This window comes from Chiroxiphia lanceolata, chromosome 1, assembly GCF_009829145.1.
Source record: "Chiroxiphia lanceolata isolate bChiLan1 chromosome 1, bChiLan1.pri, whole genome shotgun sequence".
Taxonomy (NCBI): Eukaryota; Metazoa; Chordata; class Aves; order Passeriformes; family Pipridae; genus Chiroxiphia; species Chiroxiphia lanceolata.
In genome coordinates this window covers 24,136,498-24,266,512 of record NC_045637.1, presented here as the reverse complement: position 1 = coordinate 24,266,512, position 130,015 = coordinate 24,136,498, and the positions used below count along the sequence as shown (strand labels likewise).

At 42.0% G+C, this 130,015-nt stretch overlaps 1 protein-coding gene, 1 long non-coding RNA gene and 1 other non-coding gene across 5 annotated transcripts; 1 reads left to right on the top strand and 2 right to left on the bottom strand.

The window, feature by feature from the left end:
* Window positions 1–21,698: 21,698 nt before the first annotated feature.
* C1H8orf37 (chromosome 1 C8orf37 homolog) lies at window positions 21,699–33,412 on the bottom strand. Of its 3 annotated transcripts, XR_004359241.1 has the most exons (7): window positions 33,273–33,412; window positions 31,346–31,445; window positions 28,864–28,934; window positions 28,289–28,354; window positions 27,396–27,491; window positions 23,771–25,454; window positions 21,699–22,897 (listed from the first exon to the last, which is right to left on the bottom strand). XR_004359241.1 is itself a non-coding variant. In XM_032699904.1 (6 exons), exons 1-6 carry the CDS (start codon window positions 33,371–33,373, stop codon window positions 25,295–25,297), a joined length of 594 nt encoding a protein of 197 aa, XP_032555795.1. In that variant the 5' UTR covers window positions 33,374–33,412; the 3' UTR covers window positions 21,699–25,294. The 3 variants fall into 3 exon arrangements, 2 of the variants coding, with proteins under 2 accessions (XP_032555795.1, XP_032555806.1); XM_032699904.1 differs by having other exon boundaries at window positions 21,699–25,454; XM_032699915.1 differs by lacking the exons at window positions 31,346–31,445; window positions 33,273–33,412 and adding an exon at window positions 29,767–30,016 and having other exon boundaries at window positions 21,699–25,454.
* LOC116792728 lies at window positions 30,658–98,112 on the top strand. Its single transcript, XR_004359252.1, has 3 exons — window positions 30,658–30,771; window positions 45,175–45,247; window positions 97,488–98,112. It is a non-coding gene; the product is annotated as an uncharacterized LOC116792728 (long non-coding RNA).
* Window positions 33,572–33,653, bottom strand: TRNAS-AGA. Its single transcript has one exon. It is a non-coding gene; the product is annotated as a tRNA-Ser (tRNA).
* Window positions 98,113–130,015: the final 31,903 nt, after the last annotated feature.

Sequence of the window (130,015 nt, the reverse complement as noted above, 5' to 3'; positions counted from 1 at the left end):
TTCTTTGGCAGCGCCTGTGTTAAGAGGCTGTTACGGTTGTGTCACAAGAGCGTCAGGGGTGCAGGTAGTTGTCCTGCTTGTGCAAGTGTCAATGCTGGTGTGCAGGTGACTAATGCCTGAGGCCAGTTTCTGCCCCTGCCAGGTTTGATGGTATTCATCACAGCACGCAGTGGCAACCTAGGTGGGATTAACAGGGAGCTTCTTGGTCCACAGGATGAATGTGGCAGGAGCAAGGGACCAACAGTGCCACACAAGGTCCCTTCTGCTCCTCTGTCCTGTATGCTGTCAGACCAGGGATTGACCTGACTCCTTGGGTGTAGAAAAATCTGTGACCTGTTCTCTTGGTTTTGTTGTACTTGTGTAAACCGTGAGGAAAAAGAAAACGGTGTCTGTCTGCTGCCTCCTGTGTGAAGTTATGGGATGGCTGAGGCTGGCAGGACCTCTGGAGGTCATCTGGTCCAATCCCCTGCTCAAGCAGGGCCACCTGGAGCTGGTTGCCCAGGAATATGTCCAGTTGGCTTTGTAATATCCCCAAGGATGGAGACTACATGGTCTTTCTGGGCAACCTATTCCAGTGCTTGGTTGCCTCCACAGTAAGTGTTTCCTGATATCAAGAGGGAACCTCCTGTGTCTCAGTGTGTGCCCATTGCCTCTGGTCCTGTCACTGGGCACCACTGGAAAGAGCCTGGCTCCCTTCTCTTTGCACCCTCCCTCAGGTATGTACACACATTGATGAGGTACCCCTTGAGCCTACACTTCTCCAGGCTGGACGTTTCCAGCTCTCTCAGCCTTTATTCGTAGGAGAGATGCTCCAGACCCTTAATGATCCTTGTGGCCCCTTCACTGGATTCTCTTCAGTATGTTCATGTCTCTTTTGTACTGGGGAGCCCAGAACTGGACTCAGTATTGGATCCAGTTGTGGCCTCACTTGTGCCAAGCAGAGGGCCTCACTCCTCTTGCTGGCAATTTTTTCCCTCATGCAGATGAAGGTAGTTTTCTACCTTTGCTGCAAGGGCATATTTCTCCTCATGTAAGTTGGATCATAAAGTGCCGGGCACATCTATACTTTTGGTAACTTGATTCTTTAGTTCAGCTTTGTTGGTCCACCCTGTGTCCCCCCCTTCCTCCTCTCCTTCCACCCCCCCCAGGTAAATTTTTATGGGTTTTGAAAGAGGAAGGAAGGGATTTTAAAAGTTGCTGGTATTTTCTTTATTTGTACCCAGATTTTTCATACAAGGATGTTTCCCTAGCGTTGTCATCCCTTTGCTCTGCTGTGCATTCCCACCCATACCATATTTCTTTCTAGGTGGGGGAACTATTATCCAACCTCTTAAGTACTTCTCTAGCAGGAGTGCTAACACTATTTTGATTTGGCCTTGCCAGCACAGTGCGATGATTTGATTTGCTCCAGCGAGTTCCCATGCCAGACATCTTGGCGTAGCCTGCTGCATTTGGGATGGTTGTGTCCCAGATGACGTGTGGCCCCTGGCGCATCTTGCCCCAGCTGTGGGTCCACCTATGACTAAAATAGCACATCTATGGGTGTTGGTCCCATGACAGCCTATGAAAGTGGGAAGAGGCTTCCCTCACCTCAGTGTGTTTGTCCTTACCACCCAAAGCAACCTAGTGCAGACAGAGTTGCCACAGCTGCCCCACTTTCAACTATCCAGAAGCTGGGGAGAGGATGTGGTGCTCAGAGCATGAAACCACCAAGCAAACTGGGATGGACATTTGCCTTGGCATTAAACACTCATCTCTGCCCTGGAGAAGAAGCGTCTCCCAGTGCAGGCATCACCCAGCTTGTGGGCAGGGAGGCTGGGAGCAGGGAGTGCTGCTTCTCCCGTGGGGCTGTAATGCCTCTGCAAGGCAACATCCCGGCTGCTACAGAAATGGCCCTGCAACCCTGCTGAGATAAGGGCTTCCTTGTTGCTGTACTTTGTAAGAATGCCTAGACCTGCTTTCTCTTAACAAGTTTGGAATAAAAAAGGGCAGATAAAGGAGAAAAGTGAGATGAGTCACAGAGAAAGAACTGGTTTAGGGCAATGCAAGAGAAGCCCAGGGCAGAGTTTGGAGAGGTTGGTGTGCTGTTTTCCTCCCGGCTCTCCTTCTCTGGCCTGTGCAGTTTCTTCTTTTCTTGGCAATCAAGCCTGACCTCGGATTTCTCACAGAAGCAGCACCCTCAGCTATCTCAGGGGGAGGGAGGAGGACAGTGCTGAGAATCTGGGTGGAAATCCACCCCACCTGTATCATGCTTAGGACTGGAAGCAACCTCAACACTGCTGTGGTTCCAGGAAGGTTGCACCAGGCTCCTCCTTGCCTCAGTCCTCCGCTGTACATGGTGTATGACACATACAGTGGTGCTATCTGGACGTTAAGAGCTGCATTTTGTGGTTTTTTGGATGTGGGGAGAGGGTAGTGTGTGTAGAATTTAAAGGGAATGCCTGTTAGTGGCCAAGCAACCAGGGCTGTCTTTATGCGTGGAGAAGTCAATGCAGAATTACAGGCATGTTTTGCATGTAATGGCATGGCAGGAGCTGAACCAAAGTTAAGTAATGAAGTAATGCTCCAGATGGGATTTTCCTCTTGTAATTTGCGTGACTGCTTGTGCTGGGAGTTGCAGAGGCCTGGAGGGGGAAAGAGAGGGTTTCCTGGGCTGTGCCTGCCCTTGCTGCACTGGATGCTAGCGGCTGCCAGGGCTTTTTCAGCAGGTGGATGTAAGGGTGCAGCTTATGCTCTGCAAAGCTCTAGATGTTCTAAATCCCCGCTGCGTCAGAGCCCGCCTGTCCCCAGACGGCATCTGCCCAGCTCAGCCGCCTGCCCGGCAGCGGCCGTGTCGTGGGGTCAAGCACAGGCCATTCCCAGCAGTGTGGCTGGGATTCAGTGGAGCCTAGTTCACAGTCCATCGTGCGATGCAGCCTGCAAGGGACCTATTCAGTGCCTTCAGAAAGCCTCTCCAAAATCTTTAAGTCCCTTGCTCTGCTTGGATTCACTCATCTATCAAAGATGCCATTGATCTCCCTTTCCCTTTGCACGTGCTGTGATCCTCTGAGCCTTGGCTTGGCACTGTCAGTAACTGGAGCTGTGCTTAATAGATTTCCAATGCAGCTTGTCTTAAGAGCATGGCGGGCTGCAGGAGCTGCTCTGGTAAGTGGGGAGCTCCCTGGTGGCTGAGCTAGGGCCGTTTTCTGCCCTCTCTTTGTGCCAAGGTGAGAGCTGTGCAATGCTGCTGCTTCGATGTGCTCCACTGATACCAAGGCATGAAACTCCTTGTAACTGTGAAGGAGGGCAGCTCTTCAGCCTGGGGAGCAACACAGGTAAGGGAACACTTGCATCTGGTGTGAAAATGGAGGCTCCTTCCCAAGGGGTTCATGGAGGAGCACCTGTGAAAGAACATTGGCTGCCCTTTCTCTTCTCCCTAGCATGCAGCCGTGGAAAGCAGGAAAGGTGTGGAGTGGGAAAGGAAAGGCAGCCAGTTTCTGCTGTTTGCCTGTAAACTGAAGGTAAAGAGGAAAACTTCAGGTTTTAGGTGCTGCCAGTTGATTTGCAACACAATTGTTACTGCAAGTAACAATGAAAGCCCTTTTAGGGAGCCCTTATCCATGTGGGTCCAACAGTAAGGTAGCAGTGCAACTAGTGTGAATACAGATGCACAATTCACTTCTTGAAAGCTTAGCAATCTTTTCCAACCTTAATGATTCTATGAAATTTTATGATATGAGCTCCCACCTGATAACCCATTTGGGGTAAGTGATGGTCACTTGATACTTGTCCCATGGGGAAGTTTTTCAGTGACCTGGTGTTACCAGAGGAGATGCCAAGCTACTGGTGAGACCCAGCTGTGGGCTGTGTTACTCCACCAGAGTACAGTCACCACACTCACTCACACTCGGTGGGCAGCCAAACCTGCGCTTAAGCAGAGTGTGGTTAATTTTTGGTTTTTTCTCTGTCTCTCAAGTTTCAACTCTTCACAGATGAGAAGCTTTAAGACTTCGTTCCTGTTTTGGATTTGCTACTTGTGACAAAGCACTGCTCCAAATAGAGCAGCACTGCTTAGCACCAAACATCTGATATTCGTGGATCTGGGTTGCTCACTCTTACAAATAGAAGTTTACTCATCTGGGGAAAAGTAAAGTAACCTTCCAGCAGTCCCAAAGCACTTTGCAGAGTGTGCCGGGTATCATTTTGCTCAGGGTGGGGACACCGATGAAGTTATGATTTCTTTGCTGTTCTGCATGCAGATGTTTTACACGAGGGACTGTGTCCTTCCTTAGGTGAAATGACTCCAGCAGTTGGGGAAGGAGAGTTTACCCCTTCTTACCAAAAGCCACTGCCTTGCCCAGCAGAAGGGGCTTCCAACAAACCCTGGTGGTTTGCAGAAACAGGTAGGCATTGGCTTCTGGCTGGTCTTCCCAGGGACACAGGAGATGGAACCCACCTCCTCTCCTTGTCAGAGACAGCTTGGGCAGCCCATGCTGGGACACCAGTGCACCAATGTGGAGAATAGAGCATGTGCAGAAGAGAAGCCAGACTTTAACAGGCATCTGGCTCTTTCCCATCACATTACCATGATATGCAGTGTAGCAGCTGCCTCACCTAGTCTTTTGACAGGTACAAACCTGGGAGCTGCTTATTTATCTGATGATCTGAGGGAAGTGCTAAGTGAGCAATCGTTTCCCCTGCAGGCTGCATGTGTGGATTTTTGCTTTTAAAAGGGAAAGAAGAAAGATTTAAAGATATTTGATCTGCAATCTAGCTCAGAGTTGGTTGAATATTTACTTTGTTGTATATGCAGTTAGTTATTAAAAGCCTTATCATGGAAGGAAATCAGAGAGAAGGCTCGTGATTCAAATACTCAGAGGGCACCTAGACATTGAGAACATCTTGGGGAGACCATGCTGCATGCAGAGAAACCTGCTTATTGCCATAAACTCACTTACATTGTCCTTTCTGTAGCACAAAGGCCCTGTTTATCAACCTGTTCTGGCAAGGTCTTTATTTGCTATTTCTGTCTTCACCAGACTTCTGTAGGCTTCAAGGCTTTTACTTTACTTTTTTTTTCCTTATCAAATTATGTTAAAATATGGTGAGCAGATTCAAAAGCTGTTTAGGCACATGCATGTGTGGTGTAAGAGAGAAGGGTTGCTTTACTCAGAAGACCCGACTAGAGCCGTACTTCTGAATGTTGCAACACAAACTGGCTGAGAATCCAAGAATGAGAAGAGCCCTTGGAGAAGGCAAGAGTTTGGCTGGAGACCATGCAGGGGGGAAGCCCCAGCAGTACCATGCATTTATTTCTGGGTACCAATACAGTGCTGTTTTCCTGATGCAGAGCAAGGCTGGGTGCCTGTCCGCAGGCTGGCAGGATGATGCTGTATCATTACCCGGTGTGAGGACAGTGTGCTACTTTAGTGACTCCTCCCAAAAAGCAGTTGGGAACAAGTGATGTTGCCTTCCCAACTAGATTCTGCCCCTCTCACATTTTGCTGTCATTTCTTTTGGGTTGGTAACACGACACAGCTTTCCCCTTCAGCGGAGAAGTCAGGAGGGTTAAGCTGATCCTGCAGCCCACAGCAGAGGAACCCATTTGCTGGCTGTTAGCATGGCAGCCAGCTGCAGAGGGCCATGAAAACAGTACTGCTGGCTCTTGATGTATTAGGTGTTTTTCTAAAGCTCCACCTCCCTGGGGTAAAATGAAGTACATCAAAATGTCAGGTTTCATTATGCAGTAAGTGGTTTGGGAGGAAAAGTGAAACAGAACCCTAAAGGCTCCCAACGTGAGGGAGAAATAAAAAGCCCAAGTGTATTATATGTAAATTCTTGCTTTTTAAGCATGGAACTCTGACCACTCAGATGTGACTCCTTGCACCCTACATCACCCCAGTGGTAACTCCCTTGCTAAGGTAAGACATGTATTTTAGCCCTTCGTCATGTATGATTTTGGAGTGCGTGCCAGTGTCTGGCCAGCCTTGGGCCGGGAGCTGCTGCTTGCAACCAGCCCTTTGCTGGTTGAGGTGATGGGGAGAGGAGGTAGCTGGGGATATGGCTGCTGTGGGCATGGAGTTACTGACTGGCACAGCCCAGCCCAAGGGGAAGGAAGGTGTTAGAGAAGGGAGCAAGCACTGCCTGCCCCTTGGAGAGGCACACGGTTGCCTTCCTACCCTTGCCTGTGGGATAAAGTGCTGATAAGTCATATGGCCAAGCAAGTTATCTGCTGTGATTACTTGGCTCACAGAAGAGGTTGCAGGGGTGAGGTGTCTCCAGAGTTAACAGCAGAAAATCAGGATAATGTGGTAGAAAATGCTTCAAGCTTTTGGTTTCTGTAGCCTTTCAGACTATAAAATGTCCCTTTCACCCCTCAGCATAGCGCCAGCCCTGGTCTTGTGTTGCCAACAGAGAAAACAGGGGTTTAGATGAGACCTGCACCTGGGAAACTGGGGAGATGCCCAAGTATAATGAATGTGAAATTAGCTGCATCTTGGCGAAAGAATCTGAGTCTGCATTAATATGTGATAAACCACCCCCACCCACTTTAAAACTACCAGTTGTGTTTGTGATTTGCTTTTGAGTTTTTTTAAAACATGAAGACATGGTTGCTGATGGTGTGGCAAAGCATATAGGGAATCAAAATGCGGTTTCTAACATCCAGGCCTGACTTAGCCTCCTTCTTAGGGGACTGATCACTGATGAAAGGCAAGCTGGTACATGGCTAAATGCCAAATAGCCTTGCATCACCCCTCAGTGTCTACAGCCTGCTGCTTGCCCAGGTTGAGTAGGGAGATACCAAGGAAAAAATAACTGCTTAAGGCCATGGAGCAACTGTCCTTTTACGAGGCAAAGCTAGTTGTGTGTTGTCATGCCCCAGCAATCCCTTACCTGGTTGCAATCTTCCTAAAGGAGTATTGAGTGAGTAAAATCAGCCCAGATCCAAAAGTCACCTTCTTTCATGATGCATCTTCTGAAATGCTGGAGAGCAAAGCACTGCTGCAAATATCACCTCCTCAGGGACAATCCCCACATGCTGCCCATGCGTGGTGGTGGCTCCTCATCAGACTGCACATGGGGAGAGTTGAGCTCACTGCTGTGGCCATGCAGCTGTGGGGCGTTTTTTAACTTGGAGTCAACACTCACAAGATTTGCCATCACTACACAAGTGGTACATCATCAGCAGTGAGCAAAAGCAGATGGACCAGGACTTGCTTCTCACTTAGACAACCAGAAGCCCTTTACACTGATGAGACAGACTGTCTGTGCGTGGAAGGAGAGCCAGACCTAACTCGAGGACCCTGTGATGCCTCCTGCTCCTGGCTGGACTGGTTTGCCCCAATCCTGGCAGCTCGATGTCACGGGATGAAGCACAGTTGGCTGCTGCAAGTGGAGGAGTAGGACAGGGATGCTCCAGCACCTAGCGGGGTAGGGGCAGTGCTGCCATGCAGTGACACTACTAGCAACTCCAGGATATTGCTGGCTTGAGGCCACCATGGATCAGGTCTTGATATGGCCTTGACCAGGACACCCAAACCCAATTCTCTTTCTTTCCCTTTTAGCTGTGAGCTATTACTATGTGATGGGTTTAACAGAAGCTTAGCATCTTTAGCCATAAGGAGGCACTTGGCAAACCCTCCTGCATCTTCTAGGGGGTATGTGCCCTCTGTCCTTACCCTGACTGGGGTAAACACTTTCAGCTTACGGGGGCTCATTGACAAATGAATTCCCTCCCTGTTCCTGTCACCAGTTCCCACGGGGTCACTAGATGAGTGCAGTCCCTTACAGCATTTGGATGTGCTGGCAAGAGTGGGATGGAAATCTCAGCCCTGGCTTCCATTCCCAGCCTTGCTATTTCTCTGGCTACCAAGATGAGCCCCCTCATCTGACATTCCAGTGTGAGTCAGCAGAGCTCACACAGCCTTCAAAAGCCAGATTTTAACTTAATTCCTGACTTGCTGAGGTGGGGAAAATGCAGAGCTCAACTGTCAGTGTTCCCTGACCCCAGGGATCCTGCTAACCTGTTGCAGCCCTTTTTCCTCAGCTTCCCATTTTGGAATCAGCTCCTGGGTGTGGGTTGGAGTCCACAGTGCTGCTGGGCCAGTCTCTGCTGCTGGGCCAGTCTCTGCTGCAGGTCCATCCTCACTGGGAACCCCAGGAGCATCAGGCACCTGCATAACTTGAAACAGCTGTAAGCATGATGCATAAGCAAGATCATGGTATAATTTTGTTTCCTTAGCCTCCACTGCATTTTAAGGCAAGGCCTATGAACTCATCCCTAGGCTCCAGGTGTGTGTAATGCACCTGAGCTGCGTGGCGTCCAGTAGATGTTTGCTCCATCCGGTTTCCCCTTGGTGAAACAAAAGGACTGTTTGTGGTTAGAGCTGAGTCATAATCAACCTGGCCTATTTGTAAAGTATCATGTCTCTAACCAGAAGCACGTGCCAAGAGAAGCAGATGTTCATGGCTGCTGTGCTGGGAAGGTGGCTGGAGCTCCAGGACACCTGGTAGGGCAGCAATAAACCACCATTTATTAGCTGCTAGGAAAACAGGTTCTCCCATCTGAATCCTGACCAAATTACAAGCAGCATGATGAATTAGTACCAGTTAATATACTCATCATAACTACTTCAAGAAAAATTATTAGGGATCACTAATGCACTATTCATTTAAATATTATTAATTTATTTCAACTTGCTGCAAGTGGGCAGACGGGGAGGGATGCAGGGAGTAAACAGTGATTAGTACTAATTGGCACGGTGTACAATTCATGGAGCTCACATTCAGATGGACCTATAAATGCAAGCGATGCTGCTGGATGTCAGGGAAGATCCTGTGGTGTCAGCATGAAGGAAGTGGTAATTTTAAATATCATGGCCATCAAGCCAGGCATGTGTGACACTGGGACTGGCTGAGAGCTTGAGCTGTCCAGGCAGTTTTGTGGTGCCACAGGGCCAGCCCACACCACTCTTCTCTATGCACTTTGGGGTGAGGAGCTGCATGACACCAGTGCCAGCTGCCTGTCCCCATCCCCTCCCCTCAGGGCAGAGGGATGGTGCTGAGCCCCAGGTGGGCACTGCTTGGGTGCACTGCTGTGAACCATGGGCACGAGAACCAGGCTAGGGTGCATTTTGACCCCCCGAGCTTGAAATACCCATGCAGCTGCACAGCAAGTGCATATCTCGCGTCTTTAGTCTTTCAAAGCACTTACAGAAAAAAAGATTATTAAACTCATGGCATGGGGAGCAGTGTCTGGCTGCAGCCTCCTGCCCCTCACTGGCATCTCCTGCCCCCTCCCAGATGAGTTTCTCTAGTGAGGGAAAGAAGGTCCCCCATCTTGATCTGTAGGGGTGCTTGGGCCTCTCTGGGCCAAACTCACTTCGGACGTATGCCAGAGGCTCATCCGATTTTACAGTTGTCTCCAAACACACAGAATTTCCTCCCCAGTTGTGCTGATTTCAGCTGAGTAATTTTCTTCCCAAGGGCTAGTATGGACCTGTCTTTTGGACACCTGTATTCCCCCCTCCAAGTCATATTAGCACAAGAAAAATCAATTCTGCAGATCTTTAAGGGCAGCCCACCCATGGCAGCTGTGTTCTACACATGCTTTGCAGAACTTCCTGGCAGGCCAGAGTGGCTCTTTTAATATTTATACTGGTGATGCCCCACACTAGTAAAGGCACAAGATTTAGCAAAGCTTTGAAGCAGTGCAGGGCATGGGTTGAGTGGCTCACTGATGGGGATGAAGGGAAGGTCCTGCAAGGTCAGAGGAATGTTCCTTGTTCACCATGTCTACTTACCCAAAAAATGGAATCTAAATACAGCAACTCATGTTCTGCTTGCACAGACCAGTGACCACCACCCTGTGGTGCCTGTGATGCATGCAAGCCACTGTGGAAGCTGGGACTGTAAGATACTTTAGAAGGGCTAGAGGCTGAAGCCACAGAAATTCTGCTTTTTAAAAGTCTTCCTGAGAAGGGAAGAAAACCAAAGAAATGCTATTTTTTTTCTTTTGCTACAACCACTTCCCTGATGAATAAAAGCAGTGCTTGTGTCTCTGTCCAGAGCAGTCAAAACATCAAAGACCAGTACAGTCAGGCTAAACCTGCTTCAAAACCACTCTAAAGCACGTAGATTTGGTTGAAGATTGGGTCCTTCTTCTGCAGTGTGCGCAGGGGGAAGCTGCCAAGCCAGAGGCATCCACAGAGGCACAGGAGTGACATCTGGAAACCTGGGACATGCAAATAGGCTGGGAATGTAGCGATGTTTGCTCAGGTGTTTTGTGCTAAACTTGCTGTTCTGAAAGAGGCACTGATGAGCATCTATGGCAGAATTGGAGCCTAATCCAGCTCAGCAGGTGATTTTCCCCAATTTCATGGCACCTTATCTGGGGTTGATTTTGGTCTGGCAGGCAGGTAGTGTCTACCAGAGAAGGGCACTTCAGGCTCCACAGTGCCATTTTACACCCACCTGCCTGGTCGTGAATACTCTGTGGGACTAGAGGGTGTGTTTCAGCAGGCTGATGTTTCAGAAAAGAGCTTAGGTTTTGAATAAATTAAAAAAAAAAAAATGGAAAGAAAACAGTGTTGTACAGGCAAGTATTTGGCAGTGCTGTGGCATTCCTGGCAGAAGAAAAATGAGACGAAGGATAGTAAAAGGCTCAAAGCCTGCTCCTACAAATGGACAGTCCTGCCCAGGATGAGAGGAGGGAACTGTTGGCCGAGGGCTGAGGGACCTCAGTATGGTGAGGAAGTACTGTGGAACAGCCAGCAAGAGCCCTCACAGAGTCCTTCAGTGTTTCACACACCTTTCCCAAGATGCCACTGTGGGCATGAAGCACCTCCTCCTCTGTCCCGTGCTGTTGGCATGGTGGTCCTCTCCAAGGGCATTAATGTCACCCTTTGCTGTGCTGCATCTGTCACTGTCCTTTGTGGTTTCCTTTGCACAAATATCTCTCCATCCCTCCCTCTGTTTCCTCTGAAAAGATGAATGGGTCCTGCACTTCCCAAACCCACTTCAGCTCCTCTGCTATGTGCTGCCTCCTCAAGCTTCTTCATCATTTATATTCAATCTCCTGTCACCTACACAGCTGCTAGTCATGCCCTGCCCTCCTCAGCGTCACCTTTCCTCATTGCAGCATCTCTTGTTTTCCCCCACCAAGTGCCTGAGGTTGAAATGAGAGTGGCAGTGACAGCACAGTCCTGATAGATTATTTCTGTGTCAAATAAGCAATTTCTCACCTGCCTTAATGCCCATCTGCTCTGATAGCAAGAGAAAAGTTTGTGAGCTTCAGGGTCCTTCACTGACCAGAGGAAATATCTGCAGGTTGATATCTGCTATTGTATAAAGATGATCCTCTTCCATTTTAAGTACATGGTGCTTTAAATGAATGTAAAAGAACTGCAGGAATAGGTGAGCTCCTTGCTCCAGATTCTATATCTTATGAAATATCTCAACACTGTTTTGAACATATACATACACAAGCATCCCAAAGTTTCTCTAACTTGATAGATTTTTCTCTCTGTATTTCCCATATTCCTTAGCTACATTTAAGCACATCAATTGGTTCAGCTACAACTGATGCATCTAGGAGTCATGGTTGTTAAACATGTTGTACTTGATTCTTTATGCTACTTTATTACTTCTGCAAAAACAGTTCCTAAAAAAAATGCCAAACTGAAAAAGTGGTGAGTGTACAGTGAGTGAATGGACATTTCGGTGGGCAGAAGTTATCTATAATTACAGAAGTTATCTACAAGTAATCTATTTGTTTTTAAAGGTTAAAGACTTCAAGGCAAACAGCTCTGTTGGGAATGGTTCTGCCAGTCTGGAAAATGATCAGATACTGTGATTACTATAATTTGAAAATAGGATTTAAAGAATGAAAAGGGGTGAAACCTCCATGAGCCTTTCTCTGTCCCACCTTGTGTCACTACCCCAGAATTTTTCTCAGAGGGGATCTAAGTGTACACTTTCATACAGTAATAATTCTATAAAATAATCAATGCATTTTAGCATGGCTGCAGACTTAAAACCCTTCAGCCTCAATGTTTTGTATTTTAGCTGTGGCTGAACTGGAAACAACACAGGCAAAACCTCTCCTGAAGAGCCAGCTCAGTTCAACTCACCACCTGCCAGCAAGGCTGAGGGCTCTCTGTAATGGCAAACCACTGCTGTGTGGGGACATCCCTGCACTCCTACATGTAAAACCACATCTGTTGACAGGGGACAGTGGGAAGGGCAGTGCCATGGAGTGCCTTGTGTGTTCAGGGGGTTGGTGACCCAGGTTTGCAGCCGGACAGCGATACTCTGGAAATCACAGCAGACCTGAGCACTGGGCTTGGCAGAGATGAGGTGATGAGAGGCTGTGATTTTTTTATTTTTGAAGTACCCAGCAGGGGGAAAATAAGTGACAGAGTGGGATTCCACTTTGCAGCTACACCACTGAGTACCCTGCTGAAGCTTTCATGCTCCATGCTGTAATATCTAAACAGACAGATTACTCCTGAGGCATCGTTATCTGAGGAAGCAGTGGATTTCACCCCCAGGCTTTGGCCATATACACATTTGGCTAACCAAAAAAGCCAATTTTTTTTTATCTTTTAAAATTTGTCGTTTGCCCAGATACTTTCCAGTGCTTACCCAAGAGGAATTCAAACCTGCTGCCAAACTGCTTTTCTCAGCTGCTTTTTGTGACCTGAATGAAGGTGGAGGAAGCACACGCTGAAAACCACTGGAGCAAGCAATGGTGGGGGCAGGTGTGAAGACACCTGGTTAGAATGCAAGTGGGCGTATGTGCACAGTGTTTTGCAAAGGCTTCAGTTACTTTGTTTCTGCTGAATTAATGCAATCCTACATTTAGATAAGCTCGCGAGGTATGACTCTTAAACTAGTTTACTCAAAGTCTGGCTGACTGTTCCTAGTTTTGGCTTTATAACTATAACAGACAGAGCTAAAAGGAATGATGCAAAATTATCCTAGCTGGTTTGATGTAACCACCAAGGTCAAAACCAAGCAAAGGCACTGTCACTTGTTCATCAGCACACATTAAACCGGTCTTAGCAGGGAGCTGTTTCAGAGTCAGCTTGCCTTGCCTAGTTATAGCATGTTTTAGTGCTCAGGTGCTAAAGCTCAGTTTAGGGGAACACAACAGCCAAACATCTTCATGTTGGCAAGGAAGTGGCAAGGAAGACTTTTGCTGGTGTCATCATCATCATCGTGGCTGGGCTTTGCAAACGAAGATTTGGGAAGGGCTCTACCCATGTTTGTTACAGGCGCACTGGTGGCTAAAAAGGCCAATACGAGATAGGCATGACCGGTTGCAAAAGGCACAGCAGAAAGACTCCTTAGGAGGTATATTCTGCAAGGCACGATTCTTTCTGCGTTGTCTTTTCTCCTCAAGAGTGATCCTGTGGGCATTCTCAAAGGAAGCAGCAGTGTTATAGATGGTGTGTCTCCAGGCCTCCCGACTGGAGGCCAGAGTAGACCAGTTATGTTGATCAATGTGGCCGAGGCTGAGATCTTGTTTCAGGGAGTCCTTGTTTCTTCTCTTCAGGGCTCCTCTCTTGCAGCAGCCGATGGCAAGTTCACCATAAAGCACGATCTTAGGGAGGCAGTGGTCCTTCATCCTAGAGATGTCCCCTGCCCAGCGCAGCTGTGTTCTCAAAGTCAGCTTGCCTTGCCTAGTTATAGCATGTTTTAGTGCTCAGGTGCTAAAGCTCAGTTTAGGGGAACACAACAGCCAAACATCTTCGTGTTGCCTTAATCAGTGGCAAGGAAGACTTTTGCTGGTGTGCAATTATCTGTTAACACCATTTGACTCAGATCATATTCTGTTGCAATGCTGGGAGCTGGTTTTGAGAGAAGAAGCCCCCAGAAGTGAGCAGTGGTGATGGTTGAGGGGATATGTGTGTGTTCATCCCATCAAGATGTTTTAAGCATGAAAGTCACTGCAACAAAACCATGGAGCTGCTTTAACATCAGCAGTAGAGGAGAGCTGGCAGTGCAGTAAGGAAAAAGAGTGAGCTAACACTTGGGAGCCTCAAAAGCCTCATCTAGTGGGCAAGACCTTTGACTGCCCTTCTTAACTCCAGATATAATGCACTTACATAGGGACCAGTCTTCCCTCTACTGAAGGCTAATACTAGCCCAGTGGGCTTCCCCTGCAGTAAACGTATCTAATGTTTTATCATGGAGATGAAAGGTTTAAGATTGTCCTGTGTGCCACATATAAGGTAGGTCTGCAAGGGCACAGTGTGTTACAGGCCCTATGCAGGCAACAGCATCTTAAAACCCATTCCAAAGTTGCAATGCACGTGGAGAGGTTTGTTCCTTCAAGGTATCTCGCAAACTGGAGCAAAGCTGGTGGATTTCACTCAAGCAAATGGCATTTATCTATGTGCTGTTGCCTAAACTCAGATTTTAGATTCCCAAGAATATTCTGGAATAATTCAATTGAAGGGCTCAGGATTTAAAGCAGAGCCTCCTGTTGGTGTGTGTGGCCTTGCCTCTGCTCTCACAGGAAGGAATGCCTTCAGTGGGGTGGACCAGCTGTGGCAGGCATTGCCCTGGTTTACACGGCCTGACCCCAGCTGAAGATCAGGCTCTATGTGACTTTGGAGCACATCACGTTTTTTCCATGGCACGGCAGCAACTGCTGTGTGCTGTATTCTGAAGAGCGAGTTGAGAGGATTACTGATGAGCAGCACTGTGATGCAGAGGGATTTAGGTTTGTAACTACCTACGCAGCTGCATAATAGACACAATAAACTGGTTTTGCATCAGTCCCTAATACTTCATCCATCTGCCTTCTGTGTTTTGTGTTCTGTGGAGAGTCATTGCAACCTGTGGGGTGAGCAGGGCCAGACTGGAGCTGTGCCCTCCAAGCACTGGGTGCAGATGTGATGGAGTGTGCATGCTGGACCCCTCCTCGAATCCCTTCCTCCCCAGCTGCAGTTGCCTGAGAGCCAGTCTTGTACTGCAGAGACCAGAAATCCCTTTTAAGAAAACTGTTGTACTCCTCAGTGGGAGTTTCCATATTTAAATGACCATCTTGTAGTTTTTCTAATCCTTCTATCAAGGCTTCAGCAGTGACCAGGAGTGTCGCTTGATCCCTGCCCAGTCGCCCAGTCCCTTCATCCTTTAATTCAGCTTAATGCTCCAAAGAAGTACTGTACTTATCCCTATTACACAACCACAGTTAGGAGGCATTTTGGGGCTGGCATACCTAATTTTAGCATCAACTCCTCTCAGAACTATTAAGTTCCTGATGCTGTTTGCATCATGTTGATTTATTTTATGAATCAAAGGAAGATAATTTCTCGAGGCTGTAAGATGTAAAAATCTCTAGGTCAGGACCACATTTTATTTACACTGATTTAAGGCTTTGGTTGTAGCTTATTCTAACTCTTACATCCTTTATCTTTTTTTTTTTTTCGCTTTTCTCATTAAGAGGTGTGATTTTTAATTTTCTTTTTTTAACAGTTAGCAGTTTATGGAGACATTTTAAAAGGCAAGCAATGTCTGTGAATACTCACTGTCTGAACTCCACAAACTTCCGAAAAAGGGAAGCCTGCCTCCTCTCTTTCATCTTGCCCTGCTCTCTGGCTGCTGACATCTGCCTTCCCGAGGCACAGCACACTTGTGCCTTGACAGACTCCTTTTTCTTACATAGTAGAGCCCCAAAACCCTGCTACCACTGTGGTAGAGGAGGAGGAGGTGTGGAAGGGCCTTCATCTCACAGGCAGCATCCTCCATCTCCTTCCCCCGTCAAACCCACTGCTACTCTTTTGGCAGCAACCACTGGAGCTCTTGCTGGGAGCCCCTTTCTTTGCATTTAAGGTGCTTGAAAGAAAAATGAAGTTCCATAGTTGGCAGGATGGGTTAGTGCCATATGTTAAAATTTCCTAGAGTATAATTAGCAGAGTGAGGGCAGCAACTCACGTGAGGATGTTTGTACACAAGTATGTTAGTAGTCTATAGTTTACATACTGGTGCTGAATCAGAATATATCAGAGTGAAAAGGTTTTCCTGAAAGCATCTTTGCATTTCAGGAAGAATTTGCCTCTGTATTTTGAAAAACACAGCTGCTGCTGCCCCACTTGTGGCCTTTATCTTGGACTTTTCTTTCAATCTGCAAACTTGCACTTTTTTTTCTCACAGCAGTACAGTCTCCAGCACAGAAAATTTAAGGCTGCTGACAACAGAATTGCTCTTAGTTACCCTTCTTAGGCCTCTTAGATGTGGCCTGTGACCTCCTGGGGCCCAAGGCTACATTAAGACCCACACCACTAGACTGCACACCCCAGAGAAGAGCTCTTTCTCCATCAAAAGTATAGAAGGTTGGTTGTCAGAAACAACAGTTGAATTGGCTAAACTCATTGAGAAACTAAATTTACTTCCCCAAAGTTTGCATTGCAAGCGTGCCCTGAGCTTTTCCCAGGCCACCCAGACAGAGATAAGATTTTTTCTGAAGGATGAATAAGCACAGTTTGAAGTCTGTAAAGAAAACAACAGCCAACAGGAAAGAAAAGAAGTGTGGGAAGCAATGTTTTATTTTTAAATGGTTGAAGTGTGAATGTGCTCAGTTGAAATACAACTGTCAAAAATACTACCAAGTGCCTAAATCCCACTGTTGTTAGCTTATTGCAATTCTCCTGTGTTCTCTCACGTAATTCTGTTCTTGGCTAAAATACAGCCATTAACCCATCAGGCTGCAGGGAGAGAGAGGGGTTCCTTCTGGGACACACTGGACAGCTGGCATGGAAACATGTGCTCTCTCTTTCTTTGATGTGTACTCTATTCAGCTCCCCTACCGACTGAAGGGAGATTTCTGGTGGCAACCTACACCTGGTTTTAGCCTAAGCTTCTCGTAGGGGTAGTCCTGTCTCAGGGCAGAAGGCACTACCTGCTACTCAGAGATGCCTTCCAGCCCTGTGTTAGTGTCACTCATTTGAGTTTGGCTGTAGAAAGACAGGAAAATATTTCATTTCAGACAAGTTAATGAACTCCCATTTTCAGCCCTTAGTCCTTTAAATAGCAGAACAGGAAATATGAGTAACTTGCAACATCTGACAGAAAAGGAAAGTAGCTGCTTCATTCTTTTATGGCCTGTTACCCTATTGAACAATGACGTGAGAATGTACTGGGACAAACCTGATGAGGTGCTCTCTGCCACGAGGTGCCTATTAGGCTGTTTGTTTTCCCCCTATTTAAAGGTGTCATTTTCCCTACTATGGATCCTGAAAATACCCAAGGTAACCACATGCCCAGCACTGGCTGAGAACCCAGAGTAGCGAATTGTTATTGCAAGGTCTGCCAAACAATTTCACATCTGGAAATTATCCACTTTACAAACATATTCTTTATAAAGAAGTAACGTCCTCCAGGTTTTAGGAGGGATTTCCAATATACAATGGGGGAAAAACTCTTTTGCAAAAACAGAGCGATTAAGAATTTTAGCTTACCCCAGCAACCCTGGAGTGAAGCACCTGGCTGGATACTCTGGGTGCCAAGAGAGCAGACAGCTGTGTCACTGTGTCCTCCTGTTCTCAGGAGATTGGTGATGTGTGGTACTCACATTCAGCTAGCACAACAGATGGGCCCCAATATCTTTTTGGCTTGAATTGTTTTAGCAATTCATACCCAGAATGTTCCTTGTGACCCAGGACAGGTATGTTTTATTGCTATTCAGGACATGGGTGGACCCTTTTATACCACTCTCCTTTTTCATAGTTCAGTTGTTTCCAGCCTGTCTCACTGGAATTGAACTAAATATAAAAGGGAAAGGGAAAGGAAAAGGGAAAAGGAAGGAGAAAGAGAAAGGGAAAGGAAAAGGGAAAAGGAAGGAGAAAGAGAAAGGGAAAAGAAAAGGGAAAAGGAAAGGGAAGGGAAGGTTTGGGAGGGGAAAGTTTGTGAAGGGCAGGTTTGAGAAGAGAAGGTTTGGGAAGGGAAGGGAAGGTAGGGAAAGGGAAAGGGAAAGGGAAAGGGAAAGGGAAAGGGAAAGGGAAAGGGAAAGGGAAAGGGAAAGGGAAAGGGAAAGGGAAAGGGAAAGGGAAAAGGAAAGGGAAAGGGAAAGGGAAGGATGTGTTTCAGACATATGTGGGAAGATGCAAGTAAAAGACTGCTTTAAAGTGCTTCCAGGTCTCAACTTTAGCTTGAATAAAGTTTTGATAAAACCTAAAATAATTTCTCAGTATTCTTTGGGCAAGCTGTGAGAAATAAGAGTCATCATTCATAGAAAAATCAATGTGGAGGATGCAACAATTGTGTGCCAACTCTTCACTTCAGCGACTGAGGAGCATGTATTGATGAAATGGTGCCTTGCTGTGCTGTAGGCTCAGGGCAGATGGATTTCCCAAGATATACACAAAAATCAAAAGAAAACTTGGCATCATATGTTAATGAGCAATCAGTTACACTGCAAATAATGTTTTGAAGCCACTTATCTGCCACTTGTAAACACGACAGCTCACTGATCCAAAGCACATAAAACAATGCTGCAGCAGCTTTTATCTCTGAAGAGCTGGAACCAGAGCCATGCCAGCAGTGATATAAAACCTGTAATCTAAAATTTAAACCAGATATTGCTGTGCATATTAGGATTCAGGAAAGGCTTATATTTCTTTATGGATAATAAGACTAATAATAACTCTTACTATGACAAAGCTTTTATTTTTGAAAGACACACCCTCTCCTACTTCAGCATGCAGATTAGTCTCTTCCTGCAAGTGACATTAATCCAGACTGAATGAGACCATAATACACAATGTTAAGTATTATTTTGGATAACTGGCCCTGGGATATAATCTCTTCCTAAAGCAATGTGCACGTGTAAGATTGTCCTCTGACTACACTGATGAGAATGGTCTTCCCAGGAAAGGCCAGGCAGCTATCACAGGCTGCTGTAGCAGTTTATACAGTTTTTCTTATCAGCATCCTGAGCAGCCCGTTCTGCCTAGATAAGGAGTTTGATGCTAAATTCAACCTTCCTGTCTCTGGTAGCTGCTTCCCCCTTCCTGTGAATGCTGTTTACATCGGGGCAGTCAGGACATGGGCTTCTGAGCACACTCAGATTGCTGACTATCCCAAAGCTCCTGGCTGAAGGATTTATGCTCACTATCACATCTACTGCAGTGTCTTAGAGTAAGGCCATATTGCTTGCCTTCAGATAGGGACTGAAAAATCCTATGGATACTTTACAAATATCCTATCACCATTCAAGAGTGAACATTTTTTCCCCTCTGTAGAGAACACATTTTTTAAATAGAGGAATTTAAGGCATTAAGGAGCTAGAATATTATGTGCTGGTTCGACTGGTATGAAAATGTCTCCCTTCTCTCTGCCTCCCAGTTCTTTATCAAAAAGATCTGAGGCTGCAAGGGTTTCAGTTTCACTAAACTCTCATAAAAAAACTTCAAGATCTTTTGCTTATATTTGAATTATAGTTATAAACCACTGTCTAAGAGGGCTTTAAAAGCCCTGAATATATTAGTTCTTATATCCAAATATAATATCTGTGTTAGCTCTTGTCTCTAATACCTATTTCCAGGAAACAGGTTTCAAAATACTGCAGGAAACCCTTAAGCATGGGATGGGAGGATTCACACCTGACTTCTGGGCCAGTCTAGGAATCTTAAAAGATTCCTAGAAAGGACACCTGCCACGTGAATTTTTGTCCTTGCTTTTGGCAAATGGTGGGCATTTGAACTTCTCCCTGCAGCATGCTATTTTTTTCACTAAGGTGTATCTTTACTTTGAAGCAAACAAAAAGCAATGGCTTATTTCTTGCCTGAAAACATGTTTTCACAAAACTTTCCTATATGAAACCTTTCACAGGTGTGCTACTCAGCCTTACTTGTTCCCATATGCTCGAGTAAGCTTTTAGTGCACTTGTTTCTCCTATTAAAAGAAAGTAAGTAGGTAAAGAATGAAGATCACTCACCTATGGTATAACTAGGCAAAATTTAGATGATATTCCCTATTTTACTAGTAAAATAAGCAAACTCTAGTTTCATGGTTTAGATATGTTTGTGCTTCTAGTTAAAAGCACCTCATCACTTCTGCAGAAACAGACACAACTTCACCGGTTAGTGGAAATAACATTTACTTCCATCCATTATAAATGTGCTTTGTACATAAAAACCTTCTGGATTCCCAAAGAACCAGAAAAGAGTTTAGAGAGTGAAACTTCACCCAAACCTCAGCTGTGGCTCATGGCCAATGAACTGCAGTATGCAGGTGTTAGGACAATTCTCATGCCATGTCTCAGATTGCTCTGCACCATCTCTGGTCTACATCGCTTTCCTATATAGACAGGAATTTTTTTTTTTTTTTAATTTCTAAATCTTAGACTTTCACTGCTTCCTTTTTAAGAGTTAATCATCTTGGGTGATGTGCTAATAAATTTTGTATTCAGCATTAGAAGATCCTAACATACACAGCCTCTACTTGCCAAAATTTTTAAACATTTTCAGGGAAAATTAATTTGGGCAGGGTGAGGCAATTTAGTTTTTCTACTGATATTATCAGAGGATAAACATAGATAGATATACCTACATACACACAACACAGAGGTTTTTATGCTTCTTTAGCTGACAGCTAAAGAAGTTAATCTACTTCAGTATTGGTCAGGGACCACTTGAGGACCATTTGGATGAAGTCGTACAAAAATCAAGTGGAGCTGCTACAGATCTGGCTACCCCACTTATAATCACACTAGTAGGAGGCAAACGCAAGAAGCCTCGGTTCGTTGAATGTAAACCTTCATCATTCTAGAAAAACACTCGGTGGTGTTGCTCTGCCCTCTGCAGACTGGACTGTATAATCACATATTACCCCCGACTAGGTACTTAAAAAGCACGTCTCACTCAACAGAAAAAAGTTGCCAGTGTGAAACATTCATAAGTACTACCTTCTACTTGTGCACTGTGACAATGCAAGCTGTAAATAAGTCAGGCATACTCCTGAAGCAGTGGGTGCTTTCTGTGCGTGCTCATGCAGTCCACACTGCCCATTAAGTCAGGGAAGTAATTATTGCCTGAATAGCACCAATGCCTTGAGTCCAAATTCAGGATGAGGTACAGTAAATATTTATGTCTGTCACTAATAACTGCCAGGCAAACACGTATACATGCATTTCTTGATGGTGGAGAAACAAGTTCCAACTCCCATACGCAGAGCAACTCCTCCCAGGTACTAAGAATGGTTTTCTACAGCAAGATCCAGGGCACAGCAAATGCTGTGATTCCTTGACTGATCTCCCTCTTTCCTGTGAGCAGTATGATGCTAGTGATAACCCACTCTGACACACCAAGGTACCAGCATCCCACTCTGCAAGATACGCCACCTTCGACAGCAGCTGGCTCCACCTTTTATCCTAGGTAAACATCTGAGAAATGTGGCAAATGCATCCATCTTTATGAGCTCTCTATAATTTAATGTACTCTCCTCATTATCTCCAGATAACGAGGATATTATGGCCAGTTATCTGGTAAAGAATGTTAAAGCTTATTCAATTCTCTGCTATTTGCTGCATCCCCACTGATGTGAGAAAACACACACAACAGGACTTCACTGTTTCTTATGAGCTGGACAATGTTTTTGTACTAAGGGCATATCATAACCCTTCTGACAGAAAATATGGTCCTACATAATTTTGATAAGGCTTCTCTTGGATAAGAACAACACAGTAACATTTACACAACACACAATTCAGATTTGTTCCAACTTTTCATTTTATTAAGTGCTGACATTTGAAAAGTAGTTCTCTCAAAGCACAGATGTCAAACCCCAGGCATTGGATGCAGCCCTCACAAATGAGCAGCACCTGATGTTCCTTTACTCCACCTCCCACCACAGTCTGTGGTTATCGGGTGTCACACAACAGACAAAACTGGTCAGGTCCTGTGCAAAAAGAGCGTGGCAGGAAGAAAAATTTGCCTACACAGCTCCCAACATAGTCCCTCTCCTATTGTGTGACTACCACATGTGCTGGTTACATTACCCAAAGACTCACATGTCAGGAAACAAGAGAAGTGGTAGTCTTTCCGCAAGTGGCAGCATTTGCAGAATACCTTCAGTACAAAACTGAAATAGGTGTTTGGAAAAAAAAAATCTTTATTCAACATAATACAGTGCAGAGCTTGCAATATGTAATGCTATTATGCTCCTGTAAGTTAAATATAATGGCAGGTCAAGACCCTCAATAATGACTCTTCTGAGCTATATTCAGCATCTGGCTTGGACACCCTCCATGTTTTGCAGGTAAGACAAAGTGAAATGTAGTCAGAACAGCACATTAAAATTTGATGAAGAAAAGCTATAAAATGTACTATGGATATCTGAACGACATTCCTATCCAGAAATACTGCAGAAATACAGATTTAGAAAAGTTGGTATGAGATTAAACCACTGACTACATTTCCATGTGAATGCTTTTGTATGGATTAGCATTTTGTCATCATTCATGGCTTCTGTTTTGTTGAGATGGAGGGATCTGCTGCAGACTAATGCTGCAGGCTAGAAAATTTTCAAGCGTATCACCTGAGCAAAATAAAAGCCTCAAATTTTCACCTTGTCCATTTCAGAAATGGAAATGTTATTTTTAATTCCAAAGCAAAAAACTGGAGGAAAACAATGGTCACATTTATACTTAGCAAAACTGTGCTCTGGTACTTCCGTTTGACAACAGCTGAATGGCATTCTTAAACAGAATTCTTTCCATATTCTGAAACAGAATTCTCTACATAATCCCTGTTATCTCAGATAACTGACATGGAAATATCACTTAAGGTCCAGGCTACATCTTGAAAACCTTGTGCAATCTGACAATATCTTCATCAAACAAACAAAAGCTCTAATTTTACCTTTTCCCCCTCACTTTCTTTTCATTTGAGGACTTTGAAGTGGTTTGTAACTGAGGAAAACAAAGGAAGGGAAATCAAATTTTAATACTGCTCCTCTTTCCAACACAATAATTATATTGAATGACATAGTAACTATTCTCAAATCTAAAAATATGGTAAATTCTGTAATGAAAACCAATACAATATGCACTATTTCTGCACCTGTTTACAACTTCCCTCGGTCAAAGAGATGTCATATCCCACCATTCTACCAAGGCCAGAAACAAGTAACTATACTTGAGTAAACCTGATTATTCTGGGGGAATGCTCAGGGTACAGGAGACATGTTCCTTTTTCAAGTCACGTAAGACTTGGTCTCATGACTGAGATGGGTATTAGGATTTTCCCTGTTTCTTACTCACAGGTTGCAAGTCTAACTTGATCCTTCACTGTGGCACAAGTTCCAGAGCAAATCCAACTGAAAGAGTACCCTGTGGGACTCCTTGGTCATGAGTTTCCAATAGCCTCAGAACATACAAGCCAAGGCAACTCACCACTTTTTGAAATGCATTCTTCAAGAGTAATGGAGAGTGGGTTTCTTCTTCCCCAGAGCTTGTTAACTACTGCTGGGTTCTTCCCTTATGCTTAGCACTGATGTTTTCTGGGCATGGAAATTGCTCAGGCCCACCTGAAGAAAACCCAGGAACACTCACTGCCTTCAGTCCACACCAGGGTGAACTCTTCACAAAGGACAGAAAGCCAAGCAGGCTTCTGACTGAGCACTAATCAATTGGTTTCTGGGTCCCTTGGTCTCCTGAACCTGCAGTTTTAGATTCTAGCAGTTGAAACTTCAGCCTGAAATACCAATTTCATTGAAAACAATACATGACCTTAAATATGTCTACACCAGTATGCCAAGTAGTACCTCTCAAAAGCCAACTCACCTCTGACTCTACTGGCAAGCCTGCATGTGGCACTGGAAGATGCAGTCTAGACACTGAAGAAGCACTGCCAGGGCTCCCAGGCACAGTGCTGGTCCTCTGTAGCTTCTAAAACAAGCACTCAAGGAAGGGGAAGGGAAGCAGGATACTGAGTACATCATGCCTCTGGTCACTGCCAAGATCTGCTCTTTCAGAGGGCAACAGATTCAAGGGATCACCTCCATAAGAAAGACCATGCGATTGTTTTGGAAAAGCTCAGAAACAGAACAAATGTACAGTTAGAACCATGAGCAGAACTTTGTAGAAAAGGAAATTGCTCTGTATAGCTAGAATTGCTCAAAGTAAATAATCTCAAATTTATTTGTATAGATACACATATTGCATAGCAAAAATATTGACAGACTTCCCATTCTGAGACACTTTTAAATGTAGTAAATGACAGAACTGGTAGTCCTTTCCTTCCTATCTCCTTGCATAGAACTCAAGTCTACCTCCTGTGTTATTTACACATAAAGAAAAGAAAGAGCTCATAAACTATAGTGACAGTGACTGTAAGCAAGACAATTTACCAAGTAACAATGTTACCGGTGGAAGGAAGTGTGTTGGAACAGGACAGTTACACTTTCTCAATACACAGTATTTTAAGGAGAAGTTGAAGGGAAAGCTCCGTGAAGCTGAAATAAAATCTAAATTCCAACCTCACTGGGGATATATATTTTCTCACTCTTTAACGCCTGAGCCTTTTTCCCTTGAAAATGTTGACAGAATACTCTTCAGAATATCTTGAAAATTGCACAAAATTTAATAATTACACAATATCTTGTTCACCTCAGTGAAGGCTGAGGAAAATTTCATTGTGGTAAAAGTGCTTAGTCAGAGGAAAGTGCTCTGAAGAAAGCAGTAGGAACTGGAAGAAAATTTTCAGCACCTGCAGTTTTTGGTTACTGGTGGGTGAAAGTAAGTAAAGTTCTGGGGGTTGCCAAAACCTTTGAGGTGAGAGCTGATCCCACAGTAATTTTTTAAGAGAGCAAACAATCACTTGCTCATGACCAGCAATGCGCAAAGCAGAAGAGTGGGATTAATTTCTGTGTTGAAATTCATATGCTTGTGTGTCATGGCTGTGTCCCAGCCCACCATTTTGAATCCAAGATTCTGCAGACATGGGAAATAAGGCTCTCTGCTAGATATGAGGAACAGTATCAAGGTGTTTTGCCCACACCCAGGTTTGTTATTTCCTCTTCTCCTTCAACACTACTCAGTATGAGCTTTAACCTCATTTAGCTTCCAGAAAGCCTCATGTCATGTCAAACCACCACACCTCAAAATTGTTTCTTGTAATAATTCAACTCTCCACATTGCTTGCAAGATAGTTAAATAGAAAAAAACAGGTTTTCAGGTTGAATTCTGGGTATTATAATCTATTTCTAGATATAAGTATTCAGGTTTCCACCTGTTCTCAGAAAACTGGGAAACAAATTGAGTTTATGACCTGTGTCCACACAAGGAGGTATCACACACAAGAAGACTTCATTCTCCATGTTTACCACAAACCCACCGAAGCTGCTGCTCTGTCTGGAGGTCAGTTAATTCATCAATGGATCTCCAGCTGCACTGACAAGCATATGCTCGTGCTCCTTTCTTCTTTATCATCTTTGCTCTTAGTTTACCGAGCTCAGGCATGTTGTTCCTGCCAAACAAGTGAATTCAGCTTAGGATCATGCTTTTTTTTTTTTTTTTTTCAGAAAAAAGATTCATGAGGCTATTTCAAATCAGAAGAGGGCACTTCTGAGTACCACAGTCATGAATAAATTTAGGGATATATTTAAATTCTGTTTTGAACACAATCCTTTCCCGAGATCATTCTCGGTCCATAGTTGCTGTGTTCTCAGATCAACTAGAGATTGATGTTTTTGTAAGCAATGTTCTCTGTTGGGTTTAGAGACCTTGTGTCAGCCTCCAGAGAAAGAGTTGAGAAGAAAACCAGGTAGAATTAACTCTCATGTTAGGAAATTATCCGAAAATTTATTTATCTTATCAAACTTACTGTAAAAATCACTGTGGAGAATGGAAACAACTATAAAGTTAAACTTTTCATCAGGAACTGTTACTCAGGATGATTGCTAAAGTGACTGAAATGAAATGGCCATAAGAGGGAAGAATGTACTTGAAACCACAAGTAATTCCAGTGCAAGCATCAACAACAACGAATGAAAAATCATCAGCATGGCTATGACAAAAACAAGTTGTTTCCAAAAAAACAAGTCAAAATGTAACCTTTTAGCTATCTCTACCCTCAAGACCTCCTCCTCAATTACTGGACACTGAATTGCTCAAAACCAACATGAAATAGCCCAGCTAAATAAAGAAAACCCAAAACAAGTTGGAAAAGGGAAGAATTTTTAGAAAAAGAGTCCAGACAACTACTGATGGAAGGTAGATATTTAATCTTAAAGTTTGCTTCCTAAAATTCATGTTTGTCAAAAAAATAGCTACAGATCTTGCTAAAGATTACAGACGATGTTACATGTATTTGACATTAACACCTCCTCTTTTTGTTGTTTTTGTTTGATTTAATAATTTCAAGATCAGAGAAGCAGAATAATTTAGACTTTGGGAAAATAAAAGAATTGTACTTTTGTTTATCCTTTCCTGCTACCAAACTCATCTTAGGAGATTAGTGCAGCACTATCTTTTTAATGCTGCTTTAAGTAATGGGAAAAATATGGTCATTCAAAGAGAAATATAAATTTTGAGACTGGGAGGAAAATACAGGAATAACCAAAGATGTAATACTGGGAAAATAATGGAAAAGGAGTTGATATCTCCATTATTGTTCTAGTCCATCTGTCATACCCCTTGCTGTCCAAGCACATACTCTGAACATACCCACCTGTTCCATCAGTTAACAGGTACATGCAGAGACTGTACTAAAATAAATAGGAATCCAAATTTGATGTCTGTATTAGGAGCATGTTGACTACACTACCCTTCACAAAGTATTGGCATTAGATGTAGTTTTAGACAAACTGAAAATAAGAACTCCTTAATTTTAAGTCTTCAAAAATATTTAAAGAATTAAAATCAAAGACATCACAATGTCAGAAGAAAAGAAAAATACCACCCCTCCATTTAATCAAACCTTGCTTCAAGAAAGAAATCTGTTGAGAAACAAAGCTATTTGATTTTCACCAAACATGACAGCATAATACTTGATACTGGAAAAAAGAAAATATGACTTGAAACAATCACAGTCTGTATGACTGAAGGTGTAGTGAGAAGCACATGCTGAACAGTCTACATTTATTTTGTAGGCACCCTGCAATGGCATAGCAGAGGGCAACCCATCACCATGGATTATCTGCTTATTTCAGCAATAAAGTTGCCTCTGATCCATGAAACTTAAATTCTTTTTAAAAGCAGAGAGGGAGTGATGGAAGAAGAAATGGAAATGGATAAAAACAGATTATTGCATCCCTCTCTCCCCAGACTTTTCCACCTGATCCCAAACAGGTCACACACATGTTCCTTTTTAGGTAACACAGCAGTGCTCAGGACTTTTCATCCTTCCTGTTCTTATTATGCCCCAAAGCACAGTAACACAATACTACCAAACCCACCTCAGACATACCTGAAAAAAAGATAATCACAGGACTGATCCCAGATGTAGTCATTGAAAAGTGACACACGGAAGTCGCAAGCAGTACAACGTAGTTGATCACATGTTCTGGTCAGAAAAGAACAAAAAGGTCCAAGAGGTTATTACAATCAGAGAAGTACCTAGATCATAACTGTTTTAAAGTACAGCGCTCAGTGAGAAATACTAGAAGCAACGTTACCTAATCTTAATGTTTTTACATCTCTGGCACGTTCATTGTGGTATGTGATTTAACTGTACGATCAGGTATTATTTTTACAGGTTCCTAACCTCACTGAACACAAAAAATAAACTCATATTCTCTTGATATATTCTTTGGTCTTCCTCACTGCTAGAGCACCTGACTAGCATCCAACTATGCATCAAGTACATAATTACTTACTACAAAAAATCCCACAGGGAAATGCAATAATGTTCTATAGGATGTTGTGGATAAATCTTCTCTTACTAAATTCAGCTGCAGTTGCAAAGCACTCTGGCTATTTTCAGTTCAGGCTCTGGGATGATTTAAACCAGCCCACTGATTTAAATCACATACTTGGCATCACCAGAAAGATGCAGAGAGGCAGGGAAAAATAACAATGCAGCAGCAACTTCCTTAGCTACTTGTTACTGATTTTGGGAGTTTTGTGTCTCATTTGCACACATTTTTCAACACTTCAAACAAACAAAAGATCTAGTGGTCGACAACAGAGGACTGGAAGGGACCAGCTGACTTCAACTGCAGTTACAGGCAGCCCCTTCTTTAGATGATTATAAGGCCATCCTTTCCAGTTCAAATGCAGAACTCTGTATGACCATAGAAACACAGCCATGAATAAAAACAATGATAAAGGAAGTAGCACTTTTTTTTTCAGGTTTCCTACCTTTTTGAAATATTTGTTCCTATGCCAGATGGTGAAGCGCTTCCACCCAGGTACACTGGACAGCATCTACATGGATTCATTTAAAAATACTAACTTATGGCAAAACAGGTTAGAGAAGATAGTACAATGCTTCTCCTAGCTTAAAAGCATGGTATTTATACAATAATATTTATTAAATACAGGCAAAGCATCCCAATACTTGCAAACTACAGAATTTTAAAATTTCCATTACCAAGGTGTTCAAAGAAAAACTCTGCCAAATCACTATACCAAATATATATGGGTCTATATACTGTAGCATTTGATAAATGTGTATGTCCATAAGGCAAAGGGAGATGTTGTTAAAAAACTTAAATAATTAATAAATTTATGATACATAATTTTGATCACATGAAAACACATGAGCAATGCTTCAAAATTATCTCTTTATCTTTGTTTTTCTTTAAAAAGAATGTTTCTGTACTCAGTGTCTTTCTTAGTTAATGTCAACACAGATTAAACAGCAGCAATATTATTAAACTGACAAGAAGTTATAATTAAGCTATGTCCAACAAGCTAAAACATTTTTCACTTACTTTTTCCCACGTGCCTGTATAACAGCACTATTTCTTTCAGGTGTGAGACTCGTGAAGTTAGACTTCAATTTCTGTTTAAAAAGAAATCAAAGAATAAAATGTGGCATTACAACAAGGTAACAATATTCTGTTTTATTTAATAAGCAGGAGCCAGAAAATCTCAGACATAGAAGGAGACTAAGGATTTGGGAATTTTCTTGGTTGGGGTTGTAAGGCCCTTTGAGACAAAAGATGCTGAAGTAATAGATAAGTGAGAACAAGGCTTCTCTTCCTATACTGAATTTTCAGCTCTGCCTGAAGGAATTCAACGCCACATGATCACTTTGACTTTACAATTGAGACATAGTATTTCATGTCCTCCTTTTAATAATTTTGCTTTTAAAAACAGTTTTAATTTAGGAGCCCTCTCCCTCAATGTTTTTGAGCTTTTGTTTCATTAAAACACATCAAGAACTTAAATTATTCGAAAAGATAAAGTGTCTTTGAAAAGTTTCTTATTTACTGCACACAAAACAGTTTATTTGAATTACAGAATATTAGAATTCTAGATCCAAAATGGGAAGTTCTAGAGATATAAAATGATAAAATTATACAAATGTACTGACATAATTCTCTCTCCCTCAGATATATGTATTGTGGTATACAAGTGATTTTTGTTGGCTCAGATTTAGCCACTCTATAAAAAATCAAGTAAAAAGAAAACCAAACCAATATCCTTAATGAAAATATGAGAATCTGCACAAGGGGTTATGAAGTATAAATAACACAATTTTCTACTGCTGATACTGAAATGAATATCTGTTTTCTATGTCTTCTATCATTCTGAGTATCTTAACAATGTAAATTTGTGGCTTCATCTCCATCTCCTGCTGTGAAACAAGACAAGTCATTTGCAAAGGATACAAAATGGGGAGCAGTCGTTGCTGTGTCAGATGACTGTGCTGCCATTAAGACGGACCTCAAATGACTGCAGAAATGGGCTGAGAGGAATCTCTTCAAGTTCATCTAAGGGGAAATGCAAACTCCTGCCCCTGGGGAGGAATAACCCTTATGCACCAGAATACAATGAGGGCCGAGCAGCCAGAAAGCAGCTTTGCAGAGAAGGCTGTGGGAAATTCAGTTGATAACAAGTCGACCATGAGCCAGCAGTGTGCCCTTGCAGCACAGAAGGCCAATAGCACCTGGGCTACATCAGAAGGGATGTTGCCAACACATCCAGAGATGATCCTTCCTCTCTACTCAGCACTGGTGAGACAAAATCACAGAATCATTTCAGTTGGAAGGGACCTTCCTCTGCTCCAAGGAGGGTCAGCTTCAGCAGCTTGCCAAGGACTGTGTCCAGCTGTGTTTTGAAGACCTCCACAGACCAAGACTCCATAACCTCTCTGTGAAGATTGTCCTCCATGTTTGACCGCACTAGCATTAAAAGTGTTTTCTTGTGCACAGGTGGAATTTCACGTGTTTCAGTGTGTGCCCATTGCCTGTTGTCCTGTCACTGGACACTACAGAGGAGAGTCTGTCCCCTTCTTTACTACACCTATCAGGTATTTACACACACTGATAAGATCGCTCTGGAGCCCTCTCTTCTCCAGACTGAATAGTCTCAGCTTTCTCAGCCTCTCCTCATGTGAGAGATACTCCACAGGCCTTTGCTGGAGGTTCTCCAGTAGCTCCATCTTTCTCTTGTGTTTGAGAGACCAGAACTGGACACAGTACCCCAGATACGACCTCATAAACATATATGGAGCACTATGTCCAGTACAAAGGAGACACAAACATAATGGAGTGGGCCCAGGAAAGGACCATGAAGGTGATTAAGGATCTAGACTATCTGACATATAGGTAGAGGATAAGAGAGCTGGAATTGTTTAGCCTGGAGAAGATAATGGTCAGGAGAACCTTATCGAGGTATAAAAATACGTGCCAAGGAAAAATAAGGAAGATGTAGCCAAACTCTTCTCAGTGGGGCTCACTGACAGGAGAGGCAATGGGCGCAAATTGAAGTACAAGAATTTACAGTTAAACACATGAAAAAACTTCTTGTGAGGGTGGTCAAACACTGGAAACAGGTTACTTAGAGAGGCTGCAGTCTCCATCCTTGGAGATATTTGAAAGCCATTTGGACACAGACCTGGGCAACTGGCTCTAAGCAGCTCTGCTTAAGCAGGTGGTGGAACAGATGTTCTCCACATGTCCCTCTTCCAACTGCAAACCTTCTGTGATTCTGTGATATTTGACATTATGCTCTATCTTGAACTAGCATTTCCTTTAATTGCCTGTTACTGCCTAGGTAAGAACATCTCTATATCCCTCCTGTTCCTTACTAAAGGATTGTTGCATTTTCCTTTCTGCTTTATTTTCCAAATTTATTCTACAGTTTGTTTTAGTTAATTTTTTGCTTAAAAATTTTAGCTTACGGTGCTTTCCTTTCCCTTCTGTTGTTGTACCTGATCCATTCTGCATGTCTCCAAACTATACTCACCAGAGGTGTTTTGGTAAAGCTGCTGTCCTTACAGATTTCATCAATAATGTCATCTAGATCTTCTTTGCTGCTGCCAGCACTCATTACCAATTTAGCTGATCTGAAAAACAAACAAATCAACCTTCATTTTTGTAGCAAAATGAACTACAGCAGTTCTAAGAATTATAAGCTAAAAAATAAAAACAGTTACAGCCTTTTTCCTGTAATATTTTTGTAGCATCTAAGGTAGGCCATCCAAGTCATGACTGAACAGATGTAAACTGCAGAGTGACACCTTGCAGTCCATGCTGAATTGTCCCATCATAGGTTTTATTTTTGCTGCTTCTTTTACTTCCAACCACTTTCAACCCTGAATAAAACTATGATAATATAACCCATGCTGCACTTACTGGGCAATATATTGGACAGCCCTGATTTTTCATGTTAACCTTCAGCAGCAGTAACATGAAAATGTCAGAGGGAGTTGTCTCCTCATGCTACACAACTGGAATTCCTGCCAAACTGGATGCATTTAGAAAGGTCACCTGCACTTTGCTTTCACTCAAGTGACACTCAAGTCTGCTGTTTTCTAGCTCTTTGTCAAAGAAAGAGAGGCCTGCATCAACAAATCAAGAAAAAAATTTAGTCCTGAGAAAGAAGAAAACTGTCCAATTTTTTAAAAGTTTGTAATTAGATTGACTAAAATTAAATGCTCATCTAACCATTATGGAAATAACAGGGAAGTCCAGCAATGTGGCCAAATGTAGTGGGCTTTCTGCACTTGCATTAGACATTGGGCTCTTCAAGATCCTGGCCTGGGTCTCTGAAATGTCTGTTGGGGAAGTGCTCAGCAGCCCACCTGTAGAGAAATCTGGGCAAGCCCCTCTGGTCCACAGACCTTCCAAAGGGAGTCTGAGATGTCTGTGAGGGTGGGGATGTAAACCTGAGTGTCAGGATGGAAACCCAAGGGTGGGTAAAGATGCCTGTGAGGGCCTGGATAGAAACCTGAGGGCAAGAAAAGACAGCTATGAGGGCCTGGATGGAAGCCCGAGGGCAGGCAGTGGCAGGAGTGTGGCAGACTGAATGCTTGGCCGTACTGTCAGCAATGACCTTGTCAGGACCAAACCTGATGGTATTTGTAACATCACGCTGAAAATTGTGGAATTTGAGGCAGATACCTGAAAGTGTAGAGTCTAAGTTAAGTGCTTATTGTAGCAAATACAATTAATAAATATGAACAGAAAACAGAGACACAAGGGAATGGTCTGAAGCTGTGTCAGGGGAGGTTTAGGTTGGATATTAGGAAAAGGTTCTTCACCCAGAGGGTGGTTGGGCACTGGAACTGGATCCCAAGGGAGGCAGTCACAGCATCAATTCTGCCAGAGCTCAAGAAGTGCTTGAACAACGCTCTAAGGCACATGGTGTAATTCCTGGGGTGTCCTGCACAGGGCCAGGAGTCGGGCTCTGGTGATCCTTGTGGGCCCCTTCCAACTCAGAATATTTTGAGATTCTGTGAAATGACTGAAGTATCAAGAGAATAAAATTGAGAACAAAGCTCTTCCTGCGCTAAATTGCGAGATTTATAGATATTTGATATATGAGGTGAGTTATAGAGCCAAGTAATCCCCAACCCTGACTCAGAAGCAAATTAGTGCAGCTTTTAACGCCATATTTAATCCGATGTTGTGGTGCTTCAAAGAGACAAAGACTGCCTGAAGTAACTCAGCTCGCTGGCGCACGACTTGAATGATTAAAAAACAACGGCTACAGGGGACACTCGCTGACCGCCGGCCAGCGTTTCGGCTCCCGACCCCGTGGGTTTTCGGTTCCTGAGGGGTCTGGCCGGACGGGGCGGGGCGGGGCGGGGACGGGCTGCGCACCACCCAGGCGGCCCCTCGCTCGGCCGGGAGGTGCGTGAGGGCGGTGGGACCGCGGCCGGGCGGCTGACCTGTCCTCCTTGGCCGCCGCCAGCTTCTCCTCGCCGCCGCCGTGCCGGCGGGACAGCCGCCTCTCCACCTCATCCAGCAGCCGGTCCAAGTCGTCCGCCATCTTGCCGCCCCCGCGGTTGCCAAGGCGCCCCCGCACCGCCTCGCGCCGGCAAGGGCGGGGCCTCCGCGCCCGGGCGGTGCGGGGTGCGGCTATGGGGCTCCTGTGGAGCTCGGCCGCGGTGGGGCTCCTGCCCGGTCACTCCCGCGATTCGGCAGTGAACAATGGGAGAACAAAAAAAAAAAGGCACGAGCTTCTGGCCGTAGTCGGCAGGATTCGAACCTGCGCGGGGAGACCCCAATGGATTTCTAGTCCATCGCCTTAACCACTCGGCCACGACTACGCATGCTGGAAGGTGCTTCCCCAGCCTTCTATGAATACTCGTCTGAAGAGGCCCGGGGGTTGGTATTTAGGGCACGTCTCTGCTCGGGGCGCGGTGAAAGGTATAGAATGGACTTTATGCTTAACGCATCTGTCATACAGTTCACTGCTCTGCGTGTTGGTCTGTTTACAGCACAACGAAACGGTTACGCTTTGCTAAGTCCCGCGGGAGAAGCCTGGGGTTTTTTTCTTCCCCCCCCCCCCCCCCCCCCCCGTAGATTAGAAATACTTGTGGAGAGAGCGGCCCTAGACCCCTTAAAACCAGGTACGTGTCCCCGCTGACACCCCCCATAATTCCCGGGGAAGTCGGGGCAGGCGTTTTTGAGGAAAGTCCCATATAGCTGGTTCTCACCTACCACTGTGTTAATAAATGCATAGGTGTCAGTCATCGGTCTTCAATGCGAGCTCTGGCCTCCTCCCTGGTCAGAGACACATCGGAGGTCAGATATCCCGAGGTGGGCACACGGCCCATGATGTCAGTGAATGTTGTATATTATTATATTTAATTTGAAACCCAAGGAAGTGGTTTAGAGAGAGAGGTCCTGTGAAGCTAAACAGAACATTGCCATCTCCTCAGGTCAGCTGAGACAGAGAGCTCAGTGCTTGCACCCCCCCATTGCCAAGATGGCTCAAAATTTGTCAGCCTGTGATGAAGTGGGATCTGCAGTCCTTGAGAGCTCCAAGCAAAGCCTCTCGGTTACAAGGTGTTTCACAATTCCTCTGGTATTTCAAATAACGAGTTGTGAGCCCTCCCTGAATTCCCTCGTACTTAAACTTTTATTTCATCGTTCCATTTTCCTCCCCGCATATCTCAGGTCTCTGTTAATACCCCAGCCTGTATCATGGCAGTGCTGCTGGGGGAGATGTGGTGGTTGAACAGTTGTGAGCCTTCCCTGAGTTGATGTGATGGAAGAAACTAAATAGCGTTGATGCTGCTCCAGCTCTTTTAAGTGGTCCCTTGATCAGGACTCTGTGTCGTGTAGGTAAATTCAATCCAGAAGAAGTGGGGTTTTGGGTGGAATTTTTACATTCATCTCTTGCAGCTGTGGAGAGTTTAAACTAATCACAATTCTCCCCGGTATGCTATCATATCTTTAATTTGAAAAAGGATCAGGAGCCCACAGGCTTGGAAAATCTTGAAGAAACTCATGTCCTGAAATACATCATCACATGTGGAAAAGACCAGTTGCTTCATCATCTTAAAGAAGCTTAAGAATGCCGAAATCCAGTATCATTCTGGCATTCTTTCAAATGGCCTTAGAAATCTGAGTACATTCTCTTTTGACTGCAAAGCAGCTTTTTTCCCTTTCCATCAATCCTGTGGCTGTCAGTGTGTCTGTTGCAAGGTGCCAAAAATGTATGGAGTGTCTATGGCATAACAATGCCAAAGTCAGGGGTGCCTCAAGGCCTTGTCCCATGAAATCGTTGCAGCATTTGCTCAGTTGGAAAGCACTTGAAACCGAAAAGAAGAAGAAGAAGAAGAAAAAAAAAGAGCACAGATCTTTAAAAATCCTTAAACTGAAAAGATTGGTTTTGTGCAGATTGCTGCCTGCTGTTTAGGTCCTTGTTGTTCAAAACTTCTGAAAGGTCTTATGCAATCAAAGAAACTCACTGGGTCAAATTGATTCCAGACTAGTCCCTGGAATCATACTGAGGTGAATCTGACATACTGGGCCTTCAGCTAAGCTGTGGCCAGGAGAAAGGAGTTGATGTTCTGCCCTGAATTTTGTCCTCTCTTAGGAAATGATTGAATTGGCTTGTGCAGATCCTGTCTCCCACTGACTGCTTGGGGCTTATATTGGTGCAAATGTAAAGGTCACTGATTGCTGAGGGCTGGAAAAGTGCAGAGAGACTATTTTTTTCTGATGATATCTTTTTTTTTTTTAATATGTACTATCTCAGTATGTCCTTAGGAAAAGAGGACAGAAAGCTGAAAGGCTGTCTTAGGTGGAAGCCATCATGTTTCTCTTATCCTCAAGCTACTGCAAGCTTTCTCAGCAGTGCTGATAAAACTGGATTTTGTCACAGCAGTGATGAGGACAAAAAAAACTTCCTAGGGCAGGATGTTAATTTGCTGCTTCTGTTTTCTCTGGGAACCAAAGAGAACCTTAATTGAGGTTGACCAGAGCTTTTCTCAGCCCTCTTCTCTGAATGATGAACTCTCCAAAGCTCAGGCAATGATAGAGGTCAGCAGAGCCAGGGAATACCAAAGCTCTCATTTCCAAATGCTACCCATTGCCAACCAGAAAGGAAATGATTGCAGGGAGTCACTCTTCCTTTTGACATGACAACAGCATGTTGCAGTCCTTTCTGCCTTCCCATCTCTTGCCCCAGAAGATGTCACACAGTGACTGCCTCTCACCAAGGTCTTCTGCTGTCTCCAGCAAATGTAGAACAGTTCAACTCCTTGCTCCCAGTCACATGATATTGCTCTAATCCCATTCCTGGTCACACTCCAGTATAATATAATTTTGAGTGACACCACACTTATTTCCTAGTAGTGGTACAATGCATCAACATGAGCAAATTGAGGCCAAATGGAGATTCTTGGCCATAATTTTAACCACTAGCAAGCATTTCTATGAATGAAATTATTCTGTGTAAAGATACCAGATTAGGAGACAACTTCTTGAAAGACTGCTTGGCAGCAAAACTAGCAGTGTGTGCAAGATTCCTCATATAACACTAGTTTGTGATCTTGAGAGACAGCCTCAGACAGATCAGAGGACGGTTTAAGCTGGAGGCTAATTTAGTCTTAGACTTCACTGCCGATCCTTCCATCAAGGGTGCCAGCTTAGAGGGTGGATTTTCAGTTTCATTTTTCTGGCCTCATCCATGAGGGGTATGAGGACCAGAGCAACATTCAGTTACTTCCAGCCTTCCCTCAAATTAATGCATGTGAGCACCTACCACCTGTTGTCTGAGCTACACAGTTCTATTGCAAAGGAATATATTCCTGAGAAGAGTAGGTAAGTGTCCAGAGGGACAATCTAAGCCTTTGCTGTGAGGAGTAAACATACTTTTGAATGTAGACATACTTGCTCATTTTCAAACGAGTGTGACATTGTGGTGCTTACCAAGGGAAGCAGAAGGTTTTCAGGACAGTATACAAAGCAAAAAAGTACTTGTCTGGAGGCCTTTTAATGAACCTGGCATAGTCCTCAAAGCTGCTTATAACTGTGACATTTTGATCTCTGTGAGGGCATAATAAACATTGGAAAGTTGTTTCTGGAAAAAAACCTGTCAGCTTGTAAGGCTGTGTACCAAGGAGATCACACTTCCAAATCAATGATAATTATGTGTAACTTAGAATAAAAATGGTGTTGCCAGGCGCTGCACAGCTTTACTGCACCTGTGTTCTCTGGCACTGAGGGTGTCAGTCCCTGTAAAGTTGGGCAGAAGGAGGCACACGGTGATAAAGCAGATCAGGGCAGAGGAAATATCACAAGGTAAAAATGTTTCCATTTAAAAGATAGAAAAAATAATTAGTAGTAAATATAAAATAATTAGTAGTAAATATAAAATAATTGGCCTGTCAGGAAGGATGTAGGCTGTGAGAACATGAGTAGGAAGGAGAAAGTGTCCAGCAGGGAGGACTGGGGGCTATTGTGGAAAAAATCCTTCCTACTTGCTGTCTGTTGCACAGCTGTGGTGAGAGACAAACACCATGTAAAACCATCCTAGCTGAGGGAGCTGAAACCAAAGCAGCAAGTGTTCCATCACCCTTGCCAAGGCTGGAAAATATTTTTCAGGGATGATTCTCCAGAAAACTTGTGTGCTGGGAATAACTAGCCCATAAGACACAGGGTCATGGCGCGAGTATGCATGTGGGGGTGAAAACTGCTGTTTGTGAACTCCACGCTAATATCCCTCTCCTCGGCAGGGCTGATTCAGATTTTTATTCCTCAGACCCCAAAATGCTGCATCTCAGAGGGAGATAGAAGTGGCTGCTAGTAGGGTTGGTGTTCTCACACATCAGGTTCTAGATAAACTCCTTTGTTTTGCTGCATAGCTTTGTTTGCCTGCCTTCCTCTTCTCAATATGAGAATCCCATTCAGTGAAAATATATGTTAGGTAGAATCACACCTGTGTAACATGAATGCTATTTGCATGTATGATTTTACAGTTTTAAGTCTTTTACAGTTAAAAAGATTTAAAAGAATAGCAAGATGAACAATATCTTTTGCAGCTGAAAGCTTTATAAAACCTGTCTGTAGAAGCTCAGATGCTAAAAAGAGATCTTCATGTCTATAAGTCAGTAATAAGGTTTTCATTTGGACTTGAAATAAACAGGGTTTTTTTCCACTGTAGTGAATAATAATGCAGTTTTCAAAAGGAGGAATGATTAAGCACAAAGTGAAAATTAAAAGCTAGAACCCCATTGATTTCAGTAGGGTCAGGATTTCTTACAGAAGATAAAAATCCAGTCCATCTCATTGCAGGTATCTGTTTTCTTGCTGGAGGACGGGAACTGGTAGCTCTCCTTCCTGCTCCAAGCTGCGTCTCCCAGCAGAGGGCATTGCAGGGTGACATTACTGTTTTCAGGGATCTGGCAGAAAGTAAACTGAATTTCAAGGCGTTGTTTGGCTTGTCTAAAATTTATTGTCATGACCTCCACTGAGAGAGTAGACTATCAGTCGTTTAAAACCAGAAGATGCTGCTAGAAAACTCTGTAGCTGGAAGATAAAAGGAATTTTTCCTTGCACTCTAAAAAACCCTGATGCCTGAAAGAGAAAACAAATGCCAGAAAGCATTTGTTCTTCAGTGTCTCTATCACATTTTATTTTTTGTTTTAAATGACACTGTAGGCTGAATCGCAAAGGCTTGTTTCAGGCTGATATCCTCTTGAACTTCCGTGAAAAATAATAAAATGTTTCCTATAAAAATGAAATGCAAAATTAAAAATTATGTGAGCAATAAGAAGAGAGAAACATCATCAATATTTGCAGTAGATGTGAATAAAAAGCAAAATTTCAAAAAGTGTATATAAGAGAGGGGATTTTTCAAAAGATTGGGGTGTGCTGTGTATCAAACCAAGAAGCCACGGGGTACCCAGGTACCTGTGGTCAGCGCATAGCCCTCAATGCAGGTTTCTGTCTTTGCTGCCATCTCTGCCCCGAGCCCTGCAGTCCCCCACATTACGCATCAGGAGCGCATTCAGGGGACAGACAGGGAGTGCCTATCATGCAGACAGATCTTCTGATGCTGTCCCCACATCATGGCTGGTCCTGTCCCATAACAGCAGTGCCAATCCACTTTCTGGAGGCAGAGGATTTAACGTATGTGATCAGGCTGATTCCATAACACAGGCATCCTGTTAGGTCTCTGTCTGCAGGCAGCATTTAGCTTACTGTGTCGCCACACAGCAAACTGAGTGGGCGCATGCCTTGGCAGAGGACAGTGAGGGATTGAGGGGAGGAGAGGTGTACAGGTGTGGGGAACAACAGTATGTTCTCTTGCTTCACATTGGTGCTTTGGCAGGTCAGAAGGGAATTCGGTGTGTTTGGAAGTCAGTACTATCATTATAGATTTACAGATGGGTAAACTTAAGCACCCAGGTGGTTGTAGCCTGCCTGGGCTCATCAAGTGAAATCAGGACAAAAGTACTAAGAGCACTCCCATCTTTCCTGTTGATAAAGTCTCAGCTTAGGACGTTGTACTCTCACTGAACTGCACCATATTTATGTGCTGCAGTGAGAAACTTGCAAAGTTAAAGAAGTGCAAGTGGGCAGGAGTTAAAAAGCAAATTCTCCCATCTTGATTCTTGATAGCGTTCTCACTCAGGTTAGTTTACAGTGTTAAAACCAAAGGGACTTGAACAGAGTAAAGGTTCTGAATTTGGATTTCAATGAATGATATTGAGGGAGTGGTTGGGGTATTTTATAAATACCCTAAAAATGCCTAATAAGCATTCGGTTCTGGAGGACTTGAAAGGACTGTAACCTTTCCTACATTTTAACAGCACGTTTCTCCATAAAACTAACTTAAGAGAAATTCCCTGAATTCCCACATTGAACACTTAGCAGTCTTTTCAAACTTATGGTATAGCAGTAAATATAGCTTATAACCATAAAATTAAGGTTATGTGGACTTGTAACTTTTTATTTTATGCTAGCTCTGTGGGCCACTAGCAATTTCTACAGAGGTTACTGTCCTGAAGTCTGTAGTGAATTACATGAGTAAAGTAAGAAGAAACAAAACTCAAACCAGAAATCAACCCTCACTCTTTAAACAGACACATTGTGTGTTTAAGGGGAGAAGGGCAAACAAAAGGAGGGGGAATCCACCATGTCAGAAATCGACAACTTCTCATGCTCTACAATTTCAATTTCTTCTACGATAGTTCTGTACAGGGAACATGCTAGCTTACATAGCTGTCGCTGCACTCCCAGGGTGTTAGATGGCTACAGAACAACTCAAGAAAATGTGATAGATCTCATATATAACAAGTAGCATTTGCTTAGAATGCTACCGATGAGATTTGGGCAACCTGTGTCAGGTGAAGCTCAAATGTTGTGCAAAATTTAAATGATTTTTACTGCGGTGTGCTAAAAAAAATTGTTTCCATTTAGCCGCATCCTTGTAATTTGTATTATGATAGAGCCCCTGGTTTCTACAGAAAATGGGCTCTACTTTTATTATGTAGTTTTACAGTGCCTAGAAACCCTTTGGTTTCCAGTAATCTAACTGTAAACTAAAATCTAATAGTTTGCTTTTTTTTTCTCCAGTAAGGACTGTAGATTGACTGTAAAGTCAAGGTATCTCAGATTTTGAGTTCCTGAACAGAAACTCTTTAAAGTCCTCTGCTTTTAAGAAAATATGTGATCAGAATTTTGTGGAAATCAGCTCTCTCTCAGGTAAATTTTTGACCTCCCATTACTTCTTTTGTCTTGAAAACTTTGAAGGCCAAGAGCCACCTAATGAACAGCCTTGTTTATCATGAAAGCTCAGTTTACTGTAAATCTGTGATTACAAGCATTTGTATAGCATGGAAATTGGATGCAATTTTACTGACTCAGGCCCTTAGCTAAAAGAAATACAGCCACAGCAGGAGGGTGCTAAGGAAAGGAGCAATTAATTTAGTTTTCCAATCGCATTGCAACAACATGGGCATCATAATTTAAAAGCCTTTGGAACAATCTCCTTAATTTCCTCCTATCCCACTCCCTCAATTTTTTGTCTTGGTCTGGCTTTTGTTCACTTTCTGGAGCCTGCCAGACCAACCCGAGCTTGCCTTAACCCAACCAGTTGGTCCCTGACGTAATCCTGAAAGGTGACCTGTAAGGCCAACCTCAAGAATTGCCAGGCGGAAAAGGAGCCACTTGGTTTTAAAGTGCTGGCTCTGTTTTGCAAAGAGCTGGTAAAGTATGTTTTTCTTTTTACTTTTATAGCTTGTTCCAGAGTCCATGGAGGATACACAGCTGGCTGGCAATACCTCAGCTAATTCCATGGCTGCAGAGTCTTAAAAGCCTTTGGTGGTGATGCTCAGAAGCAAAGCACAGGAGTAGTGCGCACTATGTAATATGTATGCTGCCTACAGGACTTCTTGCTCTCCATAAATGCACAACATTAGTGAGGTGTTTCATTAATCTGAGACGGAAGTAAAGCAGATGTTTCTCTAGATAGCAAGTTCTAAGTGCTCCTGATCTATGTCAATTCTGCTTTTATCTCACTGCTTCTTGCTCTCTGTGTCTAATGCCACTGAAAGTGAATGACACCTTCCAAACCTGTTTTACATTTTGAAAATTGCTTGTGTCTGGGAGAGAGCAAGATGTTATTTTGAAACTCTTTAAATGAATATTCAGGTTCCAAAGGAATTAATATTTTTGTCTTGTTTGGTTGTTTATCAATGACGGTTCTGTTTTCTGTAGAGTATCTATTTTTATGGGCTTCCATTTTTCTTCCTGACTTCTGTGGCTTTGCAAGTAGTCTGAAAAAGTCTACAGGGCAAAAAGAACACAGATTTAGTGAAATTTCATCTAAATCATAACTCAGAAAAGGAGCAGGAAGAAAAATAAACAGTAATATGGAACTAATCTCATCTCTCTCTTCTGATTAAGGGGAATTGCAAACATAATACATGTCTCTGTAGTAGCAATCCCAATGATAATTCTATGAAACATGGCAACTAGACAGGTGTCCCAAACACTTGCTGGTAGCTAGGATGAGGTAGTATGTATTTTCCTGTTGTTGGGTAAAGTTACCCACCCAGTCTTTACACAATGGCTGCCTGTGAGCACTGACATGAATTATCTTACTGGGAGCATTACATAGCTCATCACCTTCGTTTAACTAAATGTCAGCATTTCTTAATAACATAAACAAATCAGGATGTCTGCAGCTGAGGGTCACACTCCAGTTAGATTTATGTCTCCAAATGGGAAAGATCTTCTAGATGTTCTGAGAGCCCAGCTCTCAGGGCAGCATCACTAAATCCTGAAAGGAATGCAGCAGAGCCTTCTTTCTTTCACAGGCTGTGATTGTATCTTCTTTTATGACTCCTATTCCCAAAACTTAGAGATTAATACCCTTACTGAAGGTGTGAAAAATCCAGGTTCAGTTCCATGCCCTGCTCAAAAAAAAATAAAATAAAAAATGCAGAACTATTTTCCCCACCCATTTCAGGAAAAGGATTTAGTCTCTCTTGTTGAGAGACGTGTTCTAAGTTCCTTCTGTAGTGCAGAAAAGAAGCCAAGACTCAATGGGTACTATTTAATGCTTTTTAGTTGTTACAATAATGGAATTATCTTTGATGTGCTCATAGGGACTTCTCCAGTGTATCTCCAGAATATTTAGAGTGATTTTGTTCTTTCACACTGAAGAATTAATGGATAGGAAAACATCTCTGTAGGCCTTGGAGCACAGATGGGAACATGAGTCCCACTTTTTTCAGGCGAGTGTCCCAGCAGGACATGCAGCCATGTTTGCTTGATTTTCATCTGAGAGTCTGGAGAGGTGTCTTGTGGTTAGGGCAGGAATCTTGAACCTTTCAGGCAGAGGAAAGAACTACTGAAGTGCTCTATCCAGTAGGCTTCTGCATAAAACAGATGGTAGGATCACTGTACACCAGCTTTTCAACGTCATAATGATCTGTAGCTAGTTCCTGAAAGAAGGGCTTCAGGAGTGACTCTGGAGCTGTTGACCACCAGCAGAAGTGTGCTCTACAGAAAAGGAAAGGAGCTTCAGCTGTGGGGTGAAAGGAGGCTGCTGACACCCTACTGCTGCCTGTGTTTCATGTTAGCTAGCTCTAGATATATGCCCCATTAGCGCTGGGGGTGTTGGGCCCTATTCCTCAGATTTCTGACTCAAGCTGCACATGTAGGAAGCCTAGCTGGGGAGGGGCTGGTTTCTATTTCACCACCAACAGTTCAGGCACTGCGGCTTTTGGCATTCAGTCCTTACTTCTTGTATTGTCAGAACCACCACAGTTGCCCAAGAGTCCAGCTATGCAGCTGTTCATGTCTGTCTCAATGGCTTGGGATTAATGAATCTCTTTTTTTTCTAACATTTGTCTGGAGAATACACCTGAGGGAAGGTCCAGCTCCACAGTATTTTTGTTTGTAGACAATTCAAGTTTTAGCTATTGGTTACATGTAAGACATAACTAGCTACTTGTTTGATGGATCCTACTTAGGTCTACTCTGAAAACAGACATTCATCTTCTTCACTCAGGCTTCTCTGAGGCCTTTCTCATTGTCCCTGGCACAGTGTATGGTAGGAATCTTGACTGGAGTTAAGAGATAAATAAATGCAACATAGTCCATGACTGAGGGAAAGAATGGAATTGAATCATTAGCTGAATCAAGTACTTGTAGCTGCAGCTCCTCTGTGTAAATCCCATGAGGGTCAGTGATCTTTCTTTTGGTGTTTTGGCAAAAGGACGAGGGGCAGAGAAGAGGGAGAAGAAGCTGCTGTACTTGCATGCAAGGACACGGAAGGAACAAGGGTGGCTGAGGTGGGCAGATATCTTGTTAAGGGGAACACTTTCACTAAGAAGTGGGGAAGGAGTGAGGCTTGACTAGAGCTTGATGGCTCTACCACGGGCTATATTTATCCAAAAATGAAGGAGGGAGGTGAGAGGGGAGTTTCCTCCAGTAGACAACCTGAAATTATTTACTTTTTGTTGGAGACCAATGTGTGAGCAGCTGTCTATGCCTGCCACCCAAGCACCAAGCTGATTATGACTATGAAGACAGGTTATTAATATAGTTTCAAATTTGCTTCTATTATTTATTTTTATGAATGTCCATGCTATATCCATAGACTAGCTGATACTAGCCAATGAAAGCTGAACTGCAAAAGAAAAGTTTACCTATGAATGTAAAATGTTGTTTTATAAAATCAGACATTTTACAATAATTATGATGAAATGTGATTGTTTTCCAGACAAAAAAATTACAGTATCTGCAAAACTGTACCTGCAACAAGGCTGTATTTTCAGTATAGTTGTGATGAAAAATGTGAATAATGGATTATTAAAGGTTTTTTTGGTTTGGTTTAGTTTGTTTTCTGGTTTTTTGTGGGTGTTTTTATTTGTTTGTTTGTTTTGTTTTGTTTTGTTTTTTTAAATCATGAGCTTTCCCTTATTTGTTACAATTCCTTTAGGACAACACTGAAGTCTTGAGTGTTAAATGTGTTCATATGCTCTGGAGTACCTGCATGCAGTTTACATTCCGTTTCTGGAAAAGACGATAAGTGTTTGAGAAGACTGGACTCTACAGCCACTGGAAATGGGAGGGAGAGAAATTTTTATAGCTAGATGTCACAGTTAAATCTTAATCACAATCACACTGGTATAAATCCAGAGTAACTCTACAGGGAGCATAATAGGGTCCTGACCACATTGCTGTTGAATTAAACACAGCTTGTGCCTAGCATAATGCAAGCCACCCTTTGGTGGATGTATGCAGGTCCAGACAAATTCACAGACAGGATACCAGTTGTCTTTTATAGTACTATTTTCTGGTGCCCTGCTGGAATTCCTGGTAACCAGAAAGTTTTATACAAAGCTATAGTACAGCTCTAGAAAACATAGATCTAAGAGAAAAATGTCACTAATGAAAATATTACAGAAAGGTGATACTAAGATTAACAAATGTCATTAGTCAGGTTGCCAGCTCTGTCTAAATAGTGCTGTAATAATCCTTGGAAAAAAATTAATAGAGTATTTCTGAAGACATTGCAGGAACTAGTCAATATAACATTTCATAGGTTATGTTTTCTCCTTTGTGTGCATATAGTCAGGGAAGAATATACCACATAGGAAAATTAGTGTGCCTAACGCATTTCACATCATGGCTATCCCTGGCATGCATTCCATAGTTAGTTTAAAATTGTGTTCCACGGACTTACAGTACTTTCTTTGATTTGCTGCCAATATTTACTTAAGCAAATTGAAGAGCTCATACTATACTAGGGTAGAAAGAGTGATAAATTGCAAAAATGCGGTAAATGTTAAATAAAGCTTCCTTTTTTTTCAGCAGAAATCTGAAGAAATTACTCTCATGGCTGATAACTTTAACAGATTGAAAGGAAAGCACATGATCACATAACACAGTAAGTGAAAGCTTCTGATAGAGGAGACAGGTTCAAATATTTGCTGCATCTGAAGGGATTTTGAAGAAGTATTTTTACTGGGTTCATTGAATCACAGTTCATTAGCGTTCAAAACAAAAGCTCTGATTCATAGAAAACGTTTACGAAAAATTGTGTTCAAATGTGAGAACCGAGAAGCTAAAATCTCCCTACAAAAAAGTGCCTGCAGCTCCATTGCTGACTCCAGGAATCTGGCCCATTGTAGTTCTTTTGGCCTATTTTCTTGTTGACAAATTTGTGTTGCTTTTTTTTGTTTATTGCATAAACTGTATTTTCGGAACCATAAGGCCCATAATACAGACTAGAACTGAATCCTGAACTGGTACATTCTAATTTTGCTACACCTAAAAACTAGGTTTAGATAAAAATTTTGCAGTTTATTGGAATCTATTTAAATGAAAAATGAGATGCACAATCAGTTATTATAGGCTGGATGTATTATTTTATAAAGAATAAAAATCAAAATAATTTTAAATAGATTTATCGAGATGTATTCTGTCTGTGGATTTATACTTACAGAAACATACTGTGTATTTCTGCAGTTCAACTGGATAATCTGGACATATGTATGCTACTTAGATCACATTGAAGTCAGGTGAATATTGTACAAAAATATTTAGAAATGCTAATTTCAACAAAATAAGGAGCTTAGCGAGGTACAGAACTAATGAAGTCTGGTATTCCATTTCCTTATTACTTCTAGGTGGAATCTTGGGTATTTGACTGAAGCTGTCAGTTCAGTTAGATGGTATTCTGAGACCTTTTAATGATTTCCATTAATATGGAGATACCTGATTACTTTTACTGAAAGGCTGTTAATGGAAAATAGGCCTCCTCACAGATACTTATTATGTATTTGTATAAAATTTTGCAAGAAATATGTATTGTGAACAGACCACAGTAGGAAAAGAGGGCAATATGAAATCTCTTTGATTGTGCTCCTCTCCATAAACTTTCCAGTGATGTAAGGATCAGTTAATATTGTCACCATGTGGGGTAGGTAAGACCAAATACAGCCCTTGAATAGTAAATAGCACATAACAAATAGCAAAAGAAAGAACTGAAGTGAATAATTTGAGAACAATCTAAACAGCTGAAATATGTTCACTGACACAGTTATTTGAACAATTGTGAATAACAACCAGATGAATTAAAGTTGAAGTTTCTCCATAATAATTCAGAAAGAGAACAAAAGGCTTAATCCACTAAATAAAACATTTACCATGAAAAGCTTGCCCAGCTCTAGTTCATATATTGTAAAGGGATGTCAGCTTAAGAGATGCTTTATTACCAAACTCAGATAAGGATACAGGGAAATGCTGCCTGAGGACTTCATTAAAGGAGCTATGGACTAGGAGATCTAAGAGTGGTCAATAGGTGGAACGAAGGTATTTTCATAATTTTATGACTTTAGAGCAATAAGAAGAGGATGTAACCAGTGGAACTCGGGGGAGGAGGTATTCGGAGAAAAGTCAACATAAGACAGAGTGCAAAAAGATAAAACATCTTTTGGCAAGCTTATTTTGACTTTTTAAACTGGGAGGGTGAACTACTATGGACGTTCCCTCCCTTCTACCATTATGCAATGACTTCCACCCTATTTTCTCTTGGTAGCCCTCTGTGTCAGTGGACACAGATCAGCTCTGGGTATAAATTGGCTCTGACACATTGTGAGATCTCACCTGATTCAGGTCTGTGAGCTTTCTCAAAGCAAACCCCTTCTTTTGCAGAGTTCTGGGCTATTCCTCCTGCTGTAGACAAATATATATGGCTTTACTGTGATAACTTCTTCAAGGTTATGTTGACCTTAACTAGTGAGTCAAGTGGATAATATCCTTGTGGGGAAGGAGGACTATCTGAGACTGGATAATGTAAATCCTCTCTCCGGTTCCCTGGGAGACCACAAAGAAGAATGCTCTCACACACAAAAAAGTAAGAATGTGTGTTTGGAAGGAGTGTTCATCACCAGTTTGTTAATTTCTGATGGAAGACTTGCAGGGCGTTGAAGTCAATGTAGCTTGCATCCAAGTCCAAGTCAATGAATTACAGTGCATTCTCTACTAAGCAGGACTAAATGCTTTCCAGTTCTTTCACGTGCAGCAGTTTTATGGATTTCAAGATACAACTGGGAAGGGATCATTGGTTTGTCCTGAAAATGTCAGTCCTTTGAAAAGCAAGGTTTATTAATTTGTGGTCATATACATATCATACACCTTTGCAAATCTTAGACATATTCTGTGGAGCAGTCTGTGGACAGTGCTAAAAGTCCCATGTGCTTAGGTAGGTTACTAATCACACCTACAGGAAGGCAGTTGCTCAGTTGTAACAGTTGGCAGAAATCACTATCGAGAGAGGTACCTCTTTCGTGAATGGGAACCCTCATAAGAAGAAGAAGGGTCTCCACTAAACAAGAATCTTTGAGGATTTATTTTATAAATTTCTCCCCAGTTCTCTTTCACTTTCTTGGTATTTCAGGGGCTCCTGAGTTTCCTTCAGTGCTGGGTGGTGAGTTTAACACACAGGGTTTCATGCATAGCAGGATACCTGAAGGACCGTAGTTAGTGGAGAAAGTTTTTTTGTTAAAGAGAGATTTATATCTTCATTTTCACTTGATTTTTGTGACTAACTTGAGCATTGACTTCTCCAGTTCCTCTTTATACTGTCCAAATTATCCATGCTTACTTATTGTACTTCTGCAACTTCCACACTGCTTTCAGCCGTTGAAGGCTGAAAAGGACGTACATGAGCACAGGTTCATAGTATGATGTGTTCTCTCTGGTTTCAGATTCCAGATTACCATTTCTCCCTGACCCTACATCCAAGACACTCACAGAAACTGCCTTAATGGTTCTGAGGACCAGAAAAATTTGGGGAGGAGACAGGTTGGTCAAATGAAAAAAAAAACCAAAGCATGCTGAAACTCAAAACAGTCCTCCCAAAAATCCAAAGCAAAGCACAAATTCAATTACACTGTAACTGCTCTATGACCTTTCACAGGTGGGAGTTGAGGAATTAAGGAAACCTTAGAAAACTGAGGTCATGTCTGCTCAGCCTAGACATTAAAGATCCCATGGTGCTTTATGTACTAGGGGAGGATTTACCTTCATGTCCTGACCAAAATGTAGCCTTTTCACCAGAGCAAAGGAGCATCCATACTCTGATTAGAGTCTCTTCTCCAACCTGGAAGTGTCTGCATTTTGATGATGCAGCTTGTGCCTTTGTGTAAACACAAGAGTATACAGAAGGACTTGGGTATTGAAGGGGGCTTTGCACACAAAAGCAAGATTCCCAGGGTTGTCCAGAGTGTGAAATAGCTTATGGCATTGCCTTGGAAAGGCATGTTCCCTTGGGAATTGCAGTATTTTAGGATCCTTTTTTAGATAATTTTCATTATTTATTATTAATTTACAGGGATGGCCAGCAGTGCAAGCAACAACATGTAACAGCTGTTGGGCTTGATTGAGCAAACACTCATTTTACACATGGGGACAGTTCTTTTGACTTCATCAGAACTGTTAGCAGTATTGGTGATATTTACCAAAGTTAAATTCAAGTTGGGAAAATAATTTAGGTGAGAAAAATAAATTGCAAGTATACAGTTAAACTTGGAAGAATATTTGCAGAGCGTAGCTTTGATTTATCATTAGTGTTTGCCAAGTTCTGTGCTAATGGGTCAGAATTTTTCTCCTATTTCCTAATTTAAAAAAATCCCAACACAATTTTATTTCATATTTTAAAGCACTTTGACTCCAGGGATCAAAATAACTTGGACTTCTGCATTAGGTTATACCAGGGAATAATTTTTGTTGCACTGTAGCATAGACTTTGAATCGTTGCTGCTTTAATACAAAAATAAAAACCATTCACTTAATGTGTAATTAATAGTTTCGCATTTCCCTAAGGCTTTACCCAGGACCCTTTCTGTTTCTGTTTTGTATTACTGAACTCCCTTGCTAAATATTTCCAGATCATATAGATTTAGATAAGACATGTTCCAGAACTTATAACATTTTTTATTTTGACTTTTACAGTATTTATTAGTGTAATGAAAATAATACTTTGACAAGTCCCCAAATAAATGGTAGTATTCACCCCTGGATAGCTAAGTGAAATGTTCAGTGCCTGCAGTCCATGCCTTATTTAACTGTGCTTGCATTGGAGACCTAAAAAGTATGACAAAAATTTCAGTGCAGATCCATTAAAAGCTCGTGACCCTCTCCTTTGACCAAGATGCTGGTCCTATAGTTTGAGGAACACTGGAGGACATTGACAGACTGAGAAATGCTGCTGAAATCCATGGAGCTCTCCTGGGGGTACAAGGAGACTACAGGATTGGGACCTGACCTGGTAATGTGATCCTTATAAGTGCCTCTGTGGCATTCTCCAGGACTACTCTTACCTGCTTCTATGCATAATAAAAAGGTGTATGAAGAACAATTTGGTGAAATAGCTGAAATGGAATGGCTGGGAAAATATCAGAGATCACAGATATGAAAAATCAATTATGATAAATTGGTATGAATTTCTGCATTATTGGAGACAAAGAATTTTACCCACATTCACCAGTAGGTATGATGATATTGAAGCCACTTTTATACATAATACTATATAAGTGAGAACTACTTCTGACAAGCATAGAAAGGCCCATTTCTGTGTAGCAAATTGTGTGCTTAAGGCCTGTAAAACCTTAAAGATAACATTTGTCATCTTTGTTAAGCTTTTAACACACTTTTGAGACTATTTAAAAATGAAGGAGCCTTTGGAATCCAGGCTGGAGCTTGGGTTGTGTGTGCATACAAATAGAAGGGCTTTGTAGAGCTCTTTGGCCAAAATGAGCAAATTTTTTCCTTTAGGGGTCAGAACTCAGCTTATGGCTCCCTGGCTGTATCTTTTCCTAGTGGATGTGAGTCAAGTGGTCTTCACCTCCACACCATTTTGTCACCCACGGAGACTTACAAGTTAATTTTTAATAAGAGAAACACCAGTTCAAAACCAAGGCTTGATGAGTCTTTGTTAGAGAATATTCAAAAATGATGTTTCAACATTTCCCAAAACAAGTATTGCTTTTGCTAAATGAAAAGCTTCAACATAAAAAAGAATTCTTCATTTTTTAATCCCAGCCAAAAAAAACTTTCCCAACTTGATTAAAACTCCAAAGTTAATGCTCTTTCCAAAGTTCAGTTGTTCGGTACATTTACTGCTTGTCTAAAAATTGTCTGAGCTGCACCAGGTTTGCTACATGATGCCTTCACCTCAGCAAGGCTGAGAGGCACAAGGGTGTTTTCCTGACAAAACTACTTGAAATATTTTAAGTAACTTAAAAGTATTTTTCTCTTCTTGGTCCTTCCAGAATAGACCATGTTGAATGTATATTCAAATTTTCATATGCTTAGAGCATACCTACTTTTTTATTAACACATCCACAGATTTGGTTGTGATTTGTTTAATGTGAAGCTTCATAATTAGAAATCCCTTCCTGCCAATCTTTTCCCAATATATGCTTCAATGTGTCCAGAAAGAGTATGTATCTGACTGCACAAACACATGGAGAAATTTGAGATTAATTTGATATTCATTCTGTGCACACCTTATGGTTTTTTTTCCAATATATGGAAGAGCAATCAGTTCCTTGTTTGGTATCACTGGTGCCATCTGGGAATGATCATAGCATCTATGATTAGAAATCCCATGTTTTTACTCTTTCCTATACGAGTGTGAAACTTCATGTGCTGGTCCACACATTACCTCAACCCTTTGCAAATAAATTATTTTTTATAACATCTCCAGAGAGCTCTGCCTCTTTGCAAAAGCTGCGCACCTTGCAAACTAATTGGATCTGAATGTAATGAATCTGAAAAGAAATTAGCTAACTTTCAAGTACTGTTCACTAGTGTGTATGCAGAGCACATAAAATGTTTCATCTCTTTCTTTCCTCTGGTTATTTTTTTCACCACAGCTACCATTATGTGATGGATCAGTGGTGACACATGAAATACGTTTCTTGATGATTAAGAAGCTACGTAGTAGTAGGTCATACTTATATATTTATGTGTATGAAAAATAGCAATATTTTTAATTGCTGAATGTCTCCTTTGGAACTAAAAGATTTAGTGTGATTAAAATAATAAATGTAAAATTAAAGTATGATTAAAAACTTGATGCATAGCCCACCAGTAGAGTTAATGCATTACCAAGTCTCCTCCCAAACACAGTTTCAACATTCCTGTTGACATGTAAACTGCTATTAGCATCTCTGTGCAAGTTATGCTTCCCTTGTTTTGTTCTTGTATCTGAATTCCTCTGTGATTTATGGGGGGAATTTGGGAGTCTCCTGTGGGTAAGTGCCACAGTAAAATGACTGGCAAGGAGGTAGAAAGGTAAAAGAAGGACAAACTAAGAGCAGGAAGAGAGGACTGGAAGGGAAAAAATAGCAGGTATTGAATCCCTGTTGAGCAGGTAAGAGAAATTACTTTCCAAGCAATCAAGCTACCATTCTATGTTATTTTCCAAAACTCTTATTTTAACTACTATTACCTCTAGCCTGTCGAAATGGATGAGATAACTCCCATGACTTCAGTGAGAACATGATGAATTGGGCCCTAAGTACAGCTGGAAATCCCACTTGGTGCATGTTTTGAAGGTTACATATTCAGTTTACACTGGCCATGTGTACAAAGTTGAAGTACACTATTTTATATTTAAAAAGTAGAGAAAAATTATCAAAAAAAATCAATGCAATTGTGTGGTAGTTTAGTCTAGGCCTTCCTTGGTGACCAGTTTGTAACCAAGGAAGTGCCCAGATTTACCTGATATTCCCTATGATTTTTACATAAGCCAGGGTATAAGAAGAAAGGAGGAAAGGCCTTCGCCCCTCTTTCATTCCGGCGGCTTTGGAGGTGCAGGTTCCCTGCTGTTGAGTCTGTCGTGTTGGGGAGTGAGGCCTGGTAAGGCCTTGCTGACCTTGGGAGACGGCGGTTGCTGGTGGTCATTCCAGCGTGACTTTCTGTTGTCCCAAGGAGAGTAGTAGGATATTCTTTTGCTAATTCTTTTAGTTGCTAGATCTTGGGCTATTGATCGTGTATATTTTATTTTGGTTTTTTTCCTTTTTGCCCTTCCCCCTTCCCTTTCCCTTTTCCTTGTGAAATTGTATATATATTTTCAATTCTATATAACTGTAATATAAGTGTAAATATATTTATATATATTGCCTTAGCTGCCTCTCTCTCGTTTCGGTTCTCTTGGGTTTTTTTTCTCTTTTCCCTTGATTTTGGGGGTGGGGACTTCTTGTGGTGAGGTTTGGAGACTTGGCAGGGAGCCAGCTTCAAACCATATCAAATTGATAGTTTTAAATTTTCAAGACCCTTGTCTGAGTTTCTAGGTCATACATATACTTGTATCTGAACTAGGGCCTATGGTATGCTGCGGCTTCTGCTTCCCTGAAGTATTATGACTTCAGGATAAGCAGCAATTGAATGTGTGGGAAACTTGCCCCAGCTGGGCTGGTGGCAAGTGGGTTCTGCTTGTTTAGGTTTATCTATGTAGAAACCTCCAGATGCAGCATGCTGTTGATAGAAGAAGGACTTGGAAAGTTTTCATAACTTGCCAGAGTTACACTGAAATAAGGTCTTGATTGTTTTGGTGAAGAGGAGGAAGATCATAGACAACCAAAACAAATGGCTTCTTATCCATAGAGCAAGTAGCTCATTCAGCTGAGCTCTTTGAATAGAACAAAGGGAAAGGCAGGATGGAACAACAAGTCCACATTTACTTAGATGTGGTAACAACACAACTTGAGGTAACCATAGTCTAATGCTAATGGAAGAATACGATCCAGCGTTAATCCAATTGCAGATTGTGGGGTCTAGAGTCCTGTCTTCAACAGCCTTTTCACAAGTGTTGTCCTATGTCCATTAACTCTTTCCTTTGGAGAATGGCTGAGGGTAGGGGAGCATAAAGCTGTCTTAGGAAGCAAGAAATCAGAATCCTTTTTGTTTTGAATCATAGAATCATTTAGGTTGCAGAGACCTCTGAGGTCATCGAGTCAAACCATTAACCCAGCATTGATTGCTGTGTTCACGACTAAACCATGTGCCCAAGCATTTCTGCCTCTTGCATTTATTCATATTGCAGGTGTATTCAAGAGAATGGCAATACTTTATGGTACACACTACAGATGCATTGAAAAGGGTCTTTTTAAAGAGGGTGTCCATGCAGTGTTCAAACAACAGCCAATTAGACATGCTCTACAGGACTAATTCAGCAGAGAGGTTAAAACACGTCTGGAGGCATCCATAACTTAAGAACATGTGTAGTATAATACAGATGAGCAAGTAGTCAGCATATTTGCCTCCTTTCCAGGTCCTCCAGTCTTGCTTTAGGTATGCTGGCACTGCTAGGTTTCTTTGGCAAGCCATCACTTTTGCAAGTGGGCTTGAGAGAACATATTGCAATAAAATCTGAAAACACTTGAACAACCACATGCATGGTTAACTGCCATGATCTTTTTCCTGAAATCATAAAGCTTGACTGAAATCTCCAAGTGAAAAAAAAGGAAGTCTGAACATGGAAAAAGCCAGCAATGTGTCACAGAATCACATGAGAGGCTTTAGGGGAGAAAACAGAGCCTTTGCTGAATGGTTAACCACCGTTTCCCAAGCAAAAATACAATGGCTTCTATGCTGATCACAATTATGCTGTTATAAATCTACTGATTTCTTCTGTGTTAACATTGGATTTACAGCACTGTAACCAGCCTTACAGTCTTTTTAGATCTGCTGCTGCCAAGGAATTGTATTTTCTCACCAAGGAATTGTATTTTCTCACTTAGGAGACTTCTCTCTATGTTGTCACACAACAAGTGATCTATCTTTAGAAGATAAACCATGTTCAATTCCTGCTTCTTTTAATGAATATTCTGTACTTAGTCAGGGTTAGGAACAAAAATTTAGTTCTAACTGCATCTGATTGTGATCTGATTTGCAACCTTCTGTTTTGATTTTGAAGTTTTGATTTGACAGAGAAACCTTCTGGCTTCAGTGTGAGGCTGATTTGTATCAAAGCTCAGACATAAAGTGTCCCACCTTCCATACCACAGCAGGATTTCACAATAGCCACATATGTATAGTTTCTTGTTAAAGATCTGCACTGTCTTCCCCGATAGGTTGAAGCTCTGGTCCACTGCTCACTCTGACCTCACAGACTGATAACTCTTTCCCTCTTTCCCTTCATTGCTCTGAAATCTTCTTTACTGCAAATTAATTTTTCATTCCTTCTTCTGTGTTGTGGCCACAGAGAATAGTTCATCATCTCTGCCTCCAATAGGCTTTTTCATACTGGAAGACTGTTATCATGTGCCCCTTCAGTCTCCTCTTTTCTAGACTAAACAAACCCAATTCCTTCAGCTTTTTCTGCATAGGTCATGTTTTCTAAACCTCTCAACATTCTTAGTTGATTTTTTCCCCCTTTTTTTTTCTATGTAGAAGAGTAGACAGTTGTTCTGGGAAAGTTATTTCCCAATCATTTGGCCATAGTGGGTTCTTACTGGAGAGTGTCACCCACCTTTGAGTTAATGGCAGCCTGAAGGTCTCATGTTATCTATTGTCAATCTCTGTGATCACTGTGTGGTGTGGAAAATGAAAGTAGAATGGTGAGGAAGTATTAGTGAGTAGGGGTAATGTGTACTAATGTGTGCCAAGTTGTGCAGATTTAGCATACAGATGACTGATTGAGAAGTCACACATTTCATAGTTTCCAAGAAGCCATCTCTAGGAAAATTTCCTTTAAGAGGGAAGTTAGGGGGTACTCTTCTTGGAAGATTCTGCAGGGTGGATGGGATGGAGTCATGGAGCATTGGTGCTGATGATTTGAACTAAGGATTGATGTTTGCATTGCTAGAGGGAAAGCTTTCTCTATAGTGGAGCAGAAATGTACTTTCTCCTTCTGACTTTTCTCCCTCATACCTCATGACAGTGGTAATTTTGGAGGAAGAACTGGTCAGGCTTCACTCAAGAGTTCAGAGTTAACTTGATTATTTTCTAACCTAGGAGTTCTATGTTCTGATTTTTTTACCTGAAGCTTGAACTACTCTTTCCTCAGTTACTCATTTTAATAAAGTGCACTGTAAAATGCAAGGATGATAAAAAGCCACTTGAAGTTCAGGATTTATTTTGTTATAAACCATAAGATCCCAGCCCTAGATCCCTTAGCCCCATGACTAGTCAAAATAATGTGTGAGGTTATATTAGAAATTTCACATTTCCTTTCCATGGGGTGGAAGACCAAAAATTGTCTTCAAATATCTCCAAATCCATTATCATGTTTATTCAGCATCATCATCACTTATTACCCTTAATTTGATACATCAAATTTGCCATAATTTCTGAGTCTGGCACTGCTTAGTAACTGCAGGCTATTGATTCTGGCCTGCAGTATGTCTGTGACAATCACGCAGCAATTACTCTAATGAATAACATTTGTCACAGTCTTAAATGCTGGTGGGAAATACAAATCCTAATGGATTCACCCCACAAACTGAGAGTTGTCTCTTAATTAGTCCAACTAATTTCTACTGAGCTTAAGCCCTGCTTACACTGGCCTTGACAAAGAACTTCACCTCTGCTAGAGGACAAAAATAAGCCTACTTCCAGCTGAGATGGCTTATGAAATGTTTTCACAAACCTGTGTGGATAGTACCAAACTGTTTCAGAATCTCATTTACAAAGTGCACTCTCCTTCAGGAACTGGAGACCCTGTTCAAAAAAGGCTGAAAGAGCCACTTGTGTCATAGTTTACACTGTCAGAGCACAAAGCAAACACTGGCCAGTGGGATGCAGCTACAAACCAGTCAAAGCTTGTTGGATGCTGTGTTAGCTGGGAATAAGGAAAGCAGAAGCACTGCCTCTGCCCTTCCTGTGAGCCCCAGTGGAAGGACTTGCCAAGAGGAGAGGGCTGTGGGGCCAATCAGGAGGAGCTGTGAAGTAGCCAGTAGAGAGGCAAAATCATTTTTGCGAAAGGTAGTCTAGTAACGGATGTCCTTGACCTTGATGGTATGATGCATCTCATTGCCTTCCATATACTAATGCAGGAGGGAATTTACTCGAGGCTCTGGAGATGTTCCAGAAAGCCACCAAAGAAAAGACCTTATGAAACCTTCTTCAATCCAGTATGTCCTGGACACATCCACAGATTGACTGCCTGGGTCTCCGCCAATGTGGAATTGTTGTTGATCCATTTTGCAGCCTGGAAGAAAGTCACAGGATTTCTGGAACAGGTTGTACCTTCAGAGCAATTTTGTATCTTCTTTTTTCTGTGTTTGAATGACAAGTGCAGTCATACCCATGTACTATTATTGACAGGGCTTCCTGCAAAGATCCTTCTAACCTTCTGCCATTACGTGATTATTTTAATCAACTTCCTGGACATTCAGAGGGTGTTTACTTTCCCATTTTATATTTTTGCAGAGTGGAGATACTTGTCCTCGGACTGCAGTCTGACACATGTAATTAAATAACGCAGTTCACGTTTACATACAAGAGTGACAAATTCAGGAGCTGCTAGCTGAAATACCATGTCCTTAATTTCATTACATTAAAGTGCAACTTGCTAAAAAATACTCATTTTTCCATCACTGGTAGGATTAGAACTTTCCTGGTGCCTAGTTTGGCAACAGGAAGGATGGCTTTATGAGTGGATGTGTAAAATATAAAACAGTTGCTGACGATAGGAAGGCAGTTCAGCTTTCTGCCATGAAGAATGGCTTACAGAATCAAGAAAAATGTGAAGCCTATGTTCTGTGTTTTTTACCGACCACTGGTGCAGGATGCTATGGTCTATCAGTTGTTAGCACAGACCTTCAACAAATCACATAACTCTTTCAACCTTTCTACTTTAACTGTGCAAATGAAAAAGTAACTGTAAATCTTGTTGACAATTACTTCTGTATCTATTGGCAAGCAGTCAACTTTGGCCTGAACAACATGGGAACAATATGGGCTGCACAGCCAATGCCCATTAATTGTCTCTTTATTTTCTCCTGCAATGTGTAGAACACATTTCTCCCAGGTGATCTGCTTCTTTAAACATTAGCAGAAGCTTGTCTGGCACAGAATGCCAATAATTTATGAGTCAGATTCTGCTTTTCAGAAATATTTACAGCGTGGTCTGATGTAGAGCATGTTAGATACTCTTAAGTACAGATGAAAATGTAGGAAGTGATTGGTTTTTTTGTTACCTTCAAGAAGCAATTAAAAATTACTCTCATTTTTCTATGAACTGACATCAGCTGACACAGACCCAAAGCCTGCTTTTTTTTCTCAGTCCACATATGTATGCTCATTAGTGAATGGCACAAGGATACAGTAGAAGCAGCTTCCTGATACTTTCCTCTCTGTGGCACAGCACTGCTCTCTGGATTGCCTTGCCATCCTGACTCCTTGATGTACTGCTGTCCTGATTAATCACTGTTATTTTAGTTTCTGTAACTTCTCCAAGACCTCTCCCCCGTTTCTGGGAAGGGCACTGTGACAGTAGGCAATAATAACTACTTGGCTGCAATGGATACTTTTCTAGTGGGAACAGTTGACCTTCGACTTTCTACTTCTGAACTAGTCTGTCAGTGCTGAATGCTTTATAACAGTTATTTAATGAGCAATCTCTTCTCAGCTCTCCCAAAGACTTAATAGCAGAAGCTGTAGCGAGATCTCCTATCATCATCTTTTTTTATTCCAGAGGCACTGCTGAACATGCACCAGCGTTTTATGTGGTGTTACAGGTAAATCCAAGTAACACACAAAAGCAAACAAGGAGGAACAAATACAGCCTGAGTTCTACCGCTTTAACACTTTTCATTTAATTTTATTGTACAGTTTAGTCACTGGAAACCCAATGAGGCTTGGAAAATGTTAGGCTATTCTCGTTAAATATTAAATGAAGGTTCAAACTATCGTTTAGGCATGAAGTAGAGTTGAATCAAGTATCCTTTAAAATTTTTAGGATCACCTGCAATCTCAGGCTCTTGGGTCTGAAATCAGACTTGACTGTTGTCTTTCAGCAGAGTAGCAAGAAACAAATCTCATTGTACTATGGGGGGAAGAAACTCTATTTGAGATGCCTGCAGTGTATAATTTCTCTTGGCAAGGAACCCTCTCTTCATCAGTAATGCCCTTCCTAGCCCTGTAGCTGTGTTCTTTACTGATCACTAGCGCGGGTTGCTGTGGTCTGTCAGTTTCTGCTGCTTTGTTAGCAGGTCTGTCTTTTCCAGAAGACTCAGGAATGTTTTCACTCTTGGATGCTATGTAGCTGCTTGATGATTTTCAAAAGGAAGGCGTGGTAATCTTCCTACGGATTGTCACAGAGACTCAAGCAAGAGAAAAGGAGATTTCAAGGAAAACTGATGGCCAACCTTTACCTAGTTCTACTTTCATGCTAGTATGGCAGTAACTGTCACTCTTGTATTCCTTGGTGTTTGTGGTGGAAGGGAGTGTTGTCCACAAAGCAAATTAAAAACTCCCTGTCCTGGAGCATGCTGTCTATCTGCTTTGCATCCCATTAAGAAAAGGCAGGGAGAAACTTGTCCATGGTCACAATCAAAAATTTCAGTATGAAACTATTCTGCTCAAATTAGCAAATAAAAAAACATGGCTTTTCCAAAAGCGCTGAATTTTTACATCTCCACAAACTCTCTTGGAGAATTCTTTGTGCTGAGAATCTTAGGGTGTCAAAACTGAAAGATGGGAAGTCTGAGTGAATCTCTGAATGCCTGTTTACTCCTGATATTCACATGTCTATAACAGAGTTTATTTCTGGTGGTGGTGGTGGGTATTAACCCCATTCCCATCTCCAAAACAGATAAATACATTGTGAAATCAAATTTTCAATGCTGACATTGGCTTAGAGGAAGATCAGAGCCAGTAAAAACAGTTATTACAGCCTTCAGATGAAATATCTGATATGCAGTAGCTTTCCCAGATGTACAGGCACAAGGAGGATGGCTGGGTTCACATATTTTCTCACACATATCTGCTAATGGACAAGTCCCATGTCCCACTGTAAATGTAAATATCCAGTAATGTTATATAAAGTTATGGCTTTCCCTAGAGAATTTTTGCTTCATAAATTTTTGGCAGCTCAGGATGAATGCAATCTTGCTCCTCCTATGTGTTAAGTGGAAACAGGGCCTATTGCTGTCAGACTGCTACACTGAAGCCTTGAGCAATAAGGGATATCTTATTAATGGGCACAAAATGCACTTGCCATGTATTCTGAGACTTAGAATTTAAAATGTGTCTGAGTATCACCTTTGAATAAGGTACTTCCTCCTGCCTGATTGCATAACACAAGACAGGGTTATTGCTTCACCAGAAAACATGAGAGTAGTTGCTGCGGTGGTGGCCTGTGAGGTTTGCATATCGCAGACTTGTTTTGGCCTTAGGTGTCTCATTTAAGTGATGTGTGTGACACTTTTTCCCGTGATCTGAAATGTAATGAACGTCTCTTATTGTCTCTAATCTGGCTGGGGTTTGCCACAGATGACATTTATTTGCCACTGGACATAAAAGCATCAAAGGATCTTGTGTTGATGATATATTTAGTCTTTTTTATGTTGTTAGAAGTCTTCTCATTTAAACCTCTGGGCACTAATTTTGCTTATCTTTTGTTAAATTACTTTCCTAAACAAGTATTTCATATGAGCTTGATATGATTTTAGACAACATTTTATGTGGCTCTATCTTAAAGGCTGACTAATTAATCTTTGTTGCCTGTGTTGAGACATCTGTTGTCTGAAAGATGACATTCTCAAATTGTGTAAGGACCCCTGAATGTGTAAGTCTCATTGCCTAGGCTGGAGTTGGCACCTGTCTTTTGGACATCCAATGGGGATGTCCAAGTCTGGAATCTTTCCAAATGGGAAAACCCATCACGAGTTAGATTAGCGACTGAGATCCATGGAGCTAGCATGGAGGAACTGGATGTGGTTACTAGGATGATTCCAAGTATAGGATCTTCAGAAACCTGGATGAGCTATCTACATGCGAGTCTCTGTTGGCAGTAGGATTTTGTCCAGAAGTTTGAACTTCCCTCATACAGATTCAGCATGCTCTGAACTGACTCTGTGATTTTTGCTCAGCAGAACAGAGAGGGGTTGGAGTGTCAATGGGCAGAGTGATCCTTCTGTGCCTCTATCACGTGTATCTAACAGGGATTGTTGCCACCAGTAAAAATACCCTGTAGAGATGACAAACACCACACACGCACTTCACAGGTTAAAAGTATGTGTCTGTAATAGTGTCACTTTATGGTGCTTATAAACATTCTGGAGAACCTGGCTAAAATTTATGATACGTGAAACACAGTGTTAAGGCATCATTGAGCCACCACTGTTTTAAAAATCTGGCATCCCCTTTAGTTGTGAGACTAAATTGTTTTAAATGTATTTACATCCCATCATGTTCTTTAGGGACCTCTTTTCTCTAAACTAATAAGGCACTGGTGCAAGAGTTCTGCTGTTATTCCTGGCAAAGACTGTTTTGACTCAGAGGCATACTTCACTGTTTTTATTTTTTCTTCAGTAGCCCAGTGCAAATAATAAACAGGAGGAAATACATAATTTTTTTAAAATATAGGAGACAAGCTGCAGGACTGTGAAAGGTTAAACAAAGCAGTTACAAGTTGAAATCCATCTTATTGCACTTGTTCCCAAGATTTTTCATGTCTTACTCTTCTCACCTATTTCAAAATTGCACATATATTTTGTTGAAGCCCAGATTGATGCATCGACAACCACCAAGCACATGAGCCCGGAAAAGAGAAATAATTAGATTGATATTCCTCATTGTGTACAAAGGGCTCATATCTCATTCCTCCTCCCTTGGTTAACAATGTGACACACAATGGATCTTTCACTTAGCATTTGAGATACTAGAAGATACTCTCTGCTGCTGAGGCATACAGGACATTCTAAGTAAGTAATAAGCTTAAGGTCAACTTTTACAAGTAAAAAGCCAAAGGCTTCAATGGATTTTCTATATGATGAGTGAAGGTTCTGTAAAGGGATGGGGTACTGTATACATCCACATACAAAACTACATCCAATTTGCAAACTAATGGACATCAGTTTATCCAAAAAAAGTGTACTATAGAAATCAAAACCTTTTCTTACATAATGGTTTAAATATGCACTTTGATTATTCACATCTTTGCAGTAGGACCCAAAAATATGTAAACCTGTTTTATCTATGAGGGAAAAATGGTTACTATTGGAGTGATTCCAATTGATTGCTAGAATATTGAGTATTTTTCATTAGCTTATTTATCTGAAAAATGTAAAAATAAGTGTCTGTGATTAATCTCAAGGTAAAAACTTCTTCCCAATTACATGTGAAAACATGTTGCTCTGGCTGTGGGCATGGGAGGACAGGCACACTGCCCTCCTTGGGCTTCTAAAGGAAGCTGTCTATGTAAGGGTCTGCAGTTTCTCTGTGGTCACAGAGGACAGAGGTGAGGGCAATTAGGGGCTCTGAAGATGGGTTCCTGTTCCCTGTTTCTTTGTAAGATTTTTTTTGTTTCTTTTTGTGCTGGTTTAAAGGTAAACCGGCAGGAGAAATGAACCCAACTCAAAAGAGATTATAAATCAGAATAACAATTTAATAAAAATAATACAATAAATACAATTACACAGACAAACAATTGATTTTAACCCACAAAACCCAAATGTATAACCCAGCACCCTGGGGCACAAACAGAGTGGTGTTCGTTGGGCCCCCCTTCCCGTGCTGAGCCCCATGTGGTCCCCCTGAGTCCAAAAAGTAAAAGGAGAGGGAAAACCTGTTTGTGAGAGCGCTGGTTGCAGTCTGGTCCCAGTCTGGTTGGGAGTGCTGTTGCAGTCTGGTTGGGAGTGCTGTTGCAGTCTGGTTGAGAGTGGTAGTCGCAGTCCAGTCCAAGTTCTGATCCTTCTCTAGATCTAGTGGTACTGAAGTCCCAAGACCCCAAGATTATATATCCTCAGGTTCAGGCAGGAATGCCCAGTACCTCCCTCAGGGCAGGGAGTTTCACAGTGGGTGTGAGGACAGGAGCATCCTCCTATCTCACAGGCCTCTTAACACCCAGCTTATAGCCTGAGGGGTCAGGTATGCTCTGGGCAGTTGCTGTAAATGGTCTATTGTTAACAGCTTCTGGGAAATGGCATGGAAGGGTATAGAATACACAGGTTTGGGTTACACTCACACAGTGATGAGCTGGTCCCAGCTGTTCTAACTAGGACACTTTGTAACTGACTGGTTGCAGGGGCCCTGGGCTGATCACCTGGGGTGAGGAGATGAATACTCATGCTGACTGCCAAGGTTGTTGACCTGTTTGACATTTGTGAAAATCACGGTAGGTAGGAAGGATGTTGTGGCCATCAACCTAGCCCCAAACAAGCGCTAACTCACTTTCACCACTTCCCATGGGCAGGCAGTTGTCTTCATCCATCTCCAGGAGAGCAGGGTCCCATCACGAGTAATGGTTACCTGGAAAGACAAATGCCATTGCTCCAAATGTCCCCCCTTCCTCCTTAACCCCACTTCATATACTGATCATGAGCCCATATAGTCTGGAATATCTCTTTGGTCATTGAGGTCAGCTGTCTCAGCTGTGTCTCCTCCCAATTCCCCTTGCACCCCCAGTCTGGTGAGTCTCCTCACCAGTGTGGCAGTATGAAAACCAGAAAAGGCCTTGACACTGTGCAAGCATTGCTCAGCAATAACAAAATCATCCCAGATTTATCAGCACTGTTTTCAGCACAAATCCAAAATATAGCCCTGTATGAGCCACCATGAAGAAAATTTACTCTATCCCAGCCAAAACCACCACAGACATAATTTCCCCAAAGCCAAAACCCAAATGTGCTGAAGCTGAAACTAGAAGCTGAGTGTCTTGATTTGCTGGTCATGTACTTTAACTAAAAGGCCACCCTTCTTCCTTTAGAGAACAAGTCATTATTAAACACAGGAGAGATAATGCAGAGACATAGTGATGAAACTAAAGCTATAAACCAGGATTTGATTATTTTCTCTTTTCCCTCATTCATCCCAGTTTTAATCTAGTTTCTTTAGGCACTGAGGGGAATACAGTCCTTTATCTGTAATCCCTCATAAATGTAGAGCAACCAAATCAGACAGAGGTGGAGGTTTCAAGCATGGGACGTCCCTGTACGTTTCACAAGCAGAGGTGACCAAGAGGAAGAAATCCACGAGGCCAAACTGTCAATGGATGCACTTTCTACATGAATACTTTTTCTCTGACCTTTCTTTTGTTCACCGTGTCACTAAACTGGTTGCTGTTACATAAGGGTATGCTACTACTTCTATGTTAACAGCTTCTCATTTACAAAATTTAACTTAAGGAGTCCACCTTAGAGATGAGACAAGCATTAAGGCAAATGCTAAAAGTTCTAAATTAACTTCAAAAATAACTGATGATGCTAGAGGTTCAAAAGTATTAATAGGTATGTGTAGAAGTGGATTAGGTGATTACATTTTGAATCGTATGATTTATATATTGTTTCTCTAAAACGCAAATCTTGCAGTAAATTAGTGGAAATCTGTTCACGCTGAGAATAACCACTGCACCTTGAATATTGTGTGCAGTTTTGGTCACTGTAATATAGGAAAGATATTAAGCTATTGGAGAGCATCCAAAGGAGGGCAACAGAGATGGTGAAGGGTCTTGAGGGGAAACTGTATGAGGAGCAGGTGAGGTCACTTGGTCTGTTCAGCCTGGAGAAAAGAAAACTGAGAGGAGATCTCATCGCATTTACAGCTTCCTTGGCGGGGGGGGGAAAGAGGGTCAGGCACTGATCTCTTCTCTCTGTGGTGACCAGTGACAGGGCCCAAGGAAATGGCCTGACGTTGTGTCAGGAGGTTTAGATTGAATATTAGACAAAGGTTCTTCACCCAGAGAGAGGCTGGGCACTGGAGCAGGCCCTCCAGGGAAGTGGCCACAGCACCAAGGCTGACAGAGTTCAAGAAGCGCATGGATGATACTCTTGGGCACTTGGTGTGACTCTTGGGGATAGTCCTGTGCAGGGATAAGACTTGAACTTGATGATCCTTGTGGAACCCTTCCAACTCAGAGTATTCTGGGGTTCTGTGAATGCACTGTGATTCTGTGATTCTGAATTGCACTTGAAAGAGTACTACGATAACTTAGTTGAATTAAAGCACATTATATAAAGAGTGCTGTTAAAAAAAAGAGTTCAATTTTCTGATATGTGTCACTAGATCTTCTAATCCAGCCTGGTAGCCCAAGTTTAAATTTTCCATGTGAACCTTTTCTTTCTTAAATCTTAGAAGGTGATGAGGTCTTACACTTGTAGAGCAATTCAGACTTTCCATTTCTTTATTATGTGTGTATGATGTAAAGCGCTTTTATGTACAAAATGAATAATGGCTTTTAGATATGAGCAGTCAGATTTGTAAATTTAAGTATTACTATATATTTATAACTGCAGCCAGATGATTTGATAATGCCCATGTCTGTCCACTCTCACAGAACGCGTGAATGTTTTCGTTTCATTTTATGATGTTGTATTGCACAAAAGTGTGTAAGCACTTGAAAATATTCTCACAAATGTATAGGCATGGTGTAGGCCATGCTCAGCCCTGAGAGTAAGGGACAGACTCTTGACTTGAGCATACTTCTGGCAAAATTTACTGCTGATTAGGAACAGATATGAGTTTTTACACTAAACATGCTCAACATGTCAGGTAGTGCATTTGGCCAAGGGTGCCTCCAACCACAGGCATCTATCCTGGCAGCCAGGCACCAAGATGCCCAGCATGGTGCTTTAGAAAGGACCTGAGCTCCTGCAGCCTGTCAGAGGTCAGGCAGGGGCTGCAGGTGAGAATGTGTGTGGGTAGAAGAAGTGGCAAAAGTCACAGCAAGCCCCATTCCCACCACTGCTGCCTCATCTTTGGTGCACACTGCCTCTGGTAAGCACAGTATACAGGTTTCCCTCTTCTCTCTCGTTTGGGCTCAGTCTGCACAAGGAAAAAGGGAAGAGAGCTTCCTCTTGGGTCTTTGGCCTGAGTGGAGCCAGAGGAAATCCAAGATTTGGTCAGTTTTGGACACAGCTTCCATCTCAGTGTTCTAATAGCTTTGCTTGCGGTGGGAAAACACCGTGGTGAGCTGCATCTTCTGGAAAGCATGTACTTGTGCACATATGCACACACACACCTCCCGGGTGCCCTTCTTGCAGCCAAGTATTTCATTGCAGACACCAGGGTGAGATGAGGATGGGGCAGGAGGGGAGAACAGAACCACCATTTTAACCTGCAGCCTCCAGGACAGAAACAGTAAATGCCTGCTAAAGCAGGTAAATATACCAGCAGAGTGAATGAGATGATTTTGGAGTTACTCAGGAAAAAAACATGTATTTCCTAGACTTAGCCAGGCCTTACCCCAACTTGTCACTCACTATGATCCTACATACCCCTTGATGTGCTTGTTTTTGTTTTTTAACCATCATCCATTCTGACTGACAGAAGCATGACCAGAAAACAGGAGTCTGGTTTCTTGTACCCGTTCCTGCAACTTCAGCCTCATCCTGCTCAGTGTGGAATGCGGTAACCAGCACAGTGGGACTGCCACGAGTAGGGGATTAAGGGTGTCTGGCTGTACTGTGGGACTAAAAGCCACCTTGCAGGGACACTGAGGTGGGGCTGCACCAAGGGGCAGAGAGCACCTTTGGGAGATTTACTCCCCTTCGTACACCCTCATAATTTTTTTTTCCTTAGCATTGCAGAAAAGTGATTCAATAAATCACCAAAAAGTGCCTCATATGCTCACAAGGAAAAACCATTACCTGCAGGTTTTGTGCATGCATACAGCATCATATCTACATTACAAATGTCACAAACATATCTTAAAGTCAGTCTCTTTCATTTTTTCCAGATGGTAAAAAAACAGCTTTCTATTGCTGTTCCTTAAAACATATTTTTACTTAAATAATGGTGTTCTGCTGAACAATGGTATCATAAACAAGTAATAATGCTTGAGACTCACTTGGCCCTGTTTTAACTGACTACCCAAGACACAGAGAAGTGATGAATTTTGCTTACAGGCTCTGACTTTCTTTGCTTTTTGGTGTAATTGATGCTCACAAAAATTGTGTAGCACAGGTTATCAGATGTGGCAGCATTTTTTCCTCCCTGAGTAAAGGCTTTGAATTTAGTTTGGTTATATTTTTAAATAAAGTAGCACTGAGCTGGAGAACCAGAATTCTGAACATCAAAACTCCTGAGACATTTTGTTTTGATAATTTCAACACTTTATAAAATGCTCTTGAAAATGTTGAAAAACGGTCTCTGAATGCAAATTTTCCTATATAATGCTTCACTTCTGGTAAATTAGAATTTTCTGAGGAAAAAAATACTGTCATTAGATGTCTCAACTCCACTTTATATGAGAAGGGTCTTTTAAACCTTTGAAAATACTGTGTATTTCTTTGCAAAAATTCTGGAATTTAATCAGGGGATTTATGAGGAACAACAGTCAGATGAAAGTAAAGAGATGCAAGTAAAGAGAATCATAGGCCTGCCTTTAACAGTTTGGGGATGTCCATCTTTGTATTTTTGAAGGAAATAAGTCCCCATAGCTTTCACCTCTGGCCTCCATCTTCCGTCCTTCCATCTTCCAGGTCCCTGAAATCATGGCTATAGAAATCATGGCTATAGAAATCATTACTATGTGAGCGTCAAGATAATAAAACAACCCCTTGTGAAAAAGAAACAAAATAATGTTTTAAAAATTTCCTTCTAGGCCCGTCTTCCTGTACTGGGAAAATCACTTATTTTTTCTTCTTTGTGTTCCATTTACTTGTCTGTAAAATGGAGTGTGTGATCCTGGCACTTGTGTGAAATGGTTTAGTATCTCCTCATGTAACTTCAACATTTCTTGCACAAAAAATGTGCCAGATCCTCAGTGTGTGCAACACAGAGCAGGTCAGACAACAACGCTGGGTTTTGCATGGAAATACCCATTTGCTGAAATCCAGATTTCTGACCAGATGCTCAAACTATTTTCAACCAGAATGAAATTTCTGGTTAAAAGCAGCAAGAAAGAAGACACCCTCACTCACCTGCTGTGGAGATTTTTATTACAGAGACAAAAACACAGCAGAAAATTTGGAGGAAATGAAATGTGGCACACCATTTGCAGAAAATAAGGCACCTGTAGGAAGCCTCCTTCCCAGGAATCTCTGCTGAAAAGTAATTTTGTTTAAGAAGATAAACTCTACTATGTTATTTCAAACCATAGTATAATCTCCCATCAGAAAAGACTTAAAAATGCCTCATATACTCATTCTTTCCTCAGTAATAGCGTGTTGTGCCAAAGAAACATAAGCCAGTTGAAAGTGGCTCAGAGATGGGGATACAGTGTAGCATTGCCATGAAGAAAGTGAAGGGCACATTTGGCACTAATTTACCCTGTTTTCAACCCCAACCCCCCAGGATTTGCCACAACAACCCTACACCATATGTTCACGGAGCACTACAGCTATCTGCAGCATGCTAAGAAAACAAACACATACCAAGACATGTATGTCATGTGGACTTGTATTAATTTTACAATGTTTTGAAGGAAAAACGTGCAGGACACTGCTATTCCTTCCTCCCCTTTCCAGACTTTATTGGTCAGCTGGGAGGTTGTCCCTGTGCTGTATTTTTCTGGGACCTGTTCACCTCCTTCCTGCAGCTGGGTGGGGGATGTTGGAAGAGGGCAGTGCACCCAAGGGATGAGTTTTGAATCAGCCTGAGACATCTGTGCTCCTGCTGCTTGTTCTTGCAGCACTTCCTCCTCTACAGGTTTCCCCTGCAACACCTATACTCACAGTCATTTTTGTAGACAATGCAAAGTCTAATTTGGGTTTTTGATACAGTATGAATTTAGTCTATTCACTACACTCACAAGAAGATGCTCCAGGTTTTTACTGCAGCACTTTTGTTTGCAGTACACACTCAAACTTGACTTTCTGGAAAGGGTTCTCCAGTTGTTGACAACCTGCTCAAAAATACTGCCACACTCCCAAGATCAGTGACATTATATTTTTTTAAGTAATTATCTCTTTGTTTACCTAAATCTAGGTTACATGAGGTCTCATTTGCATGTTTTCAAGACAGTTGTGGTGGTCATCTGAAAAAAGACCTGGTGAGTTGGTATAATGTTCTCTGGAGTGAAGGAAAGCTGTGTTGTCCAAATCGATTAAGAAAATTCAACTTCAGCAATGCAATTTGTTAATTTCTTTTCAGATGATTGTTGGCAGAACTGTACTAATGCAGGTTTTTAGATATTTTAAAAATTCACTTCTACTACAGTTTTGTTGGGTGTAATTCTATCTTAGGTAAGGCCTTAAGACCAGAGGGAACTTCTGTGATCAGGCATACGCAGAAGACATAGGATACTTGTTTTTAAGCCCAGAGTCAGGTTTTCTTGTGCACTGCTGCATTTGCAGCCCCAAGCTATTCCCATTAGCTTCAGCAAAGCTAAAGGGTTGAGTGCCATAGTTAGGCCACATTAATCTCACCTTTTCCCATGTGGGCTTTAAAAAATCGAAATGAAAACAGTTGAGAGAAAATACTGGCCTTCTGGGAAAAGGACAGGTTCTGCCTGTTGGTCCCAGAGGGAATATATAACACCGGGATTAGAGTTACTAAGGAGTGGCTTAACGAAGCTGTCTAGCTCTAAACTGGTCATGGTTGTACATATGGGAATAGTATCTGCATGCCAATAGAACACAGCAGGCAGTGGTCTTTACTTTAAGAACGAATCAAATAAAATTAAAATGGTGTCTTCATACATTAAAAACATTTTTTTTTTACCTAAAGACAGTTTATTGGTCTTATATATAGATGCAGGGAATAATAAATAACTTAAGTCCATTAGAAGGTGAATCAGATAGATGTTGTTTGCTCATCTCCTGATCCAGCATCCTGCCTGTAACTGGCCTGTAAGAAAAGGATGTCTCTGCAAAGCATTTGACTGTAAGCTTCATTGGCTGAGAGGCTTCGGGTAGTCTTGCTCAGGCACACCACTGCATATATCCTGGCATTTAAACAGTGCCATTCCTGGGCCTGCAGCCTCAGATAACGCAGCAGCTCTTCTGGACTCAGTCACATCAGACAATCACTTTCTCAAACTGAATTAGCTTAATTTTAAAGCAGTTTGTACTCTCTAAAAGTGCATGCCAGAATCTCACTACCATCTGACACTTAAAGCCTTTTAATTACCTTTATCCCTATATTCATGTCTAATTTTATATAAATTCATTCTTGCATTAGTGTTATCTTTTAATCATCTTGACCGTGCCACAGCATTTACTGTCTCTAAATATAAAGCAATATTGATATATCTTTTATCTGCCTTCCCCTCGCTTCCCCCTCCTTTTTTTTTTCTCTCTATCAAACCCTTGGACCTCTGCCTTCCTTTGGTGTGCACTGGCCTTGTCTGTGCCTGATTGCTGGCTGTATCCAAGGAAATGATGCTCCCCTGCAAAAGTGCTCAGTAGTTTGACAGTGATCACCTACAGCATTGTGTGCGTCCATGCACACTTTTAACCCTTCACCCAGACAGCTCTTCGACTTGATCAGGAGTGCTGTTCCAGTTGGTCCACCAGGCTATGTATCAAAACCTAGGTGTGCTTAAATTACAAGTATAGCTACAGTCCCATAATACCTTCCTGCCCTACCTGTGCCAGTATTTCTCAGGTATACTCTGCAATTGGTAGAGGTGAGCTCTGCACCTCTGTGGTGGGAGTTACTGCCATGGCAGTGCTACAGATTTTGGGAATGGCAACATTTGCTGGATGGAAAGGGAAAGAGAAGGAGAGAAATGGGGAGTCTGAAAGAGGAATAAATTAGTACAGGTTGTTATAAATTATCAAGTGTACAGAGGAAAAAGAAAGGTTGCATTCAACAAATGTATCATTTTGTTAGAAACCCCCATCTATTTACATTCCATTTTTTTCGTAGCTAAATCCTAAATCCTGAAGTTTGCTGTTACCTGGGCTGGCATATGTGTTGCTATCCTCAAAAGCTAGCCAAAACTATAGTCTGCAGTTTATCTATCTGGCAAACCCTTCCAATGTCTGTTGATAGCAGAGAAAGTTTGTGTCTGGCCTCTCCTAGCTACATTGAACAGTTCTGCTCTCGCGATGAGCCAAATGGTGCAGTGAGGAAATGCCACAACACAGCAAAAAGCTATTTGGACAGAAAGGAGAACACAGGACTTTCTGCATCTGTTTTGGTAACATATTCTCAGTTAGGATTTATTATAGGATATGCCTACTAATTTTCTCAGACAAAATCAGAGTAGTTGTTCCTGTAATAACCATTTCATTTTCTTGTATAGTTAAAAACAAACAAGCAAACAAACAAAAAAAGATTTTATGATTCATGAAAAGTACAGATTGACAGTGCTGGAGATGGAAATCTGATGTTCAAGGGACAGAAAAATTACCTCCGTGCTAATATGGCTCAGATTTACTACAGAAAGCCATCTACAGAAGTAAAATGACAGTAGAATCCCTCAATTTCATTGTTCTAATTTTTTTTCTGAGGTTTTTCTCACCACTCGGATCTGTTAACTTGCAAAACAGTGGCATTAACATTTCTTGACTGTCTCATTAGCACTATACTCAGATATGTACCTCCTGGAAAACACCCAAGCAATCCCACTTTGTCTAGCTAGAAAATGACTGCATACTACCTCCTTACCTGTGGCCAAAGGATGTTTAGTTCTAATTCCTCAAAAGCTTTCCAAGCCCCTTAAAGCAGCATCAGTTCCTATATGCCAACACTTGAGTTTATTGAAAAACATATAACACCACCTGTGACCAAAGGGTCCTGCTGACAGAAACTAGAGCAGTAGGTGAAAGTCCCTGGATCTCCACAGAAGATACCTTCAAGTGGGGGTGAATTCCCACATAAGAAGAGAAGCAGAGGATTGTTTGGAGAAGATGTGTCTGGGTTTGGAGACTGTTCAATAATAATTGTTTAAATACAAAAATATTGCAGATTCTAAGACCATTTGTTAATTTTTGAAAAGACCCAAATTAAAAAAGAAAAAAAACCCCTTATACAACTACTAGAATCAATTTCTTGTAATCCAAACGGTGACAAATCTACCCCTTAGTGAATCAAACCAAAGTTTGAAATTACCTCAAATGTCTGCTTTTTATATGTACAGGTTGCTTGCTTGCAAAAAGCCAACAAGGCTTGGTTTTTTTCAAAATTATGCCTTTCACGGAATCATGGAATTGTTAGGGTAGGAAGGGACCTCTGGACATCATCCAGTCCAGCTCCCCTGCCAAGGCGTGGCCCCTTAGAGCAGGTTACACAGGAATGTGTCCAGGTGGGTTTTGAATGTCTGCAAAGAGGGAGACTCCACAACACCCCTGGGCAGCCTGTCCCAGTGCTCTTGCCACCCTCAACATAAAAAAGTTCTTCCTCATGCTGAGGTGGAACTTCTTGTGTTTTAGTTTATGGCCATTGCTCCTCATCCTGTTGCTGGGCACTACCAAAAAGAGTCTGGCACCATCCTCTTGGCACCTGCCTTTGAGATACTTATATGTACTGATGAGATCCCCTCTGTCTTCTCTTCTCTAGACTAAACAGGTCCAGCTCCTGCAGTCTCTCCTCACAAGAGAGATGCTCCAGAACCTTCATCATCTTTGTGGTCCTTTGCTGGACCCTTTCCAGTAGCTCTTTGTCTTTCTTGAACTGAGGAGCCCAGAACTAGACAAAGTACTCCAGATGTCGCCTCGCTAGGGCCAAGCAGAGGGGCAGGATCACCTCCCTCGACCTGCTGGCTGCACTCTTCCCATGCACCCCAGGATACCATGGACCCTCCTGGCTGCAGAGGCACTGCCAGCTCATGGTCAACTTGTCATCCACCAAGACTCCCAGGTCGTTCTCTGCAGAGCTGCTCTCTCATAGGTCAGCCTGTACTGGTACACTTCTCTATGTTCATGTGTTCGCATAGCCTAGTACACCTGAATAGAGGAGACTTAAAGCTTTGGACAATCCATCCACCCACAGTTACTGAGTAGCAGCTCAATAGTCTATGTTCTGTACTACAGAGTATTGACAAATTATAGTCACTCTGCTGTCTAAAGGTCCCCAAGACTTGCCTTCACTGTAATGACTCTGCTTACAGGTCAAGCATTTGTGTGCTTGGAAATACTCCACAACTCCCCTCTTTGGTCCTTGGTCTACCTCTCCCCCAAACCTATTCTCTTCTCCTGATGTCTTCCCTTACACAGAGAAAAGTGTTATGGAAGATCTAAAGGACTTTTAGTCACTGCTCCAAACTGTCATCATTGTCTGACAGTCCTTTGGTCACAGGTAGCATCATCTCTTCCCTCCCCCATTCATTCCTCTAGGCTGTTTGATCCTGTTATGGTTCAGAGGAGCCATCCCAGCAAACCAGGGATCTCTACTCAGCTGGCTTCTGCTCCAGCCATCCCAATTCTTTATACTCAGTGAAAGTTGACTACAGTTAAGCAGAGGGGGCATGTTTTTATCTCTTTAATAAATAAAAGTCAAGACCATTTACATGAATAAAAGTAAGTCCCTTGAGGTTTTTAAACCTTCCAAAAATAGCCCTCAAAATTCAGCCAAAGTGAATGCAGCCACAATTTCCATGGAAAGCACCATCAGATGGAGGAGGCTCTGCCAGCCAGCACATATACAATGGTTGTTCTGTCCCCTCCACTCTTCTCACCTTGGCAGATTTCGTAGGGAGATGGGGGGAAGGTAGTGGTTGACTCTGACATGATGTCATACCCTCTGCTCAGGAGAAGATGACCAAAGCTTTCAAAAAGTGCCTTACAAAATCTCTCACAGGAGGCTATTAAAGAAACTAAGCAGTCACAGAACAAGAAGAAAAGTGGTGTCAACAATTAGAAATGGACCAACAGAGAAAAGTATAAGAAAAAGGAAAAATGACTGGGCTTAGACAGGCTAAAAGAGAAACAGGTATAGCCCATGCTGTAGAATATCATTACTGAGGATCCTGCGGAAAGAGGTGAACAGTGAGGGGAGCTCTTGGATGTGAGCAGGGTTACACTGACCACCAGGTGCCATGCATGGCAACTCTTGGGAAGGGTACATGAACCACTCACAGGAGCTATGGTGCATTTAAAATGAACTTTGATAATTAATAAATGAGATCCCAGCAGAAATGTCTATGAAGTCCGTTAGTAAACTAGCAGTGTCTAAAACTAACCAAGCAAAAAATTCTACTGTTTCAAAAGCAAATACTTTGATACCATGGCAATGATTGGCAGAAATAAGGAAAGGAAAACATATCTTCATCTGGTATGAAATGATGCATCTCAGCTGGAATTGGTGAGCAATGCTCTCTTAGATAACCAATGAGGATCTGACCTTGCTTATTGACATAAATACTGAAAATGGAGAGCGGGAAGAAAAAGGACATAAGTGAATGGCTAAAAAGAAGGTGGAATCTCAGAAAGAGATCATTCCATAATTTGATTACCACTGGCATTTTCAGGGATTTCCTTTGAACCGTCTTGGCAAAATATTAGACTAAGCAGGTTGTGGCTTGATGGAGTGTAACAATTCTTAAACCAATGGAAGGTCTTCAGTAAAGTCTGACATGGTACAGACTATTGTTAAAGCTAGAACATACAGCATGAATAAATAAATGTTTTTAAAAAGAAAACAAATCCCCCCCTCCCCCCAAAGCTGTCAGGTATCCACTCCTTTCAGGTTAGGAAGATATAGCTGAAAGATCAGGTTAATAGAAAGGAAAGCTCTACAATTTTCCCAGATTTTTCTCCTGTATGTGCGTATGTTTCTATACGATCGTGCACACATGATCATACTCAATAACTCTTTGCAAAGACTAATGTGACAGACTCAGCATCTCTGCATTTCCCAAATTTACCACATCTGAAAAAAAAAAGAGGTTGGTTGAGTCCCTCTGTCCATCCCTGGCATCAGGCTTGTACAAAGCTGTGTTTCACACAGCTCAGACCATTCAGATGCATCACTTAAGCCAGTCATGAGTAGGATGAAGTGTGGCGGACACAGAGGGAGTGTTTTACAGAAATAAGGGCTTCAGGGAAAGGACTGGAAATGGAAAACCAGCCATGATGGACTGCATTTCTCTAGCTGGCAGATGCAGCTTGGAAGTCAACCAGGGTGTCTAGAAAAAGCAGTTTTTTCATATTCTGGTGACTAAGTTCTTATTTTTTTTTCCCTTCTGATGTTTTTAAAATCTTTTACACTTTACTTATACAAAAAAGATAGAGTTATGTGAAAAATGCTTTTTTATCAATACACAAAGTTTTGCATCCTACTAACCAGGGCAAATGTAGAATTGGTACGAGCACCAAGGGAGTTGCACACGCAGAGAAAATAAAAAGCTGATCAGAGCACCTCTGGAAATCCATTTGTTTTTCAAATTCTGGTTTCTAAGATTATGACTGTTATTATTTTCTGTTATTAAAGGCCCTAGGCAACAGTGGAATAGTGCTGGGCATGGGACTAGCAAAGGCAATTTCATGAACAGACTAAATAAGCGAGTCGGGTGAATAGGAAAAAGGTTGCAACATGCAAGACAGAGATGGGCAATGCTGAGAGTTGAACACACCTCTTGGATCGCACGGCGTTAACCACAACCTCAGTTTCTCTTACGTGCATCTTGTACATCTAAATGTATCACCAGACCCATCACAAACCCACACCCAAGTTGCAGCTACCCACGGACCTAAGGCACCAGCTATTTTCTGCTGCCAGCAACGAGACGTCTGGCACAGTGCCCTACTGGGCACCAGACCCTTGTCTAGGTGACTGCACTGTTTTTCCTCCTTGTCCCCCCTTCTTCTGTCTGGAAGTTGGTTTTCACTTTAGTACTGATAAACCCACTCATGAGTCCCCTGCTCTAGCGTCTCCTGGGTTGCTGTACCTGTTGGAGCACATTCTCAGAATGCCCCTGCACTCCCAGCCAGGAGTATAAAGATTGGAGCCATCTCAACATCTTTCTAGCTTCTTCTCATCAGCACTGAGAGTTCAGATCTCCAGAGACATCCTGGAGTTTGTTGTATATTGTCTTTCTCACCAAGCTGCTGTGAAAATACTCAGCACTTTGTGTACTTTGATAATTTTCTCTCATTTTATTTTTTTTCTTTAGAAAAACTTTTGGTTTTTCCCAGTGTGGCTTTCTAGGAATGGATGATCTGTAGGGTGCCAGCTTTCTGTGTGACCTTGTAGCTTATGGAATGAGGTGGTTAGGGTTCAAAGACCTAGCTCAGAAAAAAGTGCTTCTTCATCAGAAGCAATTTTGTCACTTTCAGGTTTTGTGTGCAACCTCTGTTCTGAGAGGGCTCTCTAGTGAGAAGTTAACTGACCATCGTAATGGGATCCAAAGATGGAGGCAGTCTAACAGTGTCCACATCAGCCTAAAGCTTGCCAAGGACACATGAGGAGAGGACAATCAACACAGCAAAGGGTTCCAGCACTTCTCTTTGGGAAGAGCTGGTTGGCTCTTGGTGCTGTTTGGCACCACAAGTCAGGCAACAGTGTTCTCTCCTTTTCATGGAAGAAAAGCTGATTCCTATTGCAAGGGATTCCTTTTATTGCAGTGTTCAGCAGTTTGATCATCACTTATGAGGTTGCTAAAAACTTTAGAACAAAAAGACAAACTGATTCTGTGAAAAATAATTGAAATCTCATCTCTTTCCAAAAGATTTTTAGCTTCCAATCTATGCAAATGATTGTTGGGATTTTGTAGGATGCTGAGCTGGTTTGAATTCATGCATGCATTTAGTACTGAAGAGGCTGAAGTAAAATAAGAAGGTACTACACTAGGCAGGAGGACCAAGAGTTTGTCTCTGGCAAGATACAAAATGAGAATCATGGGGAGCCAAATGAAAAGAACCAGGAAGATTTTTTTCTACTTCTAATTTGATTACTGCAAGTAAACTGTTTAAAAATTTTAACTTCTTAACACATTAGTGGGTATGTTTTAATTTTTACTCCTCCCATTTGACAATTACCTGAATGAGATCTTGGAATAATAGAATGGTTTGGGTTAGAAGGGACTATAAAGATCATGTAGTTCCACTCCCCCGCCACAAGCAAGGACACCTTCCATGAGACCAGGTTGCTCAAAATCCCATCCAACCTGGCCTTAAACACTTCCAGGTGTGGGTTTTAAGCATCTGCATAGGCAGTGTGTAGCTTACGTTGTACCTGCCCTACCATATAGAAATTAATGAAGTTGTTACACAGTATGCAGCTTGGTATGACTGTAGAATACCTGTAACAAGGGCTCTTCAAACCCTCTCTTCCTAGGGAACAGTCTGCAAACACCTTTTGAAAGTCTCTTTGTAATGTTTGCTTTGTCCATTGGACTGCAGGTAATGATCTTGGATGATCTTTGTACATGACACTTTTCTTCCTCAAAAGATGTCAGATGCTAATAAGAGGGAATTTAACCTGTTGGCTGATATGAATTCTTTCTGTTTTCTTTCCTGGGGAAAATATAAATAATCATATATTTATGTAGACATACATATGTATATATACACCGATACAAATACATGAAATATACGAATTTCTATTTATTGCATGAAATGACAGAGGTACTGCAGTGACAATTAAACAGTACTTGATCTTACAGGATTGTGGAGTTAATAGTGGGTTTTTTCCCACTGCTCAGGTAGGGGAACAGACGGAAAAGACAGATAAACAGCTACTGCCTCATCATGGGACTGGCAAGTAACACAAGCTTTCAAAGGAGCATGTAGTTGAGAATCCAGTCCTGGACATTAGCATAGACTGGATAAACACTTTTTTGTACCCATAACCGATAGAAATCATCATGATCCATGTGGGCATGCTTTCCAATAGACTCACCTGGATAAGAAGTTGATAAATAGCTTGTATAATAAGTTTGCCCTGTAGAGATGGTTTACTCTGGAATCTACAGAAGTGTGGCAGTGAATCTGGCTCAACGCTTGGAAGTGTTGAGCCATCTTGGTGTCAGAAAACCACATTGTTTTTATTGAGTCAGACAGGCTAAGCAAAGCTCTTTACATTGCTTTCCTGCAACTGCAGTCAGCCTGTACGCTTGTGCCATGAGTGCACTGTCGTCATCCATCAGCATAGGTGGCAAAGAATAGGAGCAGGCCAGACAAGCAGCCGGCTTCCACATCCCTTCTGGGTCTGTCTCATATATAAAAATATACAATATTATTGGCCATTGGACAATTCAGATCTGTGCTCAATGGACCTTTTCATTGTTCACAGTGTAGACAGAGGGCTGTGGTCTGTGTGCAGCAGGAGTCCACAAGAGACTGCTCACTCTTTTCTCCTTTGAAAATTCTTGAGCAGATACAGTGCCTTTCTCCATGCTGTCCTAATGAAGTTGAACATATCCCGTTCTGGTCCATCATCTAAGACATCAATAAGTTGTAGATAATCCAGGATCCAACAGCCCAAGTCCTGGGCTATCCATGATCTTCATAATTTCTAACACATTTGCAGCACTGATCTAGCAAAACTTTGGGATTCCTCAGAGTAATATTTTTAATAATTTTACAACAGTGATAGGGATAAGATTTGCACACCATCATTTATTTCTAAAGAACAAAAAGGTTTTGTAAAGACCATGTCAAATTTCATTCAAATGGAACAAATAACTTGCCCAATAAAAGCCAATTCTCTGCACATAAAGTGGTATTCATCAAAGTTTGTTTCAGTCCTGTTGTGTTGATGCAGTAGATAAGTCTTTTTTACATACTTAAGAAGTCTTTTAGAGTACAGTAACATCATCCAGATGATAATGGACAGCAGGCTAGTTACTGAAAGTCATGGACATAGTTTTCAGAAAATTTTATGTGGTGGCTGATACGAATGCTTTGGAGGTCTCTGCTGCCTGCCAGCAGTGTTACATTGTGAGACACACTCTGTACAGAAAAACTATAAAACATCTTTGTCCATCAGAATAAATACTTGTTCAATGGTGACAGAGTTACTGGGTATGTCTGTCACCATGTCTTCCTCTGGCCTCCTTAAGGTCATGCAGTATGAAAACAGCATGAAAATGCATGAAAAGATTTGTTCTTTCCTATGATTATTGATGAAATCCATTTCTAAACTGAATCCAGTTATTTTAGTACCACTGCTCAAGGCTCGTTTTCTTAAGCTGTTGCACTAACAAGAGTTTCTGATCACATGGCAACATAATTTCTGTCATCCTTCTGTCATACTGAGTCAAATAGTTATTCTCTGCACAAGGTCTTTTTTTTAGGAAAGTGTTACTGATGTGCTGGTTTCTTATAGGAGTGTTACAATACACTTTGGTGGCATTGAATTTGTGTCTCTTTCAATTATTTACATGTTTTAATACCTGAAGCTGGTCTTTGCATTGGATAGTGTATCAGCACATGGAGTTTAAATTTTGTCAGGTATAAAATCTAAATAAAAATTTCAAATTTATTCATAAGTAGACAAGCACAGGAACTTGGTTCTACAGGCAGCTCAGGAATGTGGTTCTATAAGTGGCTCCAGACATTGCAAATAAAATGACTGGGACAGAATAAGCACTGTAGATAGTGGTCCAGCTTCTTTTCTGTAGCCTATGACTGCCCTTCTGATGTAAGAGAAGCATCAACAGTGCTGTGATGCCACACATCATGTGTTAGCTGCTGCATCTATGCTTATTCACAACACATCCCCTTGGCTCAGTAACTTTTGGTACCTGTTGTGGAGGCAAAGACTTCTGCTGAAATTTAGCCATATGCCTCTCTCTTCTGTAATGGTTTGCACTGAGCTTTCTTCACTGGAGCAGCTAGGTCATTTACACTGTGCCATGTGGATTTGTGAGGGCTGCATCTTTTCCCTTGTTAGCTAGTAATTCACAGAGCTTATGGATGTGTGTTAGTGCTACAGTAATTATCCATTAATCCTTATTACACACAATAGAATTGCTGACTTACTGTACTCTGGGTTGTCATTTACATGCTTATTAAGCCCAACTTAGTCTCATCAGTGATGGTTAAAAGCTCCTGCCAGATTAGGATCAAGTGGGAATACACTCAAATCCTTCCCATTTGCATGCGCTGACTGACATGTAATGATCTTCTATTTTAAAGAAGTAGCACCATTTTTGTTGGCTCACCTGGCTATTTTCCATGCTGCTGAAATTTATACTGTTCATCTACCACATTTATTTTTGATCAAAAACAATCCTTTAAAACTAAGAATGTGCTGTTTTGTTTTTCTCTGGCAAGGAAGAATGCCTTAGGATGCAGACCTGCCTGCAAATCCAGTGTGGTGTTTATATACTGCCTCTGCCATCACCCATCTCACCCACACCACTCCCTCTCCAGCCACTCTTGCAGGTTTACTGGTTGACTTCATTTTGGATTATTCTTTTGCCTTTCCAGGACATAACCTAACACACAGTATCTGACTGCCAGCCTCAGTTCTGTTGCTGAGCACTGGTGCATGGGTTTTTCTACACTGACAGCAGCGTGGATGTAATCACTCTGGCCAGCAGCCACGTGACATTCCTTGGGAGCAGGAAGTCTAACACAGTAAACTTCGGTTTGCTGATCCCTGTATCAGCAAATATGTGTATTTTTTAGAGGAACACAAACAGAGCTTGTCCTGGCTATAGGGCAGCCAGGGAGATACAGCTGAACTTGCAAGACAGTTGGCCTTCTTGGTAGACACTTGGGCTAGCAGCCAGAGGATTTGGGTTTAATTTACAATTAAGTCATCTATGTTTATTTCTCAGAAAATACATATTTTAAAAATTCTGAAATTAAAACATGGCTAAAACTCTCTACAGTAAACAGAGGTCTTTAGAGGAAAGAATGGCTGGCAGCTTTGCTTTTTGTTCAAGCTGTAACAGATTTGAAGTTTATTTTATACCCAAGGCTTAAAAGATGCTTGAGAGAGTTCTTCAAAAGGAACTGCACATCTGTGGAAGCACTCACCGAATACTTCAGATAATGCTTAATCTGGGCTGGATGCCCCAGAGATCAAGTCAAAGAGAGAAGTGATTGTTTTGCTTTTGATATCTACACCCAACCGCCTTTAAATTGGGTGACATTTCAGCTGCAGGCACATTATCAGTAGCCCGAGATCAGAATAGCTGTCAAGTACTTTCAATTTGGAATAAAAAACAAACAAGCAATAGAGGTCATGAGTTAAAAATGTAGGACATGCTTTTAAGCTTCTCAAGCCTAGTTGTTCTCCCACAGAAAGGAAGCTGTAATATCTCTCCATGTAACTTACATATCAAGGTGGTGAAGGAAGCCCTAACAGAGACCAATCAGTATTCCAGAAAATGCTCCTGCTGTAGAATTATTTGAAAAATGAAACTCTATAGGACAGAGAGGTTAACAGGACAGATTAATTTTTCTCAGGGTTCTCATATCTATATCTTCAGCAGAGGCTGTGTGAAAGTGGTCTGTCCCCACCCTCACAAGATGGGAACAAAACGACTTCATGCTGACTCTGTTGAGTCTCCCACATCATGCAGTCTGGGACATCCTGGCACAGAGGGTAAAATTACATTTTGAAGTGCAGGGGTCTAGTTTTTCTTTCAAAACTCCAGAGTTATTCTGTGATAAAGTGACTAAAATTTTACTGATTTTTGTCTTATGATAATTTCCTCTCAAAGACATTTTTGTTAGGAATGACAGAGGGTTGGTTTAGTGTTAAAAGGAGAGGAAGCCCCTCCACCAGACTTTGGCTGAATGATGAGACCATGAAGTCTTCTGCTTGTGCTAATTCTCCTGTGTTGTTCTATAGATGAGTGCTGAGAATTTATAATTCTAAAGCATGCCTGGTGTCTCCAACAATACCTTCTGACCTAACAATTCTCAGTTATCACTCTCTAAGCTCCTTTCTTTTGAGGGCCCTGGAAAGCCCAAGATATTCATATCCCATCCTGCTGCCTTCTGAACACTCAGAATCACTTTATTTTTATTTTTATTTTTTTTTAACCCAGTTAGGAATTCACTGTTAGGAATCCAGGGAAATAGTAATCTATTCCAAACAGCTTTTGCAGGTGCCATCTTCAATGTCAGAAATCCCTTCCCTGCATATCAGTGAAAAACTTCACCCTGTCAAGAAGGATTCCAGGTCTTTCTTTTGTATAATTCCCTGTTCTGGCAGCAAAGGAAGACTTAGCAGATCTTCATGGAAATAATTTCCTTCTGTTCACAAGCTATGAATGAAGATACTTCTTAAGCCCCCCACAGATCTTCACAAGCTTTACACCTTTTTATCACAGTATTTGAAGGTGTATCAGACAAGTAATAGCAAGTACTACTCATCATGGCTAGGCTTCGCGAACGAAGATTTGGGAAGGCACTATCCACATTTGCTACAGGCACGCTGGTGCCTGTAGCAAATATGTGACAGACATATCCGATTGCAAAAGGCACAGCAGAAAGACTCCTTAGATGGTGTATTTTGCAAGACACGGTTCTTTCTGCGTTGCCTTTTTTCCTCGAGAGTGATCCTGCGTGTGTTCTCGAAGGAGACAACTGTGTTATAGATGGTGTGTCTCCAGGCCTCCCGATTTGAGGCCAGAGTGGACCAGTTATGGTGATCAATATGGCCAAGGCTGAGATGTTGTTTCAGGGAGTCCTTGTATCTTTAGCAAGTACTACTAGCAATGTGAAAAATTGCCATAGCCTGCCAAAAGTGTGCTGATTGTCCAAATGTCCTAAACACAGTCCACACAGGTGGACTTCATTGAGTTTCCTGATTCTGCAAGATCCTGAAGGGAGCTGAGGGCTAGTCAGCACACTCTACCCCGCTGTAAAGCCTAGAAGAGCTTTGGTGACCTAAAATTTAATGGAGGTCACTGAGCTCGGTTCCAGAGTTTACTGCATGCTCTTTCCATATTCTTTCCCTGGCTTGCAGGAAAAATGGAGGGATGGTTGGGCTTTTCTTAAGCCTTTCATTCCACCAGTCCTCTGTGCATATGCAATAGCTTACAGAAGCTGGTTTGAGGAGGCCTCCTAGCTAGGGTAAGTGAGCAGTAACAGTCTCTTGCCTGGGATGGAGGGTGTGTAGGGAGCTCCCTCTATTGATTTTCCAACTCTTAGGAGAAAGTTTGAGTTCTCCGTGTCCTTCACGGGGGATAAGCATGAAGCCTTGAGTGAAATCCATGCTAACAATAGCCACTCAGTGTGATGGCTTCTTAGGCATTGGGATGCACTCATACCACCTAATTATTGACATCTTGAAGTCAGGTGTCTAATTTAGTTGCTTGGCCTCAGTGGAGAGAAATGTCTGTCTCCAGGCTGGTTCATTCAAGCTATCGTGGGCATTTGTTTTAGGAAAAGTTGCCCTTGGAAGGTGACAATCACTCTCTATTTGTTGTAGGTTGGATGTTGAGTCTTTAGGCAGTCTGAGAAGTTGGATCCCACACCAGATAACTTTTTCTGACTGACCTCTTAAGAAAGAGTATTTCTTGACTTTTTTTTTTTTCCTCTAACATGAAAGAGAATCTGTTTGCAGTAATACACTGCAGTACTTTAAGGACTATGCAGTCAATATATTAAAATATTTGTTTAGAAACTGTGGTCTAAAAATTTTACACTGAGCAGCAGTTTAGTTGTTGGCCTTGCTCTTCAAACTACAGTAGGTTTAGTTTCTCTTAGTTTTCCTGTATTTTTGCTAGAAACTATTTAAGAGTCTTAGAATTTTGCTTATCATGTCTGTTTGCAGGGTCTATCATGCATTTGGAAATGTAGGAACTATACTGTTACCCCACAACTTCAGATGTCAGCTCTGAGCCATATGGGTTTTTTTCTGGGTACAGATTAGGGAGAAAGATATTAATTTGCAAGAATAAAAAAAGAAGGTTGAAAGAGTATGAGGTGCTCAGAGACTATGGGAACTGGGAACCAGATAAGGGCTTGCAGGGAGAAAGAAATGAAACAACTTTTGCAATGACAAGGGAGCAACTGCTGTTGTACTGTAATAGTAAAACAAGTAATTACTATTCCATTAAAGGATGAGCTATTATTGCTGAAAGACATACCACAAAAAAAAGAAGCAGCCTTGCTGCAGAAAATTAAGTTGTGCCTTATGCTGCAAGACACAACATCTCACAGGCAACAGAAAATACTCACTATAGTAGGAATATTAGGGATTAGAGATAAAGCATTACCTTACATGGAGCTGGAGGCCACATCTCAGTGGGGATGAGTGGGGAGAGATGGGAGATTCCTTGAGTGTGCTTTCCTCTCCTGCTCACTGCAGTCCTGGCGAAGGATGCCGTCACGCTTTCCTGACGTGTGCTCTCCAAAGCCTTCCCTGTTTGTTAGGGGTGCTGAGAAGGACACAGGCTTTGTCTGATTCACTAGTGGGCAACCCTATGTTTAAGGTGGGAGTCTTGGCTTAAACGGAGTGCAGGCAGCCACCTGTGGAAGTCACTGCAGTTTTGAGAGACATTCTTCCGCATTAACTAAACAAAGCATTAAAACAGCAGCTGTGGCTCAGAGGATGCATAGGCAGGTTACATCAGGGCTCTTGTGCTGGGGCTCCGAGGACACCCATCGCAGCAGCCCCCGGTCCCGCTAGGTGTCCCCCGCCGTGTGCGCAAGGTCAGCGGCTGCGGGAGCGGCGGCCGGAGGGGCCGTGGGTGTCGCAGCAGCTCGACACGTGTGTCGCAGCACCGCGGCCCGGGCTCAGTCATTCACCAGGAGATTTTTGCTCCCTTTCTTTCCAGCCCTAGGTCAAACTCGAGAGCAGCTTCTCTAATCCCGGGCTGTTAATACAAAATAAAGCTCAGATCCGAACTGCTCCAGTTTTACTTCGCTTAAACCTGTGGTGTGGCTGAAGCCTGCAGGGAACTAGGGAATTCAATGGCTTTTTGATAACCATAATTTTTTTAAGCTATCGAAGTGGTTTATACAGAGGTATGACAACTCAAGTAGTAAAAAGAGCAGTCAAATATTCAAAAGCAAAATTAGACGGTTTGGGACTTTAGTAGTGAAGATAATTTTCCGCTGAAAGAAGTTTCTTACAGGTGTTGATGGAACCTCCACCCTTGACATTCTTGATAATGTTTCTGTTAAGAGTGGGTATTCTTCTAAAAGCCAAGCTTCGGTTTCACTCAACATGAAAAAGGAATCAATTCCTGAAACCTTTATGCTAGGAAAGAAGTTAGATGGCAAACTCTTCTGCTCCTGAAGTCCATAAGTCTGACAATGCTTCTCCGTGTGATGTCTGGTATAAGCAAAAAAGATGATATAGCAAGAAAAATAATAAGGCTGGACTGGGGCAATAACTCAAACAGAAATGAGCGAGAAAGTATATGTCTTTGGCTGAGGTTGTCATTAAAAAACACAATAACTGTACTCCAAGCATCAGTAAGTACCAAGCTCTTCAACATTCAAAAAAAGGGCATTGTCACCTAGGATATAGCTTTGGCAGAGTGTAGACACCCATCATGGACACAATGATGCAAAAAGCCCCCCTTTCTAAATGGGTCACATTAACACCCTACAGAAGCAGGGTAGGGGAATAGATCCCAGCATGCATAGCAGCCTAAAGACTAAAGTCCTTATCCTGCATTTAATGCAGCAAAATAAATATAAGGATGGGAGAGAAAATGAAAGAGAGAGGTACAAGGGGCAAATATGATGCTATGCTGGCATAATCAGAGTTGTAAGAAAGTTCTTCCAGCTCTCAGAGGTGGCAGATGAAAGAGGAGGATGTTTGGATTCACTCTAGCTTTTATTTCTTAATCTTTGATAATAACCTTTTCCTTCTCATGAGGACTTTCCCATAAAACCTTGTGGCTGAATACAGGCACAGGTATACACATCCACAGGTATTTAACACAGAAACACAGCTCTTGAAGACCATTCGAGAGCACCATCTGAGAGAATTAGAATGTCTGTTGGGAATTACTGTGTTTCTACTTTCTGCTAAACTAATATCTGTGAAGCTTTCTGTGAAAAGATATCCCCATCCCTGTGTTTTATAGAGCGGGAGTTCACTGTTGTAACATGGGGTTGGGAAATCTGTGTATGACCAGAACCTGAGATATTTTTCTGTTTTTACAGCTTGTCAGAGCACAATACAGCAAAATTTATAAAAGTCCTCCTTGGACCACAAATGGGGGCTTATGTTTTAAACTATCTCTGTTCAGCAAAGTTGAGCATCCTGGGTAAAGCACTCAGCAGGTATTTTTCCTGGCTTGGTGGTTGCTCCTTGACTGCATTTGCAGAAATCATCTGGCAGAATATTCATCAGATTAATCCTGTGAGAACAAAGTGAGGCATTTCTATTGCTACATTGCATCACGTATTGTGTCACTACCATGTTATCTTATGCCATTCTGGTGCCTGGAGGCCCCACTGAGAAGGGAAATGTCACTGTGCCTGACATGTACTGTCCTTGAAAAGCAGAGGAGGAAAGGTGGTGGTGTGAGGGAAGCAGGAAAAGCAAATTCAGATGTCTGCATGGAACTTTTAAACCAGTAGGAATAAGTAACTGGAGTAAAGATTTTTCACAGGAAGAGACTGTCTTGTGGAGATGCTGAAAAGAAAGTGCTAGGACACAGCTGACCTCAGAGACATTTATAACTGCACCCCTCTCTGAGTATTCCAGAGATCAGGAGGTTCATTGCTGTCTTAAAAGTGAGAAGACCAAAAAGTGCAAGCAGAGAGGTTCAAAGCAGAAAGAGCAAACCTCCTGCTATGCTGAGCAGCTGGAGTTTGAGTGGCTCTATTGCTCTGCCTGCACAGAGAAGAGCAAGTGAACGAAGCTGCTAATGGAGTGCCTGGTTTTGGCTAGGCTACAAAACCCATTAAAATGGCAGAGCCAAGACAGTGACAATATTTTGGCATGACTTTTGGTCAAAGTGACCCTATATATCATTTTATGTATTTATTTTTCTGTATGTATACAGTCACCTCAATGACTTGGCATGCTTTCTAGTCATGCCAGCCAAAACAGACCTTTTCTATTTGGCTCTACCTTCAAACTTTCTGGCATGTCAACTTCTACAAGGAAAGATGGCTAGCAGAGGAGTTTTTGGTCTCAACTGGGATGTAGTGCCTTTTTTTTTTTTTTTTTGCTGCAGTCATCAGGGCACAGAAGGAAGAATCTGTGTTTATTTTTACATAAGAGATAAAGACAGCAAAGACAATAAGAAAAAGAACTAAGCAGGAAACAACAGAGTAGGTGTTACTTTTTAAACCAAGTAGTGTGTGAAGTTTTAAAACATAACAGCACAAAACCGCATATAGTTTAAAACCGTCTAATGTAACCAGTTAGTAGAACAGTCTCATCTGAAAATAACTGAAAGTATAAGAGTCAGGAAGTGTTAGAAGAGATCCCCTTTCAGCTTCACAAACAACTAATACTACATGATGGGTGTAATACTTAATGCTTATGGTTTGTCTGTGTACTTACTATCTGATGGCGCAGCAGTCACAAGATGTACAGCGTTTTAGTGAAGCATCATCTTCATCATCATCATGGCTGGGCTTCGCGAACGAAGATTTGGGAAGGCTTTATCCACACTTGTTACAGGCACGTTGGTGACTTATGAGGCCAATACGTGACAGACATATCCGGTTGCAAAAGGCACAACAGAAAGACTCCTTAGATGGTGTATTCCGCAAGACACGGTTCTTCCTGCGTTGCCTTTTCTCCTCGAGAGTGATCCTGCGTGTGTTCTCAAAGGCTTCCGCAGCGTTATAGATGCTGTGTCTCCAGGCCTCCCGATTTGAGGCCAGAGTGGACCAATTATGGTGATCAATATGGCCAAGGCTGAGATGTTGTTTCAGGGAGTCCTTGAATCTTTTCTTCGGGGCTCCTCTCTTGCGGCAGCCAGTGGCAAGTTCACCATAGAGCAAGATCTTAGGGAGGCGGTGGTCCTTCATCCTTGAGACGTGCCCTGCCCATCGCAGCTGTGTTCTCATCAGCATGGCCTCTACACTTGTGACTGCTGCTTGCTCAAGAACAGATGTATTGGTCACATAATCTGACCAGTGGATGTTTAAGATTGTACGGAGGCAGCGCTGATGGAAGCGTTCTAGGAGACGCAGGTGGTGGCGGTAGATGACCCATGATTCGGAACCATACAAGAGAGTAGACAACACTATGGCTTTGTAAACACTGATCTTTGTGCTTTTCTTCAAGTGTTTATTACGCCATACTCTTTTGTGGAGTTTTCCAAAAGCACTGTATGCCTTTGCGTCTGAAGGCCCACACCAAGACCCTAAACCATCTTGTCCGGGAGCTACTATATGCTGATGACGCCGCCCTTGTTGCCCACACAGAAGCAGCTCTGCAGTGTTTAACATCCTGCTTTGCAGATGCTGCTGAGCTCTTTGGGCTGGAAGTCAGCCTAAAGAAGACAGAAGTTCTCCACCAACCTGCACCTCAGGAAGTCTTCCATCATCCCCATATCACCATTGGCCAATCAGAGCTCAAATCAGTCCAGCAGTTTAATTACCTAGGTAGCCTCATCTCCTCGGATGGTAAGATTGACAGGGAGATAGACAACAGGTTGGCAAAGGCATACAGTGCTTTTGGAAAACTCCACAAAAGCATCATCTTAGACTCTGCATAAAAAACAGAAACAGACATGGTCCACAGATATCCACAGTGAGGCAATGCTTTTGGAGAACTGGAAAGCAGAAATGTCAGAGGAGCTTAGAAGTTCCTATCTCATTGACAAAGACACCTTTCATGACCAAGAGAACATGTTTGAAAGAACTACAGCAGGAGGAAGGGGAGTGGAAAATGTTATGTCAGGAACTCATGCTTCATCTTTAATGACATTTTACTCTGACATGGAAACTTGATTTCCTGAAGCAAGAAGCAATGAGATGCTGTGATGGTTAGCTGGATTAAAAAAAAAAAAAAAAGAATATGCATCTTCTTCTCAGTAGAAGGCTGGGATCCTGAACATGTTACTTAAATGGTACCCTTTTGAATCTGTTGCTTACAGACAAGCTCCTATGCACTGTTCTTATAGGAATAATTCTTCGAGTGAGCTGCCCATTATTACCATTGGTATAAATTGCCGTATTATTAGCACAATAGAATGAGCTGACTGCAGCCAGAACTACTGTCCTGTGGTGGAGGGCTGTTGTCACATAATTCATGGTCTGGAAAGACGACACTTTAAAACCATGTTTAATAGAGAGTGTATAACAACAACAATAGCAAAAAAGAGGTAATAAGAAATTCACAGGTCTAAGACCTTTTAAAATTAAGGCAAATAGAGGTATGGGCATCTTTATTCAATCAAAACATTTGATTTGGGAAGAACAGGATATATTGTACTACTCTACTAAATCTTCTGAATCGATAATGTTTTAATATCCATAATAACATATTTTATATGAGTAATTTAATATCTGTGATATCAAAGATAGCCTTCAGATAGCTCTGAAAGATTTTTATAATTGTCAGAAATGGCCGTGTGTTTGCACTGACTTTAAGAAAATGTTTTGTCCTTTTATAAGCAACACTAAACAGATGCATAAAGAAATTCATCAGGAGACACACAACCTGAAGCCAAACCAGGGTTATCTGTTGTTCATTTCTGAAGGTTCAATGCAGCACTTGAGTCACAGAATCACAGAAGTGTTTTCTGGAAGGGACCTCTGGCAGTCATCTAGGTCAACTTTGCCTTGGAGCTGGACTATTGTTTACATGAGGTCAGATTGGAGAGAACTGCCTTCCACTGTGGAGTGAAAGACCAAAATGCTGATATGACATTCTGGTGCTGTCAAGTTATTCAAAGGCAGATTATTAGTTTTACACTAATCTTGTGAGATGAAGGTATATAATTATTACATATGATGTAAATGAAAGTGTAGGTCTGATTGCAGTACAGGGAAGATACAGGCTTTGCTCCATCTCTAGGCTGTGAAAACATGTCCTAACATATTCTTTAACCCTTTTTAAGTGTCATGTTAGGCTTTTTAAAAAAATATGGATAGTTATTTTTTGTCATCTTGATAATTCCCTTATTGTACCTAAAAATATACAAATAGAGTACACTGATATAAAATCTCCCAAATACCTGCTTTGCCAACACAAATTGTACCCTGTTCAATGTGGCATAAGATTTGGACACCATCCTGGTAAGGAGCAGAGATAATGCCACTTGGCTGAGGTCTGCTGTCCCTGTACAAACTTACAGTCTGGGCAAACAGAAGGGAATAATGTCATCTTAAACTTCGGCAGGTATTTTAGCTCAGGAGATGCTAAAATTTCTTAACGCTTGAAAGATGTGGGGTGATAAAGCCAGCAATTACTACAAGATACTCTTCTAGTAAACCTTGGCATTGTGTTTAACACATATATAAGCTGAACAGTGAATAGCAGGCTGTGAGGACAATTTCTTCACTCCTTTAATCCAGGCTTTGACTGCAACATCTGTGCTGCCATCAGTATTTTAATGAGGAGAGAGACAGAGCAAAGCATAGTTCTGTGTCAAATATCCTGCCCCTTACACAGCACTGAAGTAGTGAACCAATCTCCTATTCCCCTTTGCTGCTGGGTCTTTCTTACACCACGTCATAGCTTTGAGAACTGGCATGGCATGAGCCTCACAGATGGAGCTGGCTCACACACATACAAATGCTACAGATGTGTTTGAGTTCATATTTACTGGCAAGATGGCCATAAGGCAGGTATTTGGGAAGAGTGTCCACCACTGGGTTACACAAAAAGAGAGTAAGTGTACTCATTCAGGTCATGAATGCAATTTACATTCTTGATCCTTCAGTATACTCTGCTATCCATCACAAGGATCCAATTGGAGCCAAAATATTTCCTTTCACCTCTTTGTTGCTTGATTTGCAGTAAATATTGAGGCTCTTTCTTTCCTCCATACCTGCCTGGCAGATTAGGTAGGGAGCAATGATGGAGGCAGCAGATGTCCAAGTACCTGCTGCAAGGTGTTGACTCTCAGCGTGGCACTACAAGAACTGATAGCTTGCAAGTGAGAGAGTGTGTACTCAGAGGACACCATCCAGTGCTGTCTTCTCTCCCTGGGCTGTAACAGCCTCTCTGAGCTCCTCTGGCTGCTGGGCAGGGGTGAGATGATGAGCGCTGGACTCAACCTTAGAGTATCAAACAGGTAAGGAGCTGTAGCATCTTTGGATGATCTCCACTGGCTGCAAACCTGAGGGCTCTTCAACATGGTCAAGCAAGGAATCTGGCCAACCATGTATTTTAATATAGAGAAATAAATGAACTAGTTATCTAACACCCTACCTGCAGCACACTTTTGACATTACAACAAAACAAACTGCATCTGTTTAAAACACCTATGGATCTAGCCCATAATTTTCAGGATCACAGCAAACCACTCTGAAGATGGTTCGGATATAGTGTCAAAGAGAATTTGGCCCAGTGACTGTAACCAAAGTCAGACTGTTTATTACCAGTCAATTTGTACACATGCCTGTGGCTCTTATTCTTGGAAACAATCTCCCTGAGTGACTGTGACAAGCAGCTATTTCTGTTGCAGAAGTACATTTTTCTTGTGGTAGACCAACTCATCTTGGAAGCTGCTCAGCTGATGTAGCTGTTTGTTGAATGTCCTTTATTTGTGTGTAGGAACTTCTGGCATAATGTGATAGATAATGTAGTTGTATGGCACCTGCATCCACTTTATTGTAGCTGTAGAACAAGGGATCGAATTCAGTCAGTGCGAGCAAAGAAAATTCTGCTGCTACAGGGAAATGTCCCTGTCATATACAGGTCTTGTTCTTCTCCCACAGAATGAAGATGAGGAACTGAATCTGTGATATTATTTTAAACCATCAAGAAGAAGTAAATAACTGGTCTGCAATTTCCGGACACATTCTACTGGGAGCTTTTAAGGCTATTTGAGCATTTTGAACTACATTGTTTCCCCCTGAGCCGAAAAATTCTTCCCTGCCATTCTGCACCTTCTATTGATCATGGTTCAAGGATCAAAGTAAAGTGCATTTTGTGAGAAGCAAAGGTTAAAGTAATTCACAAAGTTACTTGACTACTGGGAGTTAAGGGCAAGCATTTGGGCAGCAAATACAGTCTAGAGCCCTTGTGTTCTGCTGTCTATCCATCCATTGACATCTGTCCTGAAAACCTGTTTGCTTTTGCAAGAACTGCATCATGCACTAAAAAAACAGCACAGGCTTTCAAAAACATCAAAAAAAGTCACTGGTGTGAATTCCGTAGACCTATTTATCAATATGGCATTTTTCCTGCATTCACAAATAAAACAGTTATCCCTCTTCCCTGTTTAGTGTTAGCGGCAGGAGGATTTTGTCCCTCAGCTTTAACTAAGCACCGAAAGTCATGTCTTTATTTATCGATAAGCCTTTCCAGGGTGCCTGTCACCGTAGTATCTGAGGCCACTCAAGCCGTGACCCTGCCACATTCCTTGGGAGGCAGGGAAAGGTCTCAGGGGTTTATCGCTGCAGCCCGGGATCTCACCCATCACTAACTGAAATAGTGCTAAGTGTACAACCTGCTGATACCCAAGTCACCACTGGCAGTGAAGGTGGAGTGATTATAACAGTATTTGACTTGCTGTGACATGAGGCACGGTATTTAAAAAATGGTCAGAGGGAGATTGGATGGAAAAGACAATAAAGCAGAAGCTGTTAATCCCTTTAACACGTATATGGTAATTGGTATAGAAGCTTATGTACCTACCTGAATGTACCAGAGAGAAGGAATCACTCACAGAATGACAGAATGAGTCAGGTTGGAAGGGACCACAGTGGATCATCTGGTCCAACCTCCCTGCTTAAGCAGAGTCTTCCTAGAGCACATGGCACAGGATTGCATCCACGTGGTTCCTGAATGTCTCCAGTGAGGGAGACTCCACAGCCTCTCTGGGCAATCTCTTCCAGTGTATGGTTCCCTGCATAGTAAAGAAGTTCTTCCTCATGTTCAGGTGGAACTTCCTGTGCATCAATTTCTGCCCATTGCCTCTTGTCCTGCTGCTTGGCACCACTGAGAAAAGCCTGGCTCCATCCTCTTTACACCTTCCCTTCAGATACTTACAGACATTAATGAGGTCCTCTCTTCTCAAGGCTGAACAGGCCCAACTCTCCCAACCTTTCCTCATAAGAGAGATGCTCTAGTCCCTTAATCATTTTTCTTGCCCTCTGCTGGACTCATTCCAGGACCTTCAAGTGTCTCTTGTACTGGGAAGCCCAGGAATGGACACTGTTCCAGATGTGGCCTTACCAGGGTTGAGTAGAGGGGCAGGATCACCTTCCTCAATCTGCTGCCAATGCTCTTCCTAATATATCCCAGGATAACTTTGGCCTTTTTGTTGTGCACCAGGACCTCCAGGTCCTTCTCCACAGAGCTGCTTTCCAGCAGGTCATCTCCCAGCCTGTACTGGTGCCTGAGTTTATTCCTCCCCAGCTGCAAGACTCTGCACTTGCCTTTATTGAATTTCAGATGGTTCCACTCTGCCCATATCTCCAACCTGTCAAGGTCCTTCTGAAGGGCTACACAGCACTCTGGGGTATTGGGCACTCCTCCCAGCTTTGTGTCGTCAGTGAACTTGTGAGGGGGTGTCTGCCCTTCATCCAAGTCATTGGTGAATAAGTTACCAATACTGGGCCTGGTACTGAACCTCAGGAGACACCACTAGAGACAGGCCTCCAGCCAAACCCTGTGCCACTGATCACAACCTTCTGGGATCTACCATTCATCCAGTTCTCAATCCAACTCACTGTCCACTCACCCACTCCACACTTCTGAGTTTGCCTGTGAGGATATTGTGAGAAACAGTGTCAAAGGCCTTGCTGAAGAGGTAGACAATACACACTTCATAGAAGGCAATCAGGTTGGTCAAGCACAATTTTCCTTTAGTGAATCTGTGTTGATTACTCCTGATCACCTTCTTGTCATCCATGTGGATAGAGATGATCTCCAGAATGAGGTGCTCCATTATCTTCCCAGGGATTGAGGGGAGGCTGATGGGCTGGTACTTCTCTGTGCCCTCCTTCTTGCCCTTTTTTGAAGACTGGGGTGACATTTGCTTTTTTCCAGTCCTCAGACTCCTCTCCTGATCTCCATGACCTTTCGAAGAGTGAGCTGCCTCACTGTGGTGTCCACCAGCTCTCTGAACATTCAGGGATGCATCCCCTTAGGGCCCATGGACTTGTAGATGTCAGTTTTTCCTAGGTGTTCTCTAACCCAAACCTCCTTGACCAAGGGAAAGTCTTTCTTCCAACACTCCTTTACTCTGGTCTCCTGGGTCAGAAATTCCTGAGGGCAGGTCTTGCCAGTGCAGACCAATGCAAAGAATGCTTTCAGTAGCTCTTCCTTTTCTGTGTCCTCTGTTACCAGGTTCCCCCCTCCATTTATAATGGGCCCACATTGTCCTTTGTTTTCCTTTTGTTATGGATGTATTTGAAGAAGTCTTTCTTGGCATCCTTGACATCCTTGACCAGATTTAATTCCAGATGGGCATTGGCCTTCCAGTGCTATTTTTTTTCCAGACCACTATTGGTGTTTTAAAAGATTGTAATAAAAGAAAGGTCCTAAACTAAAACTAATTCAAAACTTGCATATTTTCTGGGCTTTTCCACTTCTGACAACAGCAAAAAATTTGCAGCTTAGAAAAACTCCCGGGAGAGGAAATATTATTTATAGCTTAGCCTTTTTTTCTTCACAATACCATGTTGCTGGTAAGCACATAGTTAGAAATTAATTGAAAAATAATAATAACAAAAAATTATGAGAACTTTTCACCTCTGTGAGTAACTTTTTCTTTTCTGTTACCAGTCTTGAATATGGAACAGGGAAACAGGTGTCATAAATCCACAAAATAATTATTCCCTGTTTGCTGTATTACATTTTATTTATATTCCCTAGCTGTTATTTTATGTTAAATCTGCAAGTTCTCTTGTTAGATTTTAGTTTTCACCCCAGTGAATGAGGACATAACACATAACCACTGTTGCCGCAGAGATTTCTTTTCCAAAGCTTAATTACTCTCTGGTTATGTTCATAGAAGTTTTAAATATTTCTGAGAGGCCATGGTAACTGTGAACTTTGGCCACAAACTTGCTTTTTGATTGGAAATAACCGATCTATCAGGAACAAATTCTTCAGATGTTTTGACATTAAAGGTTAAATTGACTTTCATACAGAACCTAGTAAGGTTTTGGCTTTTAAGGTCCAGGTTATCTGTCCTTCTCTGTTATGTCCTTGGGGAAAAAGATACTTCAGACTTTCATGATGTTTGCCTTGGACTGGAGAGTTTGAAATAAATGAAATTTTGAGCTATGACAGAACCTGTTGCTTTCAGTAGTGAGGACCTGTTTTCACCAGTGTCCTGTATACCTACTGCACATAAAGAGGGAGTTGTTAACTGCCATAAGGAGCATTTAGTCAAGCAGTGATGGAAGAGGTCAAAGGGAATAAAAGCAGCTAGAACAGATGTACAGATCTGTAGGCAGTTTCACAAAATGTGCCAGAAGAGATAGTTCTGCAGAATAGATCCTTGCAGACAAGCTCAGAGAAGCCCAACCATGGATTTCTGTTTTCTCTCCTACATTTTATATGGCAGTATGGCACTCCCTTTGTTATGTTTTTATACCATCAGACCTGGTACTGCTTCCTTCAGATAAGCTCTCTCAGCCAGGGTGAGAGGCTGCAGACTTCAATGGGACACTGGCTGTCCAGCCTTGCTGAGCAAAGGAGAGCTGAGCAGAGGCATCCAAGGGCCCATCAGCACATATATGTGCAGTCATCTTAAGTGTGGGCCTGAAAATAATATTACTGTTAACCTGCCTCCAAACCTCTGCTGAAGAGGATTACCTTTGAACATGCTATTCTGCCTCCATCTTGGAACTAACATTTTTCCCATTTACTTGATGTCTCTGAGCCATGCTCCACTGAGTGGAGTAGTCGGAGTAAAATTTCTCTCCTTTCAAAGAGGAACACAAGTGTGCATAGCCTCCAGGACAGCTGACTATGGAGAATAAATAATCTGAATTTAAATCAGGTGGAACTACCGTTTCTTTGTCCCACCGTGAGCATAATCAGCATATGTAAGGCCTTTTCTCCAGTAAACCTTGGTTTTCAGTTTCAGAATTTTTTCTTCATAGTCATAATTGTGTCATTTCTAGTTCTTTGCAATTGTCTTCATATAAAGCTTGAAGTAGATGGGTAAAATTTATTCTCTTTGTTGATTCCAAAGACTTCCGTTGAGCAGTAATATGAGACAGACCTTGTGACGGAACACGATTCAGGATGGGAACAGTTCTGGGCATGGAGAAAAGCATGCAGCAATTGTCAGGACTTTCATATGGACGTTGCTGTTATTGTGTGGTTTCATTGTATTCATGCTGTGCGGTGCACAACTGCACATGCCCAGGCCTGCCATGAGTTTGCCTGTTCCCTGCTTCCCCCACTCCTCCCCCTTTTGCCTGTGCCCTATTCTGATTTGCTCCCCTGTTTGTCTGTCTGATAGCCCACCCTATGTTCTGCCCCTTTTTCCCTGGTGGGACGGTTAAGAATGGGGTGCACGCCTGAATAAACAAGTCTGCTTGCACCCTTCCTTGTGTCCTGTCCCCCCCTCGGACCGCGACAAGACCTGTATTTAGAAGGCTGATACAATTAAAGTTTGAGGAGCTTAATGATGGTTCAAGATATGCACCATGTAGTAGGAGAGCTGGAGGGAGAGCACAAATTACACTCCCAGTGGAAGCAGGGTATTTAGCACAGCATGGAGGTGTATTCCACCAGGTGATTCAAAAGCATCTACGCTGCCGATGGCTGCTACCCCAGCTCTTATTACATCTGAATGGGGAGCAGACCAGGGTATTTCTCCACCAGAGGTGACCAAGGTCTGCCTAGCACAGATGCAGGGTGTGACCAGGTTAGCAAGATGGGGAGCAGCACCGTGCTGGGTTAGAGACAGACTGATTCAATATTTCCAGCAGGTGATTTTTGCCAGTGCAGCTCCTCAGTCCATTGTTAGAGGTGAAAATGGCTTTGCCTACAGGCACATTCTCCAAGGAGAGCAGCTGTTTTCATAGAAATGATTAAAATCTCTACCAATGAGACATTTTATCAGAGTTCTGGCCAGAACCCCCCCTGCTTAGCTACCCCTGTGAATCTACTTGCAGGTGTTTAAAGACGGAAAGCTGAGAGAAGGAAAAAAGCAAGGCTTAGCCAAAAGTAAGCATGACTAACAGTTTAGTCATAATTGAGGTTTGTTAATTGCATAAAACCCAATTAAACCTTTCCACGTCTAAAATGGAATAACTTATGCTCACAGCAGAGCTGCTTAGCTGTTAGACATTTCTGGTGACACTTGTCTGTTGATTTGCTTTTAGATAACTTCTTGGCTTCAGACCAGCCAGGACTGAGCTAAGAGGCTTTTTGTACATGTGTTTGTAGCACATTTTCAGAAAGGGTTGCCAGAGTTTTGCCCATGATGACTAGTGAGTGGATTTATTACATTATTATTTTAGATTGTTATATTATTATTATGCATGACTGACGTTGTGAAATTCTTACATTGCAAAACTATGTAGAGTTAATATAAACCAGTAAGCCAGAGAGGCATTTTTGTAAAATTCCAACTTAAAGTGCAGATTTTATGTAATTAAAAAGTCATGACTTTATTCAGCATCAACCAGAATGAGAATATCTCCCCAAATATGTTTCCTCAAAGTGGACCTAGAAAAAAACCTTCTTGTGATTCCCAAAAAATGCAGATGACCAAAAATACACCATTTCCAAGTGTGTGTGCCTCTTCCCTTCTTAGTTCCAGCTGGGACCACAAGTGGAAATACCAAAATACCACAGAAATGTAGTTCTTGTGGTACTTCCAGCACCAGCAGAAGCAGGAAGTATTAGAAATCTTCCAATAAATTATGTTTTCATGAGATTTCTAGGCCAGTGTTGCAAACTCAAAAAATTTGAGTAATAAACCCAGCTCTGCTTGTCTACCTCACCCTCTGGAGATTTACCTTTATATTCAAGGACTGTTCTGTCTGAGATGCTGCTGATATTCCTTCTAAGTCATAACACATCTTCAGTTTCACATTAAATCCAGCAATAAATTGGATTAAGTCTTCTTATGAAAGACAGATTTAACTTTAGCCTTCCATTTCTACTAGCTGCCGGATAATTGTTTGCTTTTGGTTTTTTTCCAGGACAAAGGCAACCGCAAGACTCAGCAGTTTGAATGCCCATGGCAGAAGAGCTGCAGCCAGCTCTTTGGGTGCATACATTTGTCTGGACAGGTAAGAAACAGTACCATAACATGAAGAAGAAAAAGTGAACACAGCCTGACCTGCATCTGAACTGGTCATGGCAGAGGAGAGGACTTCCAGAATGAGCTGGTGAGTAAAAGAACTTGAACTTCCATAAGAAGAGCTGTGTCTGTGGTGCACCCTGACCTGCCCCTGGTAAATAGCTCTTTCTTGTTGTACAGAACTCACTGAACCCAGCACCAGCTTTTTCTCTTAAGTGGCACAAACTGTAAGACACTGGGTTTTGTGGATGGCTGAGCAGTTGAGGAGGACTCACCAGATCAGCCTAAGTCTGTGATGGTGGCACTATTGGGCATGTTTTTCTGTCCTTTCAGAATGGAGCTTTGCTGAAACCTCTGTAAGAAATCAGGTCACTGTGATCGCACTGGAGAGAATTTCATTGTATGAAGGTTGAAATTTCACCACAGACAGATCACAAGATTTTCGTGACCTCGTGATCTCTTTTGTGAGTGGTGGTTGTGTAACAGATCCCCTGGTAAGATAAGACAATATGAGGATTTACACAAAGTAGGAAAGTTTACTAGAGATATGGCTTGCAACTCTCCTCCTTTATAGAGGTAGTAACTACATTTCAGGCTCAGAAAAAAAATAAAGCGAAAAAAATAAAGAAAAAAAAACCTCAAGATTTTATTCTCTTTCGAGATTGAGTGTCATGTCAGATCTGCAGTTTTCAACTCTTAAGGCCTCTCTTTGCGCTAGGAAGACCACTGATTGAAAGCAGTAATTATTGGAAAACATTTCTTTGCTCCCCAGGAGTTGATTTTGAGTGCACTGTAAGTGGGATATGACCATGGTGACCATTTTTATGGCAAGAGCTTAATTCCACGTTCCCTTCACACTGCTATTGAACAAGTACCTTTGCGTAGCTAACCTCCCAGATTACTGGTAAACCAGGAAAAAAAGGAAAGCACAGTTCAGCTGCTAGTATTTTGACTAGGCATTTTGAGTAAACATTTCAGTGTCTGTGTTGGAGGATGTAGCTGGACATATCCCCTTCACCTCCTCATATACAGTTTTGCTGGGCAGGTGTCATCTCTGCTTTCTACAGGCTGCACTTTTAGCATTTCCCAACCCTGTGGTGCCAGCAGACCCAGGCTGTTATTTTGTTCGGTGCAGACTGTCCCAGAGGGAAACGTGCTCATGCAGAAACACTACTTTTGTTCTTGTGCTTTTGTTCCCCTTAGTTAAAATGTGAACGTATCTGCTTGCTTTTTTTGTATGGAAACCACCCCTAACTATTTCCTGAGTTAGAAGTCTGAAGAGACACAGACCTTTGAAACATTTTCTTGGTGTGTGGGCAAAAACTAACAATAACTTTGTTATAAGGTATACGACTGATTCTTGCTGGTACTCAGATTGCAAACTGTTTTGGCTGCTTGCACTCACAAATGGTTTGTCCATTTCTAGTTTCTTTTGCATCTAGTGTAAGATCTTGTGAACATTTATATTCATTTAAAAATAAAACACAAAGCTTTTTTGCTGACCGTATGAAATTCTTCAAGAGCACATGCACACATACACACACACACACACACACACACATATATAACTTAGGAAAGAAATATTTTTTTTAATAGCATGGTCTCCACGGACAATAAAACGCCCACTAAATATAGTTAATATTATAAGTTCCCGTAATACATCTTAAGTTTCAGAAACTTAGAACCTGGCTGCAAACAGTGACTTTCAATACCCCTGAGAATATAATTTTTCCATAAAAATAGAAGAGTGTGTGTTGAACTGGCCACTGCTTTTCCCTCTAACAGGAAGCCTTTCCATAAATGTTGGGTACAATGATGTGTTTATTAGTTTTGATTTGCTATTCTGGTTAATAACCCCTCCCTCCCTTTCTTTTGAGCACAGAGATGTGTTCTGGGATGTGTTTCACATTCTTCCTCTTAAAAATGACATCAGAAAGCAACAGACTTGGCAATAAAGTAGGGAAGAGATGATGTTTGTTTGGAAATAATGATTTGGGTTTAGGTTCCTGTTCCAAAATCTTGTGATGAGGAGAATGTTGAGTGATGACCAGTATGCCCTTCATAAATAGACTGAAGGCATATTAACATGCTAAGACATACTGGTTTCAGAGGTGAACAGGATGGCTGAGGTAAGAAAGGTATGACAGTGCACGCTGTGATGGTGAGAGCTGCAGACAGCTGGGAAGCGGACCCTGAGTGCCATGCCTGGGACAGGCGTGTGGGGCCTGATGCACAGCTAAAACCTAAATCACATAGGATGAAGAGATGAGCCAGCAGTGACGGAAAATGGTTACCATCCAGCAAGGCCTGGGTGGCATGTGGCGCAGTGGTTTAATGCTGTTCAGCTCGGAATGTCTGCTTGTTCCTCTTTAGAGATACTTGGGAAATTTGTCTAAAAGATGTGTGAGTGCCACTTTAAAGATACTTATCGCAGTTTATGCTTTTGGATCTTGAACTCTCATCTGATGCTATATTACTCAGCATGGAGGCATATGATCACAAAACCATGGAGAAAATTTTCAGATCTGTCCAATTTTCTGTGGTAAATGTGAGAGGTCAGTTTAAAAAGAAGCTGACTGTTTATCAATAAGAGTTGGAAAACTTCAGAAGGAAAGTTTAGGAAATGAGTTCTGGTCACAGGGATCTCAGCAGAAGGCTAAGAAGGCAGAAATATCTACGCCAGGATGATTCAGGAAGCTATATAGGGGAAGATAGTCAGGAGAGAGACATTTATCAGGAAAAAGGCACATACCTACAAGTGGATGAGGTTACTGCAAGAAAAGGCACAGGAGACAACCTTTGTTAGCACTTAGTGTGTTAGCTGAGTGGTGAGGAGCTGGATTTACCAAGACAGACGTGGATGGATTGGTTAGTTGGGTAGTGGAAGAACTAGAAGAAGGGATAGTCATGAAACCTGAAGGAGGAGGACAGTACATGGTGGACTGGGTCACAGAAGATGAGAGCAGAACAGTCTTGAGAAGAGGAAATAAAGAACCATTACAGAATCCACAGGTAAAGCCAACTGAAACAGGTCTGTTTGAAAGTCCCACCCACAGTGGTGACAGCTTCTGCTGCTTTGAGGAACTTGTGTTCCATGGAAAGAAAATTGAAACACACAAACAATTTTTTGCACACAAACAAGTTTTTATGTTCTCTCAAATAAAGCAACACATAGTGCAGAGAATTCAGCCCATGTCTTCAGTCATCCCTCCAGAAATTGTCTTCTGCCAATTAAATCCACTCAATGCCATCTAAATACCACTGTAATTGGCATGATGGAAGTGCTGAGATGGGTGGAGAAGGTCTTTGTAAAATGAGAGGTAAGATTTGGTATGTTACCTGTACCACAAGTAAGCATCTAAATTGTGTGCTGTTGTTCCTGTGGTCTGCCTGGTGCTCTCAAGAATGTTACAATGGCTTTTAGTGCAAAAAGGAACAAATATATCCAGACTTGTAGCTGTGTAATAAACCCTCACAGAGTTTTTCTGTCAGTATTTTGATGGTGTATTTAGAAAGACTTTCAAATATGACCTTTTAACTACTGATGCCATCCTGTAACTTTCACAAAAGTGACCGTGTCAACTGCATCACATGGCTGAAGCTAGACTGATTTTCAGCCATGTGATGCTATTTTATCACCCTCAGGACAAAGGTTAAGTCCTCCTTTTCTTTTCTCTGTTAGGCACCACTTTTTTTGGTCCTCTTACTTTGTTATTGCTAAAATTCCTGATGACCACAGAGTTCAGAGTTTTTATAATCCACCGTGTGCTTCTCTGATGAAGAACCCTGCTGTTGTGCTGCATGTAAGAGAAATACCTTCACACAATGAAGCAATCATTCTTCCCCGGCAGGGTCTGAATGTCTTGATTCTCATCCTGCAGCAGGTTTGGCAGGCAACAAATCCCCCAGCTTGCACAGGGCAGTGGCCAGCATAATCTTCCTGCATTTTTAAACATTCTTGAATGCTAGTCTCTTTGCATTCAAATGGTAACTTTAGCTGACATGGAGTTTTGTAGGATATTTGAATTGCAGCCTATTGAAACTCTACCATGCTGCATTTGTGAATATCTTTATTACAGTATAAATGTGTTATTTTTCCTTTTATTTATTATCATATGAGCATGTTTTTAATACCTGTTCTGTGACTTATTTGGAGGATACAGTTTCATTTTTGTGTAGAAGGAGTATGTGCATTATTAGAAATTTGAATACGAAGTGGGCAACATCGAGATAAAGGTTCGTAGTTTTTAAATAAAACTAAACCAGCCTGTGGACTAAATGGACAGAAGAAAAGAAGTGCAGTACTGTACTGGATATTATATGATGATTTAACTAAATAAATGAGCATGGTACATTTAATAACACCAAGATTGTGGGTTAAATCCCTGTATGAGCAAATCATTTAAGAGTTGGACTTGATGATCCTTGTGGGTCCCTTCCAACTCAGAATATTCTGTGAATATTCTGTAATATATAAACGGACAAGTGTTGGATGAACAGTTGGACTAAAGAGAATTTACTGAAGTTGAGGACATTTAATGTGTGTTTTTTCATGTGGATTTCATGATTGCACATGCATAAATTCAGTCTCTTCCTAAGTGAAATCCAACATAAAATTAATTACACCTTATAATAGAAAAGCTATGAAGTAGGTCAGGTTTTAAAATCTGAGTTTTAAATATTTCCTTTCCTGCCAGTTCTGGAAAGAAAACAAGAAAAACCAGGAGCAAAACCCAACACTAACAGCAACCATCCAAAACCTGGACAGATGCTATGTAAAAATGTAATACAAAAAAAGAAATTATGGCAGCTCAACTTGCTATTCTCAGTGTGCATTAGCCATGCTGGATGCCCATTGGGCATGTGGGGTGTGATGTTCAGCTTAGCAGTGGCATGTCCCCACCACCCGTGGTGATGCTGCGCTCCTCTGCTAACACTGGTGGAGACCAGCTTTGAAGGGACCTGTTGAGACTGCCAGAGCACAGGAGGGTCTCTGGGCACTCAGATGGGGCTTGCCAAAGGGAAAGGTAGTTGTGCTTCTCCATGTGCCACCTATGCCCTTGTTCCCCCATCACTTAAGACCCCCAACACTGCCCAGCCCGTACCCTCTTGCAATGGGCATGCTCCTTCCTGGCCTTGTGCCCAAGTGCTGGATAATTGTGTTTTATTGATAGTGAGGCAGGGATTGGGACAGAGAGGAGAATGTGGGTGAGGGGATCTCTTTGGTGGCCCACAAGAATTGGCATTGGAGGAGACCTGGTGGCCAGATCTGTCTCAGGATCTGGGTTAATAGCTTCTCCCAATTCACAGCTGTGTAACTCGTGCGGGAGTCAGGTTCGTAATATCTCAGGTATGTGATTCACATGAGTGTAAAGGCCACTGGATACAATTACACATTTATTTTTACCTACCACTAAGGGACTTTCCATTCAGTATGACATGAGCTGGTTGCCCTTGCTCTGTACTCTTTCACTTGTATTTTTCCTGACAATTCCTGTCTAAGAAACACAAGACAGAGAGAGACTTAATGTTATGTGAAAGGATTTTCCTAGGGCAACTGTATTCAGTCTTTGCTCAAACTGAACTAATAACTTTGATCTGTCAACTGTGAAAAGTAAACTGGGTGCGACCTTCCGTCATCGGCTAATTGTCTCACTTAATGACATCTGTTAACTTTGTTCTGATATTAGATCATGGTCTTTCTTTGTACTGTCAAGATTTTTCATCCAAGGTCTAATTATTTCACTTTATGTGTATACGGATATCTTGGGAGTCAGTTGCACCTAGTACGAAGATCATTTTTTCTATTTTGAATTTCCAAAACTGATTACAGTGGTCAGATCGACGTGGCCTTTTAATGGATAAAATGCATCAGTTTTAAGCCCAGCATTGTGTCTCAGTCCCTTTCTTCCCCTCAGTTTCTTTTAGACCCTGAATTTACTTTTATTCTTAATGTGAGAGGGAAGGAGGAAGAGGGAGACTTGTTTCTGTCCCAGTAAAGTTTGATATTTCAAACTGGTGGATTGATGTGACTTGTTACACACATCTGAGCTGTCCCACAGTAAGGAATAAGAAAATACTGGTTTTCAGTCTGTCCCTTTCCCTTTCAGATTATTTTTGTACCTTTTAATAGTGACAAAAGCATGGGTAGATGGCATTTTTGGGGATTAGTGACCATTTGGGGTTAATGCCCTAAGGCCCTCTGTCCCTCAGCTCTTTCCAAACAGTGATTAATCTCCAGGGGAATGTATGTGCCCTGATCACTACTCCTGATAATGCTCATCCTTATAGTATAGATCAAACCACGTAGACTTATTGTAGTAATGGCCATGTCCTCACCTCCCATGCTTTGTTTAGTTCAGTCAGCCACAGCTTAAGCCTCTCATATCTGGTCACATTCAGTTCAACAGGCGTTTTCTCCCTTTGGACCCAATCTTGCAATGGGCCCAGTGCTGCTCACCAGTTTTTTGAGAACATTGTCTTCTCTTCTAGTAACTCTAGGGAAAAATCCTGATAGAATGTTGTGGCACTCAATCCCCTCTCCCCATCCTGTGCAATAGCACTGGGGGGTGTGGGACCACTGAAGCATGCAAAGGCAAGGAGTGGGAAATGGCTTTTGGAGTAAGGGACTGTGGCAGGTGGCCAGATTGATGGCAGGAGAAACATTGTATGACCCTGAGCTCTTGAGCCTGTTTTCTTTCTCTGTAATGTTGACTGTCACCGACTCTTCATTTGTTACTGTGATGCACACACACTTCTCTGCCATGTTCAGGTGAAAGCAAAATGGTCAGTTAAGTGAATTGCATCATCAGTAGAAAACTAGTGCCTCTCAGTAGGTCAGCCCATACTGACCAGGTGAGTAGTCTAATATTTTTCAGATGCTTTCCTGGAGATAACAAAGTATTGCAAGTTGAAGAATACCACATTAGCTCTTAAAGATAAGGCCAAGTGCTGTCTCTGTATTAGAGGTTTGTTTTCTTAGTTATATTTCTCAGTACCTTGTCTGGTCTACTTTTTAGTTTCTGAAGCAATTTATTCTGCATCACCTCCTTTGGGAGGTCATTCCATAGTCTAGTAGTCCTCACTGGCATCCAGCCTCATTTCAATTAGCATTTCATGCATTTGGAGTAGGAGTATCTAGTTCAATGTATGGTTATAAGTAATACTCACAGGTAAGGAAAAATGCATGAAAGGTATCAAGATTGCTACATGTAAAGAGTTTAAATTCTATGAGAGTCTGAAATGAAAGTTTCAGTACATTCCTGATTCTTTAAAAACATATTACATGCTGAGAAGTAATAGAATAAAAAATAAAACTTCAATGGCCATGTTTGCTACTTCTGTCCCTGTGTTTGAGTCAGTGTAATGTTTTTATGTGGTATCTAATCTCTTTGTGAGCAGCTCCCTGAGCTGTCCTCAGGGTTTTCAGCATGCATCCTTTCCACGTTAGGAAAAGGATTGTGTCTGGTGGTTCTCTTATTCCTCTAGAAGCTTTTATAAGTGAATTTGGCCACCATTAGATCTTTATGGGCAGTTAAAAGCATATGAATGAGTGCAAGAATTTGATTTTAATTTCAGGGAACAGTTTTTTTTAGTTTATAGCTATTGCAAATGTTATCTTTTTAGCTTATTTTTGGTCTTGATAGAACTTTTCAATACAACAGTTACTAAATAATAACATTTGCAACAGATATTCTCTGTTACATTTACATGGCATTTTATTATACATACATACAGCTTTTCACAGCTTTCCAAGTGTTTTTTTTTTTTATTTATTCAATCTTTTGATAATTATGATGGGCTAACATAGAATTAACAAAGTGATGATCACTGATCACTTCAGAGCATATTCCCAAATCTAGTTTGAAAGCATGGAGGCTATTCACATAACTCTTAATGAATTCCAGCCACTCCTGATGACAATAAAAGAAAATGCAAAGCCATTAGCAACTTACCAGAACGGTGGAGTAATAGCGAGACAGGACTATTGGAATCTATGGGGCTATTTGGAAACAAATGGTTATTTCACCAGCAGCAAAGTAAAACAAGCTGCACAGGCCTACTTTACCTTCCCCCCCACCCTTCCCTTAAGCTCTCCCTCTTTCCTGCTGACCATATTTGTCAAAGAAAGTCTAGAAACTGAGCATGTGGAGATTCATCCACATATGTCAGAGTGGGAGACTCTCATTGTGGCATTAGTAGCTAAGTCTTCTCTCTTATCCCATTTCCAAGTGCACCTTTTCTTGCTCAGTTTATAAAAATATTCACTATTCTTGGAGAAAAGAAAACCAGTCTTAAACAAGCATTCTAAATTACCATGAGTCCTGACTTTCCTGGGGGAATACATTTAAAAAGAAGAGGTAACTTCTAGCCTTATTTTGCTTTTAAACATTTTACCTGTTTATTACATGTTTATGTTAACCATCTCAAGTATTGTGTAAGAATCTATGAATTGGTTCATTACTCTGTATTTGGCAGCTGCCTGACCATTCAGGTTGTGGGGGTTTTTTTTCCTCTATTCTTTATTTAAAAAACCCTCAAAATACTGCAGACTTGATCTTGGCCAACCTGAGAAGCCCATAAGACACTCAAGCATGGACATTAAGGGGTCTGCCAAGAAACTCTCCCCAACAGGTCCAGTTTTAAACAGCCAGACAGACTGTGTCTTTGATGCAAGTTACAGGAGTTAATAAAGGAGATAAACTCAAGTGGAGAGTTTTAATCTGTTTGATGGGATCCCTTTCAGTGACTGAAAGCCACTTCAGGGTTGTCCTTTTTCTTTCAATGTCCTGTTTAAAATTATGGGAATACCACTGAAAGGGGTGTTGGTGGGAACTGCACAGTGAAAACAGGACTGTTGTCACCACTAGATCAGGTCAGATATAACCTTGTCTACCATTGCTGAGTAGCTGGTATCTTGCTGCATGTCCCTCTTGCAGTGAATAAAATGTGACTGCATTTTTTTAAGGTCTTGTTCTGGTTAATCCTGTTGGCTCGTACAAATCCAGGCCAGTGAGAGTCAAGCTGACCCTTTCTAGCAGGCAGAAACAGCACAAAGGCACAGACTGGGAACATTTGGAAAGCTGCCATGTCCACTCCCAGAAGAATATTTGGTATGAGGAGGCAGGAATATAAGAGCAGTTATGCTGGGCTGCACCACAAGTCCAGCAATGACTACAGTAGATGCTTTGGGGAGAGTATAAAAAGAGAGTGTACATATAGTGGCTGGGGTTAGAAAAGGAATTCAGATGTTTCCCTTTCTACAAGACAGGAAGAAAATCAGCACCAGTATCACAAACAGAAACACTTCAGTCTGCCTCCCTGTTGTATGCATATACATGTGTTGCAAACGAAATCCCATGGAGAGAAGTTTTGGAAAAGAACAAAAAGGAAAGGGGAGGAAAGGGATCATAGTTCCCAATATTATTATCAGAACACCCCCTCCCAACCCAACCCTCCAGAGCACTCTGCAAGTCTGTTCAATGAGTTAGTCAATGAGATATACTCTGAGTGAGGTGACTCATCTTGAACCTTTCAGCTATGGACACAGAAGTGAGTAGATTCCCATGGGATAGCTTAAGAGTTGCTGGGGAGCTTCCCTAATGTATTCTGGGAGTTAGCTAGTAGGAAAAGACAATGTTTGCTACTCAGGAACAGAGATCCTGACATGGACATATGCCACTGTCATAGGTTTATGTGGTTTTCCCCCCCCTGGAGCTGATGATGGATGGCTCCAGGGCAGACTTCCTGGCGCAGACCAAGAAGGAGAGCCAATTAGAAGTTTTAGTAACACCTCCGTGATAACATATTTAAGAAAAAACTTGTTGCGCAGAAGAAATTCCAGCCAGGGAAGAGTGGAGAACATGGGAATAACAACGTAGACACCAAAGTCAGTGCAGAAGGAGGGGAAGGAGGTGCTCCAGGTGCCGGAGCTGTGGCCCCTGAAGCCTGTGGTGAAGACCATGGTGGAGCAGCTGTGCCCCCGCAGCCCATGGAGGACCATCAGGGTGCAGAGAGCCCATGCTGGAGCAGGTGGATGCAGGAAGGAGGCTGTGACCCCGTGGGAGGCCTAGGATGGATCAGGGTCCTGCTGGAGACCTGCGGCCTGTGGAGAGCAGGTTTTTCCCAGGTAGGACTTGTGGCCCCTGTGGGGGACCCATACCAGTACAGCTCATTCATGAAGGACTGTACCCCATGGAGGAGTGACCCATGGGACAGCAGTTTGGGAAGAGCTGCTGCCCGAGGAATGGACTCACTGGAGAGGTCCATCAAAGTCTGTCTCCCGTGGGAGGGACCCCATGGGAGCAGGGGAAGGACTCCTCTCCCTGAGCAGCAGCAGAAAGAACAACTGACTGCAACCCCCATTCCCGTCCCCCTGCACCGCTGGGGGGGAAGAGGGAAAGCATGGAAGGAAGGAGGGGTGGAGCGAAGGTGTTTTTTGAGGCTGTTTTATTTCTCACTCTTTGGCTCTTATTCGGTTAGTAATAAATATAAGTACTATCCCCACTTTGAGTCTGTTTTGCTTGTGAAGGTAATCGGTCACTGACCTCTTCCAGCTGTTATCTCTACTCAGGAATTCTTAGCTGTTTTTTTTGATCTCTCCTCTGTCCAGTTGCAGAGGGGAGAGTGAGAGAGCAGCTTTAGTGGGTACCTGGTATCTGGCCAGGGTCAACCCACTACAACAATTTAAGGCGAAAAAAAGAGTAAAACTCTATTTTACGTACTTCCCTGATAGCAAAGTGGGTAAAACTTGATACAAGGCAGGGGGAATGGGTCAAAGCCCAGTCTTATCTCAACAGAAAGTGCTGGAAGAGGGGACAGCCATGAGGGTCCAAAACTGCTTGGATGTCCTGTGAGAGGTGATGATCATATGGAACTTAAAGATGGAGAAGAGGTTAGGAACTTCATGGGGGAGAGGGAGTAACCAGACCCTTGAAGATGCTCTCTTTGCAGTTGGATAAGGTAATATGAACAAACTTTCTGTGAGAAGACATTATGTAGAAATAGCAATCATTTGTACCTTAATGAAACTGAGAATCAGGTGGGCATGAGAGACACAGTATTGGTTGTGCGCCAAGAGCAAACCTAGTCTGATAGTTGTGATGAGAGGATTTCCTGCTGCTAAATAGTATGCTCATGACCAGGGGAAGTAAAAGTTTGCTTTGATTCCAAGAGGAGGCAAACATGCAAATCGTAAGATTCAGGATAATGATGCTCACATGGAGTAGTTGACTTAAACTGACTACATTTTCTCTTCCAAATTTCCAGTAAATATAGATAATCCTCTACACCATCCTTCCTGTTTAATATTTACAGACCTCTGTTTTTCTGATGTGTCTTTTGCTTCTGTTTCTTTTATTCTCCCCATGCTGCTGTCTCTACTTCCTTTAATTTCTTTCTCTTTGTTGTTGCACTTTTCTACAGACAGTTTGGAAAATTTCTCTGAGCTCTCTTATTACTTTCTGGGGAGTTGGACTGATTTCCTGAGCTTATTCATTAAGACTTGCTCTTCTTTCCCACCTCATCCCCTCTCCCTTAGTGTAATATCGTCTTTTTCTGTTGTTTAATGTTATTGATTCCCAGTGTAACCTGTGTGGATTGTTTTTGGCCACATCTTCTTTTCTGTCTTCTGACTTTTATCTGTTCTTTCTGTGGAATTCAGTAGGATCATGTGCTTCAAATAAACAGTATAGGCCAAGTTCTGCCTATATTTTCTACTTCTAGTGCCTGATCTGACGACTCTCTCACCACCATGAGTTCTTTAGATTACCGGTATCTGAACAGGTTTCTTTATCTGCTTCATTTGTAAGGACATTTTAAATTATTCTCCAGTGTTAAACAAAATTAGAGTGGGACAACTTCAGTCTACAAAACCCTTTTTTTCTTTTAATGAGTGAACTTCATCAAAATACAACTCATAACATGTCATCATTGCAAAAAGGCTGGTTTTCAAACTTTGGTTTTATGGCATTAAATGTCATACTACTTCAAAAAATATCTAAGATGTGTTGCAATTATTTTAGGAACTTAACCACTCTTCACATTGCTGGATTTCAGAAGAGTGGAGGGTTTATAACTTTTTGACTCTGTAAGTGTAGAGTCTGTATAGAGATTATCTAAAGTGCAGGTATGAGCTTGGGTGAGAGACTCTTTTGCCATTCATGTTTCCCTTTGATTTCAAAGTAATCCTAAGCTGCCCATAGCCTTAGAAGCGTGAGTTCTTGTGCTGTATTTCTGTTACATCCTGGGTAACAATTAATTACTCTCACAGGGCTAAGTGCAGCTGAGTCTCTCTCATTTGGGTGTAACTGCTCTCACCCCAGAAGCTGTCTAGAGTGAGTGAGAAGAATAGCTCATTTGTTCTGTCTGTTTTTTCCTGCGATGGATGATAGCCTGGAGAAGAGGAGGCTCAGGGAAGACCTCATCACTCTCTCCAACTACCTGAAAGGAGGTTGTAGCCAGGTGGGGGTTGGTCTCTTCTCCCAGGCAGCTGTCAGCAAGACAAGAGGGCATGGTCTTCAACTCTGCCAGGGGAGGTTTAGGTTAGATATTAGGAAGAAATTCTTTACAGAGAGGATAATCAGACATTGGAATGGGCTGCCCAGGGAAGTGGTGGATTCTCCATCTCTGGAGGTTTTTAAGATGAGACTGGATGTGGCACTTAGTGCCATGGTCTAGTAACTACAGTGGTAGTGGATCAGGGGTTGGACTTGATGATCTCAGAGGTCCCTTCCAACCCAGCTGATTCTATGATTCTATGATAGGAACCATTTAGCAATTAGCAATAAAAAAAAAGGTCATGTTGAAATAATATTATGAAACAGAAGAGACGATTTCTAAAGAGCCAGTTATGCTGTGCCATCAGGTTGCTTTTCTCTCTCAAACATATCTTAATTTTAATGGTGCAAAGCCTGGATAGGTAAATAGTGGACGTGCTCTGAGGCAAACTTGGCTGAAACCATTGATTTACATTAACCTTGGCCTAATGCTTGACTTGAAAGAAAGGCCGCCATGCAATGAAGCAGAATATGGCCAAACACCTCATGACTGCAAGGGGACTGATCTCCTATTGCTACAGTTTCTTTTATGCTAAGCCAGTGTTGAAAAGAACCATTATCTCTCCTGAAAAAATGATGGAATTTTGCTGTGCTCTGAGAAGGTGCATCAACCCTTGAGTAGCTGATCCTGACCCTTTCATGCCACCTGAGTGCTTCAGAAACTATGTACTTTGGTTGCAGATGTCCATGAGGTAAAGACTTCTCAAGTGAGTAGGAATTATCAACTCACAGAGAAGTCATGGAGCCTCCTCCAGCCTCACACAGGCAGGACACATGGTGGAGCCTGCCTGGACATCCCAGCCCTCCTAGGCTGCCAGAGTCACTGCTCCACAGGAAAATACACAGTTCGTGCACAGTCAGATTCACTGTCACAGAATGCCTCCCATGCGCTTTTTCATACAGAGAGAATCCCCAATCAGAGAAGTTTTACTTCTCCACTCACACTGTCATTGATCTCACTGTTAGAGAGGAAACATTTTGAGGCAAGAATTCCTGCTTCTTTGAATCATACAGCCCTAAGGACTGATGTTATTTCTGTAAAATTAACTTTTCCCCCCTTCTTTATATTTTCTATATGTGTTGTCTCTCTAGTCTATATTCCTGTGTCCCCACATAGTTTCAATTAGGTCAGTTACTCCATAAATAGTTTAAGACTAGTGGTGTCCATGTGCAAAACTAAAAGTTGAACTCCCACTTCTGTCTTTGGAAATAATCTGGAAGACCTGTGTAAGTCATCATTTGAAGAGGAGTCACTTTCCATCGTAATAGTGATTACTTTTGGAAGGTAATCCACTGCTGCTTACCTGGTCATCTCACAGAATGCTTTGGCTTCTCAATGTATTTGAAAGAATGTCTCATCGTGGAAGAAAGCATAAGCTGAGCTCCTGTGGTGAGCTCCCGTGGTCAGCATGTGCAGAGGGGCTGCCATATTTGCTGTATCCGGTGCTACCAGCTCTCCTTCTCCAGTCTGTCATGCCCATGTTGGCGAGGACTGGTAGGGACTGGGAGGGAGGGAACCTTGCTGCTTGCTGAGGGTGAGCAAGCTTGTGGGCAAGTTGCTGAGGGATGGGGATGGAAAAGCTCCTTCTCAGTTAGACTATCAGCAAAATGCATTCTTCCTCTGGACCTGTACTCCCTGAGATGAGCAGGGTGTTGTGAAAGACGTAATATGCAAACTGTCTCTATTATATGTGACAAAAACCCTCAAACTAATTCCTGCCACGTCACCCTTTTCTGCCAAAGTGACCTGTTCCTCGCCCCCTCATGTAGAAGGTGAAATCAATTTGTTGTGTTTTATGCAGGGCTAGAATATTTGATTGTTCTGCAGCTTCTCTGCTTTCTTCTCTTTCACCCATTCTTCAGAGGAGTGTGAGAATCCAGACAGGTTTAAAGCTGACACCTGGTACTGTCCTCAAATTTTGCTGTGTATCCTTGCTCTGATTCTGAATATCAGTGCTGGCTTGGCTAAGGCTGAAGTGCTGATCCTAGTATTTCTTTGGACTCTCCTTAGGGGTTTCCTATAGCATGTTGCTGATTTTCATGGTTTTTTGGATCTGAGTATGTAGCAAGTGAAAAGAGGAAAGCTATCCTCATGGTAGTAGGCTGGTAGCACCCTCATGGTGCCATGTGTGAGCATGGGGTATGCAGAGGGATCTCACGCTAGATATGGTAGGACAAGAATGGGTGGGAGTGAATTTCACTCCAGATCCTCAAAAGGGACCTCTTTATGGCACCAGAAAGCTGTCATATCTGTGAATTCAGTTTTACACCCAAGCACATGGTTCAGCATCAAAGACAGAAAAGTGGATAGAACTGGTTTTACAAAATTCAGTGCTGTTGGTATATAAAGTAATTTGTGAACTCTAAGTCAAGGAATTTGTGATTGAAGAGGTGCTGTAGGCAGGGTTCAGTTGTGTAAACATAGGTACTTGCTGCTGCTTTCCAGGGTCTGTAGTATCCTGCTTAGCCTCTGACCGTGAGTCTTACCTGCCAACTGTGATTTCAAATCTTGGGCACTTGAGGACACCTCAAAGAGTGCCAGGCATGTATGTTCAGGTGAGGCAAGGTGTGAAGACTAACACCGTGGAACAAAAGGACAAAAAGGTGAGGAGGTTTAGTGCTCCTCTGGGTACCATCACAGCCACTTGAAGTAGATGAATTATCTTGGCATAACCTGCAGCTTCTGGAGACATCATACTGCCTGGAGCCTCCTACTGTTACCACTAGGGTCTCGCATTCAAACAACAGAGAAATGCAAAGCCTTACCTCAAGAAATCCCTCTTTCTTCTTGGGAAGAAATCCCTCCTTCTCCTTTCTCCACCCCCAATCCCACCCCGCTGTGCAGCACATATAACTCCCTGCAAGCACTGGCTGTGCACTAAGTCCAAGCAATAAGTGACTTGGTCAAAGGCACAGTATTTACAGGCTCTCAGGAGGCTCAGAGAAAAAAAAAATCTGTGTATTAATTAATGTATAGACAGCATAATATCTTCAAGGATTTCTTGCAGCCTTCTCCTAGTGCTTGGGTTTAATATTTCTCCATACAGCAGTCTCCATATATTCTCTGTAGCATGGTGGAATCAGTGCCTTGGAGAATTTTTTTTCATTCTAGCTGCCAGACAGCTATAGACCAATTAATCTACAAGTATGCACATTTGGGGATGATATTCTCCAGTGACTCAGCAATGTAACAGATGGCAAAATATTTCATATTTATTTCCATTCCATTTCTATATTGGAAATGAACCCAGACATTTTATTTTTTTGACAGTCAGACAACATCTGTTGAGAACACTGTCAGCTGAATTACAACCTCGCTGGCAGGTAGTTGGGTAGACAGCATGAATTACTTTCAGCTATTCTGTAAGTGTCTTTCTCTACTACATTATTTTCATTATAATTGCTGGATTTATGGATGCTGACTGGCTTTACATTGTATCTCTGAGAATTTAAGTTTAGTCATGTAAAGATTTGATGCATTAAGATGCTGAGCATTAAGTTGCAATATCAGTGGATTTATTCATACTCATTCCTTAGCCAAGACCAATTAAAGGAAGGGATATTTTGAAGGGAACCAGCCAAGGGCTTGGAGGAGATGCACTTCACTGCCATGGAAGGAACTCAAGTGTGGGAGTGACTTGGAGGATTTAGTCCCAGGAGCTGGTGTAATCCAGACATATCACAGTCTGAGATATCTGAGCTGAGCAAGAAGCTGCCAAGTGCTCTCTCTCCTGGTGCAAGCAGCATTCTAGACTTCTGGCAGTTCCCAAACAAACCTTTTCCTAGGGACACAGGTGTGGAAGGTGTGGCCTTCCATGTTGAGAGGATGAGGAGCCTGAGTACTGGAGGAAGCCTGTTCTGGGAGAAGGGACTTGGTATTTTTCTGCAAAGATAGAAGCTCCCTGGGTATCAGAATTAGCAGTTTTATCTAGGTTTGTTGCCTAAGTTTGTTAGCTCAATGCAGTAAGCTCTATTCCTACCCGCTGCCAGTCTACCCTACAACAGCACAGTCAATTCTGCCTCTGGTCCTATTCTCTCTTTACAGTACTCTAAGGTTTCTTATGGTTTTTTATTTTACTGCTAAGCAAGACGCTGTGTGTGATGATCAGAGACACATACATATTAATTTTCTAGAGAACATATGGCTGTGGACTGGCCAGCTGCTGCCAAACAGATTGAACAACAGCTGAGTTCTCCTTGCGTTTCCATCACGCATTTCAGATTTTCAGCAAATATGTGTGAGTGTCCTCTAAGAAGTCTACTGTCTGCCAAATGCAATTAGGGTAAACTGATGGACAGATAGAACAGACAGGGGAAGCACAGTTGTGGAAAACTAGGTTAAGAATCACAGTAAACAAGTGAGTAATGAGGGAAATATTTGCAAAACGTTAGTTTAATTGTTTGGGTTCTTTGCTATCCTTTAACTGACTTTATTCAATTTCTTTTCTTTAGGACAGGAATTAGATGTTCTCTGTTTATTTGGTACTTAACATACTTTGATCACAGCATATGTATGAAGTCATACCCATGACATCCACTCGACCATATGCAAATGCACATGTATTTATACATAGGTGCACAAAGGTATCCAAACCCAAGGGTGATCACTGCTGTTAGTTATTAAAAAGTTTTTGAAGTTTTTTAAAAGTTTAAAGTTTTTTAAACAGGATTGCTCTATCAAACTGGATAAAAGTAGAGTGTACAACTAGATAAAGTGGAAAACACAGGTTTAAGCAAAAAAATATGCAGTTGCCCTAGTACCTGTCTGTGGGTACCAGTCTGGATGCCTGGCAGGTGACAGATTGTATGTGACAATGGCATGATGAGTTGCTGAGCCTCAGGTGAGGCTTGGTGAGTGCCCCTGTCTGTTCATGTACCATGGGACAAGCAAAAGATAGCATGGCATACTGGTGGTTTATTTTGTGGCATGAAACTAAGCCACTTGCATTTGCCAGGAGTTGAGCTTGCTAATGGAGATGACTTGTAGGTCTCTTCCCCTCCCCTCCCTCCCCTCTCCTCCCCTCCCCGCCCTTTCTCTTTTGGTTTTTTTTTTTGGCGTCAGAGGATGGCTTGAGTTTTATTACTGTCTTATGAATCACATTGCAGTCTGATGTTGACAATCTGGCAGATTTCTTCTTTTAATGAATCTGTCTTGAGCTTTAATAATTAGCAAGGTGTTATTTATGTTGAAAGCGTTTCAGAAACAAGGGATAATTTTTGCTCTTAAATTTTATTCTAATTGAGCTATAGTTACAGTTCTTCACAAGTACTTCTTTTTGCTGTTGTTTATTAGGTCATGAAGGTTTTAAGACAAATGATGATTTTCCTTTTAACCAGGAAACATAGCACTGTTTAAATTTTGCAAAACAGGGAAGACTGATTAAGTTCAGAAATTTGCATGACCACCTAACACCTGCTGAAATGATCTGTGGGTGAATCACTTGTTGATCCAAAATCAGCTGGGGCAAAATTTTCCTTCAAAGTTAGCCCACATATCTTAGGGTGCAGAACCACATCATGTCTTTAATAAATTAACAATTTCTTGTCTGAAAGCTTTGGGCAACTACCTCCAAGATAATGGAAGCGCAAAAAATAGCCTTCATGACACCTTTGTCAACCCCATTACAGTGAGCAGGCATGGAGTCCCAGACCTGGTATAGGGACTATGAGGTGGCTGCTAAATGGACTCAGTTCCATATACACTGTGTCTACAGGTGCAAATTGAAGTAGGAATGTTACATTTTCCATCTCGAGTAAAAAGATGGAAAATAAAATAATTCAATATAAAAAGCCAGTTGAAAGGCTGTTCTGCTTCCTCTGGAAATAGGGAGGGGAAAACTATTAGGAGCCAGGAGTATTTGGTAGCTGGAAAGAATGGTGGTGCAGTTAATGAAACAACCCTACAAGGCTGAAAGAGAAAAACATGCACGGAAAAGTTGCAGAGCATGAAATCCAAACTCCATCAGTCATGTAGTCTGTTTAAACCGATGTCTTGTCTTCCACAGGAAATCAGTAGAGCTGGAGGACTTAGCGCTACCTAGATAGTGTCAACAAAAGTAGCAATGAAAAATAGTGTGGATCAAAGGGTGACACATATAGATCTTGTAGCTAGGGTTTAGGGAGTTGCTGCAAAAAAGTATGTCCTTTTAATTACCCTTCTCACATCCCTTAGATAAAAACAACACAGAAGAGTAATCTCAAGAGGAATACAGTTCTCTCAAAATGTGAAAGATATTAAACAATTCTTCTTCCCATTGAGACTGTAAAAGGTCTTCTCACTGTAAAGTTTCTGTACCATCTCCTGTTTCTGTACTTTTGTGAAGAAAGCAAAGGCAAACAGAAGTTTGGGAATTGTATGGGAAAGGGCTTCTTTTGTCTGTGAATCTTTCTGATCAAGGGAAGCTTTCTGAGCCAGGAAGAATGTAAAATGTTCCCTTGTTTGAGCTTGACCTTCATTGTGCCTTTCCCTGACCACTTGTAGGAAGACACTGATTTTGTCATATCAGAACATGGCTGGAATACAGTGATTTTACCAGAAGGTAACCAAAACGAAAACACTCTGAGGATGATGTGTCTGCACTCTGTAGATAATTACCTTATCTTTTTCTTTATTTTCCTTCCCGTATTGCTATGGAGAGAGAGAAATTCAGTCTGTGAGTGAGTGTACCACACGCAAGTCAGGTGTGAGGCAATGCAAAGCAAAGGCTTTGCAGGCATCACCAGTGTGGGATTTCTCAGATAAGAAGCCAAATGTAAACAGAAACAGTTTCACTTACATTATTCCAAAAACACTTTAACATAGTACATTGTATGCAATGTAAGTTAGTAATGTTGTGATTTGGAGCAAAACCCCAGTAAAAAGAGTGGCTGAGCATGGATAAGGTGGAAACTGATGAAGAACTGAGGAAGCTTAAGAAGTTTCTTTTGTCTTGTTGCTGGAAGTCTGACATTTGTCATCTGTACTTCAGGTTTTTTATTATTGTTGTTCTGTTTTATTTGATCTTACAACAAATTAATGCATCCTGTTGAGTGGAGCAGTCTGGGATCTTGCCTCTTACTGCCTGACCAGTTCAAATTACCACTGACCTGTCTGATACTCCTTCTGTAAGCAATTATAGCAGTACAAAGCAGATGCAAAGCTCTGAATCTCCACACCTTCCTGCATGAGAGTGAGGTGAACTCAAGGGTTTTAAGAAAGGTCCCCTCCACAGGCTTCAGCTGACTTTGCGCTTTGGCTGGAGGAAGAAATAGGATATGTGCTGCCTGACTGACAGCGTGGAAACAACCCTGACCTTGCCAACACTTGTACCTGAGCCAGCCTGTGTGCATGTGAGCCATCCTTTGGAAATTGCTGAAATCTTTTATTTGTTCAGAGCAGATATGTGTTTGAAGGTCTGAGCCAAAATGGCAACCTCAGGTGTTGGTCACATAGCGCAGTACAAGATGTATCATGGGAAGATGAAGCTATCGTTTTTGGTGGCATGCTCAGTGAGAAGCACACCTCAAAAGACAGAACTGAGGGCTTCTGGAGCAATTTTTAATAGAGAGCCTGATCCTGCATGCTTGCCTTGCCCAGCTCCCTGTGTCATGGAGAAAAGGCAAGTGGAGAGGAAGAAAAACAAAGTGAGAGCAAACTTCTGAACTGACCCACAGCTGAGTGGGGCTTCATGCAGTCCTGCCATCCTGGTTGCTGCAGTTATCTGCCCCCAGAAATTTAAGAGGCAAGGCTGTGGTTCTGTTTTCTTGCTTCATCTGGGAGAGAATGGTAGGCATGTGAAAAGGGAGCAGCTGATCCAGAAGATCCTCTGAAAGCTGTCTGACGCTGTTCTTCCATGGGACTGGTGACTGCACTGTGCTCAACACACATGATATGGCTGGTGTGGGTCTGTAAGAGTCAAGGTCTGTAGGAGCTGTGGTCTCTGAGGTCCCTTATTTACCTCTTGCTCACCTCCAGTGTGATGATATCTCTGTAACACAGGCAGACAGAAATGCCTGAAGTGTGGGGACACAAATTAGTCTGAGGTAACAACTTACACAAATTGAGCTCCTTGCATTAAGCAAAGAAGCTTTAAATTGCACAGAGCTCACATTAGAGGGTGTTGTCTACCTCAAGTTTCAGAAAGACATACCTATTGAAGTGGTTTTTAACACTTTACATATTGAAATAATCACCATATGTCCTTCAAAATCCTGGTTTTGTGCCTGAGCTACTATTTCTAAGCTATTTGGGATTAAGGCTGCTGCGAATGTTTGAAAGTCAGTATGCGTAGATTAGAATTTGAAATGTATGAAAGGTGGAGATGCTTAGAATTTCCCTTTCTTTTCCACCTCAAATGATCAGGTATTGTTTAACTATAATTATTTTCCCTCAATTATTTATTGCATCCAACCACAGAGAATCAAGCTGCAGACAAAGTTAGTTTTCTTTTAAAGACTGTATTTGCATTTATTCTGCGGGTTTTTTTCACCACAGCTTGAGATATCCTTCTCTTACAAGGTGGTGTAAGACTCCCTTCATGATGTTTTGGTGTATTGTTGTGAAAGGAATTATCATGTTGCGAATTCAATAACCTGCCTTCAGGATCAGTTAGCAAGAAATCATAGATCATAAAGGAGCAAAACCTTGTTAAACTTAATATCCTCAATAACAAAGCAGGAAGGATAAGAAGAGTTCTAAAAATTTCAGAGGTTATGTTTTTAATCAGCCTTGAAAATTTTGATCTAATTGAAACATGAATTTCAGATGATTATCCTGCTTTCTGTAACACAGAAAGTTTGTTCATAAGGTGAAAATCCACTGCGTGCCAAGATTCAGGTTAGAAAATGTTTTTATGGCTATCTAATAAACTCTGAAAAGAGAGGTTTATAATGGAAATGCTGACTGACTCCTTACTCTAACAAGACTGACGGATGCTGCTGTAATGTACTGTGTAATTTATAGGAGTCACCTGTTAAGCCATCTGGGACAGAAAGTTTCCCAACTTCTGAAATGCTGGTAACTTGATTAGCCTTACGAACTTCATTTTACAATGATACCAAATGCAGCCTATGCCAGCCCATTGTATTCTTGGGCTGTCATTTCATATTTATCCAAGAAAGTTAAAAAGAACCTTTTTAATTATCCCAATATGAGTAGTGGTGGTGGTTAGAAGGGTGATGCTGGTGCTTTGATTTATTGTTTATAGGTGTCATATGGAATGAGTCCTGGGGTAAAATAAAAGTTTCTGTTGTTACTATTCAGCTAGGGAAAGTGTTGGTTTTTTTAAAAGGGACTTGGGGCTTTTAAAAATTGGCTGCACTATATTAGTGCACTGGGCCTTCCACAGACTGGAAGAGTGAACAGAAAGAGAGGTTAATGGAGGAAGAAGGATGATAGACAATAGTGGGAGGTCATTTATGGGCATCAGTTAGAAAAGCTCTACCTGTCAGTTTATGGGAATAGCAATGTCTTTTGCAATAGTAAACACTTTGACTTTCCTTGGAAGCCAGTGAGCAGTGAGAAGCAACTTTAGTTCATCGCTGGTTTATTATTTTTTTCTCCAACTGTTTCTTTTCATCTATGATAATTTTCCTGGGTTCTTTATTCAGTTTCATAGTACTTTAAGTGAAGAGGTGTTTGTCAGCAATACTTTTGACTCAGCATTTGGGGTTCTTCATGTGATTTAGCATGGAGAATTGCAGCTGCTTTGCTAAAAGAGACATCCATTTTTGCAGATAATGTGATGAAGCTAAAACAGTGAACTTCAGGTGATCATTAAAGATATTTTGCATGGAAATTAGAGCAATATTAGCCTTTTCTGCACATTGCAATTGTAGTACTTAACATTTTGCACTCCTGCTGAAGTGTCTATGAATGTAACTTGACATTTTCACCCCAATTGTTGCAAGGTGTTGCTCAATACTCTTAAACAGATGCTAAAATCCAGTGAACGTTCAGCTAGCAGTAGTCTTCAGACAGCCTGACAGACAAGCTCTGGCCTTGTAGTAGAGCCAGATGTTTCTGGGCAGCCAGTTGGATACTGTGGAGCCGACTCCTACGGGAATGATGAGCATCCTAAACCTCAGTGCTTTCCACACCATATGTAAGAGGCATGTTGCCCAGCTTTGTCCTCCCTGAATACATGTAGGGGGGATGAAACATTTGTGAAAAATAAATCTGAATGATAATTCCAGGGAAAGGAAAACACTCTAGCCCACAGTCAGTTCTCTAGCCTCAGGAAGCAGGTGAAGAACCAACTAAAACATCCAAACCAAATAGCAATTCCATTGCTTAATGTGCTACTGGCAAGTGCTCAAAAATTATGGTTATAGGGGTGCAATGAGATTATACATATATTGGCAGAAGCTCATATTCCCTGGTACCTGCTTTTCATTTTAATATTTAGATTATTATATATCTTTCAGAACTCTAGACATTCTATCAAGGTAATAGCAGCATTACTTTGACTGCTGCTTGAAAATATTTGAGAATTTGGGAGTCATAGTGGACATCCAGCTGAGGATTAGCTTTCAGTGCAATGTTATCAAAAAGGAAGTTGGTGCATATCAGTATAGGGAGATGATTTCCCCTCTCCATATGTTATTTATCGGGCTGAGAAATTGCACTCTTTTGCTGAAATGCAAAGTGGAGAGATGGGCCATTAATATGTGAAGATGTAAAAAGCTTAACCTAAATACTTCTCTGACTATTTAATAACTTAGGTCTTTCATTCAGTGAAAATGCATAGCATTAAGGATTTTAACCTCAAGAACAAAGGCAGAACAAAACCCTGGATGCAGTTTAGCATTGAACAGATAGAGCAGAGAAATGAAACAAATATTTAAGTGATGCTAGAAAAGTAACTGAGCTACCAAGGGAAACACTACATCTCCTGAAAACTTCATACTAAGACTTGTTGGAGAATGCATAGTAGGCTAAAAAATTGTGGGACTCCCTACAAAGGTATGTGAGTGGAATTATATGGTCAGTGTTGTATTTTTGGTCTTTAGGATTAGGAGCTGAAAAGAAGATGAGTCTGAAAGGGAGCTGCAGGGCAGGCTTAAAAGAAGGCAGGGCACAGGCAGCAACTGATGGTGATCCTAGCTATTTTTTTCCTATTTCTATCTCTGTCCTTTTGGTGACTGCATTCAAGGATGGCAAAAAACTACGTACCATTACGTAACCACATGAGTGAAAAGAATTTTCCTCAAAAGCACTTAGGACACTAAGCAGATGGCAGCAACCTAATCCAATCCAAAGAAGGAAGAAATGAAATCATTCAGGCAGTTGCATTCACTGGGGAAACACTCTGATTCCCTCAGATCTAATGGAAAAAGAAAATAAAACTTTACTGAAACTGCCACGTATGTGTAATTTTGTTACAGCAGAGCAGTCAGTCGTCTCTTGTTTTCTTAAATTGCTATTATTGAAAAATTTGCTTTATTTTTTGGTTTTTTTATTACCTTTTAAAGCTTTCTTAGCAGTTTCTTGTCATTGTTCATATTAATTGAACTGATACTGAACACTGTAGTTTCTAGAAATGCTGTAGTTTGTAGCTATGTTAGGTCAAATGAATTGCAAACTGTCTACTTGCTTTGCTGATGTGTTTTTCCACAAGAGTCAATAGAAACCATGGTTGAGCACTTGCATCTGCCCACAAAGAAGGACTAGGAAATGCACTTCACCCAAGCTTTCTCAACATAATATCAGGGAAAATAGTTGGAAGGAGGAAAGCAGTGGGGAAGGGCTAATTCAATCCACAACTACATGACAGTCAGGTCCTTCACAGTCTTTTGGCCCGGTTTGGACCTGCAGTAAGTCTATGATAGTAGGTGACCAACTTTGGAAACGTCTCTTTCCCTCTCCTTCCTTCTAAAGTATGACGTCCCTCATATTGTCTCAGAAGATGCATTTTTTCATCCCAGCCAAAGAAGCTTCCACAATATCTCTAACAGTTTTAAATGTACCCAAAATGCCCACCTTTAAGCTCCTAGGGAAATTATGGACAAACATGTATTTGCTGAGCTGTATTACACACCTGTTGTCCTCACAACTGTCCACAGTGACAGGTGCTCCCACTGATGAGATATCTGGAGATACAAAGCAAAATACACAATAGGAGTGTGATTACTGCTAATAGTTTGCTCTCTGAAAATAATTTTCCCCTTAAAATTAATACTGTTTTAATTTGTACCATTCAGTTAATGGTAAGGTGCAATTTTAAACTCAATTAACTTTCCAGGGCACACGTAGTTACTGTCAGGGCACAGGTATGGCAGGGCAGGATGCCACAGCCAGGCCTCATCCTGCCACCCCCATCCAGGAGCAGGGCAGCCCCAGGCATTGGGGGAAAGAGCATGTGGGGAGGTCCCAGGAGGAGCTATTATGGCCCTCAGTGCCCTGAAAGTTTTTGCACATCCACAGAGGCTTTCTGTGCAGAGGTGCACTTACCACATTACGTCTACCACTTGGTTGTGATGTGCAGCTTCCATCACTTCCTCATCTGCTCACTGCCTGCCCAGCTTCATCCCACCAAAGGATGTCCCTGCCAGAGTCACAGGTTCCTGCCAGAGGCACAAATTCCTGCTGGTCGCAAACCCTGGCAGCGATACCCATACCAATCTGTTTGAATGTAAAAAAGAGTGGGTTTCTACAAGGTGATTCTTGACAGGAATCCCTGAATTGGAATTGAGAATCTGGAGCTGCCTTCCAAATCTTAGTCTGTCAGCTCCCAAATATGTCAATTCAAATCCTGCTGCCAAGTCTTCCTTTTTTTCTGTGTATATGATAACAAAATGAGATGAAAAATATTTTTTGCTGAAAGATGTTGAAAAATGCAAGTCAATGGCCATTATTCTCAGCTTTGAATGAGGAGAAAATAGGGGACTGAATTTTGCCTGCAAAGAAATTGGGAAATAATAATGTAGATAGAAACAACCTTCTCTCTGAACCCCTGAAGTTGGGAGCAATAGAAACACGGTTGTGTTTGTAGCCTTATTCTCATAACGTAGCACACAAACTGAGCACATGTAAGTAGAAAGCAGAGTATTTTATCTTCAAATTTTCACACTACTACAAAGAAAACAAATTTTTAAAAATATGCAGAATATAACTTCAAGACTGTTTTACTTAGAATTGAGTGTTCTTTTTATTTTGTAAATTAATTAAAAGAAAGGAGTTACAGCTAGGAACAATTACTGAACAGTTTTTGCAAAAAATGTGTTTTTCACAATGCAGTACTTTTCTTCCTGTTCCTCACTGAGGAGAACTGGGATTTATTTATTATGCTGGATAAAAATATTGAACTAATAGTAGGCAATTTTGTATGACTTCATATTATCATAAATGAATTCATTTTCAAATCAGATTCAATCAAACCTCAGTTTATAATAATAAAATCCAGATTTGCATGTCACTAGAGATGTGTTCTACCAAAAATCACAGACTTCAGGAGGTAATTAAAGTATATTCTGTGTACAGTATGTGATTTTAAAATTTTCCTTCTGTACCATATAATCAATGCTCAGAGAAGGCGTGGGGTTTGGGTGGAACTGGTTGAATAATATTATTTTAAAAAAAAAAGACTGCATTGTAGGTTTTGGCTCAGTCCTCAGAAGGGTTGTTTTATAAACTACATGGCATCCCAGGAGTAACCCTGGGAACATGGCACTCAAGAATACCTCAGAAAAATGTGACTCAGTGTACTTCTATGCTGCACAGCTGGTTGATTGTCACCTGCTGTGACCTTTCTCAAATGTACCAGAGCACACATGCATTCTGTGCTTACAGGGACATGTCCTATGGTCCGTGCTGCTTACACACTTCAAATCGCTTCACAGCCTAGCAAATGATGTGTCTTTGCTGTGCCATGGTCTCCACTTCCCATTGGCATCTTGGGTGCAATATGTACCTTTAAATCCACTTTTACTGTTGTGTGCCTTTGGGAAACAGGGCATGCCTTATGTTTTATTCCCTTGAGAAGGTAGGGGAGATGCCACAGTCACCCTGGAGATCCCCTGCACAGGGGATGAGGCCGGCAGAGCCCAGATGGTGAGCAAGGGGGTGGGAATGGGATGGCTAGAGATTGGCCTTGCATCCCAGCAGTGAGGGGAGGGGTGGAACTGAGAGAGCTGCCTTGGGGTGGCTTCTTCACTTAGGGTTCATTTAGCCTTGGTTCTCTAACCTGATACATCTAGAAAGTGTTTTGTTCCCTCCTAAAACACATATCTAATGCCAGTGAGATGAATTTCCATCTGGTGATGGTCTCCTCCTTCCACTCCAAGCCCAGAAAAATAAGTGGAACCAAGCAACCAACTCACTAACTTAAAATCTGAGGAAGTGGAGTCCCATTTGCTGAAACTGCTGTAGAGCCTCAGACAGGGCAGTGTGCCCAGGGACAGAGGTATCCTTGCAGTTAAAAACCTGTGGTTTATTTAGTTTCCGGTTTTCTTCTTTTGTCTTGCATGCATTAGGTTTTGCTATATTGTTGCCAAATTAAAGTCTTCAAGAATTTTTTTTCTATATGGGCTCTGCAGTGCTGTCAAGGCTGAAATTCTTGAGTGTCCTTATCCTCCAAGTGCTGTCACGGGCTTCCTGAAGAGCTTTACCTGCAATTCCCACGGGATGGCCCAGGGCAGCCCAATCTATCCCCAATCCCCTTCTGATCACTGAAGGTCTCCCAAAAAGAGGATCCCTTTGCAAAAGGAGCCTGTACCTTGAGATGTACCTGCACAGAGCCAACCCAAGCCCAGCAGCGCCTAGATGTCCCCTGGCACCTTGGGATAACCTTGTGCTCATCTTCTACCACTTTTCAATTACTTTAAAGTAGGACTGTCTTTAGGTGTTTCAGCCAATGTGTAAATTACCAGTTAGTTCTGTCCTAGAGATTAGAAAATGCTGCCAGCAACTAGGTTTTCCTATCAATCTACAGGCCATCTACAGATTACCACCATAAAATACGATTTTCAAGAATTGTTCTCCTGTAATTTGGAAGTGTTTATCAAACATTTCAACATTTTCTATGTCACTTTTTCACATTTTTTAATTAAGAAAAGAATCCACAGAGCAAGATGTAGAATTTCCTGTTAAGAAAATTGGAATAAAGTATTTGTTTTCAGGTCTCGGTAATGTCTACAGTTTCAGTGTCTCTGGGGATCTGCGGTTTAATGCTCCCCAGCAGTCCACACTCCCAAACTCACTGTATCTCCTATAAAGAGCAGAGGTCAGTCTATGTCTTGGCTGTCTTATTCTGCACTCTACTATTACCAGAGATGCTGCTTGCTGATTTTCTGTTGACATTCTGAGTTTGTCCTGTCAATTTGCTTGGCTTTGCAATAAACATTTTAACATTTTAGCAAATTAAATCCTCATTGCCTGACACTTATTTATTTTCTATTTGTTGCTTTCTTGCCTCTCCTAATCAGTCTGCTGTTTTTCATAGTTGAACAAGTAAAAATAATTACCACATTAAAAAAATCAGATATCTCCTATTGAATGTTATTGAGGCTGAAAGGAGGCTGCATCAATCAAATTGGTTTTTGCAACTGTTTTCTCAGTTCTGTTCTGTGAAACTTTCTAACAGACTTGAGAAACATGAATAAGATTAGCCATAGCTTTTTTTGGAAAAAGAAGTATCTCCCCATCTCCCTCAGATTTTTCCCTGAGGTTCTATCTATTTAGTGCTGAGCTTTGTCAGACCATTTGGTGCTTCTAACACACAAAAGCAGTTACATTATATTAAATGATTCAGAGATACATTTTGAAGTAATTAAATGCAGAGCAGTGACGCAGAAAATTAGTGAAATTTAGTGTCATGGCCAGTCTTCGCGAACGAAGATTTGGCAAGGTCTCTACCCACATTTGTTACAAGCACGCTGGTGATACAGGGCTTTGCAAATGCAGATAAGGCCTTCGAGCCTGCGCAATGGATTTTTTAGGTGAGACACAGTATGCGCTGAGCTGAGCCCACCCTTTAATCCTGAGGTTCATCTGCCGGGGCCAAGCGAGCTTGGATGGTGGCAGCGAGGTCCTCAGGACATAGGTTTGTTTAGAGTGACCTTCTCTTAGATGGATGGCCTTACAGGGCTGATGAGCTCCATCTGCCCGGGTTTAGAGTTGTCCTTCTCTTCTGTGTGTTCCAGGGCTCCCCTCTTATCTCCCCCGATGGCACTGTCCGCACAGGTGAAGCTCCCATTCTCTCGCTCCTTTCCACACCCGGGGCCAGGCCCACGCCACTGCAAAGCACCAAAATTTAGTGTAAAATTATGATAACCACCATGCTGAGTCTTGAGTGCAGCAGAAGATGCAATGGTAGTGGAAAAAAAGGAAAGATTGTGTTTTAAGTCACAGTCTTGAAAGTCAAAAGACCAATGTTCAGTCCTAGTGTGACCTTGAGCAACTCAACTTCTGTTCCTCCTCTTGCAAACAGGGATAATCGCTGTCTGCTACAAAGAAGGAAATGTACCAATTATTATAAATTACTTCTAGATGATGTGATATAAAATGCACTGACACCAGAGTCAGCAGGATTTTCTTTCTTAGAAAACTCTAGGAAAAATGAGTATTTACATAGTTTATTTACTTTGGAAAGCATCCTTGAGGATATTTTCAATGGTAAAGTCAGATGCTCCTTAGCTTTTGGCAGAATTTCACAATCCTTGACTGTATCCACATCCTGAGCAATTCTGTTTATTCTGTGTTTCATATGAAGAGCTGTTCCTCCTACATTCTCCCCATACCCCTTGCTATGATTGGGGGTAATGATGAGCAGGATGGAGGACAAAGCTTTTGTTGTGAACCAAGGCATAAAGCACAGCCTTGGCTGAGGGTGCTGATGGAGCAGGACTTATAAGACAATGCCCTCTGTGAATTGTCCTCTTGGTCATGTGCCACAACCTGCCGGCTCCCCCTCAACACCACTGGCCTCGATGAAGTGAATGGGGTTGGTAGAGCTCCTTGCAGGGATGCAACAGAGAAAAGGGGTTGAAATTGTGTTGTGTCAAAACTGTGTTTTCAGTGTGCACGATGGTGTGCATCCAGTGCAGGCATGTGCTCAGGGCCAGAACTTTGAATACCGTCAGGAGTCAGCTCTGGGCTGGTCTTCAGAGGAGCCCCTGGAGAGCAGTATAGATAACCATATATACAGGTCCACAGCCATTGTCTGCAAGGCTGGGCATTCCCTGGACTTTTCCTGCTGTCTCTTATCTGGTGAATTGGCCATGACTTCCTTGGAGGAAGGACTACTCCTTAGTTCTGTGTTTGTGTAATGCCTCCTGCATTGAGGTTCTGGCCCTTGCTGGTTTTTATATCATTATTGTAATGCAGGTGAAAATTACACACATCACTCTTGTTTCCACCAAGGCTTTTGGGTCCTCAGGTTACTCCAGAGGGTTTATGTATGTGTAATTCCTGGAGCAGGAGGCTTTGAATGATATAGGTTTAAAAACAATCTGTTGATGCCTGATGGAAAAGACAGGCTAAATCATATTTCATTTGCATAAATATTTCAATAATTTTCATTGACTTTTTTTTAAGTTCCTAGATTAAAAAAATAGATTTGGGGGGGTTAGTGACAAAACAGTTGTATTAGATGTGTCCTGGGTAGAAGGCAAATTCCAGTCTTGTATGCCCAGGCTAGACTCTGGACACAGAGAGGAGATAGCAAAGGGGATAGCAAACAAGTCTGCAAAGAAGCTAATGTTATAGATGACTTGATACTGGGACAAAATTTTGGGAAGTTCTTGTTTCTTCCAGACCTAAGAAGCAGAATCTTCTGAGATGTGGTAGGGACCAAGAACAACAGAAAAAACTCTGATAGCCTGGCTTGGCTGTAGGAGTTGCAGACGAACCAGGTTAGGTACTTGCTGCAGCATCTTCAGGGTAAGTCAGTTACTGGGACAAGAGGCACACTGGAAAGCAGGGGAAAGAGGGAAAAACTGTGGTGAGGAGAACAAGATGTTGGTGATGCATCACCTGCAGATGACCAATTTTTGTATAGTCCAGGCCAAACCAAGATGATTCCTACTTTGAGCAAGACGTTTGTAAGAAAGTGGCGGTGAATAGATGGAAAGGAATCCTTATCGAGATGGCCTGGTCATCTTGATTTGTCCTTTCACCATCAGTAACATTTTCTGTTCTAGTCTAATGAAGAGTGTTTGGGAAATGCATGAGGTATCCAGGAACCAGTTAATTTTGGTTTGTTTCCTGGAGCAGAAGTATCACTAAGATATGTAGTCACTGTTGTCATGGGAGAACCTCAACCTTGCCAAGGCCACCTGACCATGAGATTGAGTGCAATTTTGGGCCTTTGCGTCCAACAAATCCCTCCTCTTCCATCTAAAAAGCCTCCCATGTGCAGGGTACATGCTATAGCCTTACGGATGGCTCCATACTGGCACCCATGGCCCTACTCGGCCACTAACAGCAAAACAGAGCTAGAGAGAGGGCAGGCAAGAAGACAAAGAGCCAGTGAAAGAGAAATGCAATGGGCTGGAAGGACAATGACAATGGGAATGGGAGAAGAGACTGTAAATGCTCAAACAGGTGCAGAGTTATAGTAAACAATTTAAATATCATAAAGCTATTCTGGCAGAAGTGGGAAGAAAAACTTAAAAGTAGGTAAAGGAAGGTTAAAAAGAAAGATCATGAGTCGTAAGAAAGCAGAAGAAAGGCCAATTAGGTTAAAGCCAGAGACTGAGGAAAGAAGGCATGATGGATATGAGAAGGAAGAAACTCTTGAATGGCTGGCAGTGGGTCAAGGAGGAGGAGCACACAAGCACACAGAAAGCCTATGAATGACCAGAGCAGGGTGGGGATATGGGCTGCTAATGGGGAGGGCGAGAAGGTGCGGCTGTGCGAGCTCTGCACCAGGGTTGTCTATTGCAGGCCCCTTCCTCTGGCAAGATTCAATGGGAGCCTGATATCACTGGTCAGTGAGGGCACTTGGGATTTAGCTCTTTAAGTCATAACATGCTGATGTAACACAGCTGTCAAATTGTGTAATTTACATTTATATAACCCCTGTTATTCCAATCTGGACTAAGAAAAGATTTCACTGTGCCAAAATCTTTCCTAGTTGAAACATGATGAAATATTACCTCACTAACACTGCATGTACTAATTAAAGTACACTAATTAAAGTACACTAATCTGAGAGCCCAAAGATTAAGCATGCATGGATTACCCACTGTAATCTGGGGGGAGGGCAATAGGCATGTATACAAAATATTCAATCTAGTGTTCCCAATGGGAACATTTCCTTCTCCCTCTTTCAAGTTTCTCTTCACCACTTCTTTGAAGCTGCATTAAGATATGTCTACCCAATTACAAATTTAACAGAAATGCCACATATGCTCTGTAAAATCCTGTCTAGAAATCACCATATCATTTTTGCTTGGATGCTTTTTGTTTGGGACTGTTTCCTGATCTGTTCCCTAAGCAAGAGCACATGGGAAAATAATGCAGCATTAGATTACAAACTGCCATGGTGCAGGGGCAGCTGGAGTTTTGGGCAGCCTTTGAGTGTCTGCAGCTTTGGGTCTACAACATCCTCAGCACAGGAAGGCACAATAGCTCAGTGATGCACAGTGTTAGGTGACGTGGTCATGGCTGTACAGCCCTTTCCAGGACTGTATTTACCTTATTATTATCTGCATGTAATTTTCTGTTTGTCTTGTTCCAGTGTATAGAGACCCCATTAAATAATTTGGGGTTCCTTGTTGCTGCATGCAGTACCAACTTCTAGAGGAAACACAGTCTCTAAAGCATCTGCTGCAGAAGGCTTACAATTTGCATGATTTATGTGGCAGAGAGGAATAATTTATTTACTCCTTTCTGGTTCTTTGCTCCCTGCTACCCACTTGTGAAATGTTTATGTGAGTTTCTCTCTGCTAG

Bases quoted from the DNA above. Each gene is read 5' to 3' on its own strand.
- C1H8orf37 (XM_032699904.1), bottom strand. From the start codon at position 33,373: ATGGCGGACGACTTGGACCGGCTGCTGGATGAGGTGGAGAGGCGGCTG. The intron at 31,446-33,272 runs GTCAGCCGCCCG...TTTGTTTTTCAG, and splicing joins GCGGCGGCCAAGGAGGACAG to ATCAGCTAAATTGGTAATGA. The intron at 25,455-27,395 runs GTATGTCTGAGG...CTTGTTTGGCAG, and splicing joins TGTGATTATCTTTTTTTCAG to GAACAACATGCCTGAGCTCG.